Source organism: Apodemus sylvaticus, chromosome 3 (genome assembly GCF_947179515.1).
Source record: "Apodemus sylvaticus chromosome 3, mApoSyl1.1, whole genome shotgun sequence".
In the NCBI taxonomy this organism is placed as follows: domain Eukaryota; kingdom Metazoa; phylum Chordata; class Mammalia; order Rodentia; family Muridae; genus Apodemus; species Apodemus sylvaticus.
In genome coordinates this window covers 21,595,505-21,739,683 of record NC_067474.1, presented here as the reverse complement: position 1 = coordinate 21,739,683, position 144,179 = coordinate 21,595,505, and the positions used below count along the sequence as shown (strand labels likewise).

The window sequence follows — 144,179 nt, the reverse complement described above, 5'->3', positions numbered from 1 at the left end:
TAAATGTTCAGAATATTCAAAAATTATAAGCCTGTAAAAGTTAAACTCAAGAAAAATATATAGAGATTTATTCCTATTATTTAATCCTGAAAATGCAGAAATAATTGTACTAACATGATAAAAATGCCAAATTATGAGATTGATATACATTTTTTTTTTTTTTGCTTTTTTAGAGACAGGGTTTCTCTGTGTAGCCCTAGCTGTTCTGGAGCTCACTCTGTAGACCAGACTGGCCTCGAACTCAGAAATGTGCCTGCCTTTGCCTCCCAAGTGCTGGGATTAAAGGCTTGCACCACCAACGCTCGGCCTATATACATTTTTAATATTTTAAAAGACAAACCACATTTATTTTAACTTTGGAGAAGGTAAATTTTAAAACATTCTCATTTTCTTTATCCAAATTAAGATTCCAGTTTATTTATATTTATTGTGCTTTGAATTTTCTGGTGTCTTGCTTCTGCGGCTTTAAATCTTTGATCCAGTGAGAACCTTTCTGGGTCCCTATTTCTTGAATCTCACTTTGATCCCTGCTAGAGTTCTTCTGCTCGACCATTTTGCTTGCCTGCTGGTGCCTTTTTGGTCCACAGTGAGTTTTGTTTCTTCTCACTATTTTTTCTTTTTTCTATACTAATGACTTTATTTCCTCCCCTTACAGCCTAATTGCAGTCCCCTCTCCTGCCAACCCTCCCTCAGACTCCTCTCACAGTTTCCCCTCCCCTTGTTCTCAGATAAAGGGAGGTCCCCAGAGCCAGGCCTACCCACACTGGTGCCAAGTCTCCTCATGACTGAGCGCATCCTTTCCCAGGGAGGCCAGACAAGGCAGCCCACTTATGGGAAAGGGATCTAAGGGCTCACAAGAGCCCTGCTTCAATTGTGGTGATCCACATGAAGAGAAATCTACATATCTGCTACATAAGTATAAGCAGCCTAGGTCCATCCCATGACCTAGAGTGGTAGTCCAGCCTCTTTTCTATACATATCTGCTACATAAGTATAAGCCGCCTAGGTCCATGCCATGGCCTTGGGTGGTAGTCCAGCCTCTTTTCTATGTACTTAATTTCTACAGATTTTATTCATAACTTCTACTTTTCTTTTCCTGAGATCTTGCCCAACTTGTTTCTTTGTTATTTCCATGTTAATTTCATGGACAAGAGAAACTCTGTCTGTCTTTCTATACCCACTTTATTATCTTTCTATTCCTCACTAGATACCTGATTGTGTCATGATATTATTGTTCTTTTCTTCCAGTTGCGTCATTTCTCTTACGTTAGAACTTCACAGGGATTTGTTTTTATCCGAATTGCACATCATATTATCTTTCATTATTTAAAAACATATTCTAGATGGTGGTTTTCATTTCTGCAGTCGCTCTTGTTTTGGCAAGAACGGAAGTTCCATAGATGCTCTTGATTCATTCAGGGCTGTCTGTTACATTCTTGGAGTGCACATCCAGATAGCCCTTTTTCTAGTTAATTAGTTCCACTGTTGAGGCAAGACATTTCCAAAAACTTCACTGTTCTCCAGTGTCTATACTCAAGAGATCTTTCCATCTGGCAGTGGGCTCGTATAAAGCTAACAATTGCCTTCCGGCCTTCTGCTTGTGAAGAGCTGTACTTAGCCTGGGTCTCAAAGGGGCTCTATAGACCAACAGAACCATTTCTGTGCAGCGAAATACCTGTTCAGTTTCGTTCTTCTTCAGATTCCAGGCAATTTTTACTTGCTTGCTTGTTGTTATGGATTCCAGAAGACTGCCAGACTCTGACTGGGCTCCAGTTGTCTAGGCTGCAGAAGGAGGAGTGCCCCCAGGAGTCAGGGGCAGATTCAGAGCATCTCCATTCTGCTCTGCTCCGGTCATAGGGGGGTAATTTTATAAGGAAAGAAATCCTCACAGTATTTCTTTTTTTAGTGTTCACAGTAGAATTACAAAGTTGGTTTTAATCTATATAGTTTTTAATATGATGTTTTTGTTTTGTTTTAAAATAAATAATTTTACATCTCAATAAAAGAGATGCTTTCAATTTTTCCATTATTAGGCATTTTATGTAATGAACATAAGTAATTAAAGACAGAGTTTTCCTCTTGAGCAGTAGAACCTTGGTTGATTTGGCTTCTGTTTTTAATTACTGTGTCTTTTCTACAATAGCAACTTATACTAGTAAAGTTTATTTTATTTTTGCCTATAATTACCAAGGTTTACTTATTTTATGTTTTTCCCTATGCATATGTATGTGTGTTTGTATGTGTTACATTACCACATTTGACACAGTTGCATAATTTACACAGGCAAGCCTCGTCTGGAATTGATTCTGTAGCCTATGCAGGTCTTCCAACTTACAATAATCTACTTGCCTCAGCCTTGTAAGTCCTGGGATTGCAGGAATGAGCTACCACCCTAGACTATAAACAGGAATATTTTATTTTAAGGAAAACAAGCATTCTAAGATCATGAATTAAGGGTAAAGGCATGGCTCAGTAATTAAGAGTGCCTGTTCTTCTCCAAGTGAAATAGAGGACCAGAGTTAATTTGCCAGCATCCATATTAGATAGCTCATAACCATTTGTAATTGTACCTCTAGGAGATTTGATGTACTACTCTTTTGGCTTCTGTGGATATCTACCCATCCAAGCAAGACCTCGCCACACACAGAGAGATTATGAATTATTTCAAATAAAACCATGTGAGGAGAAAAAATAGTTGGAAAGATTAGACAAATGAAAACAAAATTAGAAATTAATATTATAAGAAGTAGATAAATCAAAGACATACACAAGCAAATAAACAAATAAAAACAAAGCCAGAGAGGAGTTCAGCGCTGACTTGTTGGTCATAGGTACTGTTGCTGGGTCTACAGTATACCTATGGGACCCAAGAACAAAAATGCAGGCACAGACTCTATGAAAGTATATTTTTAAACCATCCAATTAAATTTATTCATAATGATTTTTCAGGGATGTTTTAGGTTGACAATGTCCTCCTTCGGTAAATAAATTGTTGTTACAATCTACTACAGGGATTTCTGTTAGGTCAACAGACAATTAATATTCTAGGTTGCCCATGTGGCAGGCAAGCCACCTATTTGATGAGTTATGAAAAGGCCAGTAGTAGACAAATGAATCATTGTAAAAATAATTGAAGGACTAAGTAGCCATGGGAGACATATACAAATGAAGAATAAATTACAGATTTTTATTAAACTTGTTTCTTCAGGTTTGCAGCCAGGAAATAAGAGGTATCAGAGTTAGCAATACTGTCTGAGTAAGAGATCATAAGGTGGCTCTGGAGGAGGCTGAGTTTGCAATAAGTTGCTGCTATGTTCACTATGCTGGAGTGAGCACCTCTGGGGCTGGACTAGTATGACTGGTGGCAACCTTTTCCAGGATGTAACATCCTTGTGATGTTGTAGGGAAAGAAGACAGCTAGCATAATCCCTAACAATACTCTAAATACTTGTCTGTATTCCTGCATGTAAGTGTAGTCTTCACCCCTCATGAAGGAAGCTTCTCTTTGCAACAGAGAAAGAAAACCATAACTGATCAAAATGCAGAGTTGTGGAGCCTAGTATCAGTGGATACATCTCCAAAATAACTTTTGTACTTAAGGCTGAGGGAACATTGTGGTAAAATAGGCAAAAGAATTCCAAGAGCCCGATGGTGGAGTTTGCTGTGAGATTGTGTCTTCTAGTATTAACAGAGGCTATATCCATACAATCCTATCAACATGACCGCCAAATTATGACCTGAGCAAAGACAACACTGAAAGACACAGCAAAGGGGACAGGGAAGGTATACAAGTCTCAGTCCTACACAATGACCTTAAGGCAACTGAATAATGCTGAGAGTGAGTGGGAAAACCACAAGGATGGTCAGTCCTAAAGTCATACACGTACCACATGAATATTATACAGACAGAACAAGTTAGTTTTAGGAATATATATTATATAAATAATATATATGTATATATATATAAATGTGCATTTGTATATGCATTTTGGAATATATATGCGCATATATGTATATATATATAGGTTTACACATAATCAATGTACATGTAATGACAACTAACAAAATTTGGCACGAATTTAAACGTGAGCAAGAAGGGATATCTGGGCGAGTATTGATGAAGTAAAGGGAAAGAGGAAACGATGTTATAAACTCAAAAACAAAAGAAATAGTAAAGTTAGCATTAAAAAGAAAACAGCTGGCTCAAAACTCCAGCAGAGAAATGATTCAGTTGTTTTGTGTGCACAGGAAGAATTAAAGGAAAGACAACAGACTTCCATACACAGGGGAAAGATGATTATAAAAGAGCTTCTATTTTAAAATTGCTTCAGAAAGACAGTTTCATTCCCAGACAGGCAACACATACAGGGATTTCATGTTGCCCCTTTTATTTTAAAATATTATTTTATTATAAATATTAGTTTTTTGTATGTAGGTATTTTACCTGTACATATGTCTGTGCATGGATGCTGCCTGTAGAGGCCAGAACAGAACGTTGTCTCCCTTGGAACTGGAAACCCAAGAGGACATGAACTGCCGTGCGGCTGTGGGCAACAGAATTTAGGTTCTCTGCATAACTGCTGAGTCATCTGTGTAGCCCTGAATAGCAACATCTTACATAAAGGACCCTCAGTTTCTGTTTAGCTGTAATTTAGTGAAGAAAGATAAAAAATGATCCCCAAATATCTGTTTTTCAATTGTGCCAATTTTGGTTTCTGTTTAACTGTAAGTCTTTATAATTGATCTACTCCTGGTGGTGTTGCCTGAAACCCAAGCCAGACTGATGGTGCAGCACAGCTGGTATTATTCTTCTAACACTCTCTTGGTTTTTCAGCACCCTCCTTACTGCCATGAAGAGCCTGAGCACCGATTTACTTCAGGTAGAAGGCTTCAGGTGCTGCTGTAACCCCTTAATCCAACAGATTTGTCAGAGAAGTGAGGTTTGCAGAAAAAAATCTACTTGTTATTGATATAAGGCATCTGCCCTCCAATATCTTCTTTCTAGATATCCAGCATCTACACAGATATTAAGTTACAAACATAGAATTAGAGATGCCAATGTAAAATCCACAATTGAGAGCAAATGAAAGTTGTTTGTCTTATTTGCCTGATTTATATCACTCAGTGTAAGTTTTCATTGATTTATTGGAAAATTCATAATTTCATTTTTTGTTTACAGCTGAATAAAGTTTCATTGTGAATTTTTACCACATTTCATTATCCATTAGTCAGTTGAAAGGCATCTAGGCTAATTGCATTTGTTAACTATTGTGACTGGCGACTAGAACAGGAAGAAACATCTATGAACATGTTTCTCAGTAGAATATAAAGTCCTTTGTGTATATGCTCAGGAATAGAATATTTAAGTCACATGTTCCATTTGAGGAACGTATACATTAGTTTCCATAGTGGGTGTGCCAGTCTGCGCTCCTACAATCAGTGACTATGGATACCCTTTTCTCCATATCCTCAGCTGTTTGTTAAAAATTGATTTCTTGACAACAGCTATTCTGAGTGGAGTGTGATAGAATGTCAAAATAGTTTTAAATTTGCATTTCCATAATAGTGATATTGAATCATTTCAGTATGTATTAACCATTTTTCCTGTCCAAATATTTAACCATATTTGATTACATTGTTTAGTTTCCTGATGCTTTTCTTTTTGAGTTGTGTTTTAGATATTCACATTTTCTTGAACATGCAGCTGGCGAATTTTCCTCTCATTCTGTAGGCTGCCTTGTCATTCTGCAGTTTCCTTTGCTATACAGCAGCCAGATTTAGAGAGCTCCTGACTTTTATTCATTAATCAAAACTAGATTCTACTTTTAATTCTTTTTTTTTCATTGAATGGTACAATTTCAGTTCTGTGTTCCCAAAGCTTTTAAGGATTGAATTAGAGTTATCTCTTGTAGTATCAGTAGTGTGTAACTCTATAAGATATTTTGGTTGCCTATGATTTTAGGCTTCCTTTTAAGAAAGTGATTCCATCTTTAATTTCTAGATCATGTGATACTGGTATGTAGCATATGACTGCCCTCGTGTCTTACATATTCTTAACTTTCTTGCTATTCTCACTGGAGATCCCTATTATTTTCTGTCACCAAATATTTTGACGCATCCTAGTAAGTAATAATTTTGAGTCCATTTTCTATAGGCATTTTTGTTATTGGATTCTACCTATTTTCCTCAAAATTGTTTACTTTCTAGAAAAAGAAATGAATTCAGTTTTATTTTTATTTTCAAAAATATCCCCACATAGGATTTTCAGTTCAAGTTCCTTTTCATTCCTTATTCTACAGAGGAACTTGGAAAGCTAGCAATGAAAGATCATATTTGCATAGACTAGAAACACATGCGTCTTGTGTCTAACACTGACTGAAGTGCTGACAGTTGGCGGTAGATGCAGTTATATTAAATTTAGTCAGGTATTGACATACTTTTAGTTATAGAAGACCCAGCTGAATTTAATTTAAAATAATCCTCAAGGGTTCTCAAATAGAAGGATGGCTTAAAAGTAGAGGTTTATGAGAGAGAGACACTATTAGAATTGACTATCTGATTAATATGCAAGAAAAAGTAAATGAGGGTACCCACTGGAGAGTAAGTATATAGAAGAACATGCTCTTACTAACTCTGACAGGTCCAGAATGGTAGTGGTCTTAGATTTCACATTAAAGTGACCTTAATCAAGCGTATATGCTGGGAGATAGAAATTGGACCTTTTACACATGGAATTACACACTGAAAACAGTTTGCATCAAGAAAAACAGAAGCCACCTTCCGGTCTGGGCTGATTTACCATGAGAGTGAACTCCTGAGCCAGCCCCTCAACACCCTCTGCTCCCAGGCACTCTTTCACAACCAGGATCATAGGAGCATAAGTGAGGAGGACTTACCATCTGTCCCATTACAACTGGGAGTTAACTGTGACTACAGCACCCTGGAACACAGGAACTCAATCCGTCCAGTGGCAGAGGTTCCTACAGGTCTGGGCTGGTTTACCCTGGGAGAGAACTTCTCAGTCAACCTCCCAAACACCCAGAGGAACCTCCTCTTTCAGGAACACAGGATCACAGGATCACAGGAGCCTGGTCACACCAAGATCCCAGGGCCCCAGAGGCAGCTTGACTCCCAGGAACTCTGATATACCTAGGATCTCAAGATCACAGGATCCCAGAATCATAGGACCACAGAGACAGCTGGACTCTGAGGAGGTCTGACACAACCAGGATCACAGGAAACAGTCAAATATAGATAGGACAGGTAGCATTAGAGATAACCAGATGGCACGAGGCAAGCCTAAGAATATAAGCAACAGAAACCAAGGGAACGTGGCATCACCAAAACCCAATTCTCCCACCATAGCAAGACCTGGATACACCATCACACCAGAAAAAGCAAGATTCAGATCTAAAAATCACTTCTCATGATTATGTTAGAGGACTTTAAGAAGGACATAAATAATTCCCTTAAAGAAATACAAGAAAACATAGGTAAACATGTAGAAGTCCTTAAAGAAGAAACACAAAAATCCCTTAAAGAATTATTGGAAAATACAATCAAACAGGCAAAGGAAATTAACAAAACAATCCAAGAGGTAAAAATGGAAATAGAAACAATGAATAAACCACAAAGGGAGACAACCCTGGAATTAGAAAATCTAGGAAAAGGATCAGGAGCCATAGTTGCAAGCATCACCAACAGAATACAAGAGAAAGAAGAGAGGATCTCAGGTGCAGAAGATACACTCAACAGTCAAAAAAATGCAAAATGCAAAACTCTCCGAACCAAAAACATCCAGGAAGTATAGGACACAATGAGAAAACCAGACCCTAAGGATAATAGCTAAGATTTCCAGGTTAAAAAGCCAATAATATCTTCAACAAAATTATAGAAGAAAACTTTCCTTCCCTAAAAAAAGAGATGCCCATGAACATACAAGAAGCCTACAGAACTCCAGATAGACTGGACCAGGACAGAAAATCCTCTTGTCACATAATAATCAAAATACTAGATGCACTAAACAAAGACAGAATATTAAAAGCAGTAAGGGAAAAAGGTTGAGTAACATATAAAGGCAGACCTATCAGAATTATACCAGACTTCTCACCAGAAACTATGAAAGCTAGAAGATCCTGGGCAGATGTCTTATAGACCCTAAGAGAACATAAATGTCAGCCAAGGCTACTATACCCAACAAAACTCTCAATTACCATAGAAGGAGAAAATAAGATATTCTATTACAAAACCAAATTTACACATTATCTTTCTACAAACCCAGTTTTACAAAGGATAATAGATGGAAAATACCAACACAAGAAGGGAAACTACACCCTAGAAAAAGCAAGAAGGTAATCTTTCAACAAACCCAAAAGAAGATAACAAGCATAATTCCATCTCTAACAACAAAATAATAGGAAGTAACAATCACTTTTCTTTAATATCTCTTAACATCAATGGGTTCAATTCCCGAATAAAAAGATATAGACTAATAATAGACTATTATTATACATATTAAACAGGACCCAACATTTTGCTGCATACAGGAAATTCATCTCAGGCACAAAGACAGACTCCACCTCAGAGTAAAAGGTTGGAAAACAATTTTTCCAAGCAAATGGTCCCAAGAAACAAGCTGGAGTAGCCATTCTAATTGAATAAAATCAACTTTCAACAAAAAGTTGTCAAAAAGAGATAAGGAAGGACACTTTATACTAGTCAAAGGAAAAATACACCAAGATGAACCCTCGATCTGAACATCTATGATCCAAATGTAAGGGCACCTGCATTCATAAAAGAAACTTTGCTAAAGCTCAAATCATGCATTGCACCCCACACAATAATAGTGGGAGACTTCAACACCCCACTCTCAGTGATGGACAGATCATGGAAATAGAAACTAAACAGAGACACAGTGAAACCAACAGATGTAATGAACCAAATAGATATAACAAATATTTATAGAACATTTCATCCTAAAGCAAAAGACTATTTATTCTTCTAATCACCCCCATGTTACCTTCTGCAAAACTGACCATATAATTGGTCACAAGACAAGCCTCTACAGATTCAAGAAGATTGAAATAATACCATGTATCCTATCAGATCACCATGGTCTAAGGCTGGTCTTAACTTCCAACAAAAACGATAGAAAACACACAAGCAAATGGAAGCTGAACAGTGTTCTTCTAAATGATAACTTGGTCAAGGAAGAAAGAAAGAAAGAAATTAAAGACTTTTTAGAATTTAATGAAAATGAAGACACATCATATCAAAGCTTATGGGACACAATGAAAGCAGTGGTTAAGAGGAAAACTCATTGCTCTAAATGCCTCCAAAAAGCAACTGGAGAGAGCTTACACTAGCAGCTTGGCAGCACACCTGAAAGATCTATATAAAAAAGAAGCAAATACATCCAAGAGGAGTAGACAGATGAAATCAACCAAATAGAAACAAACAAACAAACAAAACTATACAAATAATCAACAAAATCAAGAGCTGGTTCTTGGAGAAAATCAACAAGATAGATTAAACCCTATCTGTGGCCAGACTAACCAGAGGCCACAGAGACAATACTGAAATTAATAAAATCAGAAATGAAAAGGGAGATCTAACAATGGAAACTGTGGAAATTTGAAAAACCATCCTACTACAAAAGCTTATACTCAACAAAATTGGAAAATATGGTGAAATGGATAAATTTCTAGACAAATACCAGGTGCCAAAGTTAAAACAGGATCAGAAAAACTATCTAAACTGTCCCATAACCCCTAAAGAAATAGAAGCAATCATTAATAGTTTCCCAACTGATAAAAGCCCAGGACCAGATGGGTTTAGTGGAGAATTTTTCAAACCTTCAAGGAAGACCTAATACCAATATTCTTCAAACTATTCCACAAAATAGAAACACAAGGAACACTACCCAATTTGTTCTATGAAGCCACAATTATACCTAAACCTAACAAAGACGAAACAAAGAGAACTTCAGACCAATTTCCCTTATGAACATTGATGCAAAAATACTCAATAAAAGTCTTGTCAACTGAATCTGAGAACACATCAAAATGATCATTCACCACGATCATGTAGGCTTCATCCCAGGGATGCAGGGATGATTCAATATATCGAAATCCATCAATGTAATCCTCTACATAAACTCAAAAAAACACGTGATCATCTCATTAGATGCTCAAAAAGCATTTAACAACATACAGCATCCCTTCATGTTAAAAGTTATGAAAAGATCAGAAATTCAAGGCCCATACCTAAACACAGTAAAAGCAAGTAGTCAACATCAAACTAAATGGAGAGAAACTTGAAGCAATCCCACTAAATCATGGATTAGACAAGGCTACCCACTCTGGTATCTTGGTTTGACTCTGACCAAACAAGTGAAAGATCTGATGAAAAGAACTTCAAGTCCCTGAAGAAAGAATTCAAAGAAGACCCCAGAAGTTGGAAAGATCTCCCATGCTCATCGAATGGCAGGATTAATATAGTAAAAATGGCCATCTTGCTGAAAACAATGTAGAGATTCAGTGCAATCCCCACATATCCTTCCTTCTCTTCCTATTGAAGACTCAACATTGTTGCATCTTCAGCCTTGCCTAAACTTGAGAGCTTGCCTAAGAGTCATTCATGCTACTATGTTGGTTTCAAGGTTCTCTGTTTTTATTGTTGTTATGTGGGCAGTAACATATTCTTTTTTTTATTATTTATTTATTTATTTATTTATTTATTTATTTATTTTTTCATTCTTTTTTTTATTCGATATAATTTATTTACATTTCAAATGATTTCCCCTTTTCTAGCCCCCCCCACTCCCCGAAAGTCCCGTAAGCCCCCTTCTCTTCCCCTGTCCTCCCTCCCACCCCTTCCCAGTTCCCCGTTCTGGTTTTGCCAAATACTGTTTCACTGAGTCTTTCCAGAACCAGGGACCACTCCTGCTTTCTTCTTGTATCTCATTTGATGTGTGGATTATGTTTTGGGTATTCCAGTTTTCTAGGTTAATAACCACTTATTAGTGAGTGCATACCATGATTCACCTTTTGAGTCTGGGTTACCTCACTTAGTATGATGTTCTCTAGCTCCATCCATTTGCCTAAGAATTTCATGAATTCATTGTTTCTAATGGCTGAATAGTACTCCATTGTGTAGATATACCACATTTTTTGTATCCACTCTTCTGTTGAGGGATACCTGGGTTCTTTCCAGCATCTGGCAATTATAAATAGGGCTGCTATGAACATAGTAGAGCATGTATCCTTATTACATGGTGGGGAATCCTCTGGGTATATGCCCAGGAGTGGTATAGCAGGATCTTCTGGAAGTGAGGTGCCCAGTTTTCGGAGGAACCGCCAGACTGCTTTCCAGAGTGGTTGTACCAATTTGCAACCCCACCAGCAGTGGAGGAGTGTTCCTCTTTCTCCGCACCCTCTCCAACACCTGCTGTCTCCTGAATTTTTAATCTTAGACATTCTGACTGGTGTAAGATGAAATCTTAGGGTTGTTTTGATTTGCATTTCCCTAATGACTAATGAAGTTGAGCATTTTTTAAGATGCTTCTCCGCCATCCAAAGTTCTTCAGGTGAGAATTCTTTGTTTAACTCTGTACCCCATTTTTTAATAGGGTTGTTCGGTTTTCTGGAGTCTAACTTCTTGAGTTCTTTATATATTTTGGATATTAGCCCTCTATCTGATGTAGGATTGGTGAAGATCTTTTCCCAATTTGTTGGTTGCCGATCTGTCCTCTTGATGGTGTCCTTTGCCTTACAGAAACTCTGTAACCTTATGAGGTCCCATTTGTCAATTCTTGCTCTTAGAGCATACGCTATTGGTGTTCTGTTCAGAAACTTTCTCCCTGTACCGATGTCCTCAAGGGTCTTCCCCAGTTTCTTTTCTATTAGCTTCAGAGTGTCTGGCTTTATGTGGAGGTCCTTGATCCATTTGGATTTGAGCTTAGTACAAGGAGACAAGGATGGATCAATTCGCATTCTTCTGCATGCTGACCTCCAGTTGAACCAGCACCATTTGTTGAAAAGGCTATCTTTTTTCCATTGGATGTTTTCAGCCTCTTTGTCGAGGATCAAGTGGCCATAGGTGTGTGGGTTCATTTCTGGATCTTCAATCCTGTTCCATTGATCCTCCTGCCTGTCACTGTACCAATACCATGCAGTTTTTAACACTATTGCTCTGTAGTATTGCTTGAGGTCAGGGATACTGATTCCCCCAGATTTTCTTTTGTTGCTGAGAATAGTTTTAGCTATCCTGGGTTTTTTGTTGTTCCAGATGAATTTGATAATTACTCTTTCTAACTCTGTGAAGAATTGAGTTGGGATTTTGATGGGTATTGCATTGAATCTGTATAGTGCTTTAGGCAAAATGGCCATTTTAACTATATTGATTCTACCGATCCATGAGCATGGGAGGTTTTCCCATTTTTTGAGGTCTTCTTCCATTTCCTTCTTCAGAGTCTTGAAGTTCTTGTCATACAGATCTTTCACATGTTTGGTAAGAGTCACCCCAAGATACTTTATACTGTTTGTGGCTATTGTGAAGGGGGTCATTTCCCTAATTTCTTTCTCAGCCTGCTTATCCTTTGAGTATAGGAAGGCCACTGATTTGCTTGAGTTGATTTTGTAACCTGCCACTTTGCTGAAGTTGTTTATCAGCTGTAGGAGCTCTCTAGTGGAGTTCTTTGGGTCACTTAGGTAGACGATCATGTCGTCTGCAAATAATGATAGTTTGACTTCCTCCTTTCCAATTTGTATCCCTTTGACCTCCTTATGTTGTCGAATTGCCCAAGCTAGTACCTCAAGTACAATATTGAAAAGATAAGGAGAAAGGGGGCAGCCTTGTCTGGTCCCTGATTTCAGTGGGATTGCTTCAAGTTTCTCTCCGTTTAGTTTGATGCTGGCTACCGGTTTGCTGTATATTGCTTTTACTATGTTTAGGTATGGGCCTTGAATTCCTGTTTTCTCCAAGACTTTAAGCATGAAAGGATGCTGAATTTTGTCAAATGCTTTTTCAGCATCCAATGAAATGACCATGTGGTTTTGTTCTTTGAGTTTGTTTATGTAGTGGATTGTATTGATGGATTTCCGTATATTGAACCAACCCTGCATTCCCGGGATAAAGCCTACTTGATCATGGTGGATGATCATTTTGATGTGTTCTTGGATTCGGTTGGCAAGAATTTTATTGAGTATTTTTGCATCGATGTTCATAAGGGAAATTGGTCTGAAGTTCTCTTTCTTTTTTGGATCTTTGTGTGGCTTTGGTATCAGCGTAATTGTGGCTTCGTAGAAGGAATTGGGTAGTGTTCCTTCTGTTTCTATTTTGTGGAATAGTTTGAAGAGTATTGGTGTTAACTCTTCTTTGAAGGTCTGGTAGAATTCTGCACTGAAACCATCTGGTCCCGTGCTTTTTTTGGTTGGAAGACTTTCTATGACTCCTTCTATTTCTTTAGGCTTTATGGGACTGTTCAGATGGTCTAGTTGGTCCTGATTTAATTTTGGTATTTGGTATCTGTCAAGGAAATTGTCCATTTCCTCCAGATTCTCCAGTTGTGTTGAGCACAGTCTCTTGTAGTAGGGTCTGATGATTTTTTGGATTTCCTCAGTTTCCTTTGTTATGTCTCCCTTTTCATTTCTAAGTTTGTTAATTTGGATACTTTCTCTGTGCCCTTTGGTCAGTCTGGCTAAGGGTTTATCTATCTTGTTGATTTTCTCAAAGAACCAGCTCCTGGTTTTGTTGATTTTTTGTATGGTTCTCTTTGTTTCTACTTGATTGATTTCGGCCCTGAGTTTGATGATTTCCTGCCTTCTACTCCTCCTGGGTGAAATAGCTTCTTTTTGTTCTAGGGCTTTCAGGTGTGTCATTAAGTTGGTAATGTATGCTCTCTCCATTTTCTTTTTGGAGGCACTCAGGGCTATGAGTTTTCCTCTTAGCACTGCTTTCATTGTGTCCCATAGATTTGGGTATGTTGTGTTTTCATTTTCATTGTGTTCTAAAAAGTCTTTAATTTCTTTCTTTATTTCTTCCTTGACCAAGGTATCATTGAGTAGAGTATTGTTCAATTTCCACGTGTATGTGGGTTTTCTGTTGTTTCTGTTGCTATTGAAGACCACTTTTATTCCATAGTGATCAGATAGGAGGCATGGGATTAGTTCTATCTTCTTATATTTGTTGAGGTCTGTCTTGTGACCAATTATATGGTCGATTTTGGAGAAGGTACCATGAGGTGCTGAAAAAAAGGTATATTCTTTTGTTTTAGGATAGAATGTTCTATATATATCAGTTAAATCTAATTGGTCCAAAGCTTCAATTAGTTTCATTGTGTCCTTGTTTAGTTTCTGTTTTTCTGATCGGTCCATTGAGGAAAGTGCAGTGTTGAAGTCACCCACAATTATTGTGTTAGGTGCAATGTGTGCTTTGAGTTTTAATAAAGTTTCTTTTATGAAAGAGGGTGCCCTTGCATTTGGAGCATAGATGTTCAGGATTGAGAGTTCTTCTTGTTGTATTTTTCCTTTGACCAGCAAGAAGTGTCCCTCAGAGTCTCTTTTGATGACTTTGGGTTGAAAGTCAATTTTATCTGATATTAAAATGGCTACTCCAGCTTGTTTCCTGAGACCATTTGCTTGTAAAATTGTCTTCCAGCCTTTTACTCTAAGGTAGTGTTTGTCTTTGACCCTGAGGTGTGTTTCCTGTAAGCAGCAAAATGTAGGGTCCTGTTTACGTATCCAGTCAGTTAGTCTGTGTCTTTTTATTGGGGCATTGAGTCCATTGATGTTAAGAGATATTAAGGAATAGTGATTGTTACTTCCTATCATTTTTGACGTTATTTTTTAAATTTGATTGCTTAACTTCTTTTGGGTTTGATGAAAGGTTACTATCTTGCTTTTTTCAGGGTGAAGTTTCCCTCCTTGTATTGGTGTTGTCCTCCTATTATCCTTTTTAGGGCTGGGTTTGTGGATAGATATTGGGTGAACTTGGTTTTGTCGTGAAATATCTTAGTTTCTCCATCTATGGTGATTGAGAGTTTTGCTGGATATAGTAGTTTTGGTTGGCATTTGTGTTCTCTTAGAGTCTGCATGAGATCTGCCCAGGACCTTCTAGCCTTCATAGTCTCAGGTGAAAAGTCTGCTGTGATTCTGATAGGTCTTCCTTTATATGTTACTTGGCCTTTTTCTCTTACTGCCTTTAATATTCTTTCTTTGTTTAGAACATTTGGTGTTTTGATTATTATGTGACGGGAAGTATTTCTGTTCTGGTCCAGTCTGTTTGGAGTTCTGTAGGCTTCTTGTATATTCATGGGCATCTCTCTCTTTAGGTTAGGGAAGTTTTCTTCCATAATTTTATTGAAGATATTTGCTGGCCCTTTAAGTTGTAAATCTTCACTCTCATCTATGCCTATAATCCTTAGGTTTGGTCTTCTCATTGAGTCCTGGATTTCCTGGATATTTTGGGTTACAAGCTTTTTGCATTTTGCATTTTCTTTAACTGTTGAGTCCATGGTTTCTATGGAATCTTCAGCATCTGAGATTCTTTCTTCTATTTCTTGTATTCTGTTGTTGATATTTGCATCTCTGTCCCCTGATTTCTTCCCAAGGCTTTCTATCTCCAAAGTTGTCTCCTTTTGAGTTTTCTTAGTTGTTTCTACTTCTGTTTTTAGATCCTGGATGGTTTTGCTTAGCTCCTTCACTTGCTTGTTTGTGCTTTCCTGTAATTCTTTAAGAGATTTTTGTGTTTTTTCTTTCATGACCTCAGCCTGTTGACCAAAGTTCTCCTGTATTTCTTTAAGAGATTTTTGTGTTTCGTCTTTCATGACCTCAGCCTGTTGACCAAAGTTCTCCTGTATTTCTTTAAGTGTTTTTTGCATTTCCTCCTTGTTGGCTTTTGTATTCTCCTGGATTTCTTTCAATGATTTTTGTGTTTCCCTTGCAAGGGCTTCTAACTTTTGATCCATTTTCTCCTGAATGTCCTTCATGTGTTCCTGTACCAGCATCATGACCAGTGATTTTAAATCCAAATCTTGTTTTACTGGTGTGATGGGGTATCCAGGACTTGCTGGTAGAGGAGAATTTGGTTCAGATGTTGCCATATTGCCTTGATTTCTGTTAGTGACGTTCCTGCGTTTGCCTTTTGCCATCTAGCTCTCACTGGTGTTACTTGGTCTTGTCAGTGCTGGACTCACCAGTGCAAGCTGCCCCTTCCCCGTTGGCCTCTGGTGCACAGCTTACACTCTGCACTGCCTGTAGACAGGGTGCTGTTGTCCAGGCTGTTCAGATCCCGAAGCAGGCACCTGAAGGCTCCCGCTGGGGCCCGCAGAATTTATTGGAGCACACCGACTTCTCCCAGCTGGCCGCCCGGAAGCCCCCACTAGCCTCTTGAGGGACCTGGAGATGTGGCGGCCACCCAGGCTGATCTGAAGCGGAGAGAGTTGACCTGAGGGCTTCTGCCTGAGGCCTTGCCCCAGATTGTGTCTGTGGGCCAGATGGAACCCGTGTGCACCCCCAGGGAGCTCCGAAGGTGTATGTTGCTGTGACCTCCCCTGTGTTCAGCTCACTCCGCTGGGCAGCCGATTTCCCCAACCGGGCTGGCGCACACTAGGTTAGCCTTGTCGCCCGGGCCCTGAGTCCAGGCAAACGCCTGGGAGGCCAAGGTCCGAGCAAAGTTCCCCTAGGGCTATGACTGTTATTTGGGTCCGCCAGGTGACCCGGATGGCGGGCGTGCGCGTCCGCGCTCCCCGAAAGCACCGGGAGAGTCTGTTGTGCTAATAACCTCCTGGGCGGGTTGACACACAGATGGCCCACCAAGCCGCCCAGTTCTTGGGGTCAGTCCTGTGCCTTTTGGGGCCTAGACCCCCGTTTTGTTAGCCTCAGGCTACGCTTGTTAGCAGTCTCTGCCCTCCCGAGCACTCTGGCTCCTGTAGGCAAAATGGCGGCGCGTGCGCTGGCCGGGGCAAAAAAAACTCCTGGCTGGGTTGGCGCCCTGATGGCCACTCGAACAGCCCAGGGCCTGGGTGCAGGCCAACGCCCGTCTGGCTCAGACCCCTGCGGTGTTGGGCCTAGGATTATGTTTGTGTACCTCAGTCTGACCGATCTCTGGTGCCCGGGATCAAGATGGAGGTGAGACTCTCCTGACTGGCGGGAAGCCGACCAGTAGCATATTCTTGTACGCTTACATATATAGTCATATACAGTAAATTCATATACATATATATGTATACACATATATGCATACACATGTTTGTATGTGTTCTCATTTTAGCATAAGAAGTGGGTTTCATTATTATTTATTTTTACATATATATTATTATATTTTTTCATCATCCAAATTCCCCTTCTCTTTATTGATTTCCCCCGACTTTTAGCACACTGCCTCTTCTCAAGTGATCCCTTGTGCTTTTATGACACACACTTAATTCCACCTCTTGTTTTCTGTACCTATCTTTAAGGCCTCTGCTTCCCCTTTATTTGACCCTCTTATACTTTCATTTTATACACACACACACACACACACACACACACGCAAACACACATTTTTCTCACCTCAGTAAACTTTAATTACTTGTATATACGAATATACACAAGCACACACACATATACATAGTCATATTATTTATCCATTCATCTGCAGATGGAAATTTCTGCTAGGTCTGTATTTTATGTATTGTGAATAAAGATGGGTAAACATGAATATAATATTATCCTTGTGACCTGGAATCCTTTGGTTCTATACACAGGAATAATAATATGATAGTTCTATCATTACTTTGATTTTTTTTGAAAAGCATGTTTATTTTATTGAAAAAGGAAGTAGAAACATTTTATGATAAAATTGAAGATTTACATGGAAAATATTTCTGATAAAGTTGTAGAAAAATGTTGAAAAACATGTTAAAAGTTCCATGATAATCTTCAATTTTGATGCTTTTCTATATATTTCTTCAATTTTAGCAGAAATGTTTTCTATGCAAATCTTCAATTTTATCAAAAAATGTTTACAGTTCCACTTTTAGTTAACTTAGGAATGCTTTTATGTCTACCATTATTATATCTATATAAAAACTTGATTTTTTTTCTGGGACCTCCATGCTTATTTTTGTAATGGCCGCAGCAGTTTACATTCCCACCGACACTTAGTAGGGTCTTTCCTTTACCACATTGATCATTTACATTTTGCTGATGATAGAGCCATTCTGTCTAGGGAAGACACTGAATACCAATGCAATTCTAATTTACATTTCTATGACAGCTAAGGATGCTGAATATTTAAAAAATTGTTGATAATTTATATTTCATTTGAAAACAGTTTACTCATTCCAATACTACATTTATTAATTGATTGGCTTGTTTATATTTGGGTTTGGAGCTTTTTAACAGGTTCTTTATAGATTTATAGAGATAGCGAGTTCTTTATAGATACTAATCCTCTCTTAGATGGATAACTGATAAATGGTTGTTTTCCAATATGTAGCTTATTTCCCCACTGTAACGATTTTTTGTGTGTAGTCCTAAGTCAATGAGTAATATCATTGGAATTGCCAAAAAAAGAGTATATCTAATCTTCAATAATACAGCAATATTCACAATATTAATAGTTTTGATATTATTTAATTTATACAATCTCTTTACTCAAGTATCTCATAAATAAAACATCACCCATCATCAGTCTCGCTTTTAAAGGAAGCCCAATAAAAATAACATGATGCCTTGGTGTTACTTCTAACTGAAACTAGAGGATGTTATAAAAAGGTTTATCTATTCCACAGTAAACACATAAAGACAACCAAAAAGAAAAATATGTTTTAGTAAACAGTATCATCTTCTTTTAAATGTTTTTGTGTGTCAACCAACTTTCTGTTACTACAGTAAATACTCCCAAAACTCAACTTACAAGCAAACTTAGCTCCTAAAGACAGGTTTATTCGAGTCACTTTTTTGATGGTCGCAGTTTGTGTTTTCTTGTTCAGGCAGCTTTAGTGACTATGATGAGATAGCCTACCATGGTGGTTACTCATGGTGAAGGAATTCACCTTGTGAGTACCAAATAAAATGTTTCGTAGAAACTAAGTATTATGATCTACTTCCTCAGTAACCCAATACTTCCTAGTAAGCTTCACTATCTAACTGTGCCAAGCTGTTTGTATGCTTCTTCAAGAAGGTCTTCAGAAAAACAAACGAGTCTGACCAAAGTGCCCCTCTGTGGACTGAACTGTATGGATTTTGTAGTCTTTGTATAGGCCATGGAAGCCCAAGACAACACCTGCTGTTTAATTTCTAGAGTCTTCTTTTCACTGTTTCAGACATATGTGAAGGCGCGGATGAGGTAAATGAACTGGCTTGTTCTGGGGGAAATCTCACTTATAGACTTGAGAAAAGCAGTTCCCAATAAGCCTTCACATTTGGGTAAGGAAATAGAGGCGTACTAAAAGGCTTGCTAATACTAAAAATCACTTTGTTGTTTTTTCTGCTTTTTGTGAGTAAAGAACTGTTTGTGAAAAATGCCTGAGAGGGTTTTCCAAATTATATAAAATTGTGGTGTTCATAAGTTTCAAAAATAAAAGAATTATAAAACATAACCAATTTTTGCTATAGTTTCACATTTAATGGGGCATAAACATGTCAGAATTACATTATAAGAAGCCATAAAATTTCAGTAAGAAGAGCTTATAGCCCTGTTTTAGACATTGGGAAATGGTTTAATGTACTGAAATTTGTTTTCTACAATCGAATTTCACTTATAATCCAAACTTAGAGAATGCCAGCACTCTTCTGCTCACTTAGCACATGCTAATTTGACTTAAGACCAACAACACAGAGCACAGACTCTATTGTTTTCAAAACGTACTGAACACAGGTGCTAATAAAATTTCATGGAAGATTATTAACATTTTCTAAAATAGTCTTTGAATGACATGTTGTAGAAAAATTGTTGGTGAAACAAATGACATTTTACAGGAACTAACTTCTAATTCATAGTCCCAAGATGTAAAAAAAAAATCTTGTGATAAAAAGAAGTCTTTGAAGATAGTTTCACAGAAAAATATTTGAATAATTTGAGTGGTAAATATAGCCAGATATCTACACAATTCCTACAGTGGGGGACTTGGTGTCACTGCAGAAACAGCAAGTTGATGCCAGATAGAGCAGGGACCCTGAAGGGAGGAAGCAGGGTTGTAATGAGGATGTGGAAGGCAGAACATAAGGGGAAAATGGACCACCCCAAGAGAGGTTGTGACCCTTAGTTTTCCTGTGACTAGATGTGTTCAGGCTTATAGCTAAAGATTTATGGTTATGAGTTAAGATTTGATAACATTTCTCTTGATAAAGAAAAGTGCTTTTATAGATGAATCTAGCCAAGCACAGTGGATTTGGGGGCTAGAAAGACAACTAACTCCTTTTCATTAAGTTACAATAGTGGGGAAGGGCCCACTGCATAGCCTTTTACACGCAAGGCAGATGTAAGTTCAGTTTTCATACACTGACTATTGAACAAAAATGACATTTTACTCAGTATTTTTCAGAGGCCTGGGGTTCACCAAAGCCTCTCACTAAAGAGCATTTTTTTTTTATTTTGGGGACTCAAGAGCAATATATACCAAAGTACCAATTTTATCCTCATTCTTATAGAAAGAAAAATAAGATAAAAGATCAATTCCCTCTTAAGCATCATGGTAGATAACACACCTGCGTCTTGATCCCATCTGCTTCTGAGAAAAGACCAAAGGAAACATGCTTGCTATAACAGAAACACACACGAATTTCACCGAAAGACTGGGAAATACTGTTCTCTTCACCATCGATGGTACCTTTGGCATCTGTTGGTACAAAGCTTGTTTCCACAGCAACAAAAGTGTTCTTCAGCATTCTAGATAAACTTTGCTATCATGAATATTTACAAAAGCGAAAATACTTCTCCAAACCTGCTCTTTTAATCAGGTATGAATTCAAGGAGCTTGTCCAGGGCACATTGATGAGGAGAAATTTAATAAATGTTTGTCTCAAGTGCTTTTCATCCATGTGTATGGATCCACAAATTCATATGACTGTCTACGTTTGGTATTTCACAGCATATCTCTGGATATGATTCCTGCTTAACATGTATAAATCTCTTCTCATTGTAGTCATTATTGAAGAAACTACCATGATGGCAATTATGAATTTTGTCTTCTATTACCCCTGTGGGTCTATTACATCACACACACACACACACACACACACACACACCATATGACAATATAATATGTGAATAGTTAAATGTTGGTGATTACAAGCATCAGTACTTTACAGTTCTCTCTAGGGTCCTTAATTAACACATGTGGAATAAGTTCTCTTCGCCTCATTACAAACTTACTTAGTTGTACTTTCCTCTCACCACGGACTCCTATGTCTTCTTTGATTTACTGTTGTACCATAGCCTTTGATCTGTTATAGGCATGTTCTCTCCCATTCTGGATTACCATTGCCTTTTAAGATAACATAATTGTGTGTGTGTGTGTGTGTGTGTGTGGTGTGTGTGGTGTGTGCGTGTGTGTGTGTGTGTGTGTGTGTTTAGCTTTTCACATTAAAAAATGGCCTCATTAGATCCATACTGTCAGACATATATGGGGTATATATTCTAGATGAAAGTTTTCAGGGGAGTATTTTGGGACAGGGTCCCAAATGTGTAGCCTTGAGTGTCTAGAACTAGTTCTGTATACCAGGCTGGACCTGACCTCAGAGAGATCTGCTTGCTTCTGCCTCCCAAATGCTGGGATTAAAGGCCTGTGTCCCCACACCTGGCTTCTGAATGAAAATTTAATTAATTTAGAGTAGTTAAAGTTTACATTTTTACGGAGGAACTTTAGAGCAGTGCCATTAGCTCATCTTTTATGCGGCGTATATTCCATGGTAGAAAGCTGTAGACCTTTTCCTTCCTTGGGAAATGTGTGTGTGTTCATGTGAGTCTAGTTCTACCACACATTGCCTTCCATATTTGTGGATTCTGGCTCCTCAAAGTCTACCAACCACAGATCAAAACTGTTTGTAAATTGTTCATCTATATTGAATGGGAACAGATTTTTCCCATGTCAATTTTTCCTAATCAATGCACTGCAATTGATTACAAAATTATATTGTAAAACATTGAGAGATTACTTAAACCATAGGTGAGAATTTACGAATGTTTCATGGAAATATTAGAAACTGTTATACAAGGAACATGACTTTGTGATTTCTGTATTCCCAATAGGCCATGAAACTAACCCTTTCTGGATATCAAAGGATGGCTCTATCAGATCAAGGACTTAGCTACTCAAATGCAATTTTACCTAGAAACCATTGGTCTTTCATTTGAAGGATGTGTTGAATTCTGTTTAATCTAGTGTTTACTGGATATTGTTGTTCTAGGACTTGTCTTAGAAGGCAAATTTGTTTAATAGTTTTAAACTTTGTTATTATTTTAACTATAAATATATTTGATATATAGTAAAATTCAGAAAGTAGTAAAGTTCTCTCATCTGTCTCATTCAGATTCTGTATAATTAATACTTTTACAATGATAATTAATTTTACATTATTAAGTCATAAATTAGCTATAAGGTAAAGTATCAGTAATCAATGATTATATTTCCCTACATCTCCTTAATACTTAATTTGGTTCCAGAACTTTCAGTTGTCATGATTATATTTGTTGCTCTTTGTATTTGTTGCTTTGTGACAATATTATTTTCTATTAGTTTTGATGAACTTGTATATTTTTCAAAATTTATACATTTTGTGTGTGTGTGTGTGTGTGTGTGTGTGTGTGTGTGTGTGTTCATGTGCATGCTGCATGTGGCGGTCAGAGGACAATGTTCAGAAGTCAGTTCTTTCATCTTACCATGGGTACTGGGAACTGAATTCATGTTGTCTGACATGGCAGCAAGTGCCTTGCCGTCTCATCTATCACATAGCTCTTCTCTTCCCTTCATATTTTCCTTTCCCTTTTTAAGAACCAGTGATTGACCCCAGGGTGTCATGCTGCTCTACTAAGAACTGGAAGCATGCTGATCAGGTATCTTGGATGGTATGCTGTGACATATCAACTAGAGTCTGCATAGTATTTTTTTTGAAGATTAAATAGAGCAATGATTTTTGTAAATAAGCATACATCTAGTGTTTAGTTTTGATTACAACTGTAAATGGGATTGTTTCCTTAGTTTCTTTTTCATATAGTTTGTTGTGACTCCTCCTATTCATGTGTTAATTTGATATCTTGAAATTTTCTGTTCTATTTTGTGTTATTTTGCTTTATTTATTTAAAATTTATTTACTTTGCTTTTTAAATTTTCTTGGGGCATATCATTAAATTATTTATTTGAAACATTTCTTTTTAAGTTTAATTTTTTATTTTAGAGAAAATATCTTGTTTGTGTACTGTGTAACATTTCTACTCCTCAATCTCTACTTCCAACTCTTCCCATACCCTACAACCTGTCTCAAATTGTTGACCTCTGCTTTTGCCCTTAAAATTATTATTGTTCTTTGTGTGTGTGTGTATGTGTGTGTGTGTGTGTGTGTATCTGCTTGTGCTATCTGTTGTGTCCACTTAATATTTCTTGAGTGCATTTGTTTTTAGTGCTTACCAATTTGGATTAGATAAAGATGGGGGGTTGTTCCTAGAAAAGACTGATTCTCATTCTCTCTCTCTAGGTATTGATGGCCTATAGCTCTTCACCTAAGGGCAGTACCTTATGAAATTTTCATAATCCTTACCTGCCTGTCAACTGGTGTTGTCACCACATATTAAGCTACCGCACTAATAAAATCTCACTGGTGTAGCTTGCCAGCCATGTCCAGCAAATGTCCTGGTCCTATGGATCTTATTCTCTCTCCAGTACCTCTTCTGTGATGTTCCCTGAGCCTTAGGTTACATTGCAGGTATATTGTTTGGTATTGGGTAAACAACAGGTTATAGATTTCTGTAGCAGTCTCCATCTTCTGCAAAAATGTGTTTTTGATTAGAGGGGAGAGATACACTTATATGTGGGTATAAGAATAAGTATTTAGAATGTAATTAGAAATTATAGTGGTTTAGGGACATGGCAGTAGTAGATTCTCCTTTGTTTCTATGATCTCGCCAGTCATAAGTAGCTGACTCATTTATAGGACTAGACATGATTATTTACTATCGAGTAGGCCTTAACTACATGTAGATGCTCTTTATTACTCCCTAGATGTGGTCAGTATTATACATTTCAAAATATCTTGCTATGGTGGACACTCTTTTTGATTTGTAGGTTTTCCAGTAGGGTAGGACTACTGTCTGCTTTTCTCTCTTGCATAGCAACTTCAGATGCTAGGAGAACTTGTCCTTAGGGAGCAGGCATCCTGGTCAGTTCCAGATTTATTCATTCAACTTTTGTGTCCAAAGTGTGTGGTGTCTTCAGCAATACGATTTTACGATAAAGTAGCAAAGCACCAAGGTCAGTGTCAATAGTGTATATCATTTTTAGAGTTCCTTGGATTCCTCTGAACATTGTGAATGGAGGGTTGCAATGTTAGGCACTGGATGTTTTGTTAGAAATTCTATTGTTGTGGATTTCCAAGACACATAACATGATTTAAACTGACTTTCTATTGTGTCTATGTCTATGTAGATATATGATTTTACCAGCTTACTTTGTGTATATATATATATATATATATATATATATGATGTATAACACACATGAAATCATGTTTCACTGTGGTGTTTTCACGTATCCTTGATGTTCTTTATGTTATTATGACTCCTGTGTTATTTCTCTGTATTAACCTTCCTAGATGAGCCCATAAAAGTGAACTCATATCTCACTTTCTTCATGACTACTCTAAAAGTACCACCTGAAAAAAATGCATCAGGAGAAACAAGGTTATTTATTCTTCATATGTTTGTCTATTGCTAAGAAAAATAAACTTAATAGTCACACCAAGATATTTTATATTATTTGTGAGTATAGTGAAGGGTGTTGTTTCACTAATTTCTTTCTCAGCCTGTTTATCCTTTAAGTAGGGTAAAGCTACTGATTTGTTTGAGTTAATTTTATATCCAATCACTTTGCTGAAACTGCTTATCAACTGTAGGAGTTTTTCGGAGGAATTTTTTTTTTTGGTCACTCATGTATACTATAATATCATCTACAAATAGTGATGTCACTTCTTCCTTTCAAATTTGTATCCAATTAACTTCCTTTTATTGACTAATTGCTCTGGCAAAAAGTTTGAGTACTATATTGAATAGATAAGGAGAGAGTGGGTAGCCTTGTCTTGTTCCTGATTTTAGTGGGCTTGCTTCAACTTTCTCTCCATTTAGTTTAATGTTGGTTATTAGCTTGCTGTAAATTGCTTTTATTACATTTAGGTATAGGCCTAGGAATTCCTGATCTCTCCAATACTTTTATCATGAAGTGATATTGTATTTTGTCAAAGGCTTTTTCAGCATCTAATGTGACAATCATGTGTGAACTTTTCTTTTTTAGAGTGTTTATATAGTGGATTAAGATGATGGATTTCCATACCAACAATCCCTGCAACACTGGAATGAAACCTATTTGAATAAAATGTTCTTGGATTCAGTTTTCAAGAATTTTTTTGAATATTTTTGCATCAGTATTTGTAGGGACTATTTTGTGTGTGTGTGTGTGTGTGTGTGTGTGTCAACTTGACACAGGTTGGAGTTATCACAGAGAAAGGAGCTTCAGTTGAGGAAAGTCCTCCATGAAATCCATCTGTAAGGCAGTTTCTTAATTAGCAATCCATGAGGGAGGGTCCATTGAGGTTGGTACCATTCCTGGGCTTGTAGTCTTGGGTTCTATAAGAGAGCAAGAAAGCAAGGCAGTAACATCCCTCCATGACCCCTATATCAGCTCCTGCTTCCTGATCTGCTTGAGTTCCATTCCTGACTTCCTTTGGTAATAAACAGAAATGTGAAAGTGTAACCTGAATTAACCCTTTCTTCCTAGCTTGCTTCTTGGTCATGAAATTTGGGCAGGAATAGAAACCTTGACTAAGATAAATTGGTACCAGGAGCAGGGTATTCCTGTGACAACCTAACCATGTTTTGGGGAGGACTGAGGAAGAACTTTGGAACTTTGAGCTAGAAGAGCCATTGGGATGTTAAGAGCTCTGTGGGATGTTCTGTAGGAGCTTGGAAGACAATATTGAGAACAATGCAGAAGATGGAGGCCTGGCTTGCAAAATTTCAGAGGGAATATTAAAGACTTTTAACAGGACTGTTGCTATTTTGATTGTGAAGATTCTGTGTTTTTGGTTAGTTGAGGCTGAAGAATCAACTGTGATTGACAAGATACCAGAAGTACTAAAGGGATACATTTGCATTACTGGGACTATTGATGCTGGTTAGCTGGAACTAAGAACTTACCATTTAGAAGAGATCAGCATCATTTAGGTGAAATCTTCTGGGAAGTGTTTTGTGAGAGCACAGAGGTTGTGTTCAAGAGATCGCCAAGGTTGTACTTTGTCCTGTGGCTGGACTTGACATTGTGTAAGAGACACCCAGGTGGTACTGGTTTTGAAGGCATGAAGGGGTCATGAAGAGCAGCTAAGGCTAGGCACTGTGAGAGGCTGCAGAAGGCCATTGGTGAAGGTACAGCCTCATTTGCAATTGATGGCCCAGGACTGAAAGGGTCATGCAAGAGTTGAGGCATGACAACATGAAGAGAGCTTATGAAAGGCTATTGATGAAGCCTCGTTACAACAGAAGACAGCAGTGTTTTGGAGATGCCAGTACCATGAGATGACCACCAAGAACAGCAGCAGCACTGGAGTACAAGCAGCTAAAGCATAGAAGACAAGATGTGTGCTACAAAGCGCGGGGCTATAGAAGTGAACCAAGACCTTGGAGGAGCTTAGAAGACCATGAGTGGATTCCAGACATTGGACTGTGGTTGGAGTTTGATTTTACTTTTGAATGTGAATGTGCCCTGATATTTTTCTCTTTTGAAGGAAGAAAGTATTTTAGTGGAACCCACAGTTAAGAGACTTTTAATTGTAAAATGATTTTGGATTTTTAAGGGATTAGATATTTTAAAGGGATTGAAATTTTAATATGTAAAAATTTGCAAAGACTGTGAGACATTTAAAGCTATCTAGATCTTGGTGATGAATGAGAAAGTGTGTGTTGAGGCTTAACAGTGATGTGTTTGTGTGTCAAATTGACAAGGGGTTAATTGTCCTAGCTGGTTTTGTGTATCAACATGAAACAGACTAGAATTATCACAGAGAAAGGAGTTTCAGTTGAAGAAATGCCTCTATGAGATCTAGCTGTAAGGCATTTTCTCAATTAGTGATCAAGGGGAGGGCTCATTGTGGGTGGTGCCATTCCTAGGCTGGTAGTCGCTGGTTCTATAGGAGAGCAAGCAAGCAAGCCAGTAAGTAACATCCCTCCATGGCCTCTGCATCTGCTCTTGCTTCCTGATTTCCTTTGGTGATGAAAAAGAGTGTGGAAGTTTAAGCTGAATAAACCCTTTCCTCCCCATCTTGCTTTTTGGTCATGATGTTTGGGCAAGAATCGAAACTCTGACTAAGATGGAATTAATGAGGGAAATTGGCCTGAAGTTCTCTTTCTTCTTGGGTCTTTGTGTGGTAAGCAAAAGATCTGTATGACCAGAACTTCAAGTCCCTGGAGAAAGAAATCAAAGAAGACCTGAGAAGATGGAAAGACCTCCCATGCTCATGGATCAGCAGGATTAACATAGTAAAAATGACCATCTTACCAGAAGCAATCTACAGTTCAGTGCAATCCCCATTTAAATTCCAACCTAATTCTTCACAGAGATATAAAGAGCAATTCTCAAATTTATCTGGATTAATAAAATCTCAGGATAGCAAAATCTATTTTCAACAATAAAAGAATTTCTGAGGGAAATCACCATCCCTGACCTCAAGCTGTAATATAGAGCAATAGTGGTAAAAACCACATGGTATTGGTACAAAGACAGACAGGTAGATCAATGGAATAGAACTAAAGACTCAGAAATGAACCCTCATACCTATGGTCACTTGATCTTTGACAAAGGAGCTAAAACCATTCAGTCGAAAAAAAAGACAACATTTTCACCAAATAGTGCTGGTTCAACTGGAGGTCAACATGTAGAAGAATGCAAATTGATTCTTTCCTATCTCCTTGTACAAAGCTTAAGTCCAAGTGGATCAAGGACCTCCACATAAGACCAGATACACTGAGTCTAATAGAAGAGAAAGTGGGAAAAAAAATCTCAAACACATGGGCACAGGAGAAAAGTTCTTGAACAAAACAACCCTGAGATTTCATCCCACACCGGTCAGAATGGCTAAGATCAAAAAGAGGTGACAGCAGATGCTGGCAAGGATGTGGAGAAAGAGGAAAACTCCTCCACTGCTGGTGGGATTGTAAGCTGAAACAACCACTCTGGAAATCAGTCTGGTGGTTCCTCAGATAATTGGACATAGTACTACTTGAGGACCCATCTGTACCACTCATGGACATATACCAAAAAGATCTCTAACATCTAACAAGGACACATGCTCCACTATATTCATAACAGTCTTATTTATGATAGCCAGAAGCTAGAAACAACACAGAGGAATGGATACAGAAAATTTGTTTTATTTACCCAATGGATTATTAGTCAGCTATTAATTATTGCCTTACAGAAACTTTGCAATTTTATAAGGTCCCCAAGACTTCATGAAATTCTTAGGCAAATGGATGTAACTACAAAATATCACTGTAAGTGAGGCACAAAAGAACACACATGGTATGTACTCACTGATAAATGGATATTAGCCAAAAAGGAGCTCAGAATACCCACAATACAACTTACAGAGCATATGGAGCCCAAGAAGAAAGAGCATCACGCCAAAGTGTTGATGCTGCAGTCCTACTCAGTATGGGGAAGAGAATAATCGCTGGGAGGTAGAGGGAGAGAGGGATCTGGCAGGGAGAGAGGAGGGGGAGGAAAAAGGGGATCCAGTTTAAATATGGGAGGGGATAGGTGAGAAGCACAGAGGGTCAGGACTTTGAAAGTAGTTGTGTAGAAGTGGGGGAGGGGAACTTGGAGTAACTACTATAAAGTCCCAGATGCCTGGTACTCAAGATGGTCACAGGACCCAACAGGGAGGGCATTAGAAGAAGTACTCAACAAAGGGGAGATAAAACCTCTAGAGTCCATATCCAGTGGATGGGCACAGCCCCCAATTGAGAGATGGGACCACCCACCTCAAAATAATTAATCCAGAATTTCTCCTGTTAAATGGAAATGCAGGGACAAAGAACGGAGCATAAATCAAAGGAAAGGTCATCCAGAGACTTCTCCACCTTGGGATCCTCCCAGACACTATTTTTGGTATCAAGAAGTGTTTACTGTCAGGAGCCAGAGACTTCTCCACCAAGGAATCCTCCCAGACACTATTGCTGGTATCAAGAAGTACTTACTGATAGGAACCCGGCATAGCTGTCCCCAGAGAGGCTCTGCCAGAGCCTGACCAATTTAGATGCAGATATACACAGTCAAACACTGGACTGAGCCAGTGACCCCAGTGGGGAAGTAGGACAAGGACTGTAGGAGCTGAAGGGGTTTGCAACCTCATAGGAAGAAAAACACTATCAACCACCCAGACCCAAAGCTCCCAGTGACTGAAGTACCAACCAATGAGTACTCAGGAGTTACACTCAGCTTAAGCTGGATATGTAGCAGAGGATTTAAGGAGAGTCCCTTACTCCTGTGGAGGCTTGATGACCCAGGATAGGGGAATGCTAGGGCACTGAGGCAGGAGTGGGTAGGCAGGTTGGGGAGCACCCTCATAGAGGCAGGGGGAAGGGAGGAGGGGGATAGGAGGCTTATGGAGGGGAAACTGGGAAGGGGGATAACATTTGAAATGTAAATAGATAAAATAACCAATAAAAAAAAAAAAACCCTCACCATCTCATTCTTCATGTGGCAGTTTCCAGCAACTGAAAGGATGATAGAAAAATCAATAATTAAATTATATATATATATATATATATATATATATATATGTGTGTGTGTGTGTGTGTGTGCGTGTGTGTGTGTAGTGTTTTAAATTGTTAGTGGTATTGACCATTTAAAAAATAGAAACAAAAATCTACAATGGAGCCAAATGTGTGTAGAGAGCAGACTTTAAAGCACAAATAATGGCAGTTGGTGAAAAAGTTAACTAGAATGTTGGGCTCATGCTCCAGAACTATTCCAGAGTTAATTATGCCCATTAAAAGGCTGAGTTGAACAAAGTATAATGCTTCCCAGGGATAATGTATGAATCAGTGTTGGCATTGATTCCCCATCTCCAGGCCTTCAGTGTGGACCCACAGCAGAAAGGGACAGTGGCAGGAGCAGGTCACATGCACAATCAGGAACAGATAAAAGTGTGCAAGCATGTTAGTGCTCAGTTTGCTGTTACTACTGTCGTTCAGAACACTCACAATGGGCAAGTCTTCCCACGTCACTCAGTATAGTTAAGATAACCTTCATCAGCATGTGCACACTCTGACTTGAACAAGCCAATCTCTCTCAGAAGGTAGAACTAATGCAGATCTTCGAGCTATGGATGACGTGGTCTCTCTTTTTTTTCTTTCTCCCTAGCCGCTAGTTAATAGTTTTGCTTTATTATGCAATTCTACCATGGTATGCCACCACAGTTCCAAAGTAATGCCAAAAACCTATTATGAATTAATACCTCTAAGGCAAGTTAAGTTTTCCTCTGTGTGATCTACATTCACAAAATTCACTGCATTTATAGTCATTCAAGATATCTGTTACAGTGACAGGATGCTGATACTATAGTGGACTAGCAGACACTAAGGCATTAAGGCAGATGCTCTCTTCTTTGTAGACTAATTTCTTTTGTTCCTTTTATTATCAAAATACATTGTTATTTAGGCAGTGCTTCAGTGTCTGTATAAATAAGTTTTATAAGACCCCGGAAATGAGTTCTTCAGATACACAAGTAGATGTTGAATCTTTATCATGAAATGAAATGATAGTCTATTGAGTATTAATTAACCGTTTTGGAATCTGAAATTATATTCAGACATTATATATCATTGTTTTCATTTATTTATTCAAAATTATAATTCTGATAATAACTATAAAATGTAACTTACTATAAACACAATGATAATTTATGTAATATCTGAGCAGTGAAGTTAACATTACAATTTTGAACACTTTCATTCAAAATGAAGGCAACCATAATTCCATTCTCAACACCCAAAGCTGTTATGGATAAGAACAGACTTGTTCTACTTGAGAGGCTCATTAAAACAGATCCTTAAGTCTTAGAAAGCAGTAATTTTGACAGTGCAATTCTAAAAACAATTCTATATACATTTTTCTAACCATTCATCTACATAGGGTATGAAAATTTGTCCTCTAGATCCATTCATACCTCTGATTTTGACATAGGTAATGGATACAGATCACATTTCCAGCTGTGGACACACTGGATGTCTGGTGCATGATCTACTCTTGCTTCTGCTTGCTCCTAATTATATGTGAACTACATGACCAGCTGCAAGAGGTACCATTTCTTAGGTCCTCCTGTTATGTCCAACTCCTCCAGGGGAACAGGCAGACTGCTTCAAGTTTGTGTCTCCTAGAAATGTCTGCGCCTGGCCAGCACTGGAACATGATCTTGTGCTACCATACCATGCTTTTGTATCTGGATTCTGGAGTTTAATGTAGGTCCTCATGCTTGAGTGGCATGCCCCATTTGCAGTTCTAGATCTCCTTGTGCATGTGTTGATCTAAGGGATAAAGCTTGGATCTATACCATAAGAAAATAAAATTGTGTTAAAATGCTGTTTTCTTTGACAGTGATTAAACCTCAGAATGGCGATTATTTTATAAAGACAATTTCCTCATCTATTTGATCTATAAGCCAATTATGATTATATTTATACATAAATTAACACTATATTTAAGATAGTCTTTTTGAAGAATTTTTCTATTACCAGTGATTTCATTCCTTTGGAGTTTTATGATTTTTTTCTTATTTGTATGGCAGAATTGTGAAACTATTTAATATTGTATTCAGAATGTCTTATCCTGTGACAATGACATCAAGGATATTCCCTGCTTTCACTTCTATGGGGTCCAATGTATCTGGTTTTATGTTGAGGTCTTTGGTATATTTGGAGTTAAGTTTTGTGCTGTGTGATAAGTGTGGATCTTCTATGTGCAGATATGTACTTGACCAGTTCCATTTGTTGAACATGCTGTCTTTTTTCCAGTGTGTATTCCTGACTTTAGAAAAAAATCAGGTGTATATAGGGTGTTTGCATATATATCTGGGTCTTATGTTTGATTCCATGGATGGATGATTCTGTTTTTGGTGACAATACCATGCATTATTACGGATCTATAGGAATTGATGATGGTGGTACCTTCAGCAATTCTTTATAATTCAGGATTGCTTTTGCTATTCTTAATTCTGATGTTTCCATCAGCTGAAAATTATTTTTTCAAGATCTGTGAAATATTGTGGTGGGATTTGTTGGACATTGCATTCAATCTGTAGATTGGTTTAGGAAGAATGGTCATTTTTATTATATTAATCACATAGATTCTTGAGTATAGGTAATCTTTACATCTGATATTGTCTTCAATTTCTTTTTTCAGTATCTTAAACTTTATATCAGAGCGGGAAGAAGTCGGTGTGCTCCCGTGAATCCAGCAGGCCCCAGCGGGAGCCTTCGGGTGCCTGCTTTGGGATCTGAACGGCCTGGGCCACAGCGCTCAGTCTCCAGGAAGTGCGGGAGACCAGGTGTGCAGCCAGAGGCAGTCTGGGAGCTCGCAGCACAGCTTGCTCTGTGGCAAGGAGCTTGGCTTCCAGTCCTGTGGCCTCTGGCGAGAGCACTCAGATCTCTCTGCTTCTGGATCCAGATCAGCCTGGGCGGCAACACCACATCTCCAGGCCCTGCAAGAGGCAAGAGGGGCTTCCAGGTGGCCAGCAGGGAGAAGTCGATGTGCTCCAGTGAATCCAGCGCGCCCCAGCAGGAGCCTTCAGGTGTCTGCTTGCTTCGGGATCTGAACAGCCTGGGCAACAGCACCCTGTCTCCAGGCAGTGCAGGAGGTAAGCTGTGCACCAGAGGCCACCTGGGAAGGGGCAGCTTGCACTGGTGAGTCCAGCATTGACAAAACCAACTAATACCAGTGAGAACTAGATGGCAAAAGACAAACACAGGAACATCACTAACAGAAATCAAGGCAATATGGCAACATCTGAACCCAATTCTCCTTTACCAGCATGTCCTGGACACCCCATCACACCAGTAAAACAAGATTTGGATTTAAAATCACTGGTCATGATGCTGATACAGGAACACAAGAAGGACATACTTAAAGAAATTCAGGAGAAAATGGATCAAAAGTTAGAAGCCCTTGCAAGGGAAACACAAAAATCATTGAAAGAAATCCAGGAGAATAAAAAGCCAATAATGAGGAAACACAAAAAACACTTAAAGAAATACAGGAGAACTTTGGTCAACAGGCTGCAGTCATGAAAGAGGAAACACAAAAATCTCTTAAAGAATTACAGGAAAGCACAAACAAGCAAGTGAAGGAGCTAAGCAAAACCATCCAGGATCTAAAATCAGAAGTAGAAACAACTAAGAAATCTCAAAGGGAGACAACTTTGGAGTTAGAAAGCCTTGGTAAGAAATCAGGGGACAGAGATGCAAATATCAACAACAAAATACAAGAGATAGAAGAAAGAATCTCAGATGCTGAAGATTCCATAGAAACTATGGACTCAACAGTTAAAGAAAATGCAAAACGCAAAAAGCTTGTAACCCAAAATATCCAGGAAATCCAGGACACAATGAGAAGACCAAACCTAAGAATTATAGGCATAGAGGAGAGTGAAGATTTACAACTTAAAGGGCCAGCAAATATCTTCAATAAAATTATGGAAGAAAACTTCCCTAACCTAAAGAGAGAGATGCCCATGAATATACAAGAAGCCTACAGAACTCCAAACAGACTGGACCAGAACAGAAATACTTCCCGTCACATAATAATCAAAACACCAAATGTACTAATGTTTAGAAAATTTTCCATTTCCTCGAAATTCTCCAGTTGTGTTTAGTATGGCTTTTGTATGATGATTTTTGAATTTCCTCAGATTTTGCTGTTATTTTCCCCTTTTTATTTCTAATTTTGTTAATTTGGATACTGTCTCTGTGCCCTTTGGTTAGTCTGGCTAAGCATTTATCTATCATGTTGATTTTCTGGAAGAACCAGCTCCTGGTTTTGTTGATTCTTTTTATGGTGTCTTAGTTGCCACTTGATTGACTTCAGCCCTAAGTTTGATGATTTCCTGCCTTCTACTCCTTCTCGGTATATTAGCTTCTTTTTGTTCCAGAGTTTTCACGTGTGCCGTTAAGCTGCTAGTGTATACTCTCTCCTATTTCTTTTTGAAGGCACTCAGGGCTATGAGTTTTCCTCTTAGCACTACTTTCATTGTGTCCATAGATTTGGATATGTTGTGCCTTCATTTTTGTTAAATTCTAAAAAGACTTTGATTTCTGTCTTTATTTCTTCTTTGGCCAAGATATCATTGAGTAGAGTATTGTTCAGCCTCTACGTGTATGTGGGCTTTCTGTTGTTTTTGTTGCTATTGAAGACCACTTTTACTCCATAGTGATCTGATAGGAGGTATGGGATTAGTTCGATCTTCTTATATTTGTTGAGGTCTGTCTTGTGACCAATTATATGGTCGATTTTGGAGAAGCTACCATGAGGTGCTGAGAAAAAGGTATATTCTTTTGCTTTAAGATAGAATGTTCTATATATATCTGTTAAATCTAATTGGTCCAAAGCTTCAATTAGTTTCATTGTGTCCCTGTTTAGTTTCTGTTTTCCTGATCGGTCCATTGAGAAGAGTGCTGTGTTGAAGTCACCCACAATTATTGTGTTAGGTGCAATGTATGCTTTGAGCTTTAATAAAGTTTCTTTTAAGAATGAGGGTGCCCTTGCATTTGGAGCGTAGATGTTCAGGATTGAGAGTTCTTCTTGTTGTATTTTTCCTTTGACCAGCAAGAAGTGTCCCTCAGAGTCTCTTTTGATGACTTTGGGTTGAAAGTCAATTTTATCTGATATTAAAATGGCTACTCCAGCTTGTTTCCTGAGACCATTTGCTTGTAAAATTGTCTTCCAGCGTTTTACTCTAAGGTAGTGTTTGTGTTTGACATTGAGATATGTTTCTTGTATGCAGCAAAGTGTAGGGTCTTGTTTACGTATCCAGTCTGTTAGTCTATGTCTTTTTTATTGGGGAATTGAGTCCATTGATGATAAGAGATATTAAGTAACAATTATTGCTTCCTGTCATCTTTGATGCTATTTTTATATTTGAGTGGTTATCTTCTTTTGAGTTTGATGAAAGAAGGTTACTATCTTGCTCTTTCCAGGGCATATTTTCCCTCCTTGTATTGGTGTTTTCCCCCTATTATCCTTTGTAGTGCTGGGTTTGTGGAAAAATACTGTGTAAATTTGGTTTTGTCATGGAATATCTTGGTTTCTCCATCTATGGTGATTGAGAGATTTGCAGGCTTTAGTAGTCTTGGCTGACATTTGTGTTCTCTTAGAGTCTGCATGAGATCAGTCCAGGATCTTCTAGCCTTCATAGTCTCAGGTGAAAAGTCTGCTGTGATTCTGATAGTTCTTCCTTTATATGGTACTTGGCCCTTTTCTCTTACTGCCTTTAATATTCTTTCTTTGTTAAGTACATTTGGGGTTTTGATTATTATATGATGGGAGGTATTTCTGTTCTGGTCCAGTCTGTTTGGTGTTCTGTAGGCTTCTTGTATATTCATGGCACCTCTCTCTTTAGGTTTGGGAAGTTTTCTTCCATAATTTCGTTGAAGATATTTGCTGGCCCTTTCAGTTGTAGATCCTCACTCTCATCTATACCTATAATCTTTCAGTTGTAGATCTTCACTCTCATCTATACCTATAATTCTTAGGTTTGGTCTTCTCATTGTGTCCTGGATTTCCTGGATGTTTTGTGTTACAAGCTTTTTGCATTTTGCATTTTCTTTGACTGTTGATTCAATGGTTTCTATGGTATCTTTGGCATCTGAGTTTCTTTTTTCCATTTCTTGTATTCTGTTGTTGATATTTGCATCTATGGTCCCTGATTTCTTCCCAAGGTTTTCTATCTCCAAAGTTGTCTCCCTTTGTGATTTCTTGGTTGTTTTTAGATCCAGGATGGATTTGTTCGGTTCCTTCATTTGTATGTTTGTGTTTTCCTTTAATTCTTTAAGAGATTTTTGTGTTTCCTCTTTCATGACTTCTACCTATTGACTCAATTTCTCCTGCATTTCTTTAAGTGATTTTTGCATTTCCTCTATATTGGCTTCTATCCGTAGACTCCTACAGATTTCTTTTTTTTTTATAACTAAAAAAATAAATTATCTTTATTCAGAAATCACGCATTTGTCCATGTCTCTCTGTTCAGAAGCAAATGCCCAAGATCATTCTGAATGTTAGGATTGCATCCTTTCTCTTTTAAACCGTTCTTGGTCATTAGATTCAACAAATGCATTTTAGCAACCTGAGTGTGTTGAATGCCTTTTTTATATTTCTACTATCCTTTCAATTATTATTTATTTTATGGTGTGATATGAACAAGTAGCTGTGAAAGCAATAATCTGTATATAGTAAAAACAATTATTGCCAACTTGAGAGATTACTCTGCATAATCTGATAAAGATGACATTTGGTTGGATCTGTCACATAGCTTTTTATACAAATCACTGTACTTTAGAATATAGTAAAATTAATGTCTTATTTTTTGAACCATTTTGTAAGTATTTTGTGAAATAACACAGAATTCTAGGTTTATTCTCCAATCTTTTACAAGAATCCTCAAAATTCTCCAAGATACATCATCCAAACACAGCAAAACACAATACAATAAGACAAGGCAAAAGCCCTCACACCAAAACTGGACAAGGACATCCAATAGGAGAAAAGTAATCTCAAGAGGTGGCATTTAAATCAGAGACAAATGGGATCCCATAGTTAGGAGTTCACAAAAACACCTAGCTAAGAGCCACAACATGTAAGCAGAGGACCTGCTGCAGACCTTGTCAGCTGCGTGGTGCTACTTTAGTCTTTGTGAGCCCATAGGTAGCCTAATTAGGTAATTTAGTGGTCCATGTCCTCCTGGTGTCCTCCATCTTGTCTGACTCCTATGATCTTTCCACTCCCTCTTTCACTGGGTTTCCTGAGATCCTGGGAGAGAGACCTCCAATTTAGACTTTCTGTCTGTAAAATGATTTTCTATCAGCATTTATTCCCATATGATGCTGGAAGAAGCATCCCCATTGACGAGTAGACTTACTTGTCTCTGAGTATAAACAAATATAGTGAAGAACAACTTCAATTACTTTTTTTTTAAATACTTGCATTTGATCCAACTCAGGCTTCGGCAATATCAAGTTTTGGGTTCTTGGCTATCAAAGCATCGTTGAGCATGTGCTCCCATTTGTGGAGAAGGCCTCAAATTGAAGCAGACACAGTTTAGCACCCTCAACAAGTTCGATGCCACCATTGGCCCATGACATTTTTTTTTTTACAGGAAGTGATCCAGATTTCTTTAAGTGATTTTTGTATTTCCATTGTAAGGGCTTCTAACTTATTCATGTTCCCCTGTATTTCTTTAAGATCTTTATTTATGCCCTTTTGTGTTCCTCTAGCAGCATCATGACCATTGATTTTAAATCCAAATCTTGTTTTTCTGGTGTGTTGGGGTATCTAGGACTTGCTGCTGTTGGAGAATTGGGTTCAGATGCTGCCATATTGCCTAGATTTCTGTTAGTAACATTCCTACATTTGCCTTTTGCCATCTTGTTATCTCTGGCATTAGTTGGTCATGTTGTCACTGGCTGGTGTTTGAACCTCCTGTGAGCCTGTAAAGCTATTTCAGCACCTCTGGATGACTGGGTTTCTGGCACACATTGTTGATGTTCTGCCCTCCTCTTGGGAGCCCTTGGAGCCCTAGTGTGACCTGCCCCAAGTTGTCTCTATGAACCTGGTGTTCCCTGTTTGCTCCTTCAGGGAGTGATGATCGTGGATGCTGTGTGGACCTTTTCTGAGTGCTGATCTGTCTGCAGGGCAAAAGATCCCCCAACCAGATTGGTGCACAAATGGCCCTCCTAGGTGCCCAGGCTTTGAGTCCAGGTAAAGGCCTGACAGGATTAGGCTGGAGTGATGTTTGCCTCAGGCTATATCTGCTAACAGGTTCTGTCAGGTAGCCAAGATGGCAAGCTGTGGCCCTGCAAGTGCTGGGCAGTCTGGAGGGCAAACGACCCCCGGTCTGGGTTAGAGCACAGATGGCCCACCGAGCTGCCCAGGTCCTATGTGCAGGCAAAAGCCTGACATGTTTAGACCCAAGCAATGTTAGCCTCGGGCTATGTCTGTGTAGCTGGCTCTGTCCCTTAGATCACTCTGGCGTCCAGTAGCCAAGATGTTGTCGCGCGCCCTTGTAAGTGTTGGGTAGTCTGCAGGGAAAACGACCTCCTGGCCGGATTGGCACATGGATGGCCCACTAAGCTGCCCAGGGCCTGGGTACAGGCCAGAGACTGACAGGTTTAGACCCAAGCTATGTTAGTCACAGACTATTTCTGCGTACCTGTCTCTGTCAGTTCTCTCTGGTGTCCGGGAGCCAAGATGGCGGAGCGCCTCTCGTAACTGGCTGGAAGGAGGCAGAGGTCTAATGGGGCTTCAGTGCAGTCTGGCCAGTGGTAGTGGGCACAGGACCTGCCTGGTCTCTGTTGCCTCAGTTCCGCTGGTGGCGGCCCCAGTCAGATGTGCTGCTGCTGCTGCTGCTGCCACCTCTCCTCAGTCTGTCATTTTTATAGGAAGTATATTTTTTAAATTTATTTTGTATCAAGCTATTCTGCTAAAAATCATCTCTGGGAGTTTCCTGGAGAAATTGCTAATGTCACCTAGGTACCCTATCATTTCATCTGTAAATAAAAGTACTTTGACTTCTTCCTTTCCAGTTCATATCCTGTTTATCTCTTTCAGTTGTCTTATTGCTATAGCTGAAACTTGAAGCACTAGAGTGAACAGAAATGGAGAGAGTGGACAACTTTGTCTTGTTCCTAATTTTCATGGCATTGGATCGTGTTTCTCCCCATTTGCTGCTAGCTGTGGGCTTGATGTAAGCTGCCTTGATTTGTTATTTTAGGAATTTTTCATTGTGCCTGTAGCTTTTATCATGAAGGGGTATTGGATTTTGTCAAAGGCCTCTTTTGTATCTATTGAGTAGTGACTTTTGTCTTTCACTTTGTTTATATAGTGGATTATATTTATTAATTTATGTATGATAACTCATCCCTGCATCTCTGGGATAAAGCTTACTTGATCATGGTGGGTGATATTTTTAATGTGTTCTTGGATTCAGTTTGCCAATAGTTTATTTAGGATATGTGCATATATATATATTCATAAGGAGAATTGATCTGTAAATCTTTTTTCATTGGTGGGTCTTTATATGGTTTGGGTAGAAGAAGAATTGTGGTCTCATTAAGTGAAGTGAGCAATGATTTGTCTCTCTATATTGTGGAATAATTTGAGGAGTATTGGTGTTAATTCTTTGAAATTCTGCTAGAATTTTGTACTGAAACCATCTGGCCAGGGACTTTTATTGGTTGGCAGATTTTAAGAACTGCTTTAGTAGGGGTTATAAGTCTGTTTAAATTGATTATCGGATCTTGATTTAACTTATTTTAGTGCTCTGCATTGAGAAAATTATTCATTTCTTCTAGAATTTCCAATATGATGGAGAGCAGGTTTTTCAATTTTCTCCTTATTATATTCACCTTCTCAGAAGAGCCCTGGATAGAATAAATAACAATTCAAAGTATAAATCAAGTCAACATGAAAAGAAACAATACTTCTTGGATATGAACTTTTTTTTCTACAGAATCTGAGACCCTTCCTAATCAATAAGGCCCTGGACTATAGGTTTGTTCATTTTACATCTGACAATGTAAACCTGAATTTGGAAACATAAAGGGAAAACACAAGAGAAGAGTTATTGAGTAATGAATAAGTAAAATGGGAAGATGGGGGTGGGTAGGTACTATTCAAGAAGTTAAGGAATACAGGAGAGACATATGCTACATATTATCAATTATCTATTGAACTATGAATTCCATTCATTTTGGGAAAATTGTGATGATTCTGTCAGAATCTATCATTCTATCAGAATCTATCATTCTATCAGAATGATAACTAAATTCATATTGAAAATAGTATACAGGTTAATTTTCATGAGAACTTTGAATATGCTCATATATTCTCTGTCTATCTTTTCCTTTCTCAGACAAGCACGCACGCACACACAGACACAGACACACACACACACACACACACACACACACTTTCAGACACAGAATCTTACTCTATAACCAGCTTGGCAAGATACTCACTGTACAGTCCATGAATTCACAGTAATTTCCCCACCTTACCTTCCCACTGTTAGGATTACAGGCATGAATTAACATTTGTTTTTGCATTTTTATGTAGAACACTACAGTTGTCAAAAGAATATGCAAAACTTGCTCAAAGGCTCAAAAAATGGATAATATGCTGAGTGCCACAAATGTCATCAATTATGCACACAGACATGCATTGACATTGTATTTGTACACATACAAACTCATTTCTGGAAGGAGACAGTAACAGTATGTGTATTATTTCCTTACTGAATCTGAGCTAGGAAAATATAATTTCAGCAAAAGATTAAACTGTCTGAAATACCATCATGTTCCCAATAAAAATTGAGAAAATTTTGCAGTCTGAAAAGAACCCTGTGCTACAGAAAACTAGTAATCTAATAACCAAGAGCTTGCATGGGTCTAATAAAATAATTCCTTGTTATAGTCATTATGCACCTGGCTTTGTGGTTACTCTTTCCTTACCCTTTACATGGGCAGAAATGAAAATTATTATTTTCTGTTTAAAGTAGTCAGAAATAAAAATAACTCAGCAGCTTCGAGCAAACTTCTCTTCCCATCCCTAAAACATTATATATTTATATTGTTCTTTACAAAATGAAGAAAGATAACTCAGAAACAGAGGGTGAGGCAAACAAATAAAGGAGAGGAAGTAATCACACAACATATTATGACTTCCCATTCGGTGTGAGATTATTGTGGGAGAGCCAGCTGGTGAAATTATTGGTCTTTCACTCTTGTCTCTGCTACTTTCAAATTTGGTTTGTGCCTCTAGGGAAATGAGTTTGAATGTCTCATCTCATTCCTAGAAGCAACAAATCTCAGAAAAAGAAATCAGTTCAAGTCTCAGAAGGGGCTTGCTCTGAATACCAAGCTATGAAGGCCACAGAGTGTGGAATAGCTGGCTCACTTCTTATCTTGAGGTCTGGTGGGGCCCAGGTCAGTGCCTGTCTAGATCTTTCTGGAAGAATTAATTGGCTCCTCAGAGTCTTCACCCTCCACCTGGATTTCCTGGGCAACTTTCTCTTCAACTGTGCTGGTTTATGTCCATTTGGTGGTCTAGCTTTGCCTAGATAGCTTCTTTTCTTAGAATTAGTGTTTTTTACTAAATAAAATAAAACTGGGCATAGATGCTGAAGAATCATCTTGCGTGAAGTCCTAAGTAGAGATGGCTTGCCTCACACCCACCATCCAAGTGAGTGGGTGATGTCAACTTGAGAGAGTCAGTGTCCTACTACCATGCCATGTGAAAAAAGGAAGAAGCAAGAAATTATTTCTTCCTACACATGTCTAGCCACATTTTAGCAGTTTTGTGCTGCACTTCAGTTAAGTGTAGGCAAAGGATCCCTGTGAAATAAGTTACTGTACCTGCTGGCTCAATTTTCAGCTGAAGCAGAGTGGCTTTTCTAGGTAATTTGTAGTCAGACAGAAACCACTGTCACCCCATAGTGAGCCATCTCTCAGGATAAAGACCATGAAACAACTAGTGTTATTTTATTTTCACCACACAACAAATTAATAATGTGCAATAATAGCTATATAACTCTTACACCTTTTGAAAGTCTATGTTACAGTAATGGCCTTCAAGTCTTAGAGTTTATAAAAAGGATTAGATGCTGAGAAATGTTTGTTTGTTTCAAAGACAAGTATTCATGCATCAGGTGAGAATCAGAGAAGGTTGTGCCCTAAATTTCAAAAGCAATTATAAAGCAAAACAAAACTGTACTGTAATGATATTTCTTTTTATAATTATGTAATGAATTATATTCTTGATGAATGAATCTGAAAAGTTGGTCTGTTTTCAGTTATTGAAACAATAAAACCACGGTGTTGCCGAAGTAACATAATACTTCACATGAATGAAATATGAGCTGCACTTTTAAAATGTATAAGATATGTGAGATAGTCCATCAAGACTGTCGTGTTAGAGTCTTGTCACCATTTATATTTTTCATTTCACCCACAGTAAACTGTCTTAACCAGGAAATGACTTAGGGCATAATGTCATGCTGTATATGTAGTCTTTATTTCTCAGTAATGACTGTTATTAGTCTTATAGAGGAGGAAAAATCTGTTTTATATTCTTTTTGCCACACAGCTGTAAACAACTATTTTCTTTCTACTTACGAAGAGAAGAACATAGCAAAGTGTTTGTGTTTTAGTGCTTTCAACATCTCTGAGTCATTGCATTCCATTCACTTATTGGTGGAATGCATAAGCAAAATATTTCATTCCCACGCTTATTTATACAGCACACATACTAGGCCTGTTGTGACCTTGAATCATCCACAGAGAATTGCCATTACTCTGATTATCATTGCCAAATGGTTGTGAAAGTTCTCTGAGTGGCCAGCCCTCCCTAGCAAGCTCTTCATTCTCTGCTAGCCATGTCTTAGTCTTTAGTCGGCTGCTGCAACAATACCACTAATGGAGCAATTTGTAAGGAATGAAAGTTTAGTTGGTTCTCAGTTTAGGAGGATGCAAAGTTTAAGATTAAATTGCTGAAACCTGGTGAGATGCTCCTTGCTGCATTATAACCTGGAAGAGGACATCACATAAAGAGAAGGTGAGAACATAAAAGCTGGGGTTTCTTTCTTCTGGTAGATTTACTAATCCTATCATGGATACCTCATATTCAGGATCTTATGTAATATTTTTAATCCTAAAGGCCTCACTTTAAAAAACCACCAATATGTGAATGTGTAGATGGAGTTTCAAACAAGCATAAGAACTTCAGAGACATATTCAAACCTTAGTGATCTCCCAGGAAGGAGATGTTTTAATTCAAGTAATAATCTGCTCATACTGAGGAAATGGCCAAACAATAATCAGCCCAACTTGAGATCCATCCTATGGACAAACACCAAACAATAGAGTATTAAAGTTACTCTATTATGCTTGGTGATAGGAGCATGGTGTTCTTTGAGAGCCTCCACCTAGAAGCTGACTCAGACAGATACAGATAACCCCAGCCAAATACTGGTTAGAGTTTTTGGGGCTCTTATGGAAGAATAGGAGGAAGGATTGTGGACCCTGAAGGGGACAGGAACTTCACAGGCAGACCAACAAAGCCAACTAACTTGGACCCTTGGAACTCTCAGATTCTCAACCACCAACCAAAGAACATACATAGGCTGGACCTAGGCCTCCACACACATATGTGGAGATGTGCAGTTTGGTCTACATGAGGATCCTGAACAACTGAAATGGGCTATCTTGAAAGGTATAACCTGTATGTAGGATATGCTCTTCTTGCTGGGCTGCCTTGTCTGGCTTCAATAGGAGAGGAAATTCCTAGTACCACAGAGATTTAATGTGTCAGAGTAGGAGGATACATAGTAAGTGGGCACCCACTCATAGGAGAAGGGGAGGGAGTATGGGGAAATGGTTTTGTCAGGGGGTGGCCAGGAAGGGGACAGTGAATGGGAAGTAAAGTAGATGATGATGATGATGATGATGATCATGATCATGATGACGACGATGATGATGTTAAAATAAAAACAAATCTGCTCACAAAGTTAGAAAGATCTTTGTGCTCCAGGCACACACATTTCTATTTCCAACTACTTTCCCTAACAACTGTCTTCATAACCTCAGGGCCAACGTAGAGAGGTACCAGGGTGTGGCAGGCTGTACCATTGAAAGCCCAATGGACAGACAAAGGCGTAAAAGCCAGAACTGACAGGGAACAGCATGAGAGCTGTAGTTATATCTACCAAGCTGGGGAGTGTAGCCATCTTGATTTGATGCAGTTAGTAGTGGATTCTAACTTTCTTACCCTTACCCATTTCACTGACTTGTGGAAGTGGAACCAGGCTGCAAGAGTCCAGTAAGCATGGTCAGGATGTGTACCTCTAGGTACCACACATAACTGAGCACTTGGTAAAGACACTTGTGACGATGCACAGAGATTTATATCCAATCACATTTTGTGTTTTTTGTTTGTTTGCTTTTTTTATTTGCCATCAAGTATAGTTTTCAAAATGATATATGAATCACATTAATTAGACTATTACTCTTAAAAATATGTAGAGAAAAAGACAAAATTACTGCTAACATTCAAGTAATATGAATAAGAACCTAAGAAACACTGGTCAATTAGTTTACCAAAATACAACCAAATCTTCACCATTTTGGGTAGCATGCCTAACTTTTATTCCATTGCATCGTCTTAAACCTCTGCAATATACTTGTCTCAATACATGTTGTGTTGCTATAGCATAATTCATAGGGCTTAATTAGCCAACATTTCTGCATGTTTGAAAACATTTCTTTGTCATCTCTTTGTTCTGGAAAGGTCGCATGATAGCCGCATCACATCGCATGAGATGCTAGCAGAAAAGAGATAACATAGACACACTTTAAAAGGGAGAATTAGAACTGGCCAATTTTTTTTTTTTTTTGTAAATTACAGTTCTGGGGACCAATTCATTGTATAAACTCATTTAAATAACCCCTCCTAAAGGACATGTTTCTGACCAATCAACATCCTCCTTTTCTTCCTGTTGCGACCATAAGACAGCTCCAGAAAGACCACACCAGGCCACACAGTTCCACATGAGGTTTATTGAGAGAGGAAAGGGCAAGGTGGTGTCGGAAAGAGAAAGGGAAGAAGAGAGAGAGAGAGAGAGATCAGAGGGGCCTTTATTTATATATGGATGGTGACATAGTCACAGGTAAAGGTGGGAGATGAGGCAAGGGGATTCTGGGAATATGGTAGCTGTTGCCTTGGCAACAGGTGTACAGGTACTGCTGTCACCTGTGTGATTTCACATGTTTCAGAGGTCCTGATATCAACACTTCCCCTCCTCTTAATCCTCTTTCTGCTCTTCTTCCACTTCTGGGAAATAAACTAGATACTTAGACATTCAAGTAGCCTTCTGTTTCTCCATCCTCAGCCTAAGGCTTAACTTCTTTTTAAAAATCTATTTATTTATTTATTTATTTATTTATTTATTTATTTACATTTCAATTGTTATCCACTTACATGCTTTTGCCCCCTCCCGGAAACTTCCAATCCCAGCCCCCTCCTTTCCATGCTTCTGTGAAGCTGCGAACATCCGCCTCTGTGTTTGCAGAGCTCTGGCAGGGCCTCTCAGGAAACAGCCATATCAGGCTCCTTTCAGCAAGCCTTTCATAGCATCCACAATAGTGTCAGGGTTTGGTGACTGTATCTGGGATGAATCCCCAGGTGGGACAGTCTCTGGGTGGCCTTTCCTTCAGTCTCTGCTCTGCACTCTGTCTCCATATTTTCTCCTGTGAGTATCTTTGTTGCTGGTTATTATATGAAAAACAAAAGTGACTTGGGTCCTTAAACATTAGTGAATGCTGGAATGTTTAATATGTGTTTGTCTATTGCTCTTTAATTTTGTTTTTGCAATTAGGTCAAGTCTTTGCTGTCAATTTAATTCTACTCATTTGTCTGTATGTGTTAGATTCATGAATAAGTGTTTTGTGGATAAAGTCATGTCTTTTACCATCTAGATATTGAAAAGAAATATATGCAATTTTAGCAAGGTGCCTAGTAATGTAACATTCAAGCAGCTGCATTAGTTTTGACACTTCTAATATTCATACTGTGTTAATACACTTTCCAGAAGTACATTTACTATGAAAACTACACACTTGAATGCTAGGAAAAGTATCCTGAAATGAGTAATGAGAAGATATTAGGAACCTTTTTCTAGTTACCTTTGTTACTGCTTATATTTTAGATGGAAAGCCAGATGGGGTAGAAAGGAATAAGATACAGCTTTTAAACATGACTGGATCTGCTGCTGAGAGCAGACTCCTTCCCCTTATGTGGGAGATCAATCACAAAACAGTTCAATAAAGATAGACTCAGATTTTACCCCTTTTCTCTTCAAGCAGCATCTGTAGAGAGTTGATGATTTACATGAAGAGACAACCCACTCCAAATGCACTCTTGTCATGGGAAGCACAGAGAAATGTTCTCTCTACCAGGACAAATGCCAAGAGAAAGAGAGTAAATGCAACCATTCCTAATGTGCTTTGGTATTGTAAACATACATGCATTATACTCAAACACTCAGGCTAATTTACTTACTGCACAAACCAATTAGATCACCTCCAATCACACACGGAAAGAGCTTAGGCTAATCTAATAAGTACAGGCATGCTCCATTTATTACTGCTTTGGATGCCTTTATAATGTTACCAACTGATCTGTAAACAGGCTTTCCAGTGAGCAGAGCTGCTTTTAGGCAGAGAAGTTCAGTGGATTACAGTTTCTGTGAGGGCAAGCAAATTTTTATCATAATTCTCAGGGTTGTGAAGGAAATTAAACTCACCAAATTAGGATGTGCCTTCTCCCCGAAACACACACAGTATTGGTTCAGTGCTTGACTGGAAGTCTAAGCTTTGCTAGTCAGGTTTCACTAACCTTTTCTCATGATTCATAAGGAAAATTAAAAGTTGGCTGTAAAGAGGTAAAAAGATGTGTAAGTTTTATGGATTCAGCTGGCCAGCTAGGCATGTCATGCAGTAGCTTCACAAGGCAGGAGTGAGGGTTGGGAGAGACCAAGCATTCACTATCATTTCCAAGCTGAGTGTGACTCTTGGAGGACCCACAAAGCTCCTGAACCTCCTTTGCTCCTAATTTAGAAGATGTGCCTAGTCTGTCTCCTCACCAACATTGCTGGGTCACGGCATTCTGCTCATCATTTCTAAGCCTTTTGGAGATCTTAGGAAAATTTCATAAAGAGTAAACCATGCCCACTGCAAGCTTTTTATTTTCATTTTTCAAGATCCTGCTTTTTCATTTCCAGGCCATGACACGCTAACTACATGGCATTAAGGGTCATGCAGAGCTATTGGTTAGGCAACGAATAAGCTTAGAAATTCAATTTCCAGTTCTATAAATCAAGCCTTTTTCATTTAAATCGCATTGAGAGAGAGAAGATCACTACCTAAATATACATTACAGACTTTGCAAAAGCTTGTATTTGACAAAATAGTTACTTAGTGATATTTACTAAGTTAAGCTCTATAGAATATAGAAAGAATATTTTCCTTGATTTTAAAGACTAAACTACTTGCTTGACTTTTGGTAGTTTTGTATATTTTTTCATATTTTAGCTATAATTTATAAGATTCCACGTAATATTTTGATATAAGGATAGAATGACTCAATGAGAATCTACAATATTTTTTAATCCTCTTAGATAGTAAAATGCATTTTTATTTAAATATTATATACATACTTATGATATAATAGCATATTTCAACATATAAATTGTATAAGTTTTAAGTCCCATAATAAGCAATTAGTCTTATAGGCAGGTGCATAGACTAGGTACCATTTGAAGATCTTAAAACCCCACTGAAGCTTAAAAACTATTCAAGGAAATACCATTACAGTACCTGAGATATGAAAGAGAAAACTCAAGGAGATTGTGGACTATGGATGCTAACAAGAAACCTCTCCCATCCCTAAAGGAGTATCTAACTTTGATCTTTTAAAGGAACATCTGTTACAAATGATGGAATATTTTAATGCTGCATTTTACCTGGCTGTTGTTTGTGTACTCTTTTCCCCAGTGGTAATATATAAGTGTCAGGGTTTGACATATTCAATATCAGCACTGAATATTTCTGTGTATTGATTTATTAAGGAAAATAATAACAGCATAAGTACACTGTACAAAATTATGTCACTCTTTCAACTCATAAGTCCACTTCAATAAAGATGTAGATTGAGAAATAAAAAATTGTCAAGAGAACTTTCTTGCTTGTTTTTTTTTTTTTTTTGAGACAAGGTCTCTCATTGGCCTAGTGGAGTTCAGTGACTGGCCTTGGCTAGCAGACTAGTGAGCTCTAAGGATCTATCTGCCTTTGACTCCCCAGTACTGACATCACAGTATATGATTGTGCTTGTTCTCCTCACATGGGTTCTGAGAATTCAACTGGGGAGCTGTGATTGTGTGGCAAGCACTTTATCAACTGAGAATCTCCCCAGCTCATCATAGTTTTACTTTAGCTCAATCTCCTGTAAACTTAATCAGGAGTTGAGAGCAATAATGTGTAAATTTGAGTTATGTAATGCATTTTTCATAAAATACATTGAGTACATTGATACTAAAAGACCACAGTAACAAGCAGAGTATAGTAAATATATCATTCCATAAATTCAATTTAATGGACTGAGTACACAAATATGGATGGACATTTGTAGAAATTTACTCTCGTGATGATGATATAATCATTTTTATTGTGACACAATCAATGTCACAGGAAGCAAAACTTGGTCAAAGACAAGTAGTAACTTTTATATGTGTATCTATTCAAATTGTCAGGATGATCATTAGAAAACAAATATTAAAATGTTCAACAAGACAGAAGGTAAATAAGGAAAGACAATTTAAAGAGTAATGGAAAGAATTAGTAATATATTAGATTACTTTTCCTATTGCTATGAGAAAATAAATAAGAAGCAACTTAATGGAAGATGGATTTGAGGATGCAACAATCATTCCAGAGAAGATGTGGCATGCTGCTGGAGTGCTTGACAGAGTTTGTGAGTTTCTTTACCTTCACATATATCAAGAACCAGAGGAGGCAATGTCATCATTCAGCTCAGTTTCTTCTTTTTCCTTTTTTTTATTAGTCCACAATACCCACTCATGGAGAAGTTCAGCCCACATCCAGAGTGGATGTTTCTCTCCTCAGTTAAATCTCTCTGGAAATGAAACACCATTATATCCACAAGGAGGCTTTGGTAATGGCCTGGGTGATATTGATCCAGTTGAGTAAATAATTGAAAATGAGCATCACAAATCCATCCCTTTTCAATTTGAAAGGCTAACACAGAACTTTAAACTACAGCATTCCAAACCCACTCTCAGTGTTTCATGTCCATCTCATAATGCAATTTGAAATTCCCAGTATGTCAACAATCCAAACACAGTTTAAAGTACGAATCCTATTCTATTCTGAGGCTTGTGGAAATCTCTTTTAAGTTTAAGTGACCACTAAAAAGAAATTATATACTTGCTGTATATAATCACATAAAATATATGTTCCCATTCTGTAAGGGAGAAAGGAAAGCATATCAAGGAAAGATTGAGCTGAGAATGGCTGGAACCAATTCATGAGAACCCCAAATCCTGGTACTAAGATACTATATTAAATAACTGTAGTTTTTGCTAGCATCTTAAACTTCAATAGTTTGAGAACCCACATTTCTTTCACTTCTGCAACAACAGCACACATAGATTCTCAATTATTAGGCCAGATCCACTCAGCCTGCATCATTTCTTGGTATATAGTTCATAGTGTTGACATCTTTGCCATCCTGGGATTTCCAAATCAATGTAAGATCCACAGTTTTATATAATAATCTTTCATGGCTTCATTATAGGAAATATGATATATTGTTTGGATACAAAACTTTCTGGTATCTTTGTACAGGCTCTGTGACATTATAACATGGTAATTTTGTTTGTCTACAAAAGAAAAGCCATGTTGAAAATACTGTTAAATTCTATTACCATCATGAGATGGAGTTTGGCCCCATTCTGCCACAGCTTTGCTGGCCTCTGTTGCACTGTGCCTGCTGAAGAAAAACATTTTCCTGGGTGATTTTGATTAAGGTATCTCTTCAAGTGACTTTCTCACCTTAATGTTTCTCTTTTCAAATGGATTTAAATGTTTCCAAGGAAAATCACGTTAGAGGTGAGCTTTTGGCTTTAAGACATCTCTCCCATTGGGGTCATTGCAAAGTCGAAGGCTTGTCCGCAGTTGTCTCCTTCGGTGTTGCAGATGCCTTGCCGGAACCATCTTTGCTCTACATCTTCAAATTTTTCCACACTTCCTTCTGTTCCAAACTCTCCACATTTTTTCATGTCTTTTAGTGCCATTTTCTATTTCCTATCTCTGTAAATCTGGATAAGAACAGTAAGTAAGAACCACACTCTGAATGCTGTTATATCTTCCATGAAACACATTAGCAAATTACTTCTGAATTCCTCTCCTTATGCGTTACCAACTCACGAGCATAATATAACACAAATGAATAGTCCTTTCTCCAAAGAGCCTGTGTTCCACTCTGAAACTGCGTGAACTAAGTCTTCCTGGCTGCATTTCTATTTGCATCTAGTTCTGCACTCTCATGAGCATGGCTCATTAAGTTCTTCTCATAGCACTGTAGATCTCTGGTAACAAACAACTCCATGCATTTACAGATTCCTCCCAAGTAATCACAGCAACAGCACCATTTCTCAATACTAATTCCCAATATTTGTTACTTTTGTCATTGGGATGCAGTGTCTGACAAGAATCAACTTATGGAAAGGAAGAATTAATTCAGGTTCATAACTGGAAGGCCTTGATATGATGTGGCTGTAAGAAGAAGGCAGAAATATTAAAGACAGAGAAACAGGGAATTTGCTGTGAAATTTTCTATCCTAGAATTGTCAGAAGCTATACCTGAAGTCCCCCCATCATGACTACCCAAACATCACACAAAGGTGGCACCAATAGACAGGCCAATGTGGATGAAAGAAACTCAGACTGTCCAAACCCTAGACAAAGATTTACAGGTAACTAAGCAGTTCTAAGAACAGGATAAACAATCTTCCCTGGGATGAATACCTAATTTGCTACCTAAAACCCAGTGATCATAACTAAAACCATACAAGTTGGAGGACCAGGCATTTTGTCCTCATTCAGGAAATCAGACAGATAAACAGATGTTGAAGCTGCTCTTCGTTTTTCCCTTTTATTAAGTCTTTGATCACAGCTTATGATATTGTGCAAATAGACATCTGCAGTGTTATTTCTGGAAACACCATCAAAGACATATCTAATGGTTTGCCACACTTACTGCTGTAGGTATGACTTAAACCAATGAACATCATAAATTCTAATAAAAAATTTTCCTTCAATCCTGTTTCAATATGCTTTCCCCACAATACTAATCAAACTCTTTAATTCCAGAGTATTAGAGCTGAAATATTCAGTCAGGATTGTTATGGAGTAAAAGTGATTGGAATGACTTCAAATTTCATTTAATATTTGCTCTTGTGTGGTTTACATATCCCTTTATGACACATTCACTCAGTTTTGAATTAAATAACAATTATTGGTCATATGTCATGAAAAATGGCTTGGAATTCTGAAGATCAAAGCTGAATAAAACTTTCAGGAAGTTTTATATGAACAGAAAGGTTGCCGCCACTTATGTGTAGTCACTGCTGTGTCCCCAAGATGTACCCATGTGTTGGTAGCTTGTCCCTGTACGACTAAAAGCTGATGAGCATTGTCCTTAGAAGGGAATGGTGTTAACTTCCATTGAAATCTCCCGAGTGGAATCTGTTATCGAAGCCTGAACCTGTCAACTGGATCACTGGTTTCTTATTTGCTGATATGATTTGTCTTTCTAGTATGCTGTCTTCTGCAGAACCAAGAGAATACTGATATGACACCCTTGAGTATCTAAATACATTTATTCTTTATAATGTAAACTTGCTTCTGGCATTGCATTCTGTTAATGAAAATGGACTACTATACTCACCAGGCAATGAAATTCATATCTAACTTACCAACTGTTGGAATGTATCCCCCACAAAAGGAAAACTAAAGTTAATGGAAATAAAGGAGACAAAATAAAGGGCAGTTATAAAAAGATTTGATCAGGGGATGATAAATGAGAAGGGAGAATAAGAGAGCCAAAGTCAGGTAGGGTTCTTTCATCTCCACAAAATTTTAATTACTTATTCTCAAACTGATAAAAAAGCATCATAAAATGTATAAAAATATTATTTGAGAACAGGAAAAAAATAAATAAGAGTGTGGATAGCAGAGAGACAAATATAAATGCAGAAAATCTATCAGTTGCATTTCCTTTTCACCTCAGTGTGAAAGCGTGAGGACTTACCTTGTGGTGCTTATGTTTGGAGTGAAAATAAAGGAAACAGATTCAGCAGACAATTAGTTTATTCTTGACTTTATGTGTCCTAAAGATTTATAAAACTTCTAAACTATGTACAATATAAAAATATTAATGAACTTACTAGGCACAGACATTTACTTTAATATCATTATTTTTCATAGAAGATTCTTTAAATGTTATTTTTCTTGATACCAATTTTATAAACTTCTTTATTCTTTTGAGATCACACTATTAGATCATTTTTCCTCTTTCCTTACTCCAAATATTCCCCTGCAATTACTCCTTGTTGCTTTCTTTAAACATTTATGGGCTTTTTTTCTGTTGCATACACACACACACACACACACACACACACACACACACACACACACACACGGACATATCCTTCATACACATGCAACCTGTTCAGTTTGTATGTACTTGTATGTGTGTGGTTTGAGGTTCTGACCATTTGGTATTAGATAACCATTTAGCATGTTTCTTCCATGGAAGACTATGCTTCCTACCCCTAGTATTCTTTAGTTGCCTGTAAATTTGTATAGGGTTTAGGTCTTCTGAGCTTCTTCCATTAACAGTGGCATATCAACTGGGGCCTTCCTTGTTCATTTCAGGCCCTGGTTTGACAGACATGTTAATGAAACTTCAGGTATAGCTTCTGACATTTCTCAGAGACACAATTTCTCCACAAACTCCCCATTCCTCCACAAAATCTCCATATCCTCTAAGGAGAATAATATAAGGAGAACTTATATTATTATTTGTTCTCTCCACCCAACTATTTTCACATTTATCCCTGAGCCATAGAGGCTGGAGTTTTCTTGTAGATATATTGATTGAAACTGAGCCCTACAATGACATTTTGATTGGCTGTATTTTACTGTAATGGTTTCTGTTTATTGCAAATAGATGGAGAGTTAGGAATACACTTTATGTGGGTATAAAGATAAACATTTGTAAAGTAGATAGTGATTATTATGGCTTACTAAGCTAGCAGTTGTAGGTTCTCCACTAAGACTCATGATTTTACTAATACTGAGTAGTTGGCTAGATTTTCAGTACCAGGTATAGTTTTCCACTCATTTAGTAGGTCTTAATTCCAATTAGAGAGCTGTTGGCTACCAGCAGGCATAGTATATGTCCCACTACTATGCCCTTAAGGTTTTCATAGGATGCTGGGTTTTGCTTTTCTTCACAACCCTCATACTACATAGGTTGAATTGTTGGTTGCTTCCCATTTTGGAAGCTTGCGGTCTTCTAGTATCATGAAAGCTAGTCATCAGGGAAGGTACTTTAAGATCAGATCCAGGTTGGAGGACACTTCTGGTCACTGTGTTTGAAGAGCTTGGTATCTTAAGCAATGGAGGCAATGGATGGGCAACCAAGGGTGATAACAATAGCCTGTGATGTTTTGGGAGACTCTTGGACTATTTAGGCCGATGACTTAAAACAGGCCTTATCATGCCTGATTTGGGGAATTTTGTTAGGTGGTCTATGGCTCCTGCATAGAGCATTGTCAGCTCAGATGGGAAACTTTTATTTGAACTATATATAAATATTTATACACCAACTTATATGTGTCATAGGTAATTTTAGGTAGTTAATAGTATAATTTCTTGTGACATTTTAGGACACTTTATTCTTATTTTACTCTCCTCCCATTTCTTTTATATTTCTCTCCATTTTTGATATCTATTTTTTAGTGTTCATATTCAATAGAGTCCATTCTTTTATTTTTTTAAAATAAACTGAGAATTTTTTTCAAATGTCTTGACAGGACATTTTAAAGAACATTTATAGATCCTGCGCATAAAAATAAAATTATTCCAAAGATTAATTTAAAAATATTCTTCCAAATTACTTTTTCTTTTGAAAAGTATTTTTTCATTTAATATTAAAGCATCTCTCTACTTTAAAAGGATAAATTAAATTTATTTATTTAAAAATTGTATTTCTGAAAGGGATAAAAATTGGAAAGGAAGAAGTCAAACTATCAGTATTTGCAGATGATATGATTGTATACTTAAGTGACCCTAAAAACTCTACTAGAAAACTCCTACAGCTGATAAACAACTTCAGCAAAGTGGCTGGCTACAAAATCAATGCAAGCAAATCAGTAACCTTTATATATTCAAAGGATTAGCAGACTGAGAAAGAAATTAGGGAAATGACTCCCTTCACAATAGTTACAAACAGCATAATGTATCTTGGGGTGACTCGAACCAAACAAGTGAAAGACCTATATGACAAGAACTTCAGATCTCTGAAGAAGGAAATCGAAGAAGATCTCAGAAAATGGAAAAAATCTTCCATGTTCGTGGATTGGCGGGATTAATATAGCTAAAATGGCCATCTTGCCAAAGGCAATCTACAGATTCAATGCTATCCCCATAAAAATCCCAACCCAGTTCTTCATAGAGCTAGAAAGAGCAATTCTCAAATTCATCTGGAATAACAAAAAACCCAGGATAGCTAAAACTATTCTCAACAGTAAAAGAGCTTCAGGGGGATTCAGTATCCCAGACTTTAAACTTTACTACAGAGCAATAGTGATAAAAACTGCATGGTATTTGTACAATATCAGGCAAGTAGATCAATCGAATAGGATTGAAGACCCGGAAATGAACCAACACACCTATGGTCACTTGATCTTCGACAAAGGAGCTGAAAGCATCCAGTGGAAAAAAGATAGTCTTTTCAACAAATGGTGCTGGTTCAATTAGAGGTCAGCATGCAGAAGAATGCAAATTGATCCATTCTTGTCTCCTTGTACTAAGCTCAACTCCAAATGGATCAAGGACCTCCACATAAAACCTGACACACTGAAACTAATCGAAAAGAAACTGGGGAAGACCCTGGAGGAAATGGGCACAGGGGAAAAGTTCCTGAATAGAACACCAATAGCTTATGCTCTAAGATCAAGAATTGACAAATGGGACCTCATAAAACTACAAAGTTTCTGTAAGGCAAAGGACACTGTCAAAAGGACAAAACATCAAACAACAGATTGGGAAAGGATCTTCACCAACCCTAAATCCGACAGAGGGCTAATATCTAATATATATAAAGAACTCAAGAAAGTAGAACCCAGAGAACCAAATAACCCCATTAAAAAGTGGGGTACAGAGCTAAACAAAGAATTTTCACATGAAGAACTTCGGAGAGCTGAGAAACACCTTAAGAAATGTTCAATATCATTAATCATTAGGGAAATGCAAATCAAAACAACCCTGAGATTTCACCTCACACCAGTCAGAATGGCTAAGGTCAAAAACTCAGGAGACAGCAGGGGTTGGCGAGGATGTGGAGAAAGAGGAACACTCCTCCACTGCTGGTGGGATTGCAAGATGGTACAACCACTTTGGAAATCAGTCTGGATGTTCCTCAGAAAACTTGGCATGACACTTCCTGGGGACCCTGTTATACCACTCCTGGGCATATATCCAGAGGATTCTTCAGCATGCAATAAGGACACATGCTCCACTATGTTCATAGCAGTCCTATTTGTAGTAGCCAGAAGCTGGAAAGAACCTAGGTGTCCTTCAACGGAGGAATGGATACAAAAAATGTGGTATATTTACACAATGGAGTACTATTTAGCCATTAGAAACAATGAATTCATGAAATTCTTAGACAAATGGATGGAGCTGGCGAACATCATACTAATTGAGGTAACCCAGTCTCAAAAGATCAATCATGGTATGCACTCACTGATCAGTATATATTAGCCTAGAAACTTTGAATACCCAAGACATAATCCACAAATTAAATGATGTCCAAAAAGAATGGAGGAGTGGTCCCTGGTTATGGAAAGACTCAGTGCAAGAGTATAGGGGAATTACAGAACAGGGAAGTTAGAAGGGGTAGATGGAGGAACAGGGAGAGGGAAGAGGGCTTATGGGACTTGTGGGGAGTGGGGACCCAGAAAAGGGGAAATCATTTGAAATGTAAATAAAAAATATATCAATAAAAAAAGAAAAAAATTGTATTTCTGGTTTCTTTCCAGCTTCTGGCTATTATAAATAAGGCAGCTATGAACATAGTGGGACATGTGTCCTTGTTACATGTAGGAGCACCTTCTGGGTATATGCCCAGGAGTGGTGTAGCTGGTTCCACAGGTAGTACTATGTCTAATTTTCTGAGAGCTCGTCAAACTGATTTCCAGAGTGGTTTTATCAGCTTGCAATCCCATCAACAATGAAGAAGTGTTCCTCTTTTCCCACATCCTTTCCAGCATCTGCTGTCCCCTGAGTTTTTCATCTCAGCCATTCTGACTGGTGTAAGGTGGAATCTCAGTGTTGTTTTGATTTGCATTTCCCTGATAAGTAAGGATGCTGAACATTTCTTTAGGTGCTTTAGAGCCATTTATGTTTCCTCAGTTGAGAATTCCCTGTTTAGCTCTGTACCCCATTTTTAATAGGGTTATTTAATTCTCTGGAGACTAACTTCTTGAGTTCCTTGTATACATTGGATATTAGCCCCCTATCAGACGTAGGGGTAGTAAAGATCTTTTCCCAATTTGTTGGTTGCCATTTTGGCCTATTGACTATGTTCTTTGCCTTACAGAAGCTTTGCAGTTTTATGAGGTACCATTTATCGATTCTTGTTCTTAGAGCATAAGCCATTGGTGTTCTGTTCAGAAACTTTTCCCCTGTGCCCATGTGTTCAAGGTTTGTCCCCACTTTCTCCTCTATAAGCTTCAGTTTGTCTGATTTTATGTGTAGATCTTTGATCCACTTGGACTTGCACTTTATACAAGGAGATAAGAATGGGTCGTTTTGCATTTTTCTGCATGAGATCCAACACCATTTGTTAAAAATGCTGTCTTTTTTTCCACTGGATTTTTTTTAGCTCCTTTGTCAAATATCAAGTGACCGTACATGTGTGGGTTCTTTTCTGGGTCTTCAATTCTATTCCATTGATCTTCCTGCCTGTCTGCATACCAATACCAAACAGGTTTTTATCACTATCACTCTGTAGTAGAGCTTGAGATCAGGAATGGTGATTCCCCCAGAATATCTTTTGTTGTGCAGAATAGTTTTTGCTATCCTGGCTTTTTTGTTATTCCAGATGAATTTGAGAATTGCTCTTTCTAGATTTATGAAGAATTGATTTGAAATTTCGATGGGGATTGCGTTGAATCTGTAGATTGCTTTCAGCAAGATGGCCATTTTTACTATATTGATCCTGCCAATCCATGAACATGGGAGAACTTTCCATCTTCTGAGACTTTCTTTGATTTCTTTCTTCAGAGGCTTAAAGTTCTTGTCATATAGACCCTTCACTTGCTTTGTCAGGGTCACACTTATGTATGAAATGTTATTTGGGACTATTGTGAAGGGTGTCATTTCCCTAATTTCTTTCTCATCTTGTTTATCCTTTGAGTAGAGGAAGACTACTGATTTGCTTGAGTTAATTTTATATCTAGCCACTTTGTGGTATATATACACAATGGCGTACTATTCAGCTATTAAAAACAATGAATTCATGAAATTCTTAGGCAAATGGATGGAACTAGAAAGTGTCATCCTGAGTGAGGTAACCCAGTCACAAAAGGAACCCACATGGTGTGCACTCACTAATAAGTGGATGCTAGTCCAAAAGCTCAAAATAAACAAGCTACAATTAACCCAGCACAGGAAGCTCAAGAAGATGGAGGACTTAAGTGAGGGTGCTATGGTTCCTCTAAGAACGGGAACATAATTCTCACAGGAGCAATAATGGAGGCAATGTATGGGGGCAGAGTCTGAAGTAAAGGCCACCCAGCAACTGCCCTACCTGGGGATTCATCCTATAAACAATAACCAAACCCAGACACTACGACAAGAACCGTGTGCCAAAAGGAGCATGCTATGGCTGTCTCCAGAGGGGCCTTGCCAGAGCCCTACAAATTCAGAGGCAGAAACTAGCAACCAACTATTGGACTGGGCTTGGGGTCCCCAACGGAGGATCTGGAGGGTGGTCCAGAGGAGCTGAAGGGGTATATAGCCCCATGGGAAGAACAATGACTTTGGACACCCAGACACCCCAAGACTCCCAGGAACTGAACCATCAACCAAGGGGTATACATGGTTCCAGCCAAAAATGTGGCAGAGGAATGCCTTGTTGGGCATCAGTGGGCGGAGTGGTTTTTGGTCAGGTAAAGGCACAACAGAGGCTACAATAAAGGGAAACAGATTGGAGGGGGGGAGTTGGGGGAAGGTGGGACTGTGTTGGGTAGAGGGGCATATACATGGAGGCAGGGGGTGAGAGGAGGGGTAGGGAATCGTTGGGAAGGAGGGCTTTTGGGAGGGGGAAATTGGGAACTGTTTTACCATTGGCAATATAAATGAAGAAGACACTCAATAAAAAAAATAAAAATTGTATTTCTTTTCCATTCAATATGTATATATTATTGACAACTGGTGGTAATATAAGAACGGAAACAGTTCTGTATAAAAACAGAACAAAGTGTCTACCATTGACATGACTTCTATTGAATAAAATTGGAGAAAAGACTGTTCATGGAAAATTCTAATTATGGCCACTTTTAAGTAAATATTTATTTTTCTCTCATACATTTATCCTGACTTCAGCTTTTCCTCTCTCCACTCTTCTCTGCACTGGGACCCTAATGGAAGAGTTAGAGGAAGGACTGAAGGAGCTGAAGGGGTTTGCAACCCCATAGGAAGAATAACAATATCAACCAACCAGACACACCCCCATAGCTCTCAGGGACTAAACCACCAAACAAAGAGTACACATGGAGAGACCCATGACTCAAGCTGCTTATGTAAGCAGAGGATGACCTTATTAATAGGAGGGAGGCCCTTGGTCCTTTGGAGGCTTGACGCAATAGTGTAGGGGGATGTTGGGGAGGTAAGGGTCAAGTGGGTGAGTGAGTAGGGGGGGCATCCTCATAGGAGCGGGGGAAGGGGCTTGGGATAGGGGGGATTGTGGAGAAGAAACTGTGAAGGTGGATAACATTTGAAATGTAAATAAATAAAATATCCAATTAAAAAAGTTAACAGGAAAAAAAAAGACTAGGCACAAACCCTCATATCAAGGCTGAATGAAACAATACAGTAGGAGGAAAAGGATTCCAAGGGCAGGCAAAAGAGTCATGCACAACCCTATTTCCATTGTTAGGAGTCCCAATGCTGTTTACACAGCCACATTGTATATGCAAAATACCCAGCTCAGCCTCATACAGGCTCTGTGATTGTGGCTCCAGTTTTTGTGAGCCTTTCTGAGCTCTGCTTAATTGATTCATTGGGTCAAGTTCTCATGATGTCCTTGATTTTTCAGGCTCCTCCAATCTTTTTCCTCCTCTTCTTGAGGGTTTCTGAGCTGAGTCTAATATTTGACTGTGTGTCTCTGCATCTGCTCTCTCCAGAGGTTAGATGAAGCCTCTAGGTCTTTGGCTATCCAGCCTCTGAATCCTGGACATGTAGGTAGTGTCAGACATGGGCTCCCTCTCATGGTATGGGCCTCAAGTTGGACCAATCATTGGTTGGCTACTCACAGTCAAATATCTTGCAGGTTGTTTATGATTTTATAGCTCTTGGGTTTTTTTGTTTTGTTTACTTTTATTTTTATATTTTTTGGTCGAGCATCAATTCTCCTGCATGGATTGTACTTCTCTTAATAGCATCTTCCCCTCTCTGGTATCATGAGTGCTTGTTTCGAGTACTAGTTCTGTGTCTTTTGGAAAACTTTAATGTTTGTCTTTTGGTTCACCATAGTAGTTCCTCCTTTTGAGTCTATGTGGTTTTTCTCCTTTCAATACTGCTTTTATGGAAAGAGTATTGTGTTCAAATGATATCCTCTTCAGAGCATCTTCCTTTCAGTTACCAACAATAATCATTCCATATGCAGCTCATCATTGTGACAGATTTGAGAAAGGAACATGATACATGTTAGAAATTCCTGCTTAGTCTCTCACAGGGTTGTTGCAGGAAATCATAAAAAATGAACCCAGCTGGGCAGTGGTGGCACACACCTTTAATCTCAGCACTTGGGAGGTGTAGGCAGGTGGATTTCTGAGTTTGAGGTCAGCCTGGTCTATAGAGTGAGTTCCAGGACAGCCAGGGCTACACAGAGAAACTCTGTATTGAAAAACCAAAGAACCAAAAACAGCCTATTAACTCTTCGAGGTGCCAGACCTTGCTCCAGTGATCAGGTGCTTGTCCGTGGAGCCACTAGTTCTTCTTCAGCCATAAACCCATCTAGTCAGTGATCCCACATTCCAGTAACTAAGTGACATCCACAACCTCATGGTTAGAAATCACAATACCCAGTAACAGATAGAATTAGGACTCTTACAGCTTAAAGTTAACCAATTAGATGTCTGTAACAATAGAATCACAATTTACAAGATGCCAGTACCACAATTTCAGAGCCAATGGGTATAAAAGCTGTATCCCAATATTTCTAACCTTGTGAAATCATAGCTACTCGTGGCTGGTAAACGCCACTCAGGCACACATCTGCAGACATCTTCTTCCCCATCCTACTCTGAGAGCTCCCTCTCTCTCTGCAGCTCTTAGCTCCACGTCCCTTTTCCCTGTCCAATCACAGGCCTCCCATTGCCCTAATGCGATTAGACAGGGAAAATCCGACAACGCAGGCTTGCATTGAAATTTTAGTTTTCTAATTTTTCACAAATGTTTGGCACTGGTCTTTTGCAGCATCCGGTAGCATTCACTGTCTGAGATATGCTCCAATTATTGCCACATTTTCTGCCTATTATTACAAATATTTTCAGCATATCATAAAGAACAATGGTTGCCTCAGTAGAATATAATTTGTCTCCATTCAGTATTTTTTTTTTTATAAATGTCAACATAATCTTCCAAGTATCATTCAGTCAGGTTGTATGAAGTACTGAGTCAAGCTTGCATTATCTACCAAACACATGATATAAAATATTGTGTATTCTGTAGCTCTGCGTGCAATGTGTTAAATGAATTTAAATGCATAGTTATTTCCTAATAGTGTTAGCAGAAATCTCCATATGTAACAGGCAAAATTCCCTAAACATACTGGTTATAAACCTGTATTTGAAACATTATTTTTGATAATTATACAGCTTGAAGAAAATTTCAAATAAAAATATAAATAAGTATGTATATAAATACATGAATGCAAATTTGATATACTCATCATGTATATCTTCTTAATGGAATGTTTAGATGATAAACAACCTTGCTGTTACTATAAAATACTTGAAATAAAAAACTTATAAAAAGAAGTACCCAACTTCAAATTATTGTATAAAGCTGTAATGATAAAATGGCCTGATACTAGCATAAAAATAGAAATGTAGACCAACGGAATAGATGACCCAGAAATAAAACATAAAAGCCATGCCCACTTAATTTTTGACAAAGAAGTAAAAAGAATATACATTGGAACGAAGAGAGCCTATTCAACAAATGGTGCCGGCAAACTTGGATCTCTACCTACAGAGGGATCAAATTAGACTCTTATTTTTCACTCCATACAAAAATCAATTCAAAAAGGATCAAAGTCCTTAATTTCAAACCTGAAACATTTAGAATTTTAGAAGACAACCTAGGAGGGAATATACTTCATGATATTGAGGAGGGCAAAACTTTTTGAAAAGAACACCAACAGCACAGGAATGAAACCCACATAGCAAGAGATGAGACTACATGGAATTAAAAGTGTCTAGACAACAAAGAAAACAATTAGGTCTAACAGACAAATCACAGAACTAATTGGAGAAAGTCTTTACCAGCTTCCCTCCAGAGAAGGGGCTACTGTATGGAATTTACTAAGATTTGAAGAAATTAAATACCAAGAAAATAAAATTGCCAATAATATATCAGGCAAGTAAACTGAATAGATAGTTATAAAACATTATCACAAATAGTCAATAACTAATTTAAAAAGTGTTCAATATTCCTAATCTTCAAAGAAATACAAATTAAAACTACATTGAAATAACAACTTATCCTGGTCAGAATGGTATTCATCAATCTGAAAACAAATGTTGGTAAAGGATAGAGGGGGAGTTGAGAGAGAGAGAGAGAGAGAGAGAGAGAGAGAGAGAGAGAGAGAGAGAGAGAGAAGAGACTCTTATTCACTCAGCAAAATTATAATAAATTGATACATCCACTGTCAATATCATTTAAAACCAGTTATTTTAATGAATTTGCAGATAAATGGATAGACTTAAAATACATAATGATAATTGAGGTCACAAAATATCAGAAAGAGAATAAAACATGCTCCTTCTCATCTGTAGCATCTGGATAATCATATATGTTTATGTTTTAGCAAATATACATGCTGTTACAGTATAGCATGAAGAAAGTCAAAATCAAAAAATGCTCAGTAGAAAGAGATAAGCAAGAATGGAAAGCATAACAAACTCAGGAGTGACGCCTGAGGATGCAAAGGTAATTGTTTATCCAGTTATAATCTATTTACAAAGTTTTTGTTTTGTTTGTATTTAGTGCGTAAAATATAACTAACACTGAAGTTTAAAATGTAATGTGATGTTCCACAGCTTCTTTCCTGAAGGCCTACTCTTATTGTGTGTAGAAGTTTCTTGAGTTTTATAGACTTCATGTTTTAGTTTTGATGCTGTTTTTATTCATTTGTAAGTTTTTCTAATGAAGTTTATTAAAAAAAAAAACAAAGAGACAAAGAGAGAGTGGATATTTTGGCTCAGAGCTGTGTAGGTTCTAGTCCATTGCTTCTACAAGTCTGGGGGAAGTGACAAAATTAACAAAGTACATTCTCTTCATGGCTACATCATAGAGAACAGAGGGAAGGACCCAAGTGCCCAAATGGCCTTCTTTGTCACAAACGCCTAAGAGAACCCAGTAGATCCACCTTTGAAGAGTCTCCTACTTCTCAAATACAACACAGACTGGAGATGAAAGCTTTGACACAGGAATCTTTGGGGACATTTGAGAATAAGTATAACATAGCAATGTAGATTGCATTGCAAAAACCTATCAACCTGGCTGACAGACATCAGATCAGGAAGAAGTAAGAACCAACCCTATTATTTTCATTTCTAGGGCTGATATTCACATTTTTCTTCAGTGGAACTTGTAGGTTAATACTCAGCAACCTTCCCATGATTGGATTTGTAACACATCCTGTGAGACTCTGCTCAGTTACCTTGCTTGTTGAGGTTTTTCTCACAGAAACATGCACTTCTGAAGGCAAGGAGGGCGGAGAGTGCTTCCAGACACTCCTTCCTTTCTTCCTGGTGAACTCTGATTTGGTCTTAGGTGGCTGTCATGAGGAGGTTGGCAAAATTTCATCTTCTTATGCCTGATATCCTATGGCCATTATCAGATATTTTAGATAATGTCTATTCTTCTGGATCTTTGTCAAACAGCAGCAACTCCTAATTTTCTGTATCAGCTTCTGAGACCTAGTGGTGATCCCTTGGTCCTGCATTTCAGCCCTTCTGGGGCTTTTCTGTTTTCCCTAATGAGGTCCATTTCTACTGGAAAGACTGAAAAGAACTTAATTCATCTTTCAGCCCAGGAATTATGTCCATTTTGAAATATTTTATTTCATATAATTAGAAAAATCCAGACAGACATAAATTCACAAAAAGCAGGCCAACATAAATGGACATGAAAGATGTACAGACGTGCATAGGACTCACGTTCTCATGGGATTCCAGAGCACTTGTTTTTGCTTCAATTGCAGACAACAAGAAGATGTCGTGTACAGGAAAGGAGAAGTAGTCATATACAAGCCAAGAAGGGCCCTCGCTAGACTCCACCCATGTTATCTTCTGAGTAGTTTCTGCTATTCAGAACTGTGGTTAAAGAAACCTGTTGTCCATGCCACCTAGTCCACAGGATATTGCTATGACCAGAGTCTGTAAAACATGAAACATTTTCCCCACTTTATTAACATAATCCCTATTACAAAAACAAAACATGAAAACATACAAACAAAAATGGCAAACCAAAGGAACAAACAAAAACTAGCGGAACACTCTGCAAACACTACACGGAGGGGAACAACATTACCAGAAAAAAAATTTGAGTGCCTCATGTATTGTGGTATCAGTCAGCAGATGACATGGAGACAGACAACTCAAATTTACTTTACAAGTGAAGGCATTTCCCTGTAAAATACACCTCTCTTTTAGTTTTTATTTCCCTTTCTTCTGTTTTCTCTTCTGACTTCTCTTCTGTTTTCTCTTCTGACTCATTATACTCACCCACACATTTCAGCATGCCTTTGCGATGTGATGGATTGTGTGCTGGGCATAAAAGATCCACCAAGAAAAGCTATGCTTCCTTTTTATTTTATTTTTTTTATTTTAATGACTAATCTGGAAAGCTTCCCAGATGAAACATTTATTACACTAAATGCATTCTGCTGAAGAGGAAATTGGCCAGAGACACATCAGGCGACTACATGTATTTACAGTATGTTGACCTCTCTTCTTTCCATTTCTGTGAAACATCTGTGAGTAATCTTGACAACATTTTTGACCTATGACTGGTTATTTGAAATCAGACATTTGAATTTCTGATATGTCCCTTCATGTTTATATAGCCAACGAACCATCTTTATAGGACAGTTTGAAGTCAAACACTAGCTTCCCGATTTAATGGAGATTGATAGAAAGTTAGAGTTTTATTTGTTTGCTTGTGTTATGTATTAAAATAATATAATTTTATGGAAAAAATATGAAATTCCTTAGGAGTTATTGTGGAGCACACTCTCTCCTTCAGTCATGCAGCAAAGAAACTGTTCAGTATTCTGTTTAACATTAGCAAAGGATCTTTGGGTATTTCCCCTGAGGCTTTAGGCACTTGTTTAAGAGAAAAGACTATTTCATTACACTGATGTAGAAATCTGTGGCTTTCTAAAAATAAAAGACTGCAACATTAATAATAAAATCTAAGCTTTGGTAATAAAAATAGTAAAAAAGTAATGCTTTAAAAGATGAACATTTTTAATTAGCATGACTATATCACAAGCGCAAACGTACAACTGACTGCATAAGATAGGCCACTGACAAAATGTCAGTTTAATAAACCATTGGGTAAAATTATCTGAAGGCAATGCATTTATAAAGCAAAAAGGATTTCCATGTTTATATATCATCACCTACATACATTGCTCTACATATGTAAATATTGTAATCTCTGAGAACCATTTGAGATCTGAAACATTTCCAGGGCACATGGGATAAGGGATACTCAACTTGAACTGGACTGGTGAGTTTTAATGACATGAAGATTTGAGAGGACATATGAAGGAATAATATTTTCCACAAAAATGAACTTCGAAAGGATGCGTTCTCCCCAGCGTCTTACAAAAGTCACACAGAGCTGCCACACAGAGTTGTGACAACCAGTTCCATGTTCCATAGACTGAGCTCCATCTCCCTTTTGTGTTGGCCAGGAATGGGACTAATAATATAATATACTGATCATTGCTCCATCAAATTGGACTGTATATGGCCAACAGAAGGAAAGCATATCTGCCACTAGCCATCTGCCCCTGTGAAGACCAACTGTGAAATGTGATGGCATTGTGGTTACTCCTGAGGGAAGTGCTGTGCTCTGAAGCCCACTGGCTTGTGAGATACACCTGGAGTGGAGGACTGTCTGTCCTCTAATGCACTGTGATCTCTTGTGCCATGAGATCTCAGAAAATTATTATTTTTTATATAACGTTTATTTTGTGACAATTTTACACATGCATTCTGGATCCCTGCCTGTCTTCCTTTCTCTCAGATGCTTCACTCTTCCCTATGTGACCCTTTCCAAGATGGATGACTTTTGGTGTGGTGGTGGTGTGTGTGTGTGTGTGTGTGTGTGTGTGTGTGTGTGTGAGTGCGCACTTGTGAGTGTGCCAATGCACATCCTATTGAGTTTAATTGGATCATGTGATTGTTGAGGCTATCCATTATAGCCTAGTAAGATAATTATTAGAAACAGAGCTAAAAGCAATGACTTCCCTTACTCTAAATTTATCTGTAGGAAACAATTTCATAGTTAAGGGTAGTTATCTTTGTCTGCATATTGGTGGGCCTATTTTTGCACAGACTCAGCACAGTCATCTGGAGTTTTTGAGAGTCTGTGATTGTAAAGACTGTGTGTTGGGAGAAGATGGCCTTTAATAATTCTTCATCTCTTACACATCAAGCAGTCTTTCTGTCCCCAATTCCTGTGTTCTCTGATGTCTTGTTTAGGGCTGAGAATTCAAGCTCTACTTATTCTCAGCATCTTGTGCAGCTATAAGTCTCTGCCTTAATTGTGGTTTTGTGCAACATGTTTTCTGCCAAAAACTTGAGAGGAATAGAGTTTGCCTCATATAAGAATTGAGAATAAGCGAAACACCGCAGACCAAATGATTACTAAGGAATAGGTCAAGATTCTTAACAGCTTATCATGATAAATTAACATTTAAAAATCTCATCTCATTCTGGTACCCATCCTTTATAATGCCACCTTGTGAGAAGATGGTGTCAGCACTATTAAAGCAACATGAAACCCATTTCCTCTGAAGCTCCTTAGCCCTTTCCAAGTAGTTAGCAGAGAATTATTCACAGGCACAGTAAAAAACTCACCTGCTTTGTGTTCTCCATTTTGGGGTTAGACTCTTACTTTGTACTCTAACTTTTTTTTTGAAGAAAGAAACTATAGAGAAAATTTGATCCATTCTTTAAGAAAACACACAGAGAATGAATGCTAGAATAAATCATAAGTAGGCAAGGAGTCAAGTAAAATTTATGCACACATATGTTTATTGATGTATAAAATTAGAATAATTTTAATAAAAGAATCAACTGGGTATCCATAATATGTATTACATATATGTATTTCTTTTAAAAAATTGCACTATTATATTGATTGGCAATATTCCCCTTAGAATCACCTCTGTAATGCAGAAGTTTTAAGGAACAGCTGGAGCATCATTAAATGCCTTTAGGAAACTCCTCATCTCTGAGTTGTCTGAGATAAGGATAACATTTTAGCCTATTCTGTACTTTAGATGAAATGCATTGATGTGGACCTATAGCATGCTAAAGTCTTTTGTCATTGAACAAATTCCACAGTAGGCAAGGTACACTGTAAGTCACAGAACATTAAAAAGATCATTCAAGCAAAAGAAAATAATGAACTGGGAGGCCATAAATCTCAAAGCCCTTGGTGACTGTTAAAAATCTGCCAAAATTCACTGTCTAATGATGTGATTCCAATCAACCCAATTTATCAACCTTATGGGCTGATTAAAACTATATTACTCCATTAAGATTAACTCTTTACTTCTGGGAATTAAGGTTCTGTGAAATAAAACTCTAGATTCATCACCTGGGATCTAGTGACTACAAATTCTTAGTGACTATAATAACAGAATTTGTGATTCTTAGACTTTCACCTGGTTTGTGTGTATATATTTACAATACTATGGTATTTTTTTTACAGTTTTAAAAAGCATGCATTTATCTTGAAATCAGCACCTAATTTCAAAAAGAGTTCAATTCAGCCCAGAAAAAAGCCCATCCAACCCCTCTCACTGAGTCTGCAGTCTTAGCCCTCCCTCAGGTATATAATCAGAAAGTGTCTGCTTACATATTGAAGAGGGAGGGGGTTCCATTAATCTCAGAAAAGCATTCTTTGTGTAGAAAAAAAAAGGGTCTCATTCCACACTTTTTCCACATAAAAATGTGACATTCAAGTCGAAGTGGATGGAATTCGTTTTTATGAATAGAGCCCTTGCTGACCAATTCTTTTCTAGGGAGGGTAATGGGCAAATGCTATCCAGATGCGTTCCTCTGGAATGGTTCCCAGTTTGGAGAAGTGAAAACTACTGTACTTGCAGTATAATGAAGGGCTTCAGGGAAACACAATATCTCCTCATGTAGTGCAATTCCACCCCCCCCTCCTGTCTGCCTGCTCTTCTAAAGCCTAGGCTGTCACGGAGATCTCGCATGTCACACTGATAACTCAGAGTCATCTGGAAAAGCTGATCCCTCCCTTCACTCAGCGACAGCAGAATAACCAAATCAAAATTGCGAGCAAGTCACGTGCCTTCTCAAACCTTCAGACAAAGAGGTTTACCAGTATATGACTCCATGTTTGTCCCTTTAATAGACAAAGGGAAAAACGCTTCCTCCTTGCTCTCAATCTAGTTCCACATCTTTTAGATTCTATTCCAATTCTAGTCCTCTTTGGCCATCCCTCTGGTGTGGAATACCCTCTTCTGCTTGCCTACTTAATTATCTGTAGTCCATAGGTCTAACTACTGACAAGCTGTGGTTCACATTTCTAGTTGTACTTCATGTGCTTTTGGTCTTTTCTCTCTTTCATTTTTTTAAACTTTTTTATTTCTATTTTTATATCTATTTTTGATATGGCCATCATTTTACATCTATTATTTTGATATGAACATTGGAGATTTGTTTTGTATACACACACACACACACACAATCTGTATGGATTTATAGTTATTTGTTCTGACACAAATCTGATCTAGCATAAGAAATCTCCATTAGTCCTAATAGCAATCTCCACATCCTCCTGATTGTGACTTGGTGGGGCTAAGGGTGTTCACTGAGGATGGAATCGTACGTTTGGTTAACCTCTGATGTATAGCTTATTGTTGAAGCATCCTGTGTAACAATTCTTAACTTCTGTTTTTAAGCAGGATGTAAAGTCCATGCTGTGTACCGAAGTATCAATTTAGAGCTAGGGAATTTGATAAAGAAGCACATTTCTAACATATATAATAGTATATACTTAGCTCAAGACTATGACAAAATATACACTAGGTGACATAAGGAACAGAGGTTTTCTCAAGGCTAAGAAACCTGGAAGTCTAGGATTAGGGGCCAGCATGAATGACTTCTGTTACATGCCTGTATGTATTCTCTCATTCTATTTTCTAAGTCTTTTTGTAGACAGAAAGAAGATCTTTGATGTCTCTTTCCATAAACACACCAGTCCTATCAAACTTGACTCAAAAGTTAAGAGATCTCATTTATATTTCAGAACTCTTTAGAGTCCTTGTCCCCAGTGCAATCACACTGATGGCTCCATATTCCATAAAAGGGGTATAATTTAGTCTAAAACTTTTAGCCAGACTTTTTTTTTATTCGATATATTTTTTATTTACATTTCAAATGATTTCCCATTTTCTGGCCCCGACTCCCTGAAAGTCACATAAGCCCCCTTCACTCCCCCTGTTCTCCCACCCACTCCTTCCCACTTCCCTGTTCTGGTTTTGCCTTATACTGCTTCACTGAGTCTTTCCAGAAACAGGGGCCACTCCTCCGTTCTTCTTGTACCTCATTTGATGTGTGGATTATGTTTTGGGTATTCCAGTTTTCCAGGCTAATATCCACTTATTAATGAGTGCATACCATGATTGATCTTTTGAGACTGGGTTACCTCACTTAGTATGATGTTCTCCAGCTCCATCCATTTGCCTAAGAATTCCATAAATTCATTGTTTCTAATGGCTGAATAGTACTCCATTGTATATATATATATATATATATATATATATATACCACATTTTTTGCATCCATTCTTCTGTTGAGGGATACTTGCGTTCTTTCCAGCTTCTGGCTATTATAAATAGGGCTGCTATGAACATAGTGGAGCCTATATCCTTATTACATGCAGGGGAATCCTCTGGGTATATGCCCAGGAGTGGTATAGCAGGATTTTTTTGGAAGTGAGGTACCCAGTTTTCTGAGGAACCACCAGACTGATTTCCAGAGTGGTTGTACAAATTTGTAACCCCACCAGCAATGGAGGAGTGTTCCTCTATCTCCACATCCTTGTCAACACCTGCTATCTCCTGAGTTTTTAATCTTAGCCATTCTGACTGGTGTAAGGTAAAATCTCAGGGTTGTTTTGATTTGCATTTCCCTGATGACTAAGGAAGTTGTGCATTTTTAAAGATGTTTCTCCACCATCTGAAGTTCTTCAGGTGAGAATTCTTTGTTTAACTCTGTAACCCATTTTTTAATAGGGTTATTTGGTTTTCTGTGGTCTAACTTCTTGGGTTCTTTGTATATATTGGATATTAGCCCTCTATTTAATGTAGGGTTGGTGAAGATCTTTTCCCAATTTGTTGGTTGCCGATTTGTCCTTTTGATGGTATCCTTTGCTTTACAGAAACTTTGTAATTTTATGAGATCCTATTTGTCAATTCTTGATCTTAGAGCATAAGCTATTGGTGTTCTGTTCAGGAACTTTCCCCCTGTACCCATGTCCTCAAGGGTCTTCCCCAGTTTCTTTTCTATTAGCTTCAGAGTGTCTGGCTTTATGTGGAGGTCCTTGATTCATTTGTACTTGAGGTACTAGCTTGGGCAATTGAACAACATAAGGAAGTCAAAGGGATACAAATTGGAAAGGAAGAAGTCAAACTATCATTATTTGCAGATGACATGTTAGTGACCCAAAAACTGCACTAGAGAACTCCTACAGCTGATAAACAACTTCAGCAAAGTGGCAGGTTATAAAATCAACTCAAGAAAATCAGTAGCCTTCCTATACTCAAAGGATAGGCTGAAAAAGAAATTAGGGAAATGACACCCTTCACAATAGCCACAAACAGTATAAAGTACCTTGGGGTGACTCTTACCAAACATGTGAAAGATCTTTATGACAAAAATTTCAAGACTATGAAGAAGGAAGAAGACCTCAAAAAATGGAAAAACCTCCCATTCTCATGGATCAGCAGGATTAATATAGCTAAAATGGCCATTTTGCCAAAAGCAATATACAGATTCAACGCAATACCCATCAAAATCCCAACTCAATTCTTCATAGAGTTAGAAAGTGCAATTCTCAAATTCATCTGGAATAACAAAAAACCCAGGATAGCTAAAACTATTCTCCACAACAAAAGAAATTCTGGGGGAATCAGTATCCCTGACCTCAAGCAATACTACTGAGTAATAGTGTAAAAAACTGCATGGTATTGGTACAGTGACAGTCAGGTGAATCAATGGAACAGGATTGAAGATCCAGAAATGAACCCACACACCTATGGCCACTTGATCCTCGACAAAGGGGCTGCAAACATCCAGTGGAAAAAAGATAACCTTTTCAAGAAATGGTGCTGGTTCAACTGGAGGTCAGCATGCAGAAGAATGCAAATTGATCCATCCTTGTCTCCTTGTACTTAGCCAGACTTTTGTATTTCATGACAAAAATAAAATAGAACACATTGGAATTAATGATAAAGATTGCATAAATTTATATATTTTGATAGTTCCACAAATCATGTTTCTACCTTTAAAGTTTACCTCTATTACTAGCCTTATATTCTCTTGCTTATCTTCTAGTAAATGTCCTCTGATCAATGTAAGCTCACCCCACTCAGCACAACCTTCATTCCATTTTCATTGATACACCACTTACCCTCCCCTGTCCTCACAGAAGTCAGAACCCTTTGTCTCACGTGCCCACATCCGGTGAGGAATTAAGCATCGGTTTCGCCTACAAAATATCAAAAGGATTTTACTCATACTCTTTACTTACAAATTCTTGATTTTACTATCATCATAAACTTCTAATTAATGAATGTATGAAACTATGGCTAATGAATTACTTCGTAAAGACAAATTATGGACATAGAAGAAAATGGGGAAAGGTGAATAAGAAAGGATAATAAGATGAATGTGATCAAAATATATTAAATACATTTATGAAACTTCTTTTGTATAGTGATATGTTAACAAAAGAATTGTTTAAAATGTTATACATCTTCTGAGCAACCTTATGAAGCCACAACAAATACTTTTTAATTAGATAATAAATATTGTCTTATGGAAGATGTTTAATTGCAATTTTCTGCATGCACATTTTATGTTTTTTTATATAGTCCTTGTATGTTATAGTCTATTATATATGGTACTTTATAGTAAAATAATATGATTTATTATATAATTAAGGGAATATCATGATATGTTTAGATAGAAAATGGAATAGAATGTTATACAATATCAATAATACATAGCATTATTTAAGAAAGCATCTTACATTGCTAAACCATAAAAAATTACAATATTGTTTGATATAATCTATTATATAAGGTTCCCTAAAGCAACCAAGGATATTTATTTGCCTTTCATGCTTTATATACATGTACATTTTTATTTGTGTGCATTTTTGTGCACATAGGAGCCACTGTATGCCATGGAAATCGGAGGATAATTTTGAGAGTCAGTTCTCTTTTTCCAACATGTGGATTTCTGTAATTGAGCTCATTGTCATGTTTGTTCACTGAATTATCTTATCATCACTAGACTATTTCTTATACTTAATATTTCATGCAAGCATTGGAAAGTTATATTGCTCACAATGGTTCCATGGAATCTGGATGGTCATTTAAATATGATTTCTATAGCCCTGTCTATGTATCTATGTATCTACATATCTATGTATCTATGTATCTATGTATCTATCTATGTATCTATCTATGTATCTATGTATCTATGTATCTATCTATCTATCTATCATCAATTGATCTTTCTATCTATCTCTTCTATCTATCTATCTATCATCAATTGATCTATCTCTTCTATCTATCTATCTATGATATTCATTAAAATAATTCTGTAAAACTCACTATAAAAATATAAATTCCTATAAATTCTAATGAAGACAAGTTTTCAGAATTAAAAAAGAAGATAGAATTTAAAAAAGGAGATAGAAAATTAATCAATTTAGCAATGAAGTGGCTTATGAATGAACAAACAATCAATATAAAAGGAACACATTTTCCAATTGCATGTCTTATAGAAGGTTAATAACTAAAATATATAAAATAACTAATAAAAATCCTGGAAATCAAGAAAACAACCCAATTAATAAATTAAGAAGAGAACTAAACAGAGAGTTCTGAACAGTGGAAACACAAATGGCTGAATAACCCTTAAAGAAATGTTCAGCATCATTAGCCATCAGGGATGTGCAGATCAAAATAACTTCACAATTTCATCTTAAACCAACCAGAATGGCCAACATCAACATTTTGTTCTCAAAGAGTGGCTCCTTGCTGGTGTGGCTGTGGGGAATGGGGGTCAATTATCCATGGCAGCTGGGATTACAATGTTGTACACACAGTATTGAAATCAGTGTGTGAGCTCATCAGGAAGCTGGGAACAGATCCATCTCAAAATCCAGCTATACCACTTCTGGGCATCTACCAAAAGCATTTACATCTTACTGCAGAGATACTTGCTCATCTATATTCACTGCAGCTCTATTCATAATAGACAACAATGGGAAACACCTAGATATTGCTCATCAGAGAAATGGAAAATAATATGTGGTACATTTACACAATAGAATAATATTCAGATCTTAAAAACAAAAAATATGAAGTTTGCAGGTGAATGGATGAAGACTGGGAAAAAACCCATATTAAGTGAGGTAACCTAGAACATAAAAGACACACTTATTTATTCTCTAGTATGCAAGCAATAAAGCCTCTGATAGGAATGTTGTAGATCACAAAATCATAATCTCTAGGTTTCATGTGCAGGATTATTGGGGAAGGAAACACTTCCCAAGGAAAAGGAAATAGAATATATAGATAGAAAGAGACAGGATGAAAACTGGATTGGCAAATTAAATGGGGAGAATAAAGAAAGATGTGAGGAATAGCTGACACTAAAGACCACTTGAGGCATCATATGGAAGCTTTCTACAGTAGAAACATCTTGAATATATATACATATATGAAGGAACTCTAAATAGAGTCACCAGATAATGAAGGAGACAATGATCCAACTAGAAACCTTTTGCCACTAAGTGAAAACTTCAAGGTCAGAAACAAGTTATGTCTAATTTAGTGACAAATGACATGAATGTTTGTTTACTTAGAGTGTATAGTTTAAAGAGTATTGGTGTTAGGTCTTCTTTGAAGGTCTGATAGAATTCTGCACTGATTCTCTCTGGTCCTGTGCTTTTTTTGGTTGGAAGACTTTCTATGACCCCGTCTATTTCTTTAGGGGTTATGGGACTGTTTAGATGATCTATTTGGACCTGATTTAATTTTGATATTTGGTATCTGTCTAGAAAATTGTCCATTTCCTCCAGATTCTCCAGTTGTGTTGAGTATAGGCTTTAGAAGTAGGATCTGATGATTTTTTTGAATTTCCTCAGTTTCGGTTGTTATATCCCCCTTCTCACTTCTAATTTTGTTAATTTGGATACTTTCTCTGTGCCCTTTGGTCAGTCTGGCTAAAGGTTTATCTATCTTGTTGATTTTCTCAAAGAACCAGCTCCTGGACTCATTGATTCTTTGTATGGTTCTCTTTGTTTCCACTTGATTGATTTCAGCCCTGAGTTTGATGATTTTCTGTCTTCTACTCCTCCTGGGTGAATTAACTTCTTTTTGTTCCAGAGCTTTCATGTGTGCCATTAAGCTGCTAGTATATGCTCTCTCCCATTTCTTTTTGGATGCAAAATGAACAAAAATACAGGAACAAATTTTGAAAAAGGTATACTACTATGATATGGGAATAATGAAAACAATGATGTGGGATAAGGATGTACTCTTACCTAGAAAATTAAGGTACTTTTGCAAGAAAGTACTAAAAGTGAGAAATTCTTGTAACTATTAAATGGAAATAGAATTAAAATCATATCATCAAAATTAAGTTTCAGTAAGTGGTAATTCAGTAAGTGGTAAATATTCTAAATAGGCTAATGACTATGTATTATGTAATAAATACCCTTAGGCTTTCTTTTTACTGTTGTCTTGATTTTTGCATTTCTATGTGATGACATGAAAAATAAATATAGTGTTCAGTGATTCAAAGTATACTTGAGAAATTCCTACAAGGACTTGATATATTTTGAGGAGATGAAACAATACAAGATACAAGCTGTAGTTCTGAACCATGGCTCATAGAAACCCCATGGGACATCATAAGCTCTTGGTTAAACTGGTACTCTGGAATATTTTTTTCAGTTAGACATGCAGTCATGACATAATCATGGGTTCTGTCTCTCCAATGGTTCACCAACAAGCTAGGGATTATTTCTACAAAGAAGAAAAGAACTTAACATACAGAGGAATGGAAGGATTTGTCCTAAATTCTCAAGTTCCAATGTGTAAGTCCTAAGAGCCTGCAAATGGCTCCACATAGCATCCTTTTTTGCCAGTCAGTTATCAGATATCTGTGCTCAGAAGTTCCTAGTGCTGAGGCAGCCTGCACTAGGCATTAGGATTACTGTGGACAGTAATTTTTCTCTGGAAATAACTCAAAACTGGCATTTATAAAAGGTTTTTCAATAGGTAATTTAAAGCAGCACCTTTTAAAGTGATATGTGATTAGTCTAAAATCTACACTACCAGATATAAGTGGCAAAAACAGAGTTTCCCTTTAGAAAGTGTGTCCTAACATGCTCCAATAATGGAGTGAGTTTCCCAGCATTCAAACTAGATAGCTCATTCCACGCCATAATCGTGTCTGACAAAGACATCATAGACCTAATGCATACTACTTTCTGATTATAATGTCCACTCAATATGATACCATTGGTGCATTAGATATTAAGGATTCTGTGGGGTGCCAAGAAAGCAGACCGCATTTGCAATCTAATTTAAATCAAACAATAAAAGAATTGACATAACAACAAAATTTAGTACAGAGAATATTGCTGCCTCTACCATGTAAAAGAGATGTGATTCACTGGATTTTAAAGATAGATATTGGAAATACAGAAGCAATTATAAGTCTATGACTTGTTTTGTTTGGTAGCAGGTCAGAAGACAGATAACTAAGGTACTTGGTTAAGCATGAGAATATAACCATGAGGATAAGAACATGAAAGATGAATTCTTCCTGAGAGAGAGCAGTTGTGTTAACTTGAGAAACACATACAACCATACTATTAACACTAAGAAGCAATAAAAACCACTATCCCTGATCTGAAGGGAAAACACGGGAGTCACAAAGACAGGAGAAATGTAAAAAATCACATCTAAAAAAGAACTATTGAGTACTATAGAGATTTTCTATTCTCTTTGCTGCTATTATATTATATACCTATATATAAGTTCTTGCAAAGCATGTACTTCTGATTACATACATTCTGAAACAAATACAGTTATTAGCATATGGGAGGTAAATTTTAAACATTGTATAAGAAGAGTTTCTAACTACTTTCTACTTTTTGATCCATCAAAGATTAATTTGGAGGAGGGTTACAATTATGAATTTTTCATTTGAACAAACTTAAATATCATAGAGTTTTTATATATATCTAGGAATAATAATGAGTTCTAGGATTTGTGCAGAGACTGTACTACATACACAGAGGAGAAATGCAGAAGTATATATCAGATTTATGTACAGCTTACTCTATGATGCAGTAAGTAATGAGTGATCTTAACTTGGCCTCAGATTACTTTTTAAAAACATTTATCCAGCCATCAGAGTCTCACAACAGGTCTTTACTAATAAAATGGATCCCAGAGGCAATGAACTGAAGAAGGTCCCTTTAGCAATAGTTTCCTCTGAAGCTTCTGGAACATAAACTTACGATATACATAAGTGAAAATATTTACATATTTTAAATATTTTATTTGCTTTCTATGATAAGTCGTTGTGATCATTCTGTAAACATATTGATGAATGGGCTTAAGAAATGTTATATTCTCAGAGATAAGCAGAATGAATGCTTTGTCTGTAGTGCTGTGCCATAAACATGCTCAGCAAATAATAGTAAAGATCTACAATGGGGAGAGAAGAGATTCTTTGGCTCCATTTGCTCAATTCCAAAACAATCACCTTCTTCATCTCTCTTTCCAGGGCCATCTCAGATTAGAGAATGCCTTTCTCCTTCTCCTTGTTGCTGATATCTTAGAGATTTGGACAATAAGGCAATAAGACCCTCAGAGTTAGAAGTTCACTATGTATTTTTAAAAGAGGTCCTACATGTCAAATGGTCATAAGACACATCATCTTCTTCAGTACTGCCTCTACATTCTCACTTTTATACAATATCTGTGCTTGCATTTGGAGAAACTGTCATTCTACACTGTTCAGTGTGCATGATGAATACAACAATCAATGATTTAATGGCATCTTTTGGAACATAAGAATACATCTCTTTTTAATAATGACAACTATTGGACCTAGTGAGTTCATAAGCGTGAGTAATATTGATATCTCCATGAATATCCAAAAGCCTGCCTTGACTTTTCATGTTAAAAATCCATCACTTGATACTCAGAGAAATTTAAATTAATTATCTGAATTTATTATGATGATGATGATGATGATGATGCATATATCCATTAGGAAAATAATATACTATTGATTTATCCAAAATTCAAAATCGCTTTCCTTATAGGATATCTAGGACATGGCTTGGTCCTCAGAGCTATGTTTTCTTTCTGGGACTTGTAAGAAATGTGTCCATTTTCCAGGCCTTTTTAATCTTTGGCCTATTCACTGAAACTATTAATTACATGGAAAAAATTCCAGTTAACCCATTGCTGCATCATTTTAGGTTGCAGGTGTGTCTGAATTGAGGTTGACATCATGGATATTCAGCTATGAAATATGGACACCGACTATTAACTTGCATCATGTGACTCACAGTTTTCATCCAAGAGTAACATTAAATTCAAATGAATGGGATAGCTAATAATGGCCCTCTAATCCTTCACCACCTCCTCCTCAATTCTTCTATTTTGTTTAATTCATGAAATAACTATACCATGGCAAAGAAAGATGCAGTGGCATGGAATAAAATTAGCAGTTATAGTAATTTTAATTGATTATGGCTAAAATATTATAGTATATAGTTTTGAAACTAGAAATGGGGACTTTGTAGCTTAGAATTATTATGAGGTTTAAAAAATAAAGCATATTAACCTGACAATATTAATGGTCCTTGGAAGCTTGTGTATAAAAACATAGAAATCTTCTCTAGTCTCTTTACATGTTCTCCAAAGCAGATAATATGACGAACTTCAACTTACAGGTAAGTTAGGAAGAGATAATACTTCATCATTCAGCTCACGTTTATGTCCATTATAGTAGGGAAATGGAACTTTTTGATTGACAACCTTCTTTCCATTTACCTTTCCTTCTTTGTCGTGTAAACTTCTTTATCAAAAGTAAATAAATAAAAGGATATTCACTAATAGACACAGGAAGCCTGATAACACAGTGGGGTTTGTCATAACGGTAGAAATGTATAGTCGGTGAGTCCTATAAAATATGGAATATTTTTTAAGAGAAATGATATTCGGGCTTTAAATTTTTCTTTCAATTTCTGTAAATTATGTAGATCAAGACATTTACATCCCTTCCATGAGTAGAGCTTAAAAAAATTCAAAGGCTAGTTTATAAGCTTCAGGTTGAATTATCTTGAGTTCAAGAAAGATACTTTGTGTTCTCAAATGTCTGTTCAGTAAGATGGCCTTTGAATAAAGTGAGAAATTAAATGTTAATTTATGTGGTGGCATCATTTAGGTAGTCAACATTCACATTTTTGTGCAATTGATAGTGATTTGGAGAGAGTGAAATAAACTTGTGAGTATTTAGTTCATACCAGTTATGTTCCATACACTTTAAAAAAGAATTTGTGGAATGAATTTGCATATTTTAAACATCTTATTCATTGAGCTACAGTAAATGTCCTAAAATTGTAAAGTATTTTTCATCTATAATTGAGAACTACAGTCTATCCTATAGGTTTTACGTATTTCTATTATATCTGCCTATACAATTGTATGTAAAGCAGCCCTACCCTTGCTTGCCAATGAACATATTTAAGAATCACTGCTCAGAATCTACATCTGATTGATTCTTCCACTGTTGTGTGAAATAAACTTATAATTGAGAGTGGATTTTACATAAAAATGTCAAGATTAATATTTATAATGAGTTGGTCCACACAGGGATTTATTGTATAGGCTAATGATAGTATCATTTTTCAAAACTAGAATTAATTATTTTTTAAGATTCATATATATGTGCATTTGTCTATCTGTGTATGTACATTGACCATATGGTTCCCCAAGTGCTGAATTTAAAGGTAGGTTGAATCGCTTGACATAGTTTGCTGAGAACCAAACTCAGGTCTTCTGCAAGAGCACCAAGTCCTCTTAACCATTGAGCCAACTCTCCAGGCTTACAATTAATTTTTAATCTGTGATACATAATCAATAATTATCAGCAAAATTCAAATGATCTTATTTTCCATCTATGTTTATAGATGCTAGTTAATTTTCAATGAATGAGAAAAATGTTAATTTTTCATTGACTGATTTTTATTACTGTGTGAATCATATAGATGTAATAAAGGAGAGAACATGTGTTTAAGGTATTTTATACTTCGTGTTATTTTTCTCTTGTTATATGTTACTGAGGCCCTGGCAGCTAAGCACAGCTGTGAGAGATTTTTTTTCTTGATTGGATCATTTAAATCTGGGTCATAGCCTTTGCTTTTTGCCTGCTTGCTAACAAGTCCATTCCATCACTGGCATTAGAGACTTTTGGAGGATTCCAACATGTTCTGAGGACTGGTTGAGACATCCAGCCTTGTTCAGTGGATTCTGGTCAATAATTATTGTTCTTGACATTTCTGGTAGTAAATAGCCATTATTGAACTATCTGAATCACAACCTGTAGCCTTGGGGATAGCTTCACCTATTAAAAAAACCTAATTTGATGTTGTGCGTTTTTTCTCCTGTTTGGTTGCTTGGTTGTTTGGTTGACTGACTGGTTGAATTTTTGCCATTTACACACTATCAATTTTACCCATCTTCTTATTTGCATGGTTTCTTTCCTCCTCTCATAGGATGTTAGAGAGTTTATATGCTTCTTTTGCTCTTAAAATTTTACTTTGAAGTTTCATTTATTTCTCTACTATATCTCATTTCCTTATAAATTTGTGAGGACATAACACAAATAGTATTCAAGTAGGACTATACACATTCCTCAATTCTAAACTGGAGAAAATATACTATGAGGAAAAGATTTAAGCAAAGACAGAATGGGGCCATTTGGTAATGCTTTATAAGGTTCTAGTGCCAATAAAGTCTTAGTTTTCTCTTTGCAACGATGTACAAAGGTTAGCCTCTTACACTTGCATAGGTCTATAGTGTGGGTTGTGTTGGCTAGCTCTCCTGCCCAGTTTTTCTTAAAACTAAAGATAAGGCATGGCTCAAATAGACTCTTAAGAAAATAAATTTAAAAGAATTCACTTAAAACTTATGAAGGAGTTTGCTATAAGCACACACACACACACACACACACAATCCCTGTCCGTCTACCATTTGCAGTTTGAAGATTGCACACTGTAACATGTTTTTATAGCTTGTGTGTATATCTCTCTGTTTGTGTGTATCTGTGTATGCATCTGTATGTAAGCATGTGTATGTGCCTGTGTGTATTTGTGTGTGCATATGTGTGTCTGTGTATTTATGTGTGTATGTGTATTTGTGTGTGTGTGCTCTACTTGCTGCTCAAAGAGCAGCAGTTTTGGAAAATTTTATATCTATTGCCTAAAACAAACAAGCCCACAAGAGCTGCTCTGTATGAATCATGTTTTGATGTTTGTTATATCTTCCCAATATCTTCCCTTCCCTCCACATTTGGTCTTTTGGAAAGCCTTGTGTTTTTGTTGTTTCTTTGTGGAAAGTGAACATGGTGTACTGAATAAAAGGTAGGCAAGGTCATCAGCCGCACAGTGTGGGGCAGTGTACGGGGCACATTCCTTACCTCTGAGGCCCAGTTCTATTTCTTCAGTTGTCTTTAGGTTTTTCTAAAGAAGAGTGAAATCTTGCACAGGCAAGTGTGAAAATTAGTTGGCATATTTAAAAATGTGTTTTGTGGCCAGGTACAGTGTAGCACAAGCCCTTACCCCCAGCACTGTGAAAACAAAGGCAAGCCACCATTTCATGTAAAAATTTCTTTCTCCCTTGTTATGTGTTCATGTGCGGTATGGACTCTGAGATTATAGAACTCCATCAAGTAAACCTTCAGAACTCCAGCTCCCTCTTACAATTGGCTACCATGGTGTGGTTAAGCCTTGTGATTATCCTCATTTTTATATCCTTCAATTGATCAAAGATGAGTGGCAAGCTGACTTGATTTCCCTCCTAAATACTGGCTCTGTGGCTGGCTTCCACACTGGAAAACTGGAATTTTTTGTCTTCTCCTTCACTTCTAATTTTGCAGTTAGTAGTTTTCTATGATATGCAATTCCCTAAAGCACCAAAGAAGAACTGTTAACTTTCATTTTTTTTCAATTCATTTCTAAAGATGATCAGACATATCAGAGATTGCATTTTTGTTTGTGCTTGAAGTTGGAGAACCTCAGTTGCTCTTTACAATTTAAAGTAACACATACAGTTATTTTTACACTGTATTTACCCTGTATGAATATTATTATGATAGTTTCTCATTTTATTTCTTTTTTGTAACTGCATTAGATAATTTATTTATTTTAAATCATATTGATTGATATGTTGGCTGTTTCTCCTACATTTTTAATTACTTTGAATGTTCTTTTACTATACTTGTACGATATGCCTGTGTGCACGTGTGTGCGGACACACAAGTGGTTTAGGTGTTACATTTTACAAGCAGAATTGCGTGGACTCAAGGTATAAAATATTTAACCATTCCCAGCTTCTCTTACAATTATATGTACTACTATCACATAGAGAAAGAATTAACCTACAAATATCTTTGTATGAACAATGGGGCATTCTTTCTATCTTTGTTCCTTTTAACTTGTGGTCCACTGCTGAACAGACCAGAATGTCAATAACCAAAAGACTTTATGTAAAGCTGAACTTCAGGTTGGAGAACATGGTAAATAATGGAGAAATGCTAATGAGTGTAAGTGAAAGAAAATCAAGAAAGAAATTAGTATGCCAACTTTTGTGACTGTCAACAATCTTTAGATGTGTCCATAGATGTATTTTCCTGACATATTTAATAAATGTTACTGTCATGCATAACTCATCAACTTCAATTTTTGCTGCTCATATACTCCTGGTTGTAGAGCCAATCAATGGATCATGGTCAACCAACTAAGAGACATACCCTTAGAGAAAACCGACTCTCCTCCAACCTCCTGGAAGCCATCAGTTCTTCATAGCTCATCAAAAGAATGAGTGACTGGGAAGTAGGGAATGGTGGGTGGATCTGGGAGGAGTTAGAGAAGAAGTTGGGAGTTAATACATCAAATTATAGTATATGAAATTCTCAAAATATTAATAAAGGCATTTAAAAATTCTTTTGATGTCAATGATGAAATTACACATTGATTTATTAAATTTTTAAAGCATTGATGTCTTTTCATTATTTAAAATCTTACCAGTTTGGCATTTATTTACATTCTTATTTTCTCTCTATCTTCCACTATTACTATAATTGCTTTTTGCTACAATTTATAAGAATAATAATACTTATATATATATTAATTATCATGTAATATATTATATAACTATAATATGTTAATAAATGTATGTAAATAATGTTGATTTATTTATATGTGTATGTATAAACTTACATACACATATAAAATTTCCTGATACTAAACTTCTGGCTTAGACAATATGTACAAGTTGTATTTCTTTAGTGCATCATCAATTGATATACATTCCTTAGAACATTTAATTTTCTACACATTGTGTTTTCAACTTCTATCCAGTGAATTTTGACTATGTATTCTTTTTGAATACCATAGTACCTCCCTTGGCTTATACACAAGGTTCTTTCTTACCCAATACACTTTTTTCATTGGATGAACATGTAAATTGTACTTCACAAAGCTGTAGTTTACTGTTTTCTTTCCACTCAATCTCTTTGATAGCTTTCAAACAATATATCAAATCAAAAATATGAGAAACAAATCCTGTCTGATTCTCATTATATTTCATTTTATTGATGTAAATTGAGATTGTTATAAGATATATACAAGTTTTACTTGCATTGCTGGTGAATTACTTTTCTATTTCTCTCTTATTTAAGACATCTGTTGAGCTTTAGTCTCTGTATCATTTCAATTTATATTAATAACCGGCATTGATTTTATTCTAAAGTCCTTCCTTAACATTTTTCCTTTTTATGCGAGGCAATTTTCATACAATTTTATGTTAAAAAATATTTGATAGTCTTTTCCATCTTACAGATTAACCTAAATACTTTTGGATTAAGTAAATTGCTGTTATATTTTCAAAATTTCTCTAAAGTTTTATTTTTTCTACCTGTATTTGATGATTTTCCTCTTTTCTTCTATTTTATCTGAGAACTATTATTTTCATTGCTTAATTATAGAATGTATAGAAAAAAATCTAAAACTGTGCAGTCATGCATAATATTTGCACAGGTCCTAGCTCTATATCTATCCACTGTCCTTCTGCCACTTTTTAAAGTTATTTCTAATTCATTATTTTCATGCAAGTGACAAAAACATAATGATAGATATTAATTAAATAAATTTACATGCATTCTACAAATTGTTGTATTCTTTATTAAACAAAGAGTATTGAAGGTTTAGATGGCTACCATATTTGTTGGTTTGTTTCCAATTGGACAGTAATTAAGAGAACGTTCAACTTTTTCTTTTAGATGTATAATTCCATTGCTTTTTTAGTATAATTGCAGAGATGTGACATTCTTACTATTATGTGATGCTATCCTATTTAATTTTCCAAAAAGTAAAATATGGCCACCAGCAATTGTTCTCAAATCACTAGCCTTTCAACTTCTGAAAATACTAATCTACTTCCTGTCTTTATGATTTTCTAGCACGATATAGAATACTAGTGATGGGAAGGGAATTGCCTTTTGCAATTCTAACTAGGGAAGAAATTTTAGTTTCCATTCATGAATACATTAGCTGTCGTTTCACGTGTACACCCTTAATCAATTTGAGGTTGCCTTTTAAGATTTTGTGTGCTTTTCATCATGAAAGTGTATGAGATTGTGTGAAAAAGATCAGCACGTTGATTTTCATTTTCATTTCATCCATGAGATAATTTCCATTAATTCAACTGTGATGCTACACTTTGCATTAATCCCACTGGTTAATAATCATTAATTATTACAATGAGTAATCATTGTGTTGTAGATTGCTGCAATGTTCATATTTGAATGACTGTTGATCTATGGTATTGTTCTGTTGTTCTGCCTTTAATATGAAGTGAAACATTTGGCCTCTAGTCATGAGTCTTCACTATGATCCTATTTTATGACTATGTTGACCTCAGTAGTTATAAGACTGTTTAAGTTTTACTTATTGTCTTCTTCACAGATTTTTAGTCAGTTTCTCTCTTTTTCCATCCCATCTAGGTTTTGAACTTAGTCCACAGTTACTTATAATATCTCTATTCCTTTTCATTTCTGCAAAATCAAAGCCATTAACATCCTTCTATTCATTACTCTACTGATCTAAGTTCTCTGTCATTTCTTTACTAAGAGCTAAAAGTCTTGCCAATAACATTTGCCAATTCAGAGTCAAGTTTTAGTGGTGTTGAATTTATTGGTTTTCAAGTTTGTGTCTAATATCTAAATTAAATTCTATCATTTCGTCTCCTCACTTTGGATTTAGTTTAGTTTCACATTTCTAGTTATTTAAAGTGAGCAGTCATTGTGGTCTATTCTTGGGTTGATCTTTTTTTCTACGTTAATATGGACATTTGCTGCTAAAATATTTCTCCTGCGTATGTGTGGCCTGGATCTAAGAAGTCTTCCAAGGGGGTCTTGTATTGAAGGTGTGGCTCCAGTGTGTGGAGCTACCAGAAGGGTGTATATCCTTGGAGAAAGGACACTTGAGACATTGCTTTGAACAAGAAACCTGGACGCCTTAGTCTTTCTGTATCTCAGGGCATCCCAGCACCCCTGTGAGCAAAAACTTCTCCTAGTGCTCCAGACACAGTGTTCTTTCATCCTACATTTCCCAAAGCAACCAGACTTCTTTTTTTTGTCTTTTATTTATTTTTTATTCGATAAATTTTTTATTTACATTTCAAATGATTTCCCATTTTCTGCCCCCCCACTCCCCGAAAGTCACATAAGCCCCCTTCCCTCCCGCTGTTCTCCCACCCACTCCTTCCCACTTCCCTGTTCTGGTTTTGCCTTCTACTGCTATACTGAGTCTTTCCAGAACCAGGGGCCACTCCTCTGTTCTTCTTGTACCTTATTTGATGTGTGGATTATGTTTTGGGTATTCCAGATTTCCAGGCTAATATCCACTTATTAGTGAGTGCATACCATGATTGATCTTTTGATCTGGGTTACCTCACTTAGTATGATGTTCTCTAGCTCCATCCATTTGCCTAAGAATTTCATGAATTCATGTTTCTAATGGCTGAATAGTACTCCATTGTGTATATATACCACATTTTTTTGCATCCATTCTTCTATTGAGGGATACCTGGGTTCTTTCCAACTTCTGGCTATTATAAATAGGGCTGCTATGAACATAGTGGAGCATATATCCTAAATACATGCTGGGGAATCCTCTGGGTATATGCCCAGGAGTGGTATAGCAGGATCTTTCAGAAGTGATGTGCCCAGTTTTCTGAGGAACCGCCAGACTGATTTCCAGAGTGGTTGTACCAATTTGCAACCCCACCAGCAGTGGAGGAGTGTTCCTCTTTCTCCACATCCCTTGCCAACACCTGCTGTCTCCTAAGTTTCTAATCTTAGCCATTCTGACTGGAGTAAGGTGAAATCTCAGGGTTGTTTGATTTGCATTTCCCTGATGACTAATGAAATTGAGCATGTTTTAAGATGTTTCTCTACCATCCGAAGTTCTTCAGGTGAGAATTCTTTAACTCTGTAACCCATTTTTTAATAGGGTTATTTGGTTTTCTGGGGTTTAACTTCTTGAGTTCTTTGTATATATTGGATATTAGCCCTCTATCTGATGTAGGGTTGGAGAAGATCTTTTCCCAATTTGTTGGTTGCCGATTTGTCCTTTTGACAGTGTCCTTTGCCTTACAGAAACTTTGTAATTTTATGAGGTCCCATTTGTCAATTCTTGATCTTAGAGCATACGCTATTGGTGTTCTGTTCAGGAACTTTCCCCCTGTACCAATGTCCTCAACGGTCTTCCCCAGTTTCTTTTCTATTAGCTTCAGAGTGTCTGGCTTTATGTTGAGGTCCTTGATCTATTTAGAGTTGAACTTAGAACAAGGAGACAAGGATGGATCAATTCTCATTCTTTTGCATCCTGACCTCCAGTTGAACCAGCACCATTTGTTGAAAAGGCTATCTTTTTTCCATTGGATGCTTTCAGCCCCTTTGTTGAGGATCAAGTGGCCATAGGTGTGTGGCTTCATTTCTGGATCTTCAATCCTGTTCCATTGATCAGCCTGCCTGTCCCTGTACCAATATCATGCAGTTTTTAACACTATTGCTCGGTAGTATTGCTTGAGGTCAGGGATACTGATTCCCCAGAATTTCTTTTGTTGTTGAGAATAGTTTTAGCTATCCTGGGTTTTTTATTATTCCAGATGAATTTGAGAATTGCTCTTTCTAACTCTATGAAGACTTCTACAAGACAAAAATGCTTATTTCCTACACAGCACTGTGCATCACCGGTTTGCAAGTGAACATTACGGTAACTTTGCTTTTCTTTTGATTGAACTTGAAGTGTACTTTTCTTTCTTCTGTGAGCACTTAGCTATTTAGAAGAATTCTTTTTAATTTTCAGGATGTTGACATTTCCATCATTTCTCTTATTACCATACGACTCGTATGACTGGATTTCATTGTAATGTGAGAGATTGCTTGATCTGTGGTTTTTTAGATAAAACAAGAAGAGTAGCTATTAACTGTGAAAACTAGATGCAGAGATTTTTCTTTGGTAACAAAAAAATTAGCACGAGGCAATCTGTTCAAAATGTTGAAGGTAAATATTGCTTGTCAGGTAATTTTTCCCAAATATGATGGTTTATTTTAATGATTTGATTGATGTAGAGGGTGAGGTGCTCAAACTTTCTATTAAAGTATATTCTGGTCTTTGGAGATTAAGCCCTGGTAGAGAGCCCTTGATGTTGGTGAGGAATTACATGGTTTCTACCTGTCTCATAAAGCACCCAGGCCTGCATCATGGACTTTCACCACCGATCTGGAGGCAAAGCTGGGAATGGGGGTGTAGCCTCCTCCTCCTAGAGCAACTAGGGCAGGAGAGAAGCCTGTGGAAACTGGCCCTGGAAACTGTCAGCATCAACAAGGACCCTTATTTTATTTTATTTTATTTTATTTTATTTATTTTTTCTTTATTTACATTTCAAATGATTTCCCCTTTCCTGGTTCCTCCCTCCCTGAAAGTCTCTCTCCCTTCCTCTGTTCCCCAATCAACCCCCTTCTGCTTCCCTGTCCTGGTATTCCTCTACACTGCTTCATTGAGCCTTTCCAGGACCAGGGTCACTCCCTCCTTCTTTGAGACCCTTATTTTATGAAGAACCACCTGGGATCCTATGAGTGCAAACGTTGCCTGACTCTGCATAACCATGAGGGGAGCTACCTGGCCCATACCCCAGGGAAGAAACGTCAGACTAACTTGGTCTGGTTAGCTGCCAGGAAGGCCATAGGAGCCCCTTGCCCAGCCTGCACTGGAGAAGGTCAAGGTGGAGGTGAAGAAGTTTGTGAAAATTGGCTGCCTTAGCTACAAAGTACACAAACAGAGGGACACAGAGATGGCCTAGCAGAGCCTGCTGTTCCAGGTTGACTACCCGGAGATTACAGAGGGTATCATGCCACACTACCATTTCATGTCTGCCTATGTGCAGAGGATCGAGGCCCTGGACCACCACTGTCAGTAGCTGCTCGTGGCTGCTGAGCCCTATGAGACCATTGACTTAAAGCTGCCGAGCCTGGAGATTGACAAGGCTGAGGACAAGTTTTGGACCCACTGGAACAGAAAGACCAAGCAGTATTTTCTTCAGTTCCACTTTAAGAAGGAGAAGCCCCAGGTTCCTCCCAGCCTCTCATCAAGACTCCCAGACTTCGAGAAGGCTCCACTCCACACTCAGGAATGGACTGCCTGCTTGCCTGCCTCTCCCTGATGGGTTGACCCCACCCCTACCTGTTGGCCTGTCTCTTCCTCCTATGTCCCCCTATTGGCCCTGCTCCCTCTGTGCCCCAGATGCTCCCACCAGCTCCTGTGGTGCACCCCTCAGCCCCAGTAGTACACCCACTGACATCAGGGTCCCATTCCCGAGCCCCTGGAATGGACCCACCAGCACCTGGAATGCACGGACTGTCTCCAGGTGTGTACTCACCAGTTCCAGGTGTGCAACCCCTAGCCCCAGGGATTCACCCGCCAGCCCCAGGGGTCTATCCTCCTCCTTCAGCTGTAATTCATCCTCGGGCTCTGGGGTTCACCCATCCATTCCTGCCCCTGATATATACCCCTAGCCCCTGGGATCCACCCTCAGACACCAGACCTACACCCCCAGCCTTCTCCTAGAGTCCACCCTGCTGCCCTGGGGGGTCCACCCTCAGCCTTCAGGGGTTCACTTCTCAAATCCTGGGGTGCACCCTGGTTCTATGTCCCCATTGCTAAGGCCCCCCACTTCCCTCAGATGGCTCTGGGAACGTGCCTCTAGGGCATGCCTCCCCCAGGCAACTGAGCAGTCCTCCCACCAGCCTCTGTGGTCTGTGTGGTCTTTTCTCATGGCCAGTCCTTGGAAGGTTTCCTATTTTGTCCTGTCCTGAGCCTATTACAGCTTTCCGCCCATGGAAAAAAATAAAGTGCCTTCTATCCATGTTCCTATGGAACTCACAATAGAAACTGGCCGACTGAGTATATTACCTTCTCGCTTAGCTACGGATGGTTCTTCTTCAGTCAACTGAAGGCATCGATAGAACTACACGTTTAATTTTTCAGTGCATATGGGTAGTCCCATAATCCTTAGTTTGATATTTTGTCTGTTTTGGCTAAGTGTCTGAATGTGGGTCTGTGTACTGGAGGCTTTCTATGGAAATCTCTGGTCCAGTTGGGTGTGAGGGTTCAGGCAAAGGGGAGAGAGTTCAAGCAGGAAGGGAAAAGACTTGGGGGAGTCTTCTCCACCACCTCTGCTGCTGCAGCTGTCTCCACCTCTGTTCCTGCCATTGCAGTTTCAGTCACTCTAGCTGAGGCAGGCCAGGCTGGGCTGGGAGGAGAAACTGACTAGCCAGTGAGGAGTGCTGGGAGCTTCTGGAGGCATTCTGGGCGAGCAGACCTCTTCCCAAGTGGTAGTGTTACAGCTCTTATGACAGAAGCTCTCAGATAGGAGTAGTTCTTACAAACCTTTATTCTTCCTGGATAGGATTCTTATATACAATTTTGGGGTAGGTCAGGTTCTGACAAAAGTTACTTCTCATTGTCTTGGTCTGAGAGCTTGGAGATACCTTATCTGCATGGGGGAGGGCTTGAGGTGATGTTCCTATGTGCCTGATGGCCACAGACCTCTCCACAGAGGGATGTGGAGAGCTGTATGTGACAGGACCAGGGGGCCCAAGGGGTGAGACCAAATGCCTACTGTCCTTTGCAGGCTACAGTCACTTACTGGGTCACCGGGTTTTAAGCCTGAGCTCGACCAGTTACCAGGTTGCCTAAGCCCACCACCCCACATCTGAATGTGTGATACTGTTCAAGTAGGACATCTCCATAGCATCATTAGGTGGCAAAATTATTGTCTTATACATTTGATAGTCTCCATTTACAATTTTGAACTATTTAGTAATGGGTATACTTTTGAAAGCCAGTGTTTAAATTCTAGCAGGATATAAGTGACATTTTGATTAAATAGATCCAGGTCAAATCAGAAACAAAGAGGTAAGGTCTGTTACAAAGCCTCAACTCTGGCAAACTCCATCTCCTCCAGGAAGTCCCCTGTTAGCCATATCTTTAACACATGGGCTTGGCAACACTCAAGATTCAGAGAACACATCCTCTTCCTTGCCATTATTTTTGCCAAGATTGTACCCTTCTACCGCTGGCTTCTGGGGACTTAGACCTTCATCTTTCAGGTTTCTGGGTAAGCTTGAATGTGTTGTAGATAAAAATGTCAAATACCCATAAAGAGAAAGAAAATAAAAAGATTGGATATGTTTTTTTTTTAAAGCAAATAATTCACCAACAAACACTTAATATCAGAACTGAATCAAATCAGTATAATACACAGGGGTACTAACCTGCAATATTCATTATGTCAGTATTCCACTATCTAAATGGATAATTCCTACCCTGGTTGATCTACCTCAAAGCAGCATGGGTAAAAGCTTTCTGTAAGCTGAGCCAATCGAAATGATTGTCTTTGATACTCCTAATTTTAAAGTTAAAAAGCGTGCTTAGATACAAATGACCCCAAATGCTTGAAAGAGTGTATAGTCTTTGTAAGAGCATCGTTTTTAAAGCAGAAAAATGCCTGTTCCAATCCTTTGAAAATGTGTGTGAAGCAGCCAGAGAGCTGTTTCTTCGCCTTTGCCAACATATTTTCCCCCAAAATGAGGTGTCCGCGTGTTCAGCCAATCAAATAAACTGTCTGGCTGAACATCCAAAGGTGCTTTAAAATTCAGTAAATAGTACTAATCACTTCCATTTCAGTATTGATATTAAAGGCCCTATTCATGCCAGGAAAAAAGTGGAATGCAGCTGTTCTCTGCTTTCCTTTCGCATTTGTATGTGGGAGCTTGCATAATGAGAAATATGCCTGTATTTTGTGTTCATCTGTATTGAAGAGGTTTAGCCCAGGCCTGCACAAAGACACCGTGGTGAGATGGGAACTTGAAAGAGTGCAGTGCTTTCGACTCTGGAGTGGGGCTGCGTGAAGAGGGGGAGGGAGGATTCTGGGTTTCTTTCTTCTTTTCTTGTGAGAACATCAAATACATTTGAACATTCCATGAGCACATACTTGTTTGCTGCTGTTAAGGCATCTTTGCAAACATCTCAGAACTATGCTGGGCTTAATCCTAAGCTTTAGGGGTCTAGTGCATCCATGGATTTCTAGAGCAATTGAACACATTTTGAAGGAGAATTCAAAATTGCGTTCTTATTGATTCATTGATGCAGCACTAAACAAGTGCCTACTAGCATGAGATTTTACTTTTAGAAATGTCTTTAATCCTTTGAAACAATAAATCAAAATTTTTGTTCTTCATTGATTCAAGTAGTTCATTGTGGATTGTATTAAACACTCAGTTCTATTGCTGCACTCATTTAATTTGGTGCATACATATACTTGTCCTTTTGGGTTTTCATTAAAAACAGCCTGATTCTCAACAAATATAATATATAACAAAATGTGCCTTTCTTTCTTTAATCTTTGCTCATTTATCATTATAATTTGCACAATGATACTAACTTGATTTTGCTAGAACAGAAATTACAACTAGATGTTTCTTTGTTCTTTAATATGGGGAAAAGAATAAGATGCTTTTCAAACACCATCTGTTTGCTAGAATTCTTCCTTTGTGCAAAAGACTGGATAGTTTAGATCTTAAGTGTCTCCCAAAAGGCCTGTGTGTTTATGGGCTAACTTTCTGGATTTTATCATAGAAATGTGCTAAAAGTGTAATGTGAAACCTTGGGTATGGTCTTGTGGTCATTGTATAGCTACCCTATATGGTATCGTAGGACCCTGGTACTGCTTTTTTCTCTCTTGAAGCTAACAGTTTTCCTCCACTAAACATGTTGTACTATTATTCACAGTCACAGCACAGACCAACCATTGGCCAAAATGTCCAAGCCTATGAATAAAAATAAATATCTCCTTTTATCTACTCCTGGTAAACTTATATTTTAAATATATTTTGTTATATTAACAGAAACCCAAAATAAAGTCTAAATTTTTCTTTTGCATTAGATGAAAAAAATCCCTAATAATACGTTTTGATAAAATTTTCAGATCTTTCAGATGATATTTTTGATGAGTTGCGGAAGTAGAAAATAATTTGTTTTGCATTTCTTCACCTTTGTGTTCCTGAGCCTAGAGCATGTCAGGGTCATCTGGTGTATTTTATGTTTTTAATCCACTTACTTTGCCCCAATGCACAGACTGGCCTTACTTGACATATGAGCTAGTAATAGAGCAGATTGCATAGTATTTTTATTCCAAAAATCCTAACTCTTCTGGTGTTCTGACTCTACTGTCTACTTTAAAGTTCAGGTAAAGCACTCAGACCCCGCCCCGCCCCCTCCCCCGGCCTAATGAATGTACAGCCAGATTCCAAACCTGGGAATCTTTTCAATGACATAGTGCATTCTGTCATCCAATTCATTCTCATTTCCACTCCTTTACCAGCACTCCTACCTCCTACACCACCTCTGCAACTACTACACTTCCTTATATGCTCCCTGGAGTGGACACTCTTCCATCTTCTTCATTTTCTAAGTCAACATGGATGATCTAATAGATAAAAGATCTTACTACATGTTTGATAATGGCCAAATGTTATTCTGGACACAAAGGGAAACAATCCAAATAAAGTGCATGCCATAGCTTATCCCAACAATTCTTTTCCTAAACTGCACATCTATTAATATCTTTGGATGCCATCATTCTGTGTGCCAAAATCAAGGCTTTCTCCCATACCCTGATATTTTGTCACATTAGAATCAATAAATCTTCCCACATTTTGTTTTATTATATTTCTTTCAACAAAGTAGTCTTTCATCTAGTTAAGCCAACCATTCTAACACACACACACACACACACACACATCATTATACATACACACTCAAACACATACACACACATTCTTCCAACAAAGTAGTCTGGCATCTAGTCAAGCCAACCATTCTAACATACACACACACACACACACACACACACACACACACAGACACACACACACATACACATGTGACAAAGTTTGTCTATCCTGAGTTTTCATACCCCAACTGAAAGTTATCTGAAATTAAATTGTTTTGTATTAATTATTTTTGTACTGGATATTGAACCTTATGCATGCAAAATAAGTTACCTACAACTTGAGATATATATCTTCAATTCCTTCTTTATTTAAAAAAAATTCTTTGCGACAGCATCTCATTGTGTACCCTAGGCAAACCTTGACATTGCCATCCTCCTGCCTTAGCCCTTCTAGGAACTGCAATTTCAGACATGAACCAATAGGCCTGGATCAACATCATAGTTTTGCTGTGTAATGCTCAAGTAAAACTTCTCGAGGTAATGAAGTTCACCATACCTAGACTGCCTCTCTATGACAGAGAAGCTGTAAGAGCCAGGTTATATTTGCCATGAGACAGTGCCTTCTAAAGAGAAAACAGAACAGGAAATGGGGAAGGTAGGGGGAATTTGAAAGGGTATGAGGGGGACTGAAAGATGAGTACTGTTAAGACACAGTGTATGAAATTCTCTAAGGATTAAATAAGTATTTATATGCAAAAGGAAAGTAGTGTGTTCTACCTTTTTGGTTGATGCCAGAACATTTTATTTGTTGCTTGTTCCTGGTCTTTTGATTCTTAATGGATTAGTCCTGGGAATGTTTTCACTGTGTATTTATTCTAGATAGTTTAACCGTCTGAATATGAGGATTCAGCCTCTTTCATGTAAACACTTTGATGTACAATTTCATGAAAGGTCCTATATTTCCATTTACCTTAGTTATTCTATGAATTTGGCAACTATGTGTATATATATATATATATATATATATATATATATATATATATATATATATATATATATAGAAAGAGAGAGAGAGAGAGTTGATTATTGTTAGCATGAAAGTGATTCTATGCCAATGCGTATGTATACACAATTTATTCAAGTACATACAATCTGTGGGTTAAGTACAGACTTGCAGGGATCTTGTGAGAGTTTTGATGCACTTGAGTTCTGAAGTTTATAAGTGGAGGGAATTGGTTTTGATCCATGAGCCGACCTGGTTTCCCTTTCTTTAATCACAAAGCTCTCTGAAAATACATCCCTTATTCAGCAAAAACCATCTATGCCCTGGACTCTTTTCCACTTTACCTCCAGCCTGGGCACTGGGAAATGGGAGACTTCTAATCTTGGACTATGGGCATGATGCCTTACAAAAAGTTAAATTCCTGAAGATTAAGTGGCTGGTTCCAGGTGGCATGAGCCCCCAAACAGAGCTCAGATATTGGGTATAGAGATGAGACACTCACAAGCAACTATTCATAGAGTTTATACAGGTCTTGCCGTATGCAGCCTGGTGGATTCCTGTAGAACCCTCTTGCTATGCTTTTCAACCTCTGTTGAGTACATGGCAGACAGCATGTAGACGAGAATATTCAAGGAAACTCTTGATAGTGTTTTGTTGCCAACTGAAAATCTCTTGTCTTAGAACACTTTAAAGTGATTTATCTTAAGTAGTCACAATTATCTCACCCTTTAACTTATGGCCAAATTAACATAGTTTACTACGTACATTATATGGGCTATGTAGTTTTACATGATTATGTATAAAGATAGAAAATGGCTCCAGGGCAACCAAATGCAAAGAGAAAGAACATCTAAATACATGGAAAGAATAAAGTAACACATCGTCAATAATGACTTTCTTGATATATATCTCCAAACGCCAGCTTCAGCCAGGTCAGGGTAAACTGAGGCAAGGGCACAGAGTCAGTGATTGATCATTCAGCAGACTTTTCTCTGAGGGACTAAAGCTTGATTCACTAGAGCCAGTACTCTACTCATGAGAGACTCTGAACACTTTGAACCCTTTGGAAGCTGGTAAGAATGTAAAAAGAAGAAAGGAGGGAAAGATTCATTCACACATACACACACACACACACACACACATATACATGCACATGTGCACGTGCACACATGCACACACACAGAGTGGATGAATCAAGACAAGTTCTGGCAACTCCATAATATACATATACATATACATACACATATACATCATACGCATACACATATACATCATATACATATACATCATATACACATACACATATACATACATACATTAATACATATATGAATACTAACATGTTCACAGGTTGTGTAGATAGAAAAAAATTCTACCTAACTTTATATACATATATACATAATACATTTATATACATATACATACCTATGCATCTATATATACATGCATACATACTCACATATATTACATACACACATATACATATATTTGGAGAATAGAGCAAACCCCTACAAGCAAGCTCCAACAATTTTTTTCTCCCATACCTTATATATCCCTGTGAATTATTTCATGCAATAGAAAAAAATAATAGTGTGGTTGCATTTTTCTTTTAGTGAATGATTGATTACAATAAGTATGTGTAAGAAAAAACATGTTCCCTAATACCCTCACATGAATAAACATTTTATGTATTACAGGTGAAAAAAATTATTCCCAAAAACCCACTTCCATTCGTAACTAGGCAACTTAGTTATAGATTAGCAAAGTGTCGGCAAGCAAGGCAGTTTTCTCAGCCAGTTTCTCTTACTGGCAGGCTGCAATTTGCAGTTACCAAGAAAGGATCAATTATTTTATCTTAAAATGTAATCTTACAAAATTCTTAAAAGAATCACAAATCTAAATTTTTATATAAGAATCAGTCACTTCTACTCTATATCTCCAGGGTCCAAATGTACTCATTAACAAATTTTTATTAAATCATATCAGGAAGCTGAAGGCAAAAATGGGTAAAAGAAATTATACATCGCCTTGATCATCAGCCCAGTTGTAGCAAGAGGCACATCAGCTGGCGCTGGTCAAGCTGCTGTCGCTATCATTTCCTGACCTTACAATATCCCCGCATGGCTATTCAGAGCATATTTTTCTGAACGTTAAATTGTTCCCTAAGATTTTCTACATCAGAGCCACTGACAAAAACACCTTAACCTAACTTTCCTAACAGTCTACATCTCCAAAATCTTTCTAAGTGTGGTGGACCCTGCTAACAATTTACATCTCTAAGATCTTTCCAAGGCTGGTGATGGAATCAATTATCTGCTACAGCATCAATGCTTGAAAAAGATCAAGCACTATTATTGTGAATGCCAATGGTGCTGTACAATAAGGGGCTGAAAGTCCCCTTAGAGTTTTCATACAACTCATAGATTACAAAGGAAGTTAAGACTGCAAGGGCAGCAAGCAGAACAATATTCTACAACAGCAGGAAGTCCTCAGGACACATAGTCCTTAGAGCTGTGCCTCTCGAAGCCACACCCACCTAGGTTATGCTGACCAGTGGGTTCATCTGTGAGTTCTAAAGCTATTTGCTGTTCCTCTTGCATGATCCTTAACAATGTGTGTGTGTGTGTGTGTGTGTGTGTGTGTGTGTGTGTATTATATATATTTAACAAATTGCTATATATAATTTTTCGGACCATTAAACTCTTCCTATGTATAATGTCGTGATTCTGATCTATTGAATCCTGCTTCCCAAATAATGTAGTAATAATTTTAGTTTTCATCCTAGGAATACCCAACTGGAAAAATTTAAAGGATTAATTTTCTTGCTAAATGAGTATAGTGCAGACTCAGGATGAGGTCTCACCCTGAGAGGAGCTGTTCCACAGGCAGGAATCTGAAAGATTGGAGCTTTCATTCCATGCATGCTTTGAACAAGGCTTTGAAAATTATTTTCGACATATAAAACTTGCATAGGTATTGGCATTGAAATATCTAGTTCAGCAATTAGAACTATGGGCTTCAGGTAAGTGGAGCTTTGGTTTGGTGTTTCATGTTTCTCTGAACATCATAAATCTCATTTCTCACCAGTCTTTGACCTGTAGAATGACAGACCTTCTAAGGGCTGCCGAGGGAAAGTGGGACACATTGAAAGAATTGTAATCTTCCAAATGTCTCTCTTTGTTAAGGCGACTATAAATGTTTGAGAAAAAGCAAATGTTTTAGAAGGCCTTTGTCAGAGCTTCTGGGTATCTATATGTTCTTCATGTTTTAGCTCGAAAGGTAAGGGGAAAATCAATGACATATAAAAATAACTTGAAAAGTGTTCAAGAGAAAATTGACTTAAATTTAGCATTTTTCAACTTCTCTGAGAGAGAGAAATTCAACTCTGCATGTTTTAGGGCAAAATTTTCTCCTCTCTCTCTCTCTCTATCTCTCCCTCTGTGTGTGTGTATGTGTGTGTCTGTGATTGTGAGCATATGTGTGTATCCATGTGTCTCTCTGTGTGTGAATAAATGAAGCAGAAATGTTAATTTAACAAAGGTCTTTTGATCACCATCATCACACACTAAAAACAAGTTTTACACGGTTTGCATCCTGACAAATAATTTTGATTCTCAAACTCATACCTCTATAGATTCACAGAGATTCTTATGAATCATTCAGCATATTTGACCTGTTGATGTCATATAAAGAGCTCTCTGGATATTTGGAAACAATGGAATATTATTATTTCCTCAAAATTAAGAGTCAAATTTCAGTGATTAAATATTGAACATGGTTAGCCAGCTCTAGCATGTAGCTTGCTAAATATCACACAGGTTCAAAGCCAGGATTTATTGTTCTTCTTGGAAATCCATTCAACCTTTAATGAGCAGGATCCTCTGCTCAGTGTTGAATTAAGAGAGATGGCATACTGGGCAAAGATAAAGCAGACATTTTGTGAAATTTTTCTTTTATGGAGTCACAGAAGCTAGAAATGTCTTTAAAAATCAAATAAAGCTATATGCAGCTTTAATAACAAGGGGAAGAAAATACAGAGGAAGATCTAAAGCAGGGATGAGAGAGAAATGAGAGTGAGGTGGAAGGATGTCGGTGTCCATTCTACAGACAGCGGTTGAGTGTCCATCCCGGGTTAGCCATTGCTCTGGGAAATGGCATATACTTTAGGTAAAACTTGCCTCCTGCCCAGAAAATGTTAATAGTTGGCAAGGAACAACAGGTGACCAGCTTGCTCATACAATGAGATCAAATGCTTCAGCCAGATTTTGAAGTACTCTGGAAGCACAGAGAAAGAACAAGTAAGCTGTAATTGTCCCCAAGCTCAGCATTATGCTGGAGAAGAGGATTATGGGAAAGGCCCATTCATTCCTGTCTATTTTCATTCTTCTATCTTTTTCTCTTTTTAACTATTAGTCTAGGAGGTAAAGAGAGGGAATCTGATAGATGAAATCATTTGCATTCTGAGTGGTAGGCTAATAACATCAGTATAGTAATAAGAAAATTTCCATTATATCTGATTCCTTTCCATGGGAGATATTGTTATTTACTCAATTTTTCCTTGAGTAATTCTACAAGAAATGGTTTGCACATCCTTCACTGATAAAGTACCATATTTTGGTAAGAAGAAACATGCCTGCTGTTTTAGGCAGGGAATAATTCTTTCATTCCCTTTGTGTCAGGTAGCATCCAAGTCACCGAATATATGATGCCCTACTTAAAAGTTATAACAAAGACATCTTAACATCACACTATGACAAAGGCATCCTCTGTTACTCCACGCAGGAAGACTTGGAGACACCTCCTTTGCTGTGACTCTGCACAGATGACGGCAAAGAGTGGAAGCATAGGTTCTACATGAGTAGGGATAGCAAGCAAGTCACCAGGGTCCATGCTTGTGGACATCAAGTGCTAATTGCTCCCACAGAGCTCAGCCAGCGTCTCCTTAGCTCTAAGGAAACCTTCTCATCCCTTGATCAACAACAGGTTCTCATTTTAAACTAACTTAGCGCCAAGAATAAGCTGGGTGTGAACCTTGGAACATGGCATTTGGAAGTGAGGTATTCTGTTGTCGTCCCTCTTTGTGATCATCTATGTTGAGCCAACACACCCACAGTAGCAACGTCACACCTCTCCTATCACAGAAATCAAGCACTAGTTTGTGCTGTTATTGATGAGGTAAAATATGATCACCTAACTCGAGATGGTGCATTTTCCATTTTATGAAAAAAAGGCACTCAGTGTGGGTCGGTGGATGGGGATCAAATCTCTTCTTTTAAAAAATGGTAAAAAGCTTTTTTTACTGTTTTTTTAAATTAACATCTCATAAAACTTGCAGCAAGTTTTCTTACATCATTATCATACATACATAGCTCTAGTTGATTTTCTCCTACCTGCTCTCCATCATCTCCCTGAGGCCTGGCCCTCCTTGTACTTTTCGAAGCTCTCCATTCACTCTCCACTTTCATATCACATGAATGCCATATAATATCATTTATATTCCACACTCCCATCCCTTTAAGCTTCTTCTCTCCCCTCATATGTCCCTTTTAGTTTTCTGCCTTCTACCCACACTATTCCCACATAAATGTACATATGCAAAAAGTAAAAGGGAATTCCATATATGATGGAAAACATGTAGGATATGTTTTTCTGTACCTATGTTAATATTCATAGAATATTTTCTAGTTCCAACCATTCTATGTCATGTTTTATAACGTTGCATGTCTTCATGGCCAAATGATATTCGATTTTGGATATAATTTTTAGTCATTCATCTGTTGATAGACATCAAGGCTGATTCTTTTCCCCCCACTGTAAATAGAAAGGCTCTATGTGTTCAAGTATCTCTGTGGTATAGGATACTGAAATGGCATGTGGGTTTAGCTGGCTATAATGATATTTTTATCTTTAAATTTTTGAAAACTTCCATACTGATTTCTATAATGGCAATAGTAGTTGATAGTATCATTAACACAACTACTAATAAATAAAAAATAATGAGTGTCTTTTTTTAAAATAAAATTCAACATAATATTTTAGCATTTGTCCATAACATACCATAAACCAGTTATATTAGAGTTTGCAAAAGTAACTTACTCCTGTCATCATTTTTTTCTCTCTTATCTGTATTTTTCAGTATGGAAATGATTTATTCCCTCTATAACTATCAAAATATGTGTCCAATAAACATTATTGGAACATGTAGCTCCTTTTTTTTTATTTAACAGAGTCTGTTGATAACTATCATTATCATTTGTTGCCCACATTCCTTCAAATTTTGCCAAAAGGAACTTCTATGTGCTTCTGACATAGCACCATTAATTTCTTCACTATTGTCTACCTGATTTCATTTAGTATGTTCTCTGACCAGGATCATCTATGTCTCTAAGGAAATGTCACCTGTCGCATGTGGTTGGTTTTACAGCTCTTTCCTAATAAAGAAAATTATTGTACTTTTAGAATGAATCTCACAGGATTGCTTTTGAATGTCTTAGTTGATATTTTACACGAAATTGAAAAACATTTCTTTTTATCGATGTGTATGAACATTTATTGAGTAACTATTGTGTGTACCACATGTGTGCTTTATGACATGGACACCAGACGAGGGCACTTGGTCAGGACCATTAATGATCATCAATGAGAATGCTAGTTACAAACCTAGATCAAGAGACCTACATGCAACGGGGCTGAGCAAGAATTTCCTGTTGATAATCAATAATTGATGGGAAAGGAGTCCTTGAGTCTCATGGATCCCTGCTGAAGTATTAACTACTGATGGACTCAGTAGGGAAGCCAGTCATTGGCTTCAGATGTACACACATTTCAGAGCCTTCCATGTACCAGTGGATAGTTTCAAGCCCTTATTTCCACAGATGACCAAGGTTAAACTCCATGATTCTACTAAAAAACTAAGGACATATAATGTGAGAAAGGGACTTGTTGATCTGAGGTCAGGGTAACAGCACTGAGGACACATTAAATGCTGTATAACATCACTCATGAACAGATTCACGAACACACAGAAAATTACATTAAAATATAACTTGAAACTTTGACACTGTTTCTGCAGTATAAAATAAACTAGTGTTCTTGGTTCTGTAAAAGATGATTAGAATCCCTATAAAACCATCTGGCTCTTTAAAAAATTGTTTACATTTTTAGGGTGGAATAATCTTAAGAATTTCCCTTGATAATATCTTTATTTTTTCTATCTATATGTCATTCTTAATTTTACTAAATATTGTTTTTCTTTTTTCCTTTTTTTGATATTTTTTTTATTTACATTTCAAATGTTATACCCTTTCCTGGTTTCCCCATCTAGAAACTCCCCATCCCATTCCCCTGTCTCTGCTTCTATGAGGGTGATTCCCTACCCACCCACCCACTCCCACTTCCCTTCCCTGGCATTCCACTACACTGGGGCATTGAGCCTTCACAGGATCAAGGGCCTCTCCTCCCATTGATGCCAAACAAGACCATCCTCTGCTACCTATGTGACTGGAGCCATGGGTCCTCCCATGTGTACCCTTTGGCTGGTAGTTTAGTCCCCTGGGAACTCTGGGGTTATTAGTTGGTTCATATTGTTATTCCTCCGATGGGACTTCAAACCCCTTCAACTCCTTGGGTCCTTTCTCTAACAGCCCCATTGGTGACCCCACGCTCAGTCCCATGGTTGGCTGCAAGCACCCAGCTCTGTATTTGTCAGGGTCTGGCAGAGCATCTAAAGGAAACAGCTATAGCAGGATCCTGTCAGCAGGTACTTCTTGGCATACACAATAGTGTCTGTGTTTGGTGACAATATATATGATGGATCCCCTGGTGGGGCAGTATCTGGATGGCTTTCCATTCAGTCTCTGCACCATGCTTTGTCTCCACATTTCACCCACTATTTTGTTCCCCTTTCTAATAAGGTCTGAAGCATCCATACTTTGGTCTTCCTTCTTTAACTTCATGTGGTCTGTGAATTGTATTTTGAGTATTCTGAGCTTTTGGGCTAATATCCACTCATCAGTGAGTACATACCATGTATGTTCTTTTTTGATTGGGTTGCCTCATTCAGGATGATATTTTCTAGTTCCATTTATTTGCCTAAGAATTTCATGAATTCATTGCATTTACTAGCTGAATAGTACTCCATTGTGTAAATGTATCACAATTTCTGTATCCATTCCTCTGTTGAAAGACATCTGGGTTCTTTCCAGCTTCTGGCTATTATGAATAAGTATGCTATGAACATGGTGGAGGATGTATCCTTATTACATGTTGGAGAATCTTCTGGGTATATGCCCAGGAGTGGTACAGCTGGGTCCTCAGGTACTGCTATGTCAAATGTTCTGAGGAACCACCAGACTGTTTTCCAGCGTGGTTGCACCAGATTGCAGTCCCACAAGCAATGGAGGAGTGTTCCTGTGTCTACACATCCTTGCTAGCATCTGCTGCCACCTCAGTTTATATTCCTAGCCATTCTAACAGTTGTTAGGAGGAATCTCAGGGTTGTTTTGATTTGCATTTCCCTGATGACTAAGGATGTTGAATACTTCTTTAGTTGCTTTTCAGCCATTTGAGTTTCCTCAGTTGACAATTCTCTGTTTAGCTCTGTTTCCTATTTTTAATAAGGTTATTCTGGAGTCTAAGTTTTTGACTTTATATATTTTGGATATTAGCCCTCTATCTGATGTAGGACTAGTAAAGATCTTTCCCCAGTCTGTTGGTTGCTGTTTTCTCCTATTAACAATATCCTTTGTCTTACAGAAGCTTGCAATTTTATTATTAAAATTTGCGATTTTAATAGAAAAATGGAGGCCCCATTTTTCTATTTTTGATCTTAGAGCATAAGCCATTGTTTTTTTTTTCAGGAAAATTTCCCCTGTGTTCATGTGTTCAAGGACTTTCCCATTTTCTCTTCTATTAGTTTCAGTGTATATGATTTTATTTGGAGGTCTTGATCCTTTCTGCATTCATGAGTTTTTTGTATGGTTCTATGTTGTGTATGTGTGTGTTTCTGTTTGTTTGTGTATGTGTGTGTGTGTGTGTCTGTGTGCTGTATGTACTGTACTAAATTGCATTTGTACATTTTTATTGTTTATTGTTTTCACAAAGAAATAATATTGTGACTTATTTGTTATTTGAATTAACTTTATTTGACCAATATGTTTCACTATTCAGTTTGAAAAAAATAACTCAAAAATCTGTTGTATGTTTACTGGTCTATAAAATTAAAGTTAATATTTGCAGAGGCTTTTTATGTGGGAAGGTTGGAGAATGTATGCAAATCTCTCTTTGATGCCTGTCAGTTATTGCATGGCTCCTAATGGCTACTATGTTCAGTTTCTGTGTCTCAGGGTACTTTAATTCCTTGTCTAGAAAATATTCAATAGTGATATAAATATAAGTTATAAATCCAACTTAAAAACTATCCTACTTAAAACAAGTGAGAACACTTGTATTTTTTAATACTGTCAGTGGAAACAATTTGTCTTTTCAATTTCTCTAGGTATGATTTGTTGTTGATGAGTGGAGTTGCATCTATCCCCTAATATTCTGTGTGTTCTTTCTCTTCTGCCTTTTAAATAACTTACAACTATCAGTTGGAGATTGAGTGGGCAAACAAACCCGCAATGAACAGTTTTTTTTTTTTAACTTATACTGTCACTTCACCTATGTATCAAATTGCAGAAACAGCTGGGCAACAAAGCCTTAACTGGAGTTCAGAGAGCAAAGGGGCAACATGGACTTTTCAATGGTGACTTTAGTGATAATAACAAGTTTATCTCAATACTTTTAGGTTTTTAATGGCTGACATATCCCCTCTACCGCCCCACAGAAGGAGGGAGGGAGGGAGGGAGGGAGGGAGGGAGGGAGGGAGGGAGGGAGGGAGGGAGAGAGAGAGAGAGAGAGAGAGAGAGAGAGAGAGAATAGGAGAGAGAGAGGTGTTTGCATATACAATAGCCACAAGTGTGCTGTGTGTTCAATAAATCTCATAGATATCCTTAATAAACTGCAAATAACACAGGTTCTCAACATGAGAATGACCCCTTAGAAGTGCTTCTCAAGTGCAATAGAAACACACATATGTATATGCATATGCATATGTATAAATTAATTATAGTAGCCAAATTACAGTTATGAAGTACCAACAAAATAATTTTATGGTAGGATGTCACCACAATGTGAAGGGTCACAGCATTAGGAAGGTTCAGAACCACTGCTCTAACCATTGTTTTAGAGGAAGCCAGAGAAAGAAAGCAAGGATCTCCTCCAACCGTATTCCAAGAGCAAGCATGTACCGTTCAAGCCATAGTGAGCTGGGCGCTGCAGATATGGATACTTTTCTCTGACTTGCCATAATTTCCAGATTATTTCCTGTGACATTAATCTTCTGCTGGAAGAAATCTCTCTCAACTTTTCATTTGTACTATTTTTCTTATCTCTTTTTTATCTCTTACATAGCTTGAACACAATAATAGAAACTGTGTTCATGAATGGGAAATTAAATGCATGAGTTAATGCTAATTTTTTGCCTTTGATGTTCTTAAAACTATTATCTAGCATTTAGACTTCTCTGAAGAGAATGAATCTGATATAATTTGGTAAGGGTTAAGCCCTGTGAAATCAAGTGGGACTTTTTTTTTTTTTTGGCCTGGTATTCTTAGCTGTTTTCGACTCTATTGTGGCATTAATGACCTCGGGAGAGACTAAAACAAGTTCATTTTGAGCTTGCTTTTATTTTCTCTTGATTTTCCACTTATTTGTGATTTGTGCTGCCATTACTGTAGCTACATAAAAGGAGAATTAAAATGCTTATTGGTTTTAATGTCTCCAAATAACTTAGCTAATGCAGTCTAGAAAAATATAAAGATTTTATTCTTGATAAATAATATTTCTAAAAGTAATGTTTGTTAATTTCTATATTTACTTTCATTTTTAATATAAATATGCTAATTTTTCTTACAATAAATGTGAAAGTGTTTTATTGTTTATATTTTCTCTTCACCAGATTTTCTAGTAATTATCAATATTTCTTTTGAGATATATACTTTTACATCTGCATCAGCATTCATTAGCAAGAGCGATCACTGGTAAGTTTTGCTAATTGGGATTATTATTTTTATGAATTTGCTTTAGTGGGCAAGGTAAGACATTAATTTTGTAAGTAATTATAAGAAGAAAATAGTTCAAATGGAAAACTCATTTTGACAAAAATGCGTGTTTCCTTTTTAATTTACATAAATGAGACCAATAGAAAATAGAAAGCATGTATTTAATGTACAGAGAACAAAAGGTAATATCATCCCTAGATTTGTCCAATATAGTTAATTTCAGTAAAACATTACATATTTTGTAATATTTAGTTATCACTCATAGAAGCGCCATATGAAATTTCTAGTCTTTCATATAGAAAAAATATGAATGTATAAAGCTATAAGCCTCTAGGTATATTTATGTGCTTGCATGTGAGCATTGCGGGGAAGACTTGAAGGACAACTTAGTTGAATACCTGTTGCTCAATTGAACCTCATGTCTTTCTACTGTTGTTATTTATAATTATACTAACTGAGATAAAACTATTCCTAGAGAACAAATGAATTAGTCCATCTGTTTTTGCCATACTAAGGGTCAAAAATGTGAATGCTGAGGCCGAGAAGGTTCAGGTATGATCCACTAGTGGGGCAGATGTGTCAGGGGAGAACTATTTTTAGGGTACTAGATTAAACTCCCCTGCCTCAATGACAATGGTGTGTCAGTAGGCTGTACAAATTTTCTGTAGATAGCTGTCATATTGGCCATGTCACCCCAAGTCATCTTAGGAGAGCCATTGCTGTGGGAAACAGGAGCCAGACAGCCAGGAGGTTTGCTGGGCAGATGTTAGTGTGAGAATTAGCTCTGGTGTTAGAGAAGGAAGGCTTTTATAAGTCAGGGCTTGCACAGGGTAATTCTGGAGAGAAAAGAATTGCAGTCTCATGCTGATTAAACGATTTCCTCTGATGAAAGTGCGCCATGATTCCATGACATGGAAACTCAAAGTCAGATGATGGGCACGGGACACTGATCATTTTGGTGGGTGTGAGGTGGGGGAGTAAATCTATAATGGTTTTATTGTTTATCTTATTGAAAGTAGATTTTATCTGGTCAATGGGAGCACACCCCTTTAATCTTAGTATTCTGGAGGGAGAGACATACAGAGTTCAAGGTCAACCTCATACTGGCAGAGAGAGAGAGAGAGAGAGAGAGAGAGAGAGAGAGAGAGAGAGAGAGAGAGAGAGAGAGAGAGGATAGCCATGGCTATACAGAGAAGAGATGTTGACAAACAAATGAACAGAAAAAAGACAAAAAGAAACCAACAGCAAAGTTTTTTTCATACAATATTTTCTGATTAGAGTCCCCTCCAGCTTCTCCATGCTCCACCACACACACACACACACACACACACACACACACAAGAATAGGGAAAAAAAGCCAGAAAAAGAAACCTAGAAAAAAAGCACAAGAAACCATACATATCTTGAAATACTCACATTAGCATGTGTTGAAAACCCATAAAATGAATTCAGAAGCAGTGATATATATGTAAAAGATCTGTGAGGTTAAAAATCAAAAATGCCAGACAAAGCATTGTGAGTCAAAACAGCAACAAGCAAACCACAGTCAGAACAAATATAAACAAACAAAACCAAAAAAAACCATTTCAAAAATACTATTCACTCTTGGTCATCTCTTGCTAAGAATGGTTCTTACCCTTAAGCGTGGTTTCTGTACCCAGTGAGAGTCCATTGGAAAGAAAACCAAGCTTGTCAATTGCAAGTGGTGATCAAGGGAGATCACTTTTGTGTAGGCTTCTGGCCTATCCCTCTCAGTCCTGAGATCCCATCTGGGTTACACATGTACGGGTCCTGTGCAGACTGCATGCTTTTGGATATTATTTCTTAAAGGTTATTAAGGTTAAATCACATCACTAATTCTGACTTGAACATCCTATCACTGAAGAAAGTGATGCTGTCTGTAGAGGTATTACTGTCACTCAAAAATGGCAGTCACCATCAGAGAAGCACATAATGTAAAGATCATTATGTGCCTGAGAAACATTACAGGAAAAATGGGGGATTTTCAATGAAGAAACAAATCAGTGTATAATCTGAAAAAAAATATTTATCAAAATTTGGAAGTAGAAATCATGTACCACAACACTTTGTGACTTAATGTCAGGCATTATAGAAGCTAGACAATTGGTGGATGCTGAGAGACACACTACAATGAGTTTCAGATACCAAACTGAGAATTAGAAAATTAATTGCAAACAAAAGAACCACTCCTTACTTACAACATAGTGTAATGTGGTCAATTCCTTGTTTTGTAATCATCGTTTGCTTGTAGGTAAACAAAAAATATGTTTTGTTTTGCTTTGCTGTTTTGTTTTGTCTTGATGTGTTTTGTTTAGTTCAGTGACACAGCATAATTTCTTTGAAAATTATCTGGCATAAGGCAGTATGTAAAGAATTTTTTGTTTTTGGTTATGTAGTCTGAGTGTATCAGTTTGTGTAATCATATATAGAAGGATTGGGTTTTTTAGTTTGGGGCTAAGTATCTTTTTTTTTAAAGACACTGTTTCTTTGTATAGCCCTGGCTGTCCTGGAACTCACTCTGTAGAGTAGGTTGGCCTCAAACTCAGAAATCCGCCTGCCTCTGCCTCCCAAGTGCTGGGATTAAAGGCGTGTGCCACCACAGCTGGCAATAGGGCTGAGCATCTATAAACATTGATGTTCAATATTTTTATGTGTAAACCTTACATTCCAGTTCTTTAGGCTAAATTGTTTGGTCATATGGAGCTTTCTAGGTTAGATTTGTAGAAAACTACTGACTGTTTTTCCAAATACGCACAATATTCTTAATTTCCTATAAGATTTCAATTACTAACCAGTTTTTTAAAAAAATCTTTGCTATCATTATGTTTTGTGGTGACTTTTAAATTTTTACTATGTAAACAAGTATGGATTATATTTTGGTCTTAATTACATTTCTTCTGGTTGCACATGTTAAGATCTCTTCACATGTTTCTTTGATGTATGTGTGTCTGTTGTATGTGTGATTATGATACTTGTGTCTTTCAAAGTTGTATTTGAATATTTATCTCTGAGAACCATTTATACTATGTAGTAGTCCATTCCAACACAAATGCTTTACCAACATATTGTCCCTGTTTTTTGCATTCTCCTATGCTTATAAGAAATACGATTTTTAGCAATCACATTGTTCATTGTCTATTGCTGAGTTAAGGTTATTTTTCTTTTTTGTGGCAAGTGGGGTGGGTTGCTTAGACTCAGATCATGAACTGTTTTAAGTTTATAAAAAAGCTTTTATACTTTTTATATTTTACAATTATGCCCTGGATACATTTTGAGCTGACTTTTATAAAAGATGTGATGTGACATTAAGGATTTTTGTTGTTCTGTGGTATCCCTTTGCTTGCATTAGCATTATTTGATACAGGGCCCCCCTTCCTCTTCTAAGGCTTTCCTCATGTGTGGGTGTGTGACCCTTTTTAGACTCGATCCAGTTCCATTGGCATGTGTGCTCAGTCTTGTGCAAATACCGCACTGTCTTGATCGCTATGCAGTCAGGCCTAATTTTCTTTTGTTGCAAAGCCATGATTTTTATTATAAATGAATTTGTATATAAATTTAAAACAAAATTATATTTATCTTATAAAATAGTAGGATTTTTAGACACGGAATCGAACATCACCCCCACACATACTTATTTTAAGGGGAGAATTGATTAATATATTTGCCAAGGAATGACTAGAAAGAGAAGTAGCCATTAGGTACTCACTGGTTTTCTGACCTTCCTTAATTCAGTTTTCTGTTGCTGTTGTTTGTAGGTTTAGTGAAAAATGACCCAATCAATTAACAATAAGAAAACTTTTTTTCCCAGCTTTTCTAATCTATGTTCATTCAATACTTTTTCTTTTCAGTACAGTCTTTAATTTTTATTGTATATTGAATAGTATGTTCCAGATTTTAGAGAAGAATTTTTAGATGTTAGCTATGTTTTTTTTTTTAAAAAAAAAAACCTGAAAAATAAAATCTCTGACTTGGAGAGGTTTCTGGTTCCTAAAAATCACAAAACCAGGGACTCTGTTAAGTTTTCTTCTGTGTCAACTTCTGTGCTAATGAATCTGTGTTTTCTCATGCTCCCCATATGCTGATTGCTATAGTGAATGTTTCAATACTGAAACTAGTCAGTATAACTGAAACAAGTGTCATTAGGTCATGATGTATGATGGATTGTCTATATTACTAAACTGGATTTGCTGACTCTATATTGCAGAGTTTGTGATTAATTTGGTGGCAGCTATTTGCAGTTTTCATCTTTGTCTACTTTTTGTCTGATTATAATATTGATTACATCAAATTTACCAGCAGTGTTATTTCTATCCATTAATATAAGAGGTTTATAAAATTGATGTTAATTTTTCAAATGCTTGGAAAAATTCTGTAGGAATATCATTTACTACTGAAGATTTCTAAGAGCTCGATTTTAAATATAAATTCAGTTTTGAAGTAACAAGCTGTTCAAGTCACCCTTTACATCTTGGCTGAATACACTGTTCTTTTAGGAACTTGGTCCATTTATTCGAAATTATTGCATTTATTGTTATAAAGCATCTCATCATATCTAGTGATTGTTTCTTCAATAGATCAATAATCCACAGTAAATCCTCTGTTCCTTCTTCAAATGGGGACTTCATACCTTCTGTCTTACTGTCTCATCAGCCTTGGTAAAGGCTTGCCAATTTTAATGGCCTTTCTGAAGAAGCAGCTTTTTGTTTCATTACATATTTCATTGTTTTAAGTGTCATTGATTTTTTTCTTTTTACCACATTTTTTTCTGTTCACTCAGAGCCTGGTTAGCTTTGCTTACTCTAGGGTATTGATGTAGGAACTGGAATTTTTGTTTTGGAGTCTCTTGTTCTGTGTAGCTCAGCACATCAAAGCTGTTTTTTACTATCCTGTTGGGTATATATGACATAGTTTAGCATATTCCCATTTTTAATTTTTTAAGTTTGCTTTTAGTAAATACTAAGATCTTCTTGCTTGGTCACATGTTGTTTAGCTGATTTCTGACAATTTCTCATTGTTTGACGATTGTTTGGAAGGTTTATGCACAGATAAAGAACACAGTATGGTGGTGACAGCATCTTCTTTCCCTTGTTGCCTTCCTCCTCATTTTACTACTAAGGCAGGAGGATGCTCTGCTTATCTCTAGACACTCACTATGGTTTTGAAGCACACTTGATGGCCAGGAAAGGACTAGATGATCAGTTGTCTCTTTGTGCACATTGACAGCATGTTGAGGAGGGAAGGGTGAGGCCTTTATGTTCAATTGAGACAGATGATTTAGCACACAGTTCTGGAGGAGCTGACTAGCTGCTTCCTTCTGTTCTGGAGGTAGGCTGGAAGATTTCCTTTCAAATTCTAGCTCAATTTTCCTGAACCCCTAGCAATGATGTATATGTGTTCGCTAGGGATGAGGGAAAATGGGATGGCTGTTGCCAAAACCAAGAATGTCTGGTTTTAGGCTCCATGTTAGTGAGTCTCATTGCTTCCAGGCAATGGCTTTTCTTGGCACGTTTTTTTCACTGAATGTACATAACTCAGAGATATACATAGATGGAACTAGTAAAACACAAAGACGGGTGTAGGTTTTACTGGCTTAGGCTTTCCCTAGTCTTGAGGTCTTTAGTCAGCCACTACTCTCTTCCCAACTTCCATAGGAAGTTCAGATTCCTTGTTGTGTTTGTTTGTTAGGGTTTCCCCTCAAGGCTTCTAAATTAAATGAAACAGAGATATGCTCCATTTTGATGGAACTGAGAGTCTCTGTAATTAATTTTGAACATTCTTGCACTTGATTAAAAGGGAATCCTTTCTATAATTTCATATAGAATTTCAGAGAGGAGAAAATACACACATAGGAATAAGGGATTAGAAATAGAACAAAATACTATACTTGGACAGAAAAAGAAAAGCAAGAGAGTTTAAAAGAAAAATGGGCAGGGAAGGTTAAACTCTCTGGCCCTATTTACTTATCTTCTACAGATCTCAAAGAAAGGCCTAATTTCAAGACTGCCATTCACTTAGCTCCTGGTGGATAAAATGTGAGGTTGTAAAATTCCTGTCTCAATATGAATTTTTGCATCAAACGCAAGGCTTTCATGTGGTAGAAAAGCAGCCTGTCACTGACTGTTACAACACTGTAAATGGTTTTTTATGCCTCATTCTTGGGCCATCACGTTGTACCCGTTTGAACAGATAAGAGTATCTTGGCAGTGTGATTTATTGCTAATGTCACTTTGAGCTGAGAAGGGTGGTGCTGGAATCTGACTGATTGAGGTGGCATGGTTCTATAGACCTATATGTGTTTCTCTGATAAAAACACTGGATCCCAAAGCTGAGATAAGTATCTGTGGTTGGTTACAGGTACTATCTTATGTTGCTTGAGGAAGATTTAAAAGTATTCCTGGTGTCTTCCTGGAAGACATACTTGAAACCTGCTACCTACTTCCACGAGATCTGTCCTACAATACCTTCAGTGTTTTGAGTCTGTACCACTTTACTGCTATCAAGTAGGAACAGAATGAGTGTTCCTGAGTTCACCGAGTCTTTGGACCAGTCACTGCTCCAGAGGTAAACTGCCTTCAAAACCTTTATCACGGAGGGCAAAGGCAGCAGATATATGCCTTTTTGGAAGTATTGAGGAAAGCAATTCAATCTTAGGCCCTGAAATTCTTTCTTTTGCTTATGGAAGTAGAAACCAGGTCATCTGAAAGGGACAGGGATAGAGGGAGAACCTAGGATTGGAAGATAGACAGGGCAAGGCCAAAGTAGCTGAGGGAGGACTTGCAGAAAGAACTCTTGGCAGTTTAAAACACCCAGCTGAAGGCAGATACTTCTGTCCATGTGTTCATGTGATAGATCTCCACCCACCCTAGTGAAGACTAAGACAGTGGTTAGACTTTAGACATATTTAAGGCCAGATTGCCTTTCAGAGATAAGTGCAAGAAAAGTGTAGTACCAAAGAAGATTTTAATGCGACCCTATTGAGCTCTCTTCCAACTCAATTCCTACTTAATCCCCATGACTGGCATTAGTTTAATCTCTTGAAAGTGTAGGGTAGCATATCTGTCCTTTCTATTCTGATGGAAACTGTGGCAGTGTAAGTCACTTGTGACAGGTTTGTAGCTATCTTACAGGAAATCTACAGTGTACCTGTTCTGCACACACTACCAAAGTTATTTCTGTGCACTTTCTTATCTTTTACTTAGAGTGAAACTACAAAGCTATTCATTCTTTCAAAATAGTTGTAAGTTGATTTTGTAAATATACATAAGTAGTTGGAAGATGTCTTTCTAGCTAAATGGAATGTATTTTATCTATTAGATATAGTAGTGTGCTTCTATTTTAGAATAAACTAAGAGCTTAGATAGTATACTTTCAAGCATATACCAACACAGTATATGGCCAAGCATATACCCAAGTCACTCCGGGATGAATAAGGATTTGTTGACTTAAGGAGAATATATATCAGGAAGCAGAATGCTAGAGCATGGAGAATTTATTACTTTAGAATCTTTGAATCAAATTAACACTTGAAATATTTTTCATTTGACTGCATTATATCTGTTCACAAAGGTTTCTTGGAAGAGTCTTTATTTTTTTTTATTATTATTTTTTTCCTGTTGAGTAATGATGTATGTGGCTCTAATGAAACAGCTTTAGGGAATTATATGCACCATCACATTGGGTTCTAGATTGGGAATAAAGACTGAGGACAGAACCTGTGTACTTTTCATTCCTTTGGTTTAATATGTTGATAGATTATATGTGCTATTTTAAAACCAAAATACTCCATTTCCCCTGTTCAGCTCTTAATAATTTTCTTGCAATTGAGACCTACCCCCATAGAACAGGAGCGATGCTTTTCTCTGAATGAAAATTAAAATTTGATGGTTGCCGTTTTGTCCTTTTAACGGTGTCCTTTGCCTTACAGAAACTTTATAATTTTATGAGGTCCCAAAATGACTCCCATGTAGAAGTATGGAGAGGGTCCTGATCCTGGAAAGGATTGATCTAGAATGGGAAGGGAATGTAAGGACAGAGAAAAAGGAGGGAGGTGATTGGAGAAAGGATGGAGAGAAGAAGGTTTATGGGACATATGGGGAGGGGGGATCCGGGAAAGGGGAAATCATTTGGAATGTAAACAAAGAATATAGAAAATAAAAATATTTAAAAAAAGAAAATTAAAATTAAGCTCTGTGATGCTGAAATCAAAAACAAAATTTCAAAACAAAACTGCCAAACCAATCAAAAATATTTTCTTCTTTGGAAAGTTATCTCAGTCACTGTAAATAAATAAGTTCTACACTTGCATTTTATGTGTTTTCTTCCCCCTGCCACCAGATGTATTATCTCACTAAACTTGCCTCTCTTTGTTCCTTTGTTCCTTTTTCATTTCAGGAAACAGCAGTCCCTTTAGCTTAACCTATAGTCATCATAATGATAAGCCTAAGTAAATCACAGTTAATGCAACAGACCTATATTATTGTGGTTATTAATAAAGCTTGAAAATGTATTCAGGTTAAGAATGAATATGGTTCCTCTGGCCATCACATTATCAATATGCACACAACATTGAGAATTGTTATTTTCTATTTATATTTTCACCCTGGTAATCAAATGAAGACATTTTAATAATCAGTTTTGCAGAACTGGCTGATTGATTATTGAAAATATAATTTCCCATTTTACTTGTGATCCATTCTCATATTACCCAGAGCATTTGAACGCTGGGCAAGTGCAGAATTGTCATGGCGGAGATATCATTTATTTTCTTTTGTTTTACGAATGGAGAAGGCAGTCTCCCCATTTTTATCATACTCCATAGAGATCATATTTGTCTCCTTATGTCATCTACCTCATGTGACAATTGCTACTATGCTTTTCCACACTGTTTCATTTTAGCCATTTTTATTAATAAGATTAACTCAAAGACTTGTCTTCAGCTTTTAGGGATATGACTACAAAATATCACAAATTTGTTGGCTTAGACCAAGCAAATATTTCTCCTCACAATCCTGGAAACTTGAAATCTTTGATAGAGCTGCCCTGAGTGATTGCCTTTTGAGGAGGGAATGAAGAACCTTTCCCAGGCTTTTCTTCTCTTCTTAGAGACAGACAGCCCATTGCTTGATGATTTTGACCCTCCCTCTATGTGTCTGTTCAAATTGTCCTCCTTTTAAGGATATTGCTCACATTAGGTTAAGCTTACACTAATGACCTTCTTTTCACTTCACTCCATCTGTAAAGGCCCTATTTCCAAAGAAAGATGCACCCTCCGAGCCTGGGCTTAGGACTTCCACACTGTAATTACGATATTATATTTTTTCCTATCATTGGGGTAACACACAACATAATGTATAACAGTTGTTTATTCTACTTTGTCTTGTCTCTTTATTAAGTTATAGCTCCTCCAGGACAGAATTGCCCAAAGGATTTTGATATGGCATCAACAATCAGTGTAATTCAAATGCGTATGGAGTATTTATGTAGGATTAGAGACATGCTAGTTTTTCAAATCATATTATTTAAAGACAAGTAAAACACATCTGTGGATCTTCCCTGTAATTTCAGAAACAAAACACTCATTATGAATAAGTACAATGGCAATAAAGATAAGAGAACACACGACACATCTTGAGGGTACTGGGGTGTCCATCAAAGCCTCACAGAATTGAGAGCATGTTGAGAGTACTGGGGTGTCCATCAAAGCCTCACAGAATTGAAAGCATGTTGAGGGTACTGGGGTGTCCATCAAAGCCTCACAGAATTGAGAGCATGTTGAGGGTATGGGGGTGTCCATCAAAACCTCACAGAATTGAGAGCATGTTGAGGGTACTGGGGTGTCCATCAAAGCCTCACAGAATTGAGAGCATGTTGAGTTATTGAGGTGATCACAATGAAGAGACCACATGTCGGTTTTATCATTGGGGTGACCTAAGGAACACTTCTGCCCCAGCCTCATAGTTAATGCATCTTTTCTTAAAGACATTCTGTTAACTTGGCTCTGAGCAGTCTCGAAGTATGCTGCTCCCTAGAAAACCTCAGATGAGCTCCTCATATGTAAGAAGGTATGGCTGAAGCTGTGGAGATGAGCAGGTGGCCTGATATTGCTCTGATGAAGAGAGAAACTCATGCATGGACTCAGCTTTGCCTGAGTTCCATGATACTTTCATGGAGCCTCCCAGGCATGTTCCTGAACTAACTCTTAGAGTTGCACAAATAGAACCTTATTTTTCTCTTAAAAATACCAGTTCCCTTCTCTTGTTTCTTGTGGTTATTAGCTAAGCTTTACTGTTAGAAGAAAAGCATTTATATAGTATGCAGATACTATTGTATTTGGGTACCACTGTTGGTTTTGCTGAAGGGATAATTTACTCTCATATGGTGAAATTATGAGCTTTTTACATATACTTAAATTTCTGTGACATAATCTGCTTAAATTTAGACAAGATGTTTTAGGGCACAGGGGTGGTTAGCAGCTTGGCTACATGACGCAATAGTCTTTCTTTGTCAAACATAGTTGGTTTCATTTATGACTCAATGTGAAAAGACACCGTCCTAAAGAAAGTTTCCACATTTTTCACACTGCTCATAAATATTTGAACTTGATTTTACTTAGCACCCAAATGAACAACCCATGAGAGGATGTGATTTTAAAGCATTAATCGCCACTGAGTTTTAAACCCATCATAGGAGCAGACAGAAACAGCATTATCATGAATCATAAGGAATCTGCAAACTGCATGCATGTTGTCACTGAACTGCTTAAGGTCAGTGAGGCAGCACTAAATTGTTGTGACATTTTCCCAGCCCCACTATTACCTGTCAAATTGGAAAAAAAAAATCAAGGCATCAGACATGCTTGAGTATCGATGTGCTCACTCTTGTTGTTAATTGAAGTAAATGGATAAGCTCCCCTATCCGCGACAGCAAACACATCTGTTCACTGTGGTTGTTTTGTTTTTAATCTCCTTAACCTTGTGCTTATCAGTCCCTGGGATGTGAAAAATACTCTGTTCTCTATTCACGAACCATGATGTCTCTTGTGTTTGTTCTACACTTTAAAAATATGCTGACAAAATGAAATGTGGAATACTGTGCGCACTTATTTCATGTTTGGCTCACAATGGATTGAGTTATATAAAGTAGGACATGGGCAAATTACAAAAACCAGAACAAGCAGAGTCACTAATAGTCTTATATAACTGCAAACACTCCACATCTGCTTTAATCCATCATCCTCTTGCCTTGCACAAAAAGAAAAGTAGTGTTTTTCTCTCTTCACCAATTTTGCCTTCTCATTCTGATTTTTAAGTACACAAAAAAAAGTTTTCCAAATTATAAACTGAAAAAAAAAGTACTTTTGATGAGAATGTGGCCTAAAATGAAAACAGGAAATCTCTGCTTTCATTTGAGTGACTGTATTAACTCCTAAAGTGCACTGCAGCCAGTGATAGAGCAGAGTAATTCCAAATCATTTGCTTGAGAATGAATGGTGTTTATTGTAATATTTCATTGGCAGGAAAATAAAGAATTTATTCCCAATGTTATGTTACATGCTAGAACATTCTTCTACATCTGTAATGCAACTACACTAACATCAGGGTAGGAACAATAAATTAAACAAAAGAGCAGCAACTTATTTAATTATGTTCATCTGAGAATTATGGGTACATCAAAAATATGTGAGAGTGAGGAGATGAAATAAATCAAACATCAGTGCTTACTGTTTGCTATGGAAGTCACATTAATGAAGAGAGAGGTTTTCTCCTAGCTACATTTAGAACTTCTATTGAAGGGTAGAAGAACAATAATTTTGAAATGTCTCCATGTTTGCAAAATATTTGTGCCAAACATTATGAAGCCTCAGAAAGTACAAAGACAATTAAGACCTGCTAATGCAACATGTGTTCCTTTGCAGATAAAATAAAACAACTCAAAGACACTCACCAGAGAGGATGGAGATGAAAATGGAGAGCTGCTTCCCTGTGTTTGAGTGAATTGCATTATTGAAGCATTGTTCTAAATTGGCCAAAATTAAAGTCCTGTTGACATTTAAGCATGCATGCAAATACTACTGATGAAGAGGGCAGAGACAGTAAACTCAACCTTGTCTATCCTTATACTTTTTCCCCTTCGTGCACTCCATATTGGCATAATTCTCCCTTCCAGAAGGATCTCCTAAGCTTCCCAAAGCTGTGCCTGGAACTCCAGATTGTGGCCTTTGTAAATAACGTACATAAAGAAGGGCTGTTAAACTCTTGTTGAGTTATTTTTGTTTTGCACTTTGCACCTTCAGTGAATATGGGAACTACTCCCACACCATTTCCTGACAAACCAAATCTTACTGTGAAGGCTGAAAACGTTAGTCAGTTGCACCCTATTTTTAGGACTTGTAATGAAGAGAAAATGTAGTGTTATAACACCCATCCAAATGCTGGCGCCCCAGTAGACAACTGCAGAGTTTTAAGAGCTAATGTAGACAATTTATACAGAAAGGACTAAATTATGACCAATTCTGCAAATAAACAGACAACAGATCACTGGAAGTTGTGATGGAAATTAGTTGTGGTTTGGAAACGCCATACTTGGTGCTGCTAAGAATCATAAATGGCCAAGAATAGCAGCAGTAGATACTTATGAACTGGACTTGGAAAGATGCTAAAGTTAGTGTTAAACAGGACAGTAGAAATAAGGCCAAAAATCCTGCTATAGTTTTAGAAATTGCATTTCGAAATGCCTGGGAGTTTCCAAATAATAATAATGCCTAACTTTCACTGAGTGACTACTGTGAGCCTAGTACCTGAGTTTACAGTATATATGTGAGGAATCTGAAGAAGCTGGTGGTAGTATTGATCTTCTTTTTAAAAAATGATTAAGTCCAGTACCAAGTGATTAACAGGGCCAGGGGATTATATCTCCTGAAGAGCAAACATGGAGAGCAAGATGATATAGCCTGAGTGTGTTCTGAAATACCTATTACCATGGACACAGCTCTCAGGGCTTCCTGTTTCAGTCTTCTGACCTTCATATTCCTCCCTATCTAGAGAAAAGTAGGTGCAGATGTGAAACTGGGTAACATGCCCCAGCTATAGAAAGCAAAAGGCTACTGGGACTGCTCAAATGTTGGCCTATGGGGATTGAGAAGCTGATACGTTTCAAATGATACTTATCTTTTGATGCTAAGCCTATCAGGTTTCAATCATTGACGTTATAAACTTACCCCGCAGATATTTTCAGAGTTCTAGATCTGATAAAAGTCCCCTTCCTTCAATATTTCTCTCCATATATTTGCTTAGAGTCTAAGCTCTAGTTTCTGGTTTTCTATGGAAAACCATTCCAAGTCCTTGTGAGACATTCTCATAATACGCTCATATGATCAGATATTTATTTCTGACAGGTTATGTCTACTGTTTCTTCCATTGAAAAATTTCCAGTGTTATGAGAGTGGCATTGGAATTATCAGATATTTATTTCTGACAGGTTATGTCTACTGTTTCTTCCATTGAAAAATTTCCAGTGTTATGAGAGTGGCATTGGAATTATCAGATATTTATTTCTGACAGGTTATGTCTACTGTTCTTCCACTGACACTTTTTCCCGAGCTATGAGAGTGGTATTGGAATTATTCAGGCACCTGAGAAACATTAAGGAAAATCTGAGTTGGGAACATATTTTGTTTGGATAGATTGGATTATTTTTAGGCAGCTTGTCACAGAAACTTCTTTGTTACTGCTAGTTGTCTAAGTAACGTGCAGTGATATCCTTCCCCACCCCCTACCTTGAATCATTTGGATTTATGATTCAAATCTGGAGGCTGAATCTCTATGTGTGTGCTACAAGGCCAGGACCATAAGTATGAGTTGACTACAAGAAAAGCATCCACAGGCTGAAGCCACTGATACATGTTCTGGGTGTTGTGATTCTCGGGGGACGTGCAAACAAGTTTCAGTCGTAACTTTTTATTGGTTATTTGTAAATAGGTATCTTGATAACTAAAATGCTTCTTTCTTTCTCTTTTCTTTTCTTTTCTTTTCTTTCTTTCTTTCTTTCTTTCTTTCTTTCTTTCTTTCTTTCTTTCTTTCTTTCTTTCTTTCTTTCTATTTTTCTAGAGCTTTCTCAGAAAGCCCTAGAATTGTATGAACTCCAGCCTTAAAAACAGATATGCCCAGCTCAGAAGAGGCTGACACATTTGTCAACCAGAAAGTCAGTGACCTGTGTAATACCAAGCATTGGCACTTAGTGCAAACTCACACTGGCATGTCTGGCATATTTTATTCTTTCAGGACAGTGAAGAAAAGAGATAAACAAGATGAGCGATGTGCTAAGGTGTTCATTAGCAGAGGTGTCCTCTGATGTCGAGCAGAGGCTCTGAAGCTGTGTGGCTCTAGGGCCAGAGCACTGAATATGGCTGGAGAAACTGGTCAAAATATAAATTTTTAAGCTACAAGACACAGAGATAGAAGCTCCAGATATCAAAAAAAAAAAATCTGAGTTTTCAGAATGCCTCGCTGTACAGGATGAAGATATATGCTATCCAACAAGAAAGTGGTCTAAGGCTTCTTTATTCCACGGGACTAGATGGGAATGACACTGGGAAATGCTGCTCTCCAGAGTGGTGGGTGAGCTCTGCACGTATGTTGTTGAGCTGGTTTTGGAGTCCTGTGGTCCCGGTCAAGCATATTGAACTGGTTCTGGAGTTCCATGGGCACTGCCAAGCATACTAAGCAGGTACTGGCATCAGGGAGGCACTGCCTCAACTATGTTCAGCTGGCTCCCCTTTCCTCCTTGATAATCATTTCCAAGGCTGGAGTTAATTTGCATATATCTATGGGAATCTGTAAGAAAATCCACTCCAAGGACTATATATAAGTAAATAGGAAAATATGATGTCAGGATTAGGAAAAAAATCACTGTGATACTTAGATATACAGATATCACTCCCCACTCAGCAAGTCATTGAAATGAATGATTTTATTGTCTTTTCTTAATACATTAAAAAAAAAACAACAAAAATCTCCTGTAACACAAGAGTGATGTATGCTTTGCACATCCAATTCTCAAAGACCAATCCATTTTCTTCATGGTTGGTTTCATATAGAAGCCTTTGGTGTTTGTAGGGATATGGTTAAATATAAGTACGTGTTACTTCCATAACTCTATGTTACAAAGTACTAATATAACTAGTAAACGACAAAATGTATCATGACTAGCTTTTAAATGAGTCATCATTTGGGTGACCTTGGATTTATAGGACAAGACCATTCCTGATTTCATGCTCAAATTTGCTATTATATCAGCAATCACAAGAGCAGGGAAACCCACTTCAGGTTTTCTATACTATATGTGAAACATTATGTGAAACTGTTATGTGAAACATAACATTTCTTGTTATCTAGAAGATTTGCTCTTTATCATAAGCTTTTTTTTATTTAAAAAAATAAACCACTCCAGAACTAAAAACCTCACAATAAAACCATAAAGCCCCACCATAAGAGCCTCATTGGTCACTGATATTCACGGAATTGCATAATTACACAAGGAACAGTTACCCCGTGCGAGAATTACATTATCTGCTAAAAGGCTCGTACTCTTTCAAATCCTTCTATACGAGAAATTGATCATTTATTTAACTTTCAAATAACACTTGTACTGTATTTCAGGTATATATTTTTGCACTAAACAAAATTCAACCATTTCATAACGCCAGGATGCCACCAAGGCTAAAGTAATTCAGTGGCACTTCCACAAATCACACAAGAATGAGAAGGCAGAAGTCTCTCCAACAGGCATGGCAAGATTTCACGAGAAATGGGACCATTCAGTTCTCCATTATTCAGTCTTGATAGATTCTTTATATCTAGACATGTCTTCAAGTATTCTAGACTACTTGATCTGTTGTGTTATAACTGCAGTAATACTTTATGGTCTTTTCATCACCAGTTATGATTGTGAATGGATGCCCAGACCTCATAGCACGCACCATGGGAAAGAACCTGACAAGTTTTGCTGTTGGCCTTAGAAGGATCTTTGATCCCATGGATCACATCTACTGCAGCTTGTGTTGGGATAACACATGAAACTTCTTGAACTTTCTCATTCACAAGTTGGAAGATTAACTGGGTTGGTCTTTACCTGAGGCTACCTTTCTTATCTTTCCAATGCAGAGTGGAAAGCTTTCATTTTATCCCTGATGACCACCTTAGTAAGTATAGCCTGTGTTTCAGTACATGCCTTTTGGGATCTGTAGGCTTCTTAGTGCTCTTTGTTCCCCAAGATCCACCTGTTGCCAATACCAAACGCTCCTTCTAAAAACATTGGTCTGTTTGATTATAGATCTGCATAAGTGGTAGGGGTAATAACCAAGCCATACAATCAATGTTCTTTGTCATAAAATTTTCTTCACCAAAGAAATTATTAGGGCATTACATTAAAATTTGGTATCAGGCATGTTCTTAAACATGGGCATGACGAAGATGCCTTCTCTGCCATTTCATGCTAGTTACAGATAGAGTTCTTGCTCCCCTCTGGAACCTCAGAACCTAGGTCATTACTCTCAGCTACTCTCTTCCAGACCTTGCTTATAACACCCAACTGCTTTAGTCCAATCTTTTAAAGTCTTCCCCATTCCTTCAAAAGGAGCAATGTCAGTTCCCAGTTATTTACAGCAGCAGCAGCAGCAATCTATTATCAGCATCTGGGTAATTTGAGGGTCTTTTCTTTTGTTATTATTGTTGATGATTATGTAATAAAATAATGGGACAAAAACCTATTTATAGAACAAAGTATATTTTGGTTTACAATTTTGGAGATCTAGAGTCTTCAGCAATAGAGATAGCCAGTCATGGTCACTAAAGTAATAAACTGTTCAATCACAACTCATCTCTACACAGAAGAGAGAGGGCAGGAAGTCAGACAGAGCTATGCAATTAAAGCCCACCTCTGGTGGCTTATTTCCTCTAGCAAAGAGGGTGCTATAACCTCCACAGACACTGGGACCAACTGGGGACCAAGTGTTCAAATGCATGGGCCTCTAAGTAATATTTTTTTTTACTCAAAACATGGCAGAAATGTACATTTAAGACTGTTAAGTGTTACAGAGAATGCTGGTCTGGGCATGATTAGCAAGCACAACAAAGAAATCATTTTCATCTTTAAGAATGGTATCTAGATCCCATGACCTTTAAGGCCAGGTCAATGTGCAATATTTGTAAGGTCCTTAACCATTAACAAGAATCAATCATTATGTAAGCCTAGAGAAACTAAATATAGTCTTTTAGTATCAAGTAATGACCGCATTTTCTCCTATTCTTTAGATGCTGAATACAAGACACAAATGTGTAAGCTTCAATCTACAATGGAGGTGGATGATGACATCCTATCTAAGGAAGTGAAGGAGCCCAAGAATAGGTAGAATAATTTCTAAATGTTGACACTTTAAAAAATTGTTACATAATACCATTTTCTATAAGACAAATAGCCATTTCTTCCTTCAGGTAGGAAGGGATTGTTTGGAAACTTTGACCTAAGACTTCTCCCGGAGCAGCTTGCTAGACTTAAGACTACAGCAGCATATGTGTCAATTATGCTGGGTTGAGAATATTTTTGGGAATCCCATTTTTAAGAAAAGCACATGGATAAACTGAAGCAAACAGGAGATGGTGTAGCAATAGAAGTTCGTTGCTATATCACTGTCAAATAAGAAAAATCACAAAAAGATATTCTTGGGGAGATTTTTCTGAAGCAATGACTTTTAAATAACAGATTTGCCATCATTTATTAAAGAAACTTAAAGAAAAAACAATAAAAACATTCCTGGAACTCCTAGCCAAGACTTAGAAATGCTTTTGTAAGAAACAAATGCATAATTAATAATTTTGATTAAGTCTACACCTGTACCACATTGCATTAAGGTGTTATTACTGAGCTTGCAAGATGTCTCAGTGGATGAAGGCATTTGCCATCAAGACTGACAATCTGAATTTGAGCCTGCTTGAGAGCAGCTTGTTGGGAAGTGAGAACCAATTCAAACCTATACAAGAATGTTCCATCACTCACACACTGGCTTGCATGAATACACACACACACACACACACACACACACACACACACACACACACACGAAAGAGAGAGAGAGAGAGAGAGAGAGAGAGAGAGAGAGAGAGAACAAGCAACAAGACAATAAATGTAATTAAACTATTTTAAGGAATAAAGAAAAACTAAGGGCTGATTAGTTGACTCGGTAGTGAAAGGCCCTTGAAGCACTTGCCCCCAGCTTGTACCAGAATCTGATCTTTAAGACACACATTGTAGAAGGAGGAAACTGACTCTGCAAATTGACTTCACATGCATGTGAATATGCACTTCTCCCCATCCATCCATGAATACATGTAAAATATTCTGAAAATATGATTAAAATCAGATCTCCTCACTATTTTCCAACATATATATTTACATCTTCGAAAATAGATTTTCTACTCCTTTTTATATCTCTATGGAGCCTTCCTTCCCATCACACATTTCTTAAAAAGTCAACAGAAATGTCACATGAAGCACAGAACATAGGGAGAGTTCAGTGAACTCCCAATGGTGAAAAAATAAAGGTTAACTATACCATTAAATTTGTTTCTGATGTGAAATACACGGACAATTACATCAGATGATGAAAACTTAATCTTAATTGATAAATGTTTATTGGTATAATTAAATGTGGGATAAATATTAGTAGATAAAGTAATATGAAAAACTCTTGGTAATTCCTGAGAAGACTGCATCCAGTTCAGGGTGTGTACTACTGTCTTTTTCTTACAGGTATATCTACATACATCAGTAAATATTATTGGATGTCATTAGATCTATATAAAAACATATTGTCAATAAAGTTCATACTTTGCTTCAAAAAGAGAGAGGTGAGAGGAGAGAGGAAATGAGGAAAACTCTTATATTGATAAAACTTTCTAAAATATTTCCAGGATATAGATTTTATGGAAAAGTGTGAAAATGTTGCATTAACTATAATCCTGCTGCTGTTTGATTCAGGAACAAACAAGAAACACACATGGCTTGTTCAAACGTTAAGAGCATAGAGAGCAAGGGATGAACAGCTCTGCTTTGGGAATGGCTACAATATGCAGATACTCCACTACCTTCCTTGCTAACTGGGTTATTATGTCACTGTCATTTGGATTAGTGGTCACTCACCTTTGCACAGCTAAGAAATCTGAACTTCAAAGAATGAAATGGAGCTAGGCTTTGTCCAACAATCCTGAAAAAAAAAAACTATAGGTGACTTAAGGAATAAAATACACTTAGTGTTTACAAATAGATAGCTGTTGTCTCTTATAGATTATATCATGTATTTCCAGAAACACATCATCTCATCCAAGTTCCTTCTAGATTCTAATGGGCATGTGTGGGGTGTTGAGTATATATGAGTCAAAATGGACACTTCCCAAACAATGAACAAAACACACAAACAGGAAAGAGCAAGGACCAATAGGACCTTTTTGTTTTTAATTGTCTTGAGTCAAAGTGTTTTTCTTTTTCTATCATACACTGAGATCAAATATATTCTTTATGTCCAGTTCTAAAACAAATATTACACCTGAAACTAAAGTTGACCATTTGTATGTAAACATTCCACATCCACAAATTAAACAAATCCACAAACTAAATGGTAAAAAATAATTGTCTGTAGTCGACATGCCATAACTTTAACAATTAACTGTGCAGTGTTTGCTTTGTGTTAGACACTGTAAACAATCTGGGGATGATAAGATTTCAATGAGATATATGGCCAGATGAAAACACTATGCAATTTTTATATGAAGTATTTTGAGTTTCCAGAACTTCTTTTGCCTATGCAGAACTTAGACCCAATCCATAGATACAGAGAGATGACTGCATACAAATACAACCACTGTGCTTTCATATTTTTATTTTACATATAATTCACATGTAAGAAACAATGTTTTATATCCTGCTTACATCTAATTAAAATTAACTAAGATTGGGAATCTCAGGGTCTGGTTTGTTGAACTGATCAAAGTAACCTGTTAAGGCTAGAACATGCTAAAGGTCAAAGTGGCTCTGGTCCTCATCTCTCCCAGAGCAGAGCATCAAAAAACTGGATACTATTGTGTGTTGGAAAAGGCAAACACAAAGGCTGGGACAAAATACATCGACCAACCTACAAGCAAAGTTTCGTGAAGGCAAGTCATGCATTAAATGCAGAATAGGCTTAGGGGTGAGAGCCCTATGGGACTGTGGAGTAGTTTAGCCTTATCTGTGTTCACAGGGGATGTGGTATTTACTCTTTAATATTTTAATCTACCTTTGACCTTTCTTGGCTTCTACAAGTCAGGAAAGAATATTATATTTTGTGTTTCCCTGTTATGAACAATACTTTTCTTTTCCCAAGAGCAGAACCTAGGATGACACGACCCAACTATATTGCAGATTAAAAATGATGTCTTGAAAAAAAAAATGATGTCTTGTTAGAAGCTTGAAATGTAAACAAGTAGTTAAAGATGTTTCATTTTTGCTTTTTTATTTTTCATTGTTACTACGATTTTTAAATTAAAATATAATGACGTCACTTTTTCACAGCCCTCCCTTCAGTTACTCCCATAACCCTCCCTTAATCCCCCTCAAACTGTAGGCCTTTGTTGGATTATTATTGTTTCTTGTATTTATATATATAAATACAAGATCTACTAAGACCATTTTGTGTGGCAGTGTGATTTATGCATATATGATTTCAGGGATGACTATTTTGTAGAGAATAATTAATTAGGGCACTACAGACTACCCAACAAATACCTTAGTACCAAGGCATGATATTTTGTGTCGATGAGTGTAGTCCCAGTGACTCACAAAACATAGGCAATTGTTCTTGTCCTTGCTCGCCTCTCAGAGATGGAAGGCAAGTCCCTATTGCTGAAGACAGCATGTACTTAGGGGACAGGACTCAGAAGTTTTGAGATGGCTTGAAAGTCTCCTTCCTGCGATATAGCTTTCATATTTCTATTTTCAATATAATATTAATCTTTGAGAATTTCATACATAAGTACAATATATATCCATAAGTACAATATAATCATATTAACCCACCACTTTATCCTTGAAATCTTCCTAAATCTACCCTCTTATATCCTACTCAAAACTTTCTGTCCTTGTTTAAAGAAATAACCCACAGAATCCAATTAGTTGACCTTGTATGCATTGGCATGCGGGCATCCAATGAAGCATGGTCAAGGTATTAGAAAATACATCCATAGAGAAAACCGACTCTTCCCCAGAGGACATAAACTGTCAATTTCTCTTTATCTACTGGTGGAACCTCATGTGCTCCTCCTGAATACATATTGTAGTTTTGACTGGATTGATCTTATATAGGTCATATGCAGGTTACCACAGCTGCTGGTAAATTCATGACTGCAACAGTCCATCTTGTTAAAAATATATTGTTTTCCCACTGTTATTCTTGGTCTCCAGCTATTACAATCTTTCTTTTAAAAAATATTCCTTGATCCTTAAGGGGAGTGGTATTACTTGCATGTCACATATATGGGTAAGTACTTAATACACATTTGTTCTCTGAAATTTGGCCAGTTGGAGAATGCTTTTCTATTTAGTCTATGGGCATGAAGATGCTATTTAAAAGACAGTATGACTCTATTTCTACTTAGAAAAATAATAGTAGATGGTCTACCACTACTGTGACTTTTTTAACCACAAGATCTTGGCCAGATTTACAATACTAGATGTGAGTTACTATTGTGAAATAGACCTTAAATTCCATAGAAAAGTAGTTAGTTACTATAACACCAAACTAATAAATTAAGCTATTATTATTATTATCATCATCATCATCATCATCATCATCACCATCATCATCATCACTACTTTTATTTTTATTCAGTTCAGCATTGACCCCTCCTGGTCCACCTTCCCACAGTTAACTAATTTGATTTCTCCTCCCCACTGTGTCTAAGATGATGCCTTCCACCAGGCTTCCCCACTACCTGGGGCCTCGAGTCTCTTGAGGGTTAGCCACATCCATTGTTCCCCAGTGAGGCCAGGCCAGGCCAGGCCGTGTTCTGTTTTATATGATTCAGGGACCTCAGACCAGCTCATATATGCTGCCTGGTTGATAGCTCAGTGTGTGAGAGATCTCAAGGGTCCAGGTTAGTTGAGACTGCTGGTCTTCCTATGGAGTCACCCACCTCCTCAGCTTCTCTAGCCTTTCCCTAATTCAAGCACAGTGGTTCTTGACTTCAGTCCAATGGTTGGGTGCAAGTACTGTGCCTGCCTCAGATTTCAGGCCTCTCAGAGGACAGCCATACTAGGCTGTAAGCATGCCACAGTTTCAGTATCAGTGTAAGGCCTTGGAGCCTCCCCTTGAGATAAGGCCCAACATGGGCTGGTTACTGGAGCTCCTTCCCCTCAGTCTCTTCTTTATTTCTGTCCCTGCAGTTCTTTCAGAGAGGAACAATTCTGGGTCAGGAGTTTTGATGGTGGGATAGCAAACCCATCCTTCCACTTGATGCCCTGACTTTTTATTGGAGATGGACTCTATGTGTTCCCTCCCCACAGTGCTGGGCATTTCATTTAAGGTCCCTCTGAGTCCTGAGTGTCTAACCTACCAAGTCTTTGATAATTTCTAGACGGTCCCCCACATCCCACCCACTGAGATTGCATGTTTCCATTGATTCTGTTTTTTCCTCAGGATTTCTCTCTTGCACCCCTGCAATGCCTGATCATATTCCCTTTTTCCCTTTCCCTTCCACACTCCAACTCAGGGCCCTCCCTCCCTCTGCCTCCCATGATTATTTTCTTCTTCCTTGTTAATCTTCATGAATTCTCTCATTGTATTCTAGGTATTCAGCACTTTTTTTGACTAATATCCCTCTTATTTGTGAGTACATATCATACATGTCCTTTTAGACATGAGTTACCTCATTTAGAATGATATTTTCTAGTTACATCCATTTGACTTCAAAACTCATGATGCTCTTGTTCGTAACAGCCAAATAATATTCCATTGTGTAAATGAACCTTTTTTTATTCATTCTTCCATTATGGAACAATTGGGGTTTTTTTTTAGCTCCTGGCTATCACAAATACAGCCACTATGAATATAGTGTCCCTGTGGTATGGTTGGGCATCTTTTGGGTATATAGTGGTATTTCTGGATCCTCTGGTAAAATTATTTCCAATTTACTGAGGAACATCCAGATTGATTTCCAGAATGGTTGTACTAGCTTGAAATCCCACCAGCACTGGAGGAGAGCGCTCCTCTTTCTCCACATCACCAGAACCTGCTGTCACCTGAATTTTTAATCTTAGCCATTCTGACTGGTATGAGGTGGCATCTCAGGGTTTTGATTTCCATTTCCCGGATGACTAAGAATGTTGAACATTTCTTTAGCTGCTTCTTGGTCATTTGAGATTCTTCAGTGGAGAATTTCTTGTTTAGCTCTGTACCCTTTTTCGAAATAGGGTTACTTGGGTCTCTTGATTCTAACTTCTTCAGTTCTTTTTATATTTTGAATATTAGCCTTCTTTCAGGTAGAGGGTTGGTAAAGATCTTTTCTCACTCTGTACACTGCTGATTTGTCCTATTGACAGTGTTCTTTGCCTTACAGAAGCTTTTCAATTCCGTGAGGTCCCATTTGTCAATTGATGATCTTAAAACCTGCACTATTGGTGTTCCATTCAGGAAATTTTCCCTTGTACAGATATGTTCAAGCCTCTTTCTCTTTTAGTAGATTCAGCATATCTGGTTTTATGTGTAGGTCCTTGATCCCCTTGGACTTGAGTTTTGTACAAGGAGATAAAAAAGGATAAATTTGCATTCTTCTACATGCTGACTGCCAGTTGAATCAGCACCAGTTGTTGAAAATACTTTATTTTTTTCCACTAAAATGTTTTGGCTTCTTTGTCAAAGAACAAGTGACCATGGGTGTGTGGGTTTATTTCTGGGTCTTCAATTCTATTCCATTGATCTACCTGTCTCCCTCTGTACCAATACCATTCAGTTTTTATCACTTTGCTCTGTAGTAAATCTTGATGTTAGGAATAGTGATTCCTCAGGAGTTCTTTTTATTTATTTATTTATTTATTTATTTATTTATTTATTTATTTATACATTGCAAATGATTTCCCCTTTTCTGGGTCCCCACTCCTAATTGTTAAGAATCGTTAACACTCTACCGGGATTTTTGGTTTTCCATATGAAATTGAGAATTGCTCCTTCCGTGTCTTTGGAGAATTGTATTGGAATTTTGATGGGGATTGCACTGAATTTGTAGATTGTTTTGGGCAGGATGCCCATTTTTAGTACGTTAATTTTACCAGTACCTGGACATGGTAAAATTTCTGAGGTTTTCTTTGATTTCTTTTTTGAGAGACTTGATGTTCTTGTCATACATATCTTTCACTTGTTTGGTTAGAGTTACCCCAATATATTTTATATTATTTCTGACTATTGTGAAGGGTGTTTTCCCCTATTTTCTTTCTCAGCCTATTTTATCATTTGTATAAAGGGTGACTACTGACTTTTTTGAGTTAACTTTGTATCCATACACCTTATTGAAGTTGTTTATCAGCTGTAGAAATTGCCTGGTAGAATTTTGGGGGTTGGATATATACATTATCATATCATCTGCAAACAGTGATACCTTGACTTCTTCTTTGCCAATTTGTATCCTATTGATCTCCTTTTGTTTCTGGCTAGAACTTTGAGTACTATGTTAAATAGGTACAGGGAGAGTGAACATCCTTGTCCCTGATGTTAGTGGAATTGTTTCTAGTATCTCTCCATTAAATTTGATATTGGCTGATAATTACTGTATATTGCTTTCATTATGTTTAGGTATGGGCCTTGAATTCCTGATCTCTCCAAAACTTATAACATGAAAGTTTGCTGTATTTTGTCAAATTTTTGTAGCACCTAATGAGATGATCATGTGATTTTTTTCTTTGAGTTTATTTATATAGTGGATTATATTAATGGATTTTCAGATATTGGGCCAACCTCTCATCCCTGGGATGAAACCTACTTGATCCTGGTGAATGATAGTTTTGATATGTTCTTGAATTTGGTTTGTTAGAATTTTATTATTTTTTGCATTGATGTTTATATGCGAAATTGGTCTGAAGTACCCCTTCTTTATTGGGTCTTTATGTGGCTTAGCTATTAGAGTAACTGTGGATTCATAGAATGAATTAGGTAATGTTCTGTCTCTTTCTATTTCATGGAATCATTTGCGGAATATTGGTATTAGCTCTTCTTTGAATGTCTGGCAGAATTCTGTGCTAAATTCATCTGGCTCTGGAATGTTTTTGGTTGGGAGGTTTTAAATGACTTCTATTTGCTTGGGAGATATGGGACTGTTTAGACAGTTTACCTGATTTTGACTTAAATTTAATATGTGGTATCTGTCTAGAAAATCTTCCGTTTCATCTAGATTTTCCAGTTGTATTGAGTATAGGCTTTTGTAGCATGATCTGATGTTTTTTTTGAATTTCTTCAGTTTTTATTGTTATGTCTCCTTTTTCATGTCTGATTTTGTTGATTTGGATATTATGTCTGTGACCTTTAGTCTGCTTACCTAAGGGTTTATCTATCCTGTTAATTTTCTCAAAGAATTAGCCTTTTTTTTTTATTTTTATTTTCTATATTCTTTGTTTATAATCCAAAAGCTTTCCCCTTTCCCAGTTCCCCCCTCCCTATATGTCCCATAAGTCCTCTTCTCTTCATCCATTCTCCTATCTTCCCCCCTCCCTTTTCTCTGTCCTGGTACTCCCCTACGATGCTGGATCAAGCCTTTCCAGGATTAGGGCCCTCTTCTTCCTTCTTCATGGGAATCATTTGATATGCTAATTGTATCTTCCGTATTCAGAGTTTCAGGGCTAATTAATATCCACTTATCAGAGATTGCATTCCATGTGTATTCTTTTGTGATTGCGTTACCTCGCTTAGGATGATATTTTCCAGTTCCAACTATTTGCGTAAAAAATTCATGAATTTAGGCAATTTTTTTTTGCCTAAAAAATTGCTGAATAGTACTCCATTGTGTATATATACCACATTTTCTGTATCCATTCCTCCATTGAGGTTCTTTCCAGCTTCTGGCTATTATAAATAAGGCTCCTATGAACATAGTGGAGCATGTGTCCTTATTGCATGCTGGGGAATTCTCTGGGTATATGCCTACGAGAGGTATAGCAGGGTCCTCCGGAAGTGTCATGTCCAGTTTTCTTAGGAACCGCCAGACTGATTTCCATAGTGGTTGTACCATCTTACAATCCCTGTTGATTCTTTGTATCATTCTCTTTGTTTCTATTTGGTTGATTTCAGATTTGAGTTTGGCTATTTCCTACTGTCTGTTCCTCTTGGGTGTGTTTGCTTCTTTTTGTTCTAGGAATTTCAAGTGTGCAGTTAAGTTGCTAATGTAGGATTGTCCCAATTTCTTTATGAGGGCACTTAGCACTATGAATTTTCTTCTAAGCACTGCTTTCATTTTGTCTCATAAGTTTGGTTATGCTATGTCATTATTTTCATTCAATTCCAGGAAGTCTTTAATTTCTTTTTTTATTTCTTCCCTGATAAAGTTATTGAGTAGTGAGTTATTCAGTTTCCATGGGTATGTGGCTTTTTTGTTGTTTTTGTTGTTACTGATTTCTAGCCCTAGTCTATGGTGATCTGATAGGACACATGGGATTATTTCAATTTTTTTTGTATCTGTTAAGGTTTGTTTTGTGACCAATTATATGGTCATTTTGGGAGAAGGTACCATGAGGTATTAAAAGAATGTATATTCTTTTGTCTTAGGGTGAAATTTTCAGTTTATATCTGTTACATCCATTTAGTTCATAATCTCTATTAGTTTTACTGTGTCTCTGTTTAGTGTCTGTTTCAATGACTTGTCTATTGGTGAGAGTGTGGTGTTAAAAAGTACATTTATTATTTATTAATATTACAGATGTTTTTGGTAAAATGTACCTATATATGCATCCATATATATTATATAATATTATACATAATATTATTTAATGTGTATGTTATATTCTATGACTATCATACATTTTATATGATATTTATTTCATATTAATATCTGTTATGAACCATATCTATTCATAATTTAGGATGAAAAAATTGGTCACACATATCTAGATATTAAAACTTTTATAATTTGTTACCTGAACAACTTTGGGAATGACCTAACTGGGGTGACCAAAAATAAAATGAATAATGATAGAAGTACATAAACATGGAAGTAGTCAGCCATGTTCTCTGATAGAGAGATAAAGACATATGAGTAAGAGCTCCAAAAGAAATTCAGTAAGTTTACTTATCTGAATTGGGGAGGCAGAGTTATTGTATACAGCTAAATGGAGATACTGGGTTTTTATATACAGCTAAATAAGGAGGAGGTTTATTATATACAGCTGTACAAGGAAGCAAGTTTAGCTAGTCTCAGTAAGGGTTCTCTGTAGAGGAGCATCTTAGGCTATAAACATTTGAACAAGGAGCTGAAGTCAATATTTTTCCACACTGTCAATAATTGCTCATAGGCCAGAGGAAGGTTGTGTCATTCCCATGGGTTTGAGGCACTGGTTTCTTGACTTGGTTGTGGCATATCAATAACTCACATTCACTCAGGACTTCATCTGCTCCGTTCACCAAAGTCATCTTCATCTCCTCACAAGAGATAATGAGTTTAAAGAAAATATAAAAATTACTATATTTTTTAAATTTTTAGTCCTGGTTTACTCTATAATGGCTCTTATAAACATTGATGTATATAATGTTATTTCTCTTATTTTTCTTTACTCCTTCAGTTGAGAAAAAAATTTTTTTCAGAATGTCTGATGCATCTCAAGGAGAGTCCAGTTGTTTGTTTGTTTGTTTGTTGTTGTTGTTATCTCAAGGTTGCATGGAACAGCACAGAGAAGAGAAAGATTTAGCTTGGAGCCTTATGATGCGTGACATGCTCATATAGGTAACTGTATTGTGCCTGCAAGTTGAAACGGAATCCTGTTACAGTGAGCAAAACATTCTCAACAATCTAATTCTTCTCTGTCAAGCCCTCTCATGCTAAGTTTCTAAACATATAGGAGTCTTAATAAAATATAAACATCTGGGACCTTTCATTTATTTTTTAAACATTTCATGAATTCTATCCAATAACATCTTTGATGTGTCTCTTGAAATTATAAGGAAATTCCATATTAATTTTAAATCCAAATAAAATGGTCTGTGTGTAATTTGGTTTAATTCATTTTGAATGACCCCATGACAACTATGAATGGTAGTTCATATTTAGATGCAATATCTGTTTTTCCCCCTAAAATTATAAAAAGCTCCAAAGAGTCTGCTGTTCAAGCTCATTCACAAAATCGAGTAGTGCTGAAGGATGGAGGCCGTCCTTCTGCAACTGAGACAGTTTGTGTTTGGAAGTGCTGTGGACCAATATAAACTTACTGAATCTAAATTACCCCTAAGGCAAAGTCTTGGTTATTATCTTGTACATAGGGCACTGGAAAGTATAAAGAAGAGACTGGAACATCACCATAAATATAGAAATTTCTAATCTTCCCCGTGACTCAGAAAAGCCTCACATGTCAGAAGAAGAGAGAGCATAAGGTTCCAAGGTCTGCCTCATGCTCAGCTTCCTGAAAATCTTGGCTCAGTATATCTTCATTGAGATCATTAAAATTCTTATTTTTATGACTATTTGTAACTAGTGCACCAGTGTGCAGAAGTAAAGGTTTTAGTTCTTTTAGGATTACAGAAAATAGTTAACAATTACAAAGTATAAATGTCCTGACAGAGACTATTCACTATTAGAAAATATCCCCTAAACATGCATTTATTAGTATTACAAGTTCATTTATTTGATGTGTGAATTTTTAAGCGGCTAAGGAAAACATGAGAGCACTACAAATATTTAGATAAATATATGCACTGGAACTTATTCATGTTTTTCATATGCGTCCTATAAAACTGCACCCCTTGGATAAATACCAGCCTGAAATAACACTCTGCTGGCACATATTTTTACGAGTGTTGGACATTTTTTAATAGACCTCATTTATGTTGGAAGCTTCAAGCTTGGTGTCACTTTTAAATGACTTAAATGTGATTCCATGAAGAAGGGAGTTCCTAACTTAACTACTGTCTATTTTGAATTTAATGGCTCATTTTATTAATAAGTTCCTTGTACAGGCCTTCTCAATTGTGTTTGGAAAAAAAATGTTTAAGTTCCTAATTGGATGGTTAATCCCATTTTTTGCATGGCTAGTCAATTTGGTACAGTAGGAGTCAAACCAAGTGCTCTCCAAGAGAGTGGTTGAACTGTTTTCTTTCAGATCTGTGTGGATCCGGACTTGCTGAGAAGCCGTAATGTGTACATTGTTGGATGGGCATCGTGGTCTGGAAGAACAGACAGTTATTTGGGGATGCTTCCTTGTTTATTTTTCCCTTAAGTTGCTTAATGGAGGGGCATATGGTAACACCTTTAAATCTTTATCTTAGTAGTATTTTTGGTGAGAAAATAAAGCCTTCATATAAATACTATAACTCTATAAAATACTGTAAGGCATATAAGTGCTATAATATATAATGGTTTTATTTATGTGTAAAATGACTTTCAGCTTTCATCGAGAGAAAGTAGTTTCAGCAGGTAAAGTTGCCAAAAATCCAGGCAAGTAACATAACGGGAAAACTGGAGTATGGTTGAAACCAGATTGCTGAATTAAAACTTACTGTAAGTCTTCCCTCATGAGATGAAAGCTTCCAGGGAGGGGATCTTCTAGAAGTGTTCTACATGAAGCCAGTGCTGTCAAAAGGAGGACTAGGTCCCATTCTCAGAGATAATGTACATATTTTTTAAGAACTTTGGAATGAGTTGAATCATTTTTATGTTTATCCATCTTCCTTTTGAAGCCACCTATTATAGAAACTCCAACAGGACCCTGAAGCTACCCTAAGTGCAGCCCATAAATCCTATTGTTTTTCTCCTTGTCCAGGCAGCTTTATCCTGACAGAAACAGAGTTTATATGGTGGTGGGTTCAAATGAGCAGCTTATAATTTAATACCAGCATTGAGTAACGGGCAACACAGAATTATTGGGAGTTTTATTCTTGCCATGTGTTGGTTTAAACTAGACAAAAATGCTCAAGGAGTTTATCAAACACTCAGCTCAGGATTTCAGAATGTCTTCATCTTGTATTTCGCAGACATTCGTGATCATGGAAAGGCAGGTGGCATATGAAGACTTTGTGAGTCCTGAAGAAGAGAGCTGATGAAACAATTTAAAATGAGCTGGAAAACCATATTGCTGGGCGCTTAGCACTCTGTGCAAATCACAGTTTTAAAAATTAACATGCCTCATTCTCCAGGCAAATAATAATTGAACACTTGCTAGCTAGGGTAGTCAGTCTCAACTTAATACATGAGGAAGCTGAGGTTCGGCCTAATGGTGGCTATAGTGAGCAGTGGTTTATACCAGTGCAGGCCTGTGCCTGATAACATGTCACCACAGGGGCAAGTCTACAGCAAATACTAGATCATTTATTGAAATTTATGTTTAATTTAGAGAAAAACAAATACATCTGACTTATTATTCTTCCTTTATCATAAAGGTTCTTTCTACTTGCTCCTCGGATTTGTCTAGCCTCTCTCTGGTCTTTTCTGACTCAACTACTATTGGCCAAGAGCAGATATTATTTATCTTCTATATAATTTCTGTAGGGTCCCTACGTGTTCCTCTATCATAGCACAAATTCTAACATCTGCAAAACCCCTAAGAAATTCTGACCAGTGTTGTTATGTGTCCCCTGATATTTATATTTTAGAGAAACCATCTTCACATGTTGGAATCTAGAGTATGGCCAGGAGTAAGTTTCTATATCCAAAACAACTCCACTTCAATCCACAGTGACTCAGGGAGGATAATGAAATTTGACAAGACAGACTAATTTTTACAGATAAGACTCCTTAAGCAAGCAACTTGCAAACAAAGAGACATTCCAGAAATGGCTACATGAGAATCTACACTGCCGTTGATAAGAGATGATTCCAGAGGTTAGCTATGTGGCTGTGGACACAGATTTCCACAGCTACATCTCAGTGGCAGCTGCCTCTGATTCTCACTGAGAACCTGACAGAAATTTCTTCCTATAATCTCAATACTTTGTTCTTTTCTGAGATGGCAGCAGAGATTCTGCCCTAATATCTAGACAAATGGGCTTTTGTGAAGCTTTTCTCACTCTGTAAAACACTCATTGTTCTGTGGATCAAAGCATGGTTTTAAAATTGCACAAATATTTTAGCAGCATCAGTACTCTTACTAAGTAGAATTCTGAAAAACATTAATTTTGCTCTATCGTTAAGGTAATTCCAGGAAGAAGGAAGGCAGGGAGGATGCAGGAGAGAGAACAGCATCTTTAAGGAAGAGAGTAGGAGGCAGCCTGAAACATCGTTTTAAAGTTATGTTTTGTTTTAGGTGTTAGAGAGCTGAAAACAGTATTCTTGTCTCACAGATGGCTAAAGAACCTTCACCTATGCTGAGCCTGTCAGGAGAATATCTGCATGCCCTGCGGAGTTTTGAGAGAGATGGGACTAAGGGTGAATAAGAAGACACTGAGAGGCGTGTGACACTTGAAAGGTCTGACAGTCTGCAGCTGATTGCTGATAGTGTTAGAATAGACTTATTATCAGCTTCTATGCACCTTATCAGAAAGAACGTGCCTCTTTGAAAATTAAAGTATATGAAAAAGGACATCTTGTATTTCACTTTTTGATAGTTTTCCCTAAAATGCACCTTTAAAAAAAGAGAGGAGAAACTCCTTATCATTTAAAGTACCTTTTTCTACTTGATTAAGTTCCCTTTCCCTCTTCACGCAAGGGGAGAATGAAAGCCCACGGAATATCCAGGGGTAGTAGTATCCAGGGGCACATTGTTGGTATTATTCAACCCCAGAGTAGGGGAATCAGACCAAAGGATTCTAGGTTTGAGACAAGGAGTCTCACAAACCAAAAGGAAAAACACAAGCAGCGGGGAGTTTTAAAGCTGTCTTTGTTTGTTCCTTTGTTAATATCTTGCTCTGCTAGGTTTACAAATCCTAAATAAATAGAAATTAGTGCTCCTTCCTTTGCAGTCCATTTGCTTTAGATGTTTGCCTTGAGGGACATTTGTGTATTCTGCTAATGGCTGCAGCAGAGTGCTGTCTCATTTTCATTCTGGCAAAAAAAGGCCGTCACCATGGTTACAGTTTCATTTGCTAGAGAGAAACTGATGGCTGTTAGTGATCCCATCATAAGCAACTTCTGTCAGATTTCTTATCAAGTCGACATATTTTGACAAAGTGAAAGATAACACTGTAATAAGAGAAGTGAGTTGCGACTCTATGCAATGAACCATTTAGCATTAAATGAAATGTGAAACCACATTTTAAAAAACTGAAGGTGGGGAGAAAAGTAATATTTATAATTTACACGCGCACAACCACAAGGAATATTCTGTCGCACAGTAATGACGGCTCCTTTTCTTTTCATTGTCACAGTAACCCCAGCAGGATAATATCGATTGAAGATCTTAGAAACCATCATAAAGGAAGCTACTTGGAGCTTACTCTGGAGAATATTAAGCATTTGCTGTCTCCATTTACCTTAGTGGAGCCCAGGGCTCTGACACAAGCCAAACTCCAAGGGTAGTAAGTCAGAATTCTCTGATCAAAGACCTTGTAAAACATTTAGTCCACAGTAGACTATCTGTTTTGTTCTACTGCAGGCTGGTTCTAATCCCAAAATAGACCAGTGAGATCAATGAAAATACCTTGTTTACAGACATGTTATGCTCCAAAGATGGCAATGATATCAGTAAATGGAATCATGGAGAAGGCTGTATTGCTAATGTTTCCCATGAAGGCATTGGCCCAACATCTTAGTCAGCAAAGGATGAAGGATAGACAGTCAAGGTTAGAAGAGGGGTTCAAGCCCAATAAGCAAAGATGTTGAAGCATTATGTATGGCACTGCAGACTAGGTACCTACTGACTAGAAGAATGTCATTTTATTAAAGTTAAAAGGAGAGGCTAATGGGGAAATCACCCAAAGAAGAGTATTAAATATTTTCTGTATGTGGGTTTTTAACAGCTCCACCTAGTCTTATCTTGTAAAGTAGCTCAAACAGTGGTGAACACAATTGATACTTCATGTTAATGGAAAAAGAAATGGTGACCTTCTTACATGCCAAACATAGGGATAAAGCAATCCAGTGATTGCCAGTCCTGATGGGGAAGAGGTGGGGCACTGTCCAGCCAGGTGGCCTGCAGGAGTCTCAGAGCATTAGGGTATGCACAAGAAGAGAAGAGGGTCTTGAGCTCCTTCTCATACTTTTCTACCTCTTCTGGAATAAATAATTTTTTTTTAAAAATTGGGGGATGTAGTTTTAAAGTTGATTGTCATTGTGTTTAGTTTTATAGGAGAGTCTCTATAGTATATTGATCTCACTTTGTAATTTGCTTTCTCATAAAAGCAAATTTCTGATGTGATTGACGCCCAGAAGAAGTAAGCTACATGCCTCTCTTCCTAAGAATTTGGGTTTTCAGTTTCCAGTACCTGGACATATATCCCAAAGGAATGTGCATATAAAATACAAAAAAGCTAGTAAAGACTCATGTCTCTTAATGTGACAAATGGACTTGCCAAATAAACTGGCCATAGGAGCAGTCTGCCATGTCTGACATCGTTTACTGATGACCAAGTACTTTAGAAGCCAATCTAGATTTTTTTCTAATAATTGTGATGCAATGGCATCAGAACTGAAACACAAAGCCACTTCCGTATCTATTCTACTAACATCACAGCATGACACTGTGTTTAATGAACAAAGTATAACTCCTTATTTGTATTGTCAAGGGAATCTAAAAGCTCAAGGCTGGTTTTTTTACTTGCAATTTTAGAAGAATGTTTTGTCTTAATCTGTCAAATATAAAAGACATGTCTTATTTTTTGACTCTACTGACAATTGGCAGGAGAGGTACTGGTTTCAAAGTTGGTTATTTTAGATGGCTTATTACATAGAATAATGTACGATTTAATTTAAATTCAGAGAATATAAAACCTTCGATTTATAGACACAATTTAAAGAGATCAAATCATTTTGTGAATGTATGTCACCGACAGATCATCTGTGTTTGCCTAACAAAATGGGAATGGATCCAAAAAGGGAACTTGCAATATAATTCTCCTTCAATTACAAATCAACTGAACATAAATCCCAATTTTTCTGATCACATAAAATGCAATGGAAATTGTTGGCAGAGAAGAGAATGTTATTACTGGGAAAGTCTGTAGAAAATAACAAGATGGTTCTTGATCCCTAGCCAGGTTTTGCCTGAAGTCATCTACACTTGGCATGGTTTTCAGGGGGGAAATAGTGATTTCTGTAATTAAAAGAAAAGGTGCAATTTAATATTTCTCTTGAATAAGGAGATATTTTCTTCCAACTACCAACACAAGATGAACTGGTGTGAGAAGCACCTGACCTAAACAGTAACAATCATAGTATCCACTGACATTCAGTAGAGGGGAGACTCCATTTCCTCATAGTTCCTAAATGTGATTATTCTGAATTCTTGCCTCTCCATCCATTCATTATATATAATTATATAATGTATTATGTATCTATATGCATGTTTGTGTGTGTGTGCTTGTATGTTTGTGTGTGTGTATATCACTAAGAAAACAATGTCCACTGAGACAAAGTAAAGATTTAAAGGAAAATATAGATACTTTAGAGACTTGAAAATTTTTCTTCAGGATTGCCATATCATCATAGGAAAGTTTTTATCTAATCCAAAATAAGACAATCTTTTTTAATTTTGTAACTTTTATTTTAATGTTTTGAAAATTTTAGTTGCTGAGGAAAGTTGTCTGGAAGGTTCATGGATTTCACAAGTACCTGAGCTTGGAGCACACAGTCTCCTATTCTTAAGTGTGTTCACTTGCATGGAACACCTGTCTGTCACTGTTGATCACCTGATGTTTACATCCTGTCATCCCTTGAAGTCCACATCTGGCAAGAAGGGTCATTCATAGCAGAGTGCAGTCAATGGTGGATGGAGACACACAGGTCATTCCACACAGCCACTGTGGCACTGAGGCCTGCTCTGCAAACTCCTTGCATTCTGCCATTCTGTTCTTTCCCAGTTATCTACCTGCCAACTGCTAATCTCTCTGTAGACCCTATAGATCTGCCTTAGCCACAATTTCATAAACTGACAATTATACAGCATTTAGCTTATTTTGATTGGCTTATTCCGCATTGTAATTTTTCCTCAGATCATGTAATTTTTGCCAGTGAATGCTATTCTATTGTCTGGATGTATCACAGTGAATCTATTGTCTTGAAGAATGTCCTGTTTGCTTCCGAAGTTCTGGCGGTTGCAAAATGAGTTGCTAGGAGCATGTGTGTGAAAGTTTTTGTAAGGATTTGGAAACAGGCTTTTACCTCCTTTCAGTAAATATCAGGCCCACCACTGATAGATCATATGGCAAGATCATTTTAACTTTTTAAGAACCTGCCAAGCTGTCGTGCAAAATGGCTGCTCAGTCCCTCAGCTTCTGCAGTGAATGAGAGCTCCTACTTCTGCATCCTTGCCAGCATGCGGTGGTGTCAGGGTTCCAGGCTTTGCTCACTGTGACAAGATATAGCAGTGTCTTGCTCTGATTTGCATTTGTCTGATGGCATGTCATGTACAGAGTCTTTGCTCAACCCTGTTCATTTTAGTGAGGTGTCTGGTAAATTAAGTAACACAGCCTTTAGGGGAAAAATCATTTCTCTCATTATACTCTGCTTTAATTACACTTTACAACAGTATTAATTTTCAGAGCTCATGTACAGCATTTTTAATTATTATATATTTCTTAGAGAAATATATTTTCTTTTATATTTTAACCATTTTAAGAAAAGGACTTTCAGAATATCTTCTGCTTTAAAATTATGCAATTATGAATTTGAGCAAGCTTGTAATGATTAGATAATATAAAAAATTTGCGTCAAAGGGCTAGAGAAGTAGCTAAGGGTACTCTTAGAAGGATTGCAATTTAGTTCCCAGCACCATGTGAGGTAGCTCATGATTACTTGTGAATCCAACTCCTGGAATTTGATGCCCTCTTCTGGTCTCTGTTGACACTTGCATGTGTATGCATACCTGGACACATGTGCATGTGCACGCACACACACACACATACACACAATACACCTATATCCTTTTAAAACTTTTCCATAAAATTAATTTTTGAATATTATATACTTAAGGAAGTGAAGATTATACATCAAGCTATTATATAACAATTACAGTTCTCTTACATTGTACTTCAGTTTACTTCATCCCATTTTGCATGAATTGTCCCTACTTATGTTTGTACACATATGAGTATATGATAACTCAGGTAAACTTGATATGGATTAGCAGCTCTGCTAAGAACATGCTGATCTTTAAATCTGCCCTATTATCTTCGTCTGTACTCTGTGTTGTCAGTTGATTGGTGTGTCTTCTACGCCTTACGCCTTGCTCCTACAAGCAACTGTGCCATGTAGGCCCTTCCTCATGCGGGTTCTCATTAAAGGTATGCATCTGAGAAATTCCAAAAGTGAGATTGCATATGAAGTAGATAGATTTTCTCTCGATTTGTGCTTTCATTTAATTTTATTAAGTTCAGTATCTTGGCATTCATTTTAATTTTCAAATTAAATTTTTATTATATTGTATTCCATTTGTTTTTGTAATTTTACTATAATGAAAAGTAGATTATACTTGATTTAAACATTTAGTGAGAAGGGCTTTCTTCTTTTGCTGATGGGTTGAATCAATTCTTCATCATTTGCGGTTTTTAATAGTTGCAAAATGTGTGCTGTGCTGGTGTTTCCTGCTTTGCAGATTTCACAGTAGCTGGTGTTAGCATTTTGTTCTTACCATTCAGGCTGCACGGCATGTGAACTTCTCTCCAGATACTGTGTAATTGTGTGGAGATTTCCTCTATGAACAACTTAAAGGAAAAGCATCACTATGATCACGTCACAAGCTACTGAAAATAGAAAGGTACCATGTTTTAAGGTCATGACACCATGAAATGCAAGTACCTGTGTATGGATAAACAGCAGCAAGCAACAACAACAAACACCAAATGATTTATTTAAAATCTAATCAATGTCATGATATATTCAGAATACACAAAACAAATCTAAACTTACCTAGATGCTTAGAAGAATAACATTAATGACATTGAACTGGACAAGAAATTTGTTTGTGGTCACAGATGTCTCAGTTTCTTCATAAAGGCCACTAAAAAAATGATATTCTAGTTGTGACATAAGACACAAGCTCAACAAATAGCTAACAGAAGAGTTTCCTCAGCACATAGTGTCTCTCAAGATGTACATTGATAACACACATACATAGGAAGGAAGAATACATTCTCATTAACTGATATTTTGTTAAAATAGTAAGACTTCATCCATGTATTATAATTGTGATGTTTATTTGCTAAAGAAATATTTCACATTTTCAGAGTATCATGTAGAAGGAAGATTGTTGAAGAAAATGATATTAGGGGACTATGAAATGATCTTTAATTTTCAAACATAAAAAAATATACAACCCGTCTACCCAAATGGATACCTGAATTGTCATGTCAAATGGGTAAAATATACCGCAGATAATTTGGTCCTTAAACCATAGCTCTACATCAAACATGGAGAACAATATAACCATTCAAATTTTATTTAACATTAAGATTTACATCTTCGGTTCTCATCAAGGACAGTGAAATTATGTGTTCAACTCCCAAGTTAGTCAACTGCATTTATGGTTTGCCCACTCTGATCTCTGGATAAGGCTGATAAATGCCTTAATGGACCCCAGTTACTTCACCTCATCTCTTCATCTTGGGAAACAGAAGGTCTAGGTTCGTTTAATACTGAGCAGCTGCAGAAGCATATTTGAAAATTGTCCTACTCAGCAAAGGCAATAGTGAGATCATCCAAAAGGACACGTACAATATTTACTAAAAAACAAAACAAGAAGAAGAAGAAGAAGAAGAAGAAGAAGAAGAAGAAGAAGAAGAAGAAGAAGAAGAAGAAGAAGAAGAAGAAGAAGAAGAAGAAAAGTAGTCCAGGGTGCAGGCTAGACCAAACTGCGACGCACCAGCATGCAACATGGAGGTAAGATCAGGTGAACATCGGAGAGCAGCAGAATCTGGGCACAACTCAGAGGTAAGAGGCGTGAAGATGCAGTGGAGAGTTATTCTTACAAAATTAAACTTTCCTTCAATGATCTGAAGAGTTCTTGAGACAGTTATTTTTTTAAATATTGTGCAGAATAGCACAGCAGATACATTGTTAAAACATCTATATGGGCATTATCTTTATGTTTTCATTCCTCAAATTATATGTGCTAGTCACAGGAATAAGGAGCTTTTCAGATAGTTCTCAATTCTTGTGAAGGATTTTTCTTGAAGTCTCTGAAGTCTCTCTCTCTCTCTCTCTCTCTCTCTCTCTCTCTCTCTCTCTCTCTCTCTCTCTTCTCTCTCTCTCTCTCTCTCTCTCTCTCTCACACACACACACACACAAAGAGGCTGTTGACTCTAATTTCTGGTATAGAATAAAATCCAATTGTATGAAGTCTCTCTCTCTTCCTCCTTCTTCTCTCTCTCTCTCTCTCTCTCCCACCCCCCCCCCCCGATAAAATTATATTTAAAGTACCTAGACATGGACTTTACACCAGGCCCCATCTTGTCCTAGCTAAAAGGTGACCACTTCATCCTGAAGTTGCACTTGCTTCAACCATAATGGAAAATTGTAGAACACCAAAATAGAAACGAAGTGGTATTAACAGATGTGATCTCACCAGGGTTCCATTTGTTAAAGAAAACATTGAATATTAATTAAAAGTTAATTAGAACTAATTGCCAATTAGAAAGAAAATGTAATTTGAAGCTACCCACAGCCCTTCTACTATTATTACCTTTGAGAAT

The 144,179-nt window shown here is 37.3% G+C and overlaps 1 long non-coding RNA gene and 1 pseudogene across 1 annotated transcript; one reads left to right on the top strand and one right to left on the bottom strand.

Annotated features, from left to right (window-relative positions):
- Positions 1–69,944: 69,944 nt before the first annotated feature.
- LOC127679813 (uncharacterized) lies at positions 69,945–117,342 on the bottom strand. Its single transcript, XR_007976908.1, has 4 exons — positions 117,074–117,342; positions 82,455–82,556; positions 71,788–71,865; positions 69,945–71,557 (listed from the first exon to the last, which is right to left on the bottom strand). It is a non-coding gene; the product is annotated as an uncharacterized LOC127679813 (long non-coding RNA).
- On the top strand, positions 87,474–88,999 carry LOC127679812 (splicing factor 3A subunit 2-like; annotated as a pseudogene).
- Positions 117,343–144,179: the final 26,837 nt, after the last annotated feature.